Genomic DNA, 144,179 nt, shown 5'->3' with positions numbered 1-144,179 from the left:
GGTAATTTTTATCATCAGGAAGAAAATGGAAACTTGGGGGAAGTGGTAGGTGGTGCTATCTCTCAGCCCTCCCACCCCCTGCTTCAAGGCCGTATTCTCTATTGGGGCAGAATGCCTGCAAACTAGACTCTCCAGACTTGGTTTCCACCTGATTTTGGATTCTGTCAGATTCTGATTCCTGTCAGAATCTACCAAGGAGAGGCACTGGCAGGAGTTCAGAAGGTGAGAGGAAGGAAGAAGTGTTTTTTTTCTGCAATCTTGGTTGTGTTCTGCCCAAAGTGGCAGCAGCAATGAAGGAGCGCCCGCCAAACAGTCACCTTGGAAGATGGAGGCAGTGGCTGGTGTGGGCAAGCGCAGGCTCTGCGTTCCTGCCAACTCACCATCTTGGATCTGACAACAACACAATGTGCATTCAGAGTAACTTTTTTTCCCTCTTAGCTCTTTCACATCTGGAGGTGGTAGACACTTCTAGTAGTTACTGATCTTTGGGAAGTCCTACCTTCCCTCTTTCTCTCCTCTAGCTCCACTCACATCTTTACAAATAACTCTCTAATTGAAAATCTAGAGACATTTCTGTTTCCCTGGTTAGATGTAGTCTGATAAAACCTGAATCTTTTACTTTCATTAGCAAAGGCACAGTAAGTGAAACCGCCAATCTACCGCTGCCAATCTGGTATTTGGGGATCCCATTTCATGGGGATCAAAAAAATCAAAGTTCCTGAAAGGGGAGGTGGCTTAAATTTGACAATGCACGTCAGATCACTTGGAAGCCATGTCCATTTTTAGATCCTCCCAGTCTCGGGTTACCTTTTCTGACCATAGTCCCTGAGGGAATGATACCAAAAGAGGCCTATAAATGAGTAGAGTTAGCAGAGCAGGAGACTGTCAGTGAGGTCTCAGAGTCTCTGCAGCCTGACCCCAAAGGAACCCTAGAATATCAACAATGCCTCAGAATTTTCATGAAGATTCCACTCATCAGTCATTGCTCAGAGACAGAGCTCCCAGGCAATTTTGGCTGGCTCTGTAGAAGAATTTGCACGCGTGAGCCTTTGCAAACACAAATACATTGAAGCTGGGGGAAGTACACAGAAAAGGTTAGAGTCCCAGGGGATCTGAACAGAACCCTGCAGGCCCCTCAGATTAAGACTCTTAACGTAAGGGTGACAAGATCTTCAGAAAAGGGCAGCCTGTGCTTCACTTCTCACTACCCAATTTCATAAATTTTCACTTTGGGTCATCTCTAACCAAGAACCAGAGAGGGAAAGGGATTCTGAAAAATTTAGTTCCCAGCTTAACCCAGTTGATAACTAAACAAACCAGACATCTAGGGGGCTTCCCTGGTGGCGCAGGCGGTTGAGCACCGCACTGTGAAACTGCCCACAGCCTCTGCAGCACGGGTTCTATCCCAGCCGGCCAGGGGGTAACCCACATGGCGCAGCAGACCTCTCCTGTCTCACCCGCTGCTCCCCTCAAGCAGTGCATTTCTTCAGTCTACCTGTTCTGTTCCCCGCTTTGTCTGTGGTGAATCCTCTCACTCTCCCGCGCATTTGGCCTTTACCCTGTTCTTGTATAAAAATAAATAAATCTTTAAAAAAAAAAAAAAAAAGCCAGACATCTAGGCCAAGCTGATCCAATCGGAATCACAAAGTCCCAGGGGTGGGTGGCCTTCCTGAGCCGAGAGATGTCCAGGCAACTGTTGGTGGAAGCAGCACTAGGAAGAACTGCTGACACAGCTCCCCTGTATGTCCCCATCATGTGTTCAACCAAGAGGAAAGTCTGTTCTCCAGGTGGAGTATCAAGTTCCATGGGGCAGCCTGGCCTGGACCACGCTCCATACCTCTCCACGTGGCCAGTAGCACTGGCCTCTCATCTGAGCTATCCCACACCTAGCTTCCTTGACCCTTCCATGTCAACTCTCAAGTGCTTATTTGGGGAATTAAAAGTATTGCTCACTGGTGAATTTTATTATCTTTGCTGTTTATTTAGAGGCACTGTGATATTGCTATTAACAGCATCATCTCTGAATTCAAATTCTCTGGGTTCAAGTATTAGGTCCACAAACTACCAGCTATGTGTTCTTGACCAAGTTACTTCATCTCTCTGCCTCAGTTTCCTCATTTGTAAAATAAGAATAATATCGAAAAAGGGGCGGAGCAACATGGCGGCGAGGAGACGCTGCGAGTAAGATCTCCCATTAAAAAAATTTAATAGGGAGGAAAAGCGGCAGGTCCCAGTGAGAACTGGGACACGGAAGATAAACGGACGACTCCAGCAAACTGCCCGAAGAAGAAAGTTGCCCTAAAAGAGGACCAGAAGGGAGGGAAGCGCAGAACCCTGCTCCCCTCCCCAGCCCACAGAGGCGGCACTCTCCGACCGGCAGAGAGGAGGGAAACAACAAACCAAAACGGCCAACAAGAAAAATGGACGCAGCAAGTGGGACTGTGAGTGGAAAGGAACTATTGCAGCCACCACACCCCGTGAACGGGAGCTGAGGCGAACCCTGCAGGATTCGCCGCGGCGGTGAGCAAACGGCTCCGGGCGCCATTAGAGAAGAACAAAGACCCCGGAGACGCGCACACAGCCCGGGCTGCCGGTAAGCTTGCGCGGAAAGTGGCGCGCTCGGCGCGCTTGAAAAGCAAGTGCAGACCAGGATCACGGCTGCCCAGGTCCCCGCGCCTGCGACCTAGGCTTGGGAGACGACCTAGGCTTGCGGGGAGACGCGCGGAGGTCCTCACTGAGGTGAAGGTCCCTCCCTGAGTAAGCAGGAACCAGGCGCCCAGGCACGGGAGCAGTGCAAAAGGCGCCATTCCCGCGCCACTGAACTGGGCTACAGCCCGCGTCCTGGAACTGAGGGCTTTGGAACTGAGACCCGGGGCACGAAATTAGGGGCGTGGGTTCCCCACGACGGTGGGGCACAAGGCAGACACAGCACCCCAAAGCCGTTGAGGTGTACCCTACCATCCCCGCTCTGCTCCCTGTCCCACGGGGTGGAAAATCAGCTCCCCAAGGGCTCTAGGAGAGATCTCTGGCGCCACCTAGCGACTTGAAGCCAGCACAGGCTCCTGAAGGAGCTAGTGGCCAGCTGGGGAGTTAGCCCACACCGGGCCCCTTCCGAACAAGTAGTCTGAGCCCACAGGGACAGCAAGCACCCACAGCCGGGGCAGACCAGGCACGCAGAAGAGTGTGCCTGACACCGTACGCGCAGGGAGTGTGTCCCACATCACCATTTTAGAACAGAGACATTTCTTCAGTAAAGATTACCTGCAGAAGGCTTCCTCAGGAGCCAGAGGTGAGCGGGGGAAGTTCGCCCACACCAGACCCCCTCTGGCCTGCAGTCCAAGCCCAGAGGGGGAGCAGGAACCCACCGCCGGGGCAGACCAGGCGCACAGGGGAGTGTGTCCCCACATCGACATTTTAGGACAGGGGCCTTTCTCCAATAAAGACTGCTTGAAACTGACAGATGACTCCTGGAGGAACCAGAGGGGAGCAGAGAAGCTCACCCAAGATGCCGGCCAGTCCCAACTACACAGTGTCCCAACGCATATGGCAAATTAGAAAACAGACAGTAGGGAGGAGAAGAAACACACGCAACCTAGCAACTCTCCAGAGAAAAAGCACACCACAAAAAGAAAACCAGCCCTCAGATTGCAACGACAGTAACTTGGAAGAACTTCTGAGCCTTCCAGAAAGAGAATTTAAAATTGCCGTGATTAAAAAACTGACAGAAGTCATAAAGGAAAACAATGATAAGGGAAAAATAATCAACGATCAGAAGAATGAAATTGAGTCCCTAAAGAGGGAAGTAAAAGAAATGCAGGAGATAAAAGAATTAGTGGAAGAACTAAAGAATTCTGGGAAAAGCAATGAAAGCAGAATTGATGAAATGGAAGAACGAATAAGTGCTCTTGAAGACACAGAAATAAAAAGAACCAAAACAGAAAAGGAAAGAGAAGTACGAAGGAAAAAGAACGAAGAAAGACTTCGGGAACTATCTGACTCCATGAGGAAAGGAAATATAAGAGTTATAGGAATACCAGAAGGAGAGGAGAGAGAAGTAGGAACAGAGAAAATATTCAAAGAGATAATTGAAGAGAACTTCCCAAATGTGAAGAAGGAGCTGAAAATTGATATACAAGAAGCAAGAAGAACACCAAACTTCCACGACGAAAGAAAAAATACAGCAAGACACATAATAGTAAAGCTCCCAAGAATCCAGGACAAGGAAAAAATAATGAAGCTGGCAAGAGGGAAGAAACAGATAACATTCAAAGGAAAGCCAATCAGGCTGACATCAGACTTCTCCGAAGAAACACTACAGGCAAGGAGAGAGTGGAGGGACATAGTCAACAGACTCCAAGAAAACAGATGCCAACCAAGAATACTCTATCCCGCAAAGCTCTCCTTCCTCTTTGAAGAAAGAATATGGACCTTCCCAGACAAACAGAAACTCCGGAATTTCATTGCAACTAAACCCCCACTCCAAAAAATACTACAAGGAGTCCTAAAGCCAGAACCTCAGAGGGACAAATAACAATGAAAGAAGGCCAAAAAAAAAAAAAGTTATTAAAAGAATAAATAAATAAAATCAAAGGAAAGACAAACACAATGGCAAATACAGATGTTAACATATCAATATTAATTCTAAATGTAAATGGACTAAACTCTTCAATAAAAAGACACAGAGTTGCAGCCTGGATTAAGAAACAAAACCCAACCTTTTGCTGTCTCCAGGAAACACATTTAGCTACAAAAGATAAAAATAGGCTCAAAGTTAAAGGATGGAAAACAATCCTACAAGCAAATGGACCAAAAAAGAAAGCAGGAACAGCTATACTTATATCAGATAAAACAGATTTCAAACTCAAAAAGATAAAAAGAGACCCCAATGGTCACTACATTATGATCAAGGGGACAATACTTCAAGAAGAAATAACACTCAACATATACGCACCAAACGAAGGAGCACCAAAATATATCAGACAACTGTTGTCCTCTCTGAAAACAGACATCAGAGAAAACACATACGTAGTGGGAGACTTCAACACACCACTATCAACAATGGATAGATCAACAAGACAAAAAATAAGTAAAGAAACCAAAGCTCTAAATAAGGACCTAGAGCAATTGGGCTTAACAGACATCTATAGAACACTAAACCCCAAAAAAACGGAGTACACATTTTTTTTTTTCTCAAGCGCACACGGATCATTCTCCAGGATCGATCACATACTGGGGCACAAGACAAACATCAAAAGATACACCAAGATTGAAATCATATCAACCATCTTTTCTGACCATGAAGGCATCAAACTAGAAATAAACCATAAAAAGAAGGCAAGGAACTTTCCTACCTCATGGAGATTAAAAACCACACTACTGGAAGACCACTGGACTAATGAGGAGATCAAAGAGGAAATTAAAAAATTTTTTGAATTGAACGACAAGGAGGACACCAATATCCTAAATGTATGGGATGCAGCAAAAGCAGTAATAAGAGGAAAATATATAGCAATAGAAGCTCACATCAAGAAACAAGAAAGAACTCAAAGAAACAACCTAATCTCGAAGCTCAAAGATCTAGAAAAAGAACAACAAAAAAACCCCAAAACCAGTAGAAGAAAAGAAATAATAAAAACCAAAGCAGAAATAAATGAAATTGAAACTAAAAAAACAATCCAAAAGATCAATGAAACCAAGAGCTGGTTCTTTGAAAAAATCAATAAAATAGACAAACCCCTAGCCAGGCTCACAAAGGAAAAAAGGGAGAAAGCACAAATAAACAGGATCATCAATGAAAGAGGAGAAATCACAACGGACACAGCAGAAATCAAAAGAATAATCAGTAACTACTATGAACAGTTATATGGAAACAAGTTTAACAATCTAGAGGAGATGGACAAATTCCTACAACTCTACAATCACCCAAAGCTAGATAAAGAAGAAATAGAACACCTAAACAGACCAATTACAATTAGCGAAATTGAAATGGTAATCAAAAACCTCCCCAAAAACAAAAGCCCAGGACCTGATGGATTTACAAATGAATTCTACCAAACATTCAGAGACGAATTAGTGCCTATCCTTCACAAACTCTTCCAAAAAATTGAGAAGGAAGGGACAATACCAAACACGTTCTATGAAGCCAACATTACACTAATACCAAAACCGAACAAGGACAACACAAAAAAGGAAAACTACAGGCCAATCTCCCTAATGAACACTGATGCAAAAATCCTCAATAAAATTTTAGCCATCAGAATCCAACAATGTATCCATAAGATAATTCACCACGACCAAGTAGGATTCATTCCAGGGGCACAAGGATGGTTTAACATCCGAAAATCAATCAACGTTATCCAACACATCAACAAAAAGAAATATAAAAACCATATGATAATATCAATAGATGCTGAGAAAGCTTTCAACAAAGTGCAACACCCATTCATGATAAAAGCCCTTGAAATTCTTGGGATACAAGGAACATACCTCAACATCATAAAGGCCATCTATGACAAGCCAACAGCCAGTATCATTCTCAATGGTGAAAAGCTGAAAGCAATTCCATTAAGATCTGGAACAAGACAAGGATGTCCACTCTCACCACTGCTTTTCAATATAATACTGGAAGTCCTAGCCAGGGCAATAAGACAAGAGAAAGACATCCAAGGAATCCAAATAGGAAAAGAAGAAGTCAAACTATCACTATTTGCAGACGATATGATATTATACATAGAGAACCCCAAAAACTCCACAGAAAAGCTAATTCAACTCATCAATCAGTTCAGTAAAGTGGCAGGATACAAAATCAACACGCAAAAGTCAGTAGCCTTCCTATACACAAACAATAAATCTGAAGAAGAAGAAATCAAAAAAACCATCCCTTTTGTTATTGAAACAAAAAAAATTAAATATTTGGGAATAAATCTAACAAAAGAGGTAAAGGACCTATACAAAGAAAACTATAAAACACTGTTAAAAGAAATAGAAGAAGACACAAAGAAATGGAGAGACATCCCCTGCTCGTGGATTGGAAGAATAAACATTATTAAAATGGCCATCCTTCCAAAAGCAATATACAGATTCAATGCTATTCCAATCAAAATTTCAATGTCATTCTTCAAAGAAATAGAACAATTATTGATGAAATTCATATGGAATCACAAAAAACCCCGAATAGCCAAAGCTCTCCTGAAAAAAAAAGAAGGGAATGGAGGCATCAGACTCCCAGACTTCAAACTATACTACAAAGCCATAATCATCAAAACTGCATGGTATTGGAACAAGAACAGACATACAGACCAATGGAATCGAATAGAAAATCCAGAAATAAACCCACAGATTTATGGTCAACTAATCTTTGACAAAGGAGCAAAGACTATGCATTGGAGCAAAGAAAGTTTGTTCAATAAATGGTGCTGGGAAACCTGGGTCGCTACATGCAAAAGAATGAAGCTTGACCACTACCTCACACCATACACAAAAATCAACTCAAAATGGATTAAAGAACTAGACATAAGACCTGAAACTATAAAATATATAGAAGGAAATATAGGCGAAACACTACGTGATTTGCACATCAAAGACATCTTTACAAACACATCACCCAAAGCAGTGATAGTGAAGGCAAAGATAAACAGCTGGGACTACATCAAATTAAAGAGCTTCTGCACAGCAAAAGAGACAATACCAAAAACAAAGAGAAACCCCACCAACTGGGAGAACATTTTTGCACCCAACACTAATGATAAAGGACTGATCACAAAAATCTGCAAAGAGCTGATGAGACTCAACAACAACAAAGAAAATAATCCAGTCAAAAAATGGGCAGAAGAGCTAAAAAGAAACTTCTCTGAAGAGGAAATGCAAATGGCCAACAGGCATATGAAAAAATGTTCAACATCACTTGCCATCAGGGAAATGCAAATCAAAACTACCATGAGATACCATCTTACACCAGTGAGAATGGCACATATTAAAAAAACTAGCAACAACAAATGCTGGCGAGGGTGTGGAGAAAAAGGAACTCTTCTACACTGTTGGTGGGAGTGCAAACTGGTCCAACCACTGTGGAAAGCTGTGTGGAGATTTCTGGACCTACTAAACATAGAGCTTCCATATGATCCAGCAATTCCACTCCTAGGTATTTACCCAAAGGACACAGAAACATCAATTCCAAAGAACACCTGCACCCCTATGTTTATAGCAGCACTGTTTACAATAGCTAAGCTTTGGAAACAACCCAAATGCCCAAAAATAGATGACTGGATCAAGAAGATGTGGTCCATATATACCATGGAATATTACTCAGCATTCAAAAAAGATAAACACATGCAATTTGCAGCAACATGGATGGCGCTGGAAGGGATCATGCTCGGCGAAATAAGCCAAAAAGAAAAAGAAAAATACCGGATGGTCTCACTCATAGCAGGAATCTAGAAAACTTAAATAAGGGACCAGGAAAATGAATAACTATAAGAAAGTGAAAATCAAAATCAACAAAAAACTATGAACCAGAGACACTTTTAGGGGGGCGGGAGGGGAGGGATTGGGGTCAGAATGGGGGGGCTGCAATTGTATGGGGAATATAACAATAAAATTCATTATTAAAAAAAAAATTCCAAGTACAATACAATAGCATCAAAAAGAGTATATAACCATATTACCTGGGAAAAAATTTAACTGAGGAAATGTAAGACTTGTACACTGAAAAGTACAAAATTTTGTTGGAAAAAAATAAAGAAGACCTAAATGAATGGAAAAACATCCCATGTGCATGGATTGGAAATCTTATTAATGCCAAGAAGGTAACACTTGCCAAACTGATCTACGAGTTCAATATAAATCCCATCAAAGTCCTTTTTTACAAAAACGGACATGCTAATTTTATAATTCATATGGAATTGAATAGCCAAAACAAAGTTGGAGGACTCACACTTCCTGGTATCAAGCATAGTAACAAAGCTACAGTAACAAAACAATGTGGCATAGATCAATGGGGTAGAATTGAGAATCCAGAAGTAAACTCGTACATCTATGGTCAATTGATTTTCAACAAGTGTGCCAAGACCATTAGTGGGAAAAGAATCCTCTCTTTAACAAATGGTGCTGGGAAACTGGATATTCAAATGCAAAAGTAGGAATTTGCACTCTTACTTCATATTATATACAAAAATTAGCTCAAAATGGATCAAAGACCTAAATATAAGAGCTAAAACTACAAAACTCTTAGAAGAAAACAGAGTTCTAAGTCTTTGTGACCGTCATTTAGGTTAAGTTTTTTGTATATGACACCAAAAAGAATCAGCAACAAAAGAAAAATGGGCTACACTGGACTTCATCAAAATAAAAAATTTCTGTACATCAAAAAAAAAAAAAAAGAATAATATCACTCTCTATGTTATATAGTTGTTGAGATTAAAGGAATTAATATGTATCAATCACTTAGAATTTATGTAAATATCATTAAACTTCAATGGCTAGATCACCCCTATTTAATGATTATAACTTTTCTTATTTTCTTTTTTTAAGATTTATTTTATTTATTTATGCATAAGAGAGCTGGGGTACAGGCCAGAGGTGTGGGTGGTGAGAGTGGGAAGCAGAACAGCCAGACCGACTGAAATACACAGCTGAGGGGAGCAGTGGGTGAGACAGGAGAGGTCTGCTGCGGCATGTGGGCTGCTCCCTGGCCTGCCAGGAATCGAACTCGTGCTGCAGTGGCTACAGATAACTTCACAGTGCTGTGCTTAACCCCTTGCCCAACCAGGGAGGCCCTATACTTTGCTTATTTTCTTTCTGTTTTACTAAAGCTTGACACAATAGGATTTGACAATGCTTTGGAACAAACGAGCATGATCATGTGCAATAAAACAGTGAAAATGCACAGTGATATTTTCAAAACATTCTTGTTCCTACCCTCACTCTTTCTCAATGATCTGTCCCACATTTGTGAGGTTTTATGATAGATGAAATATACTTTTACAGGACAATCTTTAGAGAAATTTTCTAAAAAAGAATAATGAGTAAAAAAGGGTAAAGACCAAAACAAAGCACTTGAAGTCTTATTTTCATTAATAGTTGGCAAATTTCACTGACAACTATTTGCCTAAATCGTGGGAACACTCAATAAGGTTTGCAAGTAATAGGTTTCATTTCAAGATCTCAGCAAAAATATAAATATATGCTCCCAAAGATATATAAAGAGTCTAGAGTTCCTCATGCCCAGTCTCAAAAAAATAACTGCCCTACCCTAGTGATCTAGTATAAAGAATCATCCTGGCCAGAATTTTCCCACCAAAAACACTCATACATTGCTGATAGGCTTGAATAGTTGGTAAAACCTCTTTGGAGAATAATTTGGAAATTTCTTTCAACACTTTAAGTGCTTTTACTAGCCAGTGATGTGCTGTTAAGTGTTTGTTGTATAACAAAAATCTGAATGGTCTTAGTCCTAGATTCCCAAGGCAGGACATCTAAACCGGTGCATTATCTAAATGATAGGAGTGCCCATGTCATTCAGGGAAGGCTTTTGGGATCACACCTGAGTTTACGTTTATGAGGTGACCCAAGGGTAGATTCCTAGAAAGTGTCAAGATGGACGGGCCATGTCAGATAAACCAACCAAGAGACTAGGGGGTTGGGGCTTTAGGCCACCTGAAACGAGTCCAACAGGCTGACATCACAGGCGATTGAGTTCAAGCACATGGCCAATGATTCAATCAATCATGCTTATATGATGAAACCCCAGTAACAGCTCTAGACACTTGAAGCACACATGAGCCTCCATGTTGATACATAATTCATTGATATGCCAGAAAGATGACATATCTTAAAGGCACAGGAAGAAGACACAAAAACCCCACATCTAGGACCCTATCAGGCCTTACAAATAGGTTCTTGATTTGCATCCTTTATAGTAAAACTGTAATGAGTATAGTGCTTTCCTCAATTCCATCAGTAATTTAGTGAATTATCAAACATCACAAGAACCCCAAAATTTGTAGCCAGTTGGTCAGAAGTGTGGGTGGCCTGAGAACCCCTGTACTTGTGGCTGGCATCTGAAATGAGAGCAATTTGGGTGTGGGTGGGAAGGATGTGTCCTTAACCTGTGGGAATCTGCACTAATTCCAGATAGTGTCAGAATTGAATCACAGTTATTCCAGTGCTTAACAATCAGCTCTCCAGGAGAGAAGGGAAAGTCCTAGTTTGTGGTGTTTGCAGAGTCCATGATGCACATATTCTCACCATGGCCAATTTCAAGTTATGAGGGGAATGTTAGTGATCATGAAATTGGGAAGAAATGCTCTCAATCTGCTCCTCATGAGCATGTGTACTAGTACTTAAATCTTTTGACCAAACAATTTCATTTCTCAAAACTTAGCCAACAGATATGCTGGCAGATTTTTCCTTCCCAGATCTGTACAAGGATGTTCACTGCAGCATTGTTTGTATTCATAAAAGATTAAAAATAAGCTACAGGCCCACCAATAATCTTAAAAACAAATCATAGTGCATGAATAAAATAAAATGCTATGCAGGCTTTAAAAAGAATGAGGCAAATCTATACTGATGGGGAATCACTTGCAAGAAATATCATTAAGTGAAAATAGGAAAATGCAGAGCGGTCTGCAGTTTGCTACCATTAGTCTAACATGAAGTAGTTAATATATATTAACTTGGATACGTGTATAGACTTTCTTGGGAAGGAATAACAAAAACTAGTATAAGAGGTGACTACTGGGTAGGAGGATTAGGAGATATGAATGAGAGAAACTCTGCTTTTTACCTTTCTGGACTATTTGCATTTTTTATTATGTCAATTTGAAGACTTGAAACAATAGACAATAATAGAGAGAAATTAGGGTTATAGCAAAGAATGACTGAATGAATACGTAAATGAGTAAACCCCCTGAACAAAATGACCTTAGCTTTTTATCATTATTAGTGCATTTCTTACCAATCTCTGTGCACAGCTCTGTTCTAAAGTCTGCTTCAGGGAGAAGCTCACAGGATTCAAAGAGTAACTCTAAGGTACTTTTTCCATCAAGGAAGTCAAAGACTGAAATCCCAGGGGGATGGGTAGGTACTATGAATGCCAGAGTTTGGGTAGGGATTTTGCTGAACAGAGGGCTTTTGCCCCAAATGAAGGAAAGTCAGGACTCAGCTGCAGCAAACATTGGCCTGCAGAAATGTGAGCCAGTTTGCCACATCTTTTGATTATTTTCCAAAAGAATTCATTAATCCAAAATAGTGCATGAAATTTCTTTACCTGTTTGAAATAAACAACTAATACACATCTTTCAACAACAAAATGTAGACCAGAATAACCCATCATAACTTTATCATTTTAAGGAGGATGATTATGTTTCCACCAACAAAATATAAGAACTTGCTTCAGGCTGAGTTTGATGAGTGGCAAGTATTTGGATTTGGCATTCTAAGGAAAGGAATTTTACCCATTTAGCTCCCAAGACAATTAAGCGTAATTGTCTTGTCATTTATAAAGTCAGTACCTTAGTCCATTTAAGGATGCTATAACAAAACACCATAGATGGGCAGCTTATGAATAATAGACATTTATTTCCCATAGTTCTAGAGGTTGGGAAATCCAAGAATATGGATGCCAGCGTGGTAACATTCTTGGGAAGGGCCTCTGCCTGATTCATAGCACCCTTTCACTCTGTCCTCACAGGGTGGAAGGGGCAAATGATCTCTCAGGAGCTTCTTTTATAAGGGCATTAATTCCATTCCTGAGGGCTCTACCCTTATGACCTAGTCACCTCTCAAGGACCCACCTCCTGACATCTTTGAGGGTTAGGATATCAACATATAAATTTTGAAGTACAAAAGCATCAGACCATAGCATTTCATTAGGTCTGAAACCTATTTCCCTTGGCAGTATATGTTGGTTAACAGATTCTAAAAGCTATGAGATGTCTATCAAGACCATACAAAAATGAAGCATGGGAGTGTGCAGAAAGACTCAGAGTGGAAAAAAGAGCTATAAAGGCAGTAACCAGGAAACTACAGGAAGGGAGTTGGAAAGGGGACCCCAAGATGTGTAGGCAGTTTAGTGGTAAGCATAGCTGCCTTCTGGAAAGGGGACCCCAACCAGGGGTGGGGGAGGGGGGAGTGAAAGGAGAGGAATATAACACTAATCCAGCGCTGAATGGAGAAGAGGCCACGGATAGGTAATGCAATGACTATAAGATAGACTTTTCAGTGGGTTTTCTTGTTTATTGACCTGCCTTTCTGTATCCTACTGTAGTTTAACTAGCATTGTCTGAATCCATCAATGTTAGCATTATGGCTAATTTATCTTTACTGACTTAAATTCTCCTAAGAACCCTGTTGGCCAATTTCTGTTGCTCCAGTTCTTTAAAAAAATCTCAGCTATAAACATGATCATGTTTCTATGGAAGCTCAGACCTGCATGTATTAAGCAAGCCCAGATGGAAGTGAAATTAACGGTGGTATCTGTGTTACTGAAAGGGAGAGAAAATAGTGCATTAATAAAGATGATGATGGGGCCTCCCCGGTGGCGCAGCGGTTGAGCGCTGGGTTGCGAAGCTGCCCTCGGCCTCTGCGGCGCCGGTTCGATCCCCGGCTGCTCCCCGGCCACCGGAGGAGGGTCCCGCATGGCGTGCAGACCTCTCCTGCCGCCCGCTGCTCCCCTCAGCAGTGTACTTCGGTCCTTCTGCCTGCTCTGCTCCCCGCTCTGGCTCTGGTGAATTCTCTCACCCTCCCGCGCTTCTGACTGTACCCAGTGCATGTATAAACAAAACAAACAAACAAATAAAATAAATAAATAAATAAAACATGCTTCTATTTAAAAAAATAAATAAATAAAGATGATGATGATGAAAGCAGCACTTGTTATAGACCAAGGGGCTTCATGAGCAAGAGAACCAAAGTCTTGTTCTATTATTACAAACGCAGCATCTCAGGGGAATGTGCCTTCCTCCAAGTCAGGTGTGTATATAGTTTCTCAGAGTCCAGCAACTTATGGTTTATATACACCACCATATTTAATGGAACAATACTAAACAGACTATAGTAGACTCCTGTTGGGTAAAAGCAAATAGGAAGACTAATCCAGAACAACCAGTCCTTAATGTATTCTATATCCAATCAGAGAACATTGACAGGAGCGCCTGTCCCTGGCAATGAAGTGTTGGTGTCCTTGGTCGTTCAGTCTGACTACCCCGGTTTTGCAAACAAAAAAGGGCTTGGTGTGACAAGGTATATCCTGTTTCCTCTTATAAGATGACCTTGGACTAAACTCTGCTCCATTCTTTCAGGACTACACCGAAGCCTGCTAGAATGAGCCAACATATTCTAGCACTATGATATTTTTCTACCTAAAGCAAGACTGAAATTTGATGTTACTGTCTCCTATTTACAGAGCAGAAAGCAGAGACTCAAATTACATCACTAATCCAATTAGTATAATTAAGTAGAACAGTATATCAAATAGGCAAATTCTCTCCCCTCGGGGAGCTTATACTCTAAGAAAAAGAGACAGACAATAAACAAGTGGAAAAATGTCAGGTTGTGATAAATGCTATGAAGAGAAATAAAGCAGAAGAAAGGAAGTGCCAAGGACGGAAGCTGCTTTTTTACAGAGTATAAAAATACCATAGACTGGTGGCTTAAATAACAGATAGCTATTTTCTCAGAGTTCTGGAGCCTATAAGTCTAAGATCAAGGTTCCAGCAGGTTGTTTCTGGTGAGAGCTCTCTTCCTGCCTTGCATTCCACATGACCTTTCCCCTGTGCATGCAAACAGAACAGTTGAATTCTCTGCTGTCCCTTCTTATAAGGGCACTAATCCTGTCATCTGGCCTCAACTTTATAACCCCATTTAAGTTTAATTGGACCTTACTCCAAATAGAGGCACGTGGGGATTAGGACTTCAAATTATGAACATGGGAAGAACCCAGACATTTAGTCCCACTATATACAGGATAGTTAGAGAAGGCATCTTCGATAAGATGTAGTAATTAGTTTGCACACCTCCTTCAGGAAAGTGCTGGAGTGTTACCTTGCTGGCAAAATCTTCCCTGACCATCCAAATTAAAAATTGCAATCCCTTACTTCTTCCCTACCTTATTTTTGTGCATGGCTCTTTTCACTATCTGACATTGTAAACATTTTAATTACCACTTATTTGTTTTATTTACTTTTGCCTTCCACTAGAATATGAGCTCCTTGATAAGGATTTTGGTCTGTTTGTCTCATTATTATTAACCCAGGTCCTAGAACAGTGCTGGACACAAGGTCGGCATGTAATAAGCACTTATTAAATGAATGAGTAATTCTTTAGAGTGGCTAGAAGAGATTCCACAACATGACCAACATGGCAGTCAGCCTGCTCTGCTTAAGATAATGAGAACTTGAGATGTTCTAAAGAGTGAGAAAAAGAACAAGAAAGTCAGGATATAGAAAGAAGCAATCTACGTGACTGTGGGTTACCAGGAAGAAGCTAGAGAGAAATTTCTTCCCTTGAGGGTAGGTGAAAGATTGGGGGGAATCAGAAATATCTAAGGGAGCTTTTAAACTCATTTTCTGTGCATTGTGCAAGGTAAGTCCCAGTTCTACACATTCTCTACAAAATGCTTGTAGCGATTCCTCTTTGCTTGGTTACACTTCTGGGTGACGGACTCTGGTTGGGAAAATGGATAGGGATTGACTTCTACATTCATTCTGGCTGACAGTCAGCATGTTCAGATGCAGAGGTCAAAGGCCAAGAGCACTGCACATATCTGAGTTGCACATTCAGTCTTTAACCTTGCTGCACATTTCTTTGGCTGTCTTCTCTTGAATAACATGGTAATTTTAACAAGGACCAGGGTTTTTAATTAATCAGACACTGTTAGCTGTGGCTGTGGTCCAATTCATCTTAGGGCAGCTGCTTTCCTACACATTCTTCAATTCATGCTTATAATTATTATCAATAACTACCACATACATATAGTGTGTCAGACATCACAACCTAAAAAGACGTGCTCTCTCGGTTAAACGCTTAGTTTCTATTATAATCATGAAATCTTAGGATCTTATTCTCCTACTTTTTTAATAGGGTTAGTTTAAAAAAAAAAAAAAGGCAGGTAGGCTTTTAAATTTGTCTTTCTGTGAAATTTTGTCCAACCTGCTTTTGGGAGTGTGTCAGGCAAAGAAATTTCTTTGAGGAAACAACAAAGGCAGTCATCACCACTGGAAAAGGGTCTGAAAATTAAAAAATTGAGATAAGAATCATGTTATTTTGTATTGTTAATGTAAAAATCACACACAACATGCCTAAGCCTTATTTTAAAAAATATTTTCTAATTTTAAAAAAATGAGACTAATAATAACCTATCTCATAAAATAATTGTCAGGACTCAGTGAGATGAAATATATAAAATCCGTAGTGTATATTGCTGGACATATAGTACATATTCAATAAAGATTAATTGCAATTAACTATTGTGTCTTAACCCAGACAGTGGGCATACAAAATAGATTTTTCCATTGTTTTAACTTTTGATAAAACTTATATTTTCAGGCAAACCACCTTACTTCTTGAGCTCCTTGAATTGTTTTTTTCTCTGGGAGAGTTGTGACAATATAATAGATAAGATCTTAGAGGCATTGCCTAAATTATCCTTTGTGTAACTCCCCACAGTAAGAGGATAGTGTCGGATATAGTATTCTAAAACAACAAAGTGACCTTTAAAGAAAAGCAATTTATTCATAAAGTAAATCACCAGGAAAAAAGGGGAGAAAGGTCTTCTCAAATACTGCTAGTACGGGATCTCTGGGCTGGTGATTGTTTCACATCACTTGTGTTGGTTATATGCTGTGTATGAAGAGTTTCTCATTTCAGAGGTGATGGCTCCTGTGAAGAAGGAATACTGAAATTTACTACCGTCAGAGACACATAGTCTGTCCTACAGAAAACCCCACAGGCAAAATATTAAATGCAAAATGGAAATGGTGAATGAGGGCTTCCAAAACATTGTCAGATGGCAATTAAGCATCTTATCAAATTTCTATAGCATGGTTAATTCTATTGACCTTCCTAATCTCTATTATTACAAGTAGTAATTGTAGTAGTAGCAGTAATAATAATAATTCTTGATGCTTATTGGAGTCCTCTATGGATAGCAAACCATAGATTTGATATCCAAATCTATTTGCTCTCACTGAGTATGGTTTTTACTTTCTTTTTTTTTTTTTCAAGATTTATTTATTTAGGCATACAAGAACTGGGGTACAGGCCTGAGGTGCAGAGGGTGAGAGGATACACCAGAGACAGAGTGGGAGCAGAACAAGCAGACTAACTGAAATACACTACTGAGGGGAGCAGCAGGAGAGACAGGAGAGGTCTGCTGCACCATGTGGGTAACTCCCTGGCCCTCTGGGGATCGAAATATGCTGCAAAGGCTGTGGATAGCTTCATAGTGCTATGCTTAACCCCTTGCACTACCAGGTAGGCTCTGGTTTTTACTTTCTGTGCTGACACAGTTCTGTGGTTTCAGGGAAGTCCTGTTTTCAAATGTCCCATAATCCTGTTCCATAGTATTCATGAGTACATTCACTTATCAGACTAAGTTTGGGAATCTTGCAATTATGAGCGCAGCATCCAGAGCCCCTCACTTCAATTCATTGAGTCCAATTGGCAAGATGTCTCCTCTCTTTAAGGTCAGTCAGCCTCTGACAGAAGACAAGGATGTCCTAATGACAGCTCTGACAAGCTCCCACTTGGCTGTGAGGAGAGGGAACATTGTTTAGTACTCTGTGTTGTTGGACATTTTATTTGTAGTGTCACCATACTTTATTCATTTTTAATTCATCTAAATCCCATTGATGATAATACTTTAACATATATCTTTGATCATTTTTAAGCACAATTGGTGGCTTGAATGAATTTATATATAATTACAGAATGTTGTCCCTGAAAATGGTAAAAGGAATTTTTGACAAAGAAACTACTTCAATTCTAAAGTTGTTGACCTTGAGTTGGATAAGATGCAAGCTAGATACACAGCCATAGAAATAAGAGACAGAAATATTTTTTCTGTATAATAGGCCTGGGGGCATACCCAGTCATCAATTTCAAATCTCTCTCCACTGGTTTGTCCCAATAAACCATATGCAAGAGGACCATGGCTTTTGGAATTCTCTCTTGGAACCCTCAGTAATAAAAGTTCTTCATATAAAGCACCCAAAACCCAGCTGTATTATCCTCTCATGCATTAACAAAAACAAGCCAGCAATCAAAAGTATTTTTTATTTTTATTATTATTTTTTAAAGATCTATTTATTTATTTATATAAGCACTGGGTACAGTCAGAAGCACGAGAGGGTGAGAGAATTCACCAGAGCCAGAGTGGGGAACAGAACAGGCAGACTGATGAAGTACACTGCTGAGGGGAGCAGCGGGGGCAGCAGGAGAGGTCTGTGGGCCATGTGGGACCTTCGCCAGCAGCCAGGGATCGAACCCTCACTGCCGAGGCTGCAGGCAGCTTTGCAGCACAGTGCTCAACCACTGTGCCACTGGGAAGGCCCCAAAAGTAATTTTTAATTAGCATTCCCTCAAAGAACACCAAAAAAGGAATACAGAACTTGTTAGAAATTTTCTCTTCCCTTTCATTCATTTACAATTATTCCAAAATTCTGCAGCTGCCCCCATCCCTCAGCTCTCTGTCTAAAGTTAGACACACACACATGCACTCATACACGCACACAACCCACCAGAGACATGCCAGAGTTGGCATGCACCAACTTGAAAGAGCCGTTTGTTAAATTTTCAGGAATTTTGCCAGCTGGTTCTTAAACACAACCATTACTAAAAATTACACAAACTATCAAATTACACAAACTTACAACAAAATTAGGGGGGAAGCAAGAATGAACACTTAACAGTATCAGTCAATCTCAAACTGTGCTGAAGCCAGACCATGATTATGTAGCTACATGATTCCATTTATAGAAAACTAAATGAAAGTGATAAAAAAAAAAAAACCAAGTCAGTGGTCACGTAGGGTGGAGTGAAAGAGGTTAGAAGGGGCATGAGGGTATGTGGGGGTTCAATGAAGATGCTCCTTGTCTTGATTGTGATGATTTCACAAGTGCACACATTTGTCAAGAAATATCCGACTGTACGTCAAGTATGTACAATTTACTGTATGTCAGTTATACCCCAATAAAGCTGTTAAATAAAATCTACTACTTTCCAATCACTTTGCTACATTTTACTATTATCTATACTCTTCAAGTTTCTTTATATCTTTGTATTTGTATTGTTTAAAAACTATGTAAATGGGGTTATTTGGCAACTCTTCCCAATTCCATATTCAGCAACATCACATTAGTTGCTTGAAATTGGCCATGGTAGGAGTGTTTACACCATGGAAATCAGCAAATATTGTAAATCAGGTTGTGGTTTTATTGTTATTGTTGGTTGCCTAGATTTAAGAAAGCATGCTGGTAACACAGATTAATGTGTGTTCTATCTGTAGCCATTACCTTGTGAACAGCACAAAACATTTAAGAAATTTTTTTTTCAGTATTCAAAAGCTATTATCTGATTCAGCAAAGAAATCACTTGCTCCTGTCATTGATGAAGTATAAAGTTAAACTTATTCTTTATTGTTTTGCTTTCTTAGGTCTAACGTGTTAACATAAATGAAAACATTAACCAATGTTTATGTTCAAACTATATTAATTTGTCAATTGCAATGGATACAGGAGTTAGCAAAAATCAATGAGAGCAGTCTATGAGAATCAATGGTTTATATAGATTTATAGTAGAGTATTACAAACTTTATTATTAATTTTTATAAATTGTGTGCTACATAATAAAATCTATAATAAATGTATGAATGATGTGTGCACACAATTTTCTCTTTTTACTTTTTCAGAAAACCTGTGTTACACATTTACCAGTATCCATGTCATTTTCATGTCACTTTCATAGTTGTAAGATAACCATTGCCTTTCCCGGTGTCCTGGTGTCTTCTCCCCCTTTTTTTTTTTAACCTTAGTTTCTTATTCTGAGTTCTGAGTTCTTTTATGTAACTTTATTATGTAGTTTTATCTTGTAGATTGAGGGATTTTGTTGTTTTTGTAATTTTGTTTTGTTTGTTCATTGTTCTCAGTTCCAGAAAGTAATGAAGACTCTGGAACTGAGCAATTGAACAAGAATCCTTCCTCCTTAAGTGAGGAAAGACAGTTGCAATCGCTTCAGTATAATCTGTTTTGTTTCCCTTTATTTTTGCCACGTGCATATTTTTGGCCCAGTGCTTTAGAGCTGACAAGGTGCTTACACACAACAATCCTGGCTTTAACACAGCTGGCTGCACTCACGCCACATTCCCCTTGAAGCTACCTCGCTGAGGTTCTGCTCAAAAGCCAGCAAGCATTCGCTAAAGGCATTGCAAAGGGAAGTACAGGTGTTCACATTACACCACAAAGCTCAGTGGTGACAAGCAAAACCTTGAATCCAAGATTGCCTGACCATAAAATCATATCAATTCTGTAACTGCAGAGATAGGAACATTTCATGGGCTTTCCTGCAAGGTCCAGAAGGACACAAAAGTGAAAGTACTCGTCATTATGGTAAAAATGTAGATAAAAAATTTTTTATGTTTTGAATTCTGTTAATGTTACCTTGATATTGTTTATAAAAATTATAAACTATGTAAAAATTGGAAGGGCTGGTATTTATGTATTGCATATCAAAACAGAGAAATCACATTATTTGCTTTGTGCACTCTTCCTCAGATTCACCCCTCTTCCATGACCTTGCCACACCCACGCTTTTCATCCGCTGTTTTCTCTCCTCTGTAATTCTGTCTTCACCTCCCTCCTCACCCACAGCTGTTCACCACCAGCAAGTCAGGGCCTGCTTCCTGGTGCCACATGCTCTCCAGAAGCATATGTTCTTCCTGGCACTGATGGAGCCAAAAAGACCATTGCTTCCCAGTGCTGTGACTGTATCACCCATTGTCACTTCCAAAAATACTTCATTTCCCTAGAAAAGCAAGCAGTGCTGTCCCTTTGTGTCTTCATTCAAGCTATTTTATCCACCTGGAATGTTCTCCTTTGCTTTTAACCTTTGAAACTCTACCTCTCATTTAAACTGGAGTGCGAGACTTCCTCAAGTAAGCCTAGCTATACCTGAGGGAATGAATAATCCCCATTTCTTGGGCTTCTACAGTCCCTGCCTACCTCTCCTGTCATGTTCCTCTCAGCTGCTTTCCTCAGACCCTTCTACCCATCAATGAGCTTTTCAAAGGATAAACTCTTTTTTTTTTTTAAAGATGTATTTATTTATTTATTTATATAAGCACTGGGTACAGTCAGAAGCACGGGAGGGTGAGAGAATTCACCAGAGCCAGAGCGGGGAGCAGAGCAGGCAGACTGACGAAGTACACTGCTGAGGGGAGCAGCAGGCAGCAGGAGAGGTCTGCGCGCCATGTGGGACCCTCCTCCAGTGGCCGGGGAGCAGCCGGGGATTGAACCGGCGCTGAAGAGGCTGCGGGGCAGCTTTGCAACCCACCGCTCAACCGCTGCGCCACCGGGGAGGCCCTCAAAGGATAAACTCTTAATGAAACTATATATTCTTGTTCCTGGAACAATGCCTACCTCATATGCAGAATGATTGAGTGCCTTGTTCTATAGTTATTTACATTAATTCCACGAAGAGTTACTCTGCACTTCAAATGGAAAGTACTATGGATCATATAATTAAAACCAGTTCATGTTCTCAAGAAACTTTCAAATGTGAGCATGTGTGGGTGAGGAGGAAGAGGGATGGGTACAAGGCTGAGACTAGGATGAAGCAAGTAGTGAGGCAACAGTTTCAGGTGCTAAGGTTAAGGAGATGCCAGAAAACTTTGTGTATTGGTCAATGAGAGAGAGAGTCCAGGATCTGTAGTTAGTAAGCTAGAGACCTAGGACCCAGGAAAGCCAAAAGACTTGAAACCCAAAATGAACTGATATTTCAGTTCAGATCCAAACGCAGAAAAACATCACTGTCCCAGCTCCAAGATACTCAAGCAGGAGCCCTTCTCTCTTACTCAGAGGAGCCTCAGCCATTTTGTTCTATCTAGGTCTGAAGCTGATAGGACGAGACCCACCCACATACTGTAAGGCACTCTTTGCTGATTCAAATGTTAATCTCACCCAAAACTACTCTCACAGAAATATTTTGAAAAATGTTTCACCTAATATGTGGGCACCCCGGGTCCAGTCAAATTGACACATAAAAATAGCCAAAACACTCAGTAATTAAGATAAATAATGTTAACACTATATTGTTTTAAAAATCAGAATGAATGAAAAAACCCATGATGATCAAAATATTGTTACAGGCTCCATCCAAAAAAGTGGGTCCTTTGTCCTCTGAGGAAAGAATTCACCAGCAAGCATGAGCGTAGTTGAACCAGGCCAGATTTTATTAGAGAGACTCATCATGCATGAGGGAGCCAGTGCTGGGAAGGATAATTTAGCCAGGCTCCTTGAAAAGAGTTAGGGGAAGATTTAAAGTTCCTGAGGCAGGGAGGAGAGCAGCCTCCCAGCTTTTTGGGGGTTGGGTTCATGGGTGATAGTCTAGCTGAACATCCAGGCTGTCGGCCTTCTCTCAAGAAATTGGGAGATGATCATTAGTCAGTAGCTAACGCTTTTTGCCCCACATCCTTGCCTCAATGGCAGGATGGTGGGCCACAGAGTTTGAACACGGCTCGAGAGTCCAGGATTCAGTCTACCTGCTCAAACGGGCCTTGGGGCAGCCCATCCTGCCAGCTTGCCATTTCTCTTACCTATGATGTCTCATTATCAAATGTTTGGAAAAAGGCAGGATCCTTTTCCTATTGCCTCAGACTCCAGTATGGATTTGAACAGCCCTGTGTGAGGATGTGTGCATTTGGGGATAAGAGGAGGAGAGGATGAAAACAACAACAAATAAAATATGACACAGAGAAAAAGCCCCTAAACCAGCCTTCTGGACTTAACAGAATGGTGCTTCTCACTCACTTATGCACCCTGACCCCAACTGCTCTTCCTCTGTTTGTCTTACCTCAGTAAATAGTATTTGTCTTAGCTCAGTAAATGATGTTTGACTTGTCTTGGTGAATGATGAAATCGTGCAGACAGGGGTCCAGTCAGAAACAGAGTTATTGATATTTTGCCTGTTCTCTTCTCTCTCTCCTCAGGTCACTGCTGCGACTTCCTAGGTTTTCCCTCTACTTCATTCTCCACATTCCCTCCAGGGGGCTCTGAGAAACTGTGATCATCCTAACAGTTTTCTCCTGAGAGAGGCCAGTGTGACTTAGACCCTGTCTGTCCCCAGGTCCCCCGCTGCTGCCAGACTAAATTCCATCCCTTGCACCTTGCTTCTGCATTTTGCCCTTGCTGCCCACCTGCACCCACATCCTTTTCTTTCCATATGTGGAGTATTACTACCCAACCTACAGCTGAGAAGCAAAGTCTTAAGGCAAAGAGAATAAAACCAATGCATAATCTGTTACAATTATAGAAGCATAAACAACCTACAAGCCTCCCAGTAACACTCTGCTTAGAGAGCATTCCTTCCAGGAAAACTTGTTCTACTGTCCCAAGACACAATTGCAAGCCTCTTTTTTTCTACCTCTCATAGAAGCCCAGCTCTTTACTTCTCAGGGTGCTGTAGTTGTCTGTTAGTTGCCTATCTGTTCGCTAAATTGCAAGCCCCTGCACTCAGGGATCAATTTTGTATTCCAATTTCTGGCACTTTTCTTATATGTAGTAGATGCCCAAAAAGTGTTTGATGAATGAATGAATGAACGAATGACCTGTGGTATCTGGGTTGTTAGGAAGCCCCAATTAACTTGGGACTTGGGAAGGGAAGAGAAATACCACTTACCCAATTTGTTATGTACATTTGGACAGTTTGTATATTTTATCACTCCAAGAAGATGTGATTTATATATCATGCTTATGTGAATGGCACCCCAGGACTTCTTTGGGAGACCCTCCTCCACCTGTAGATTATCATTCCTTAAGAGCAGAGACCCTGCCTTATTCACTGGAGGTCTGCATACAGCCCACATAGTGAAGGCCCTATTGTGCTCTAGAAAATCATTTCTGCACAACTTTTTTTCCTACTATAATATACCTGGCCACCCAGTAATGTGAAATACATTCTGATCAGATGGGTTATGCTGAGACTTTTCAGCATATGGGCCAAGTTGTAACAGTGAAAACATCCAAGTCAATTTCACTGGATCCCTATGATGTTATTTCTCTGCCTTCACTCCACGTTCCCAGAAAATGATTGCTCATCTGGTGGGTTAAAATAATAGCCCTGTGCAGATTAGGGTTTCTGAAGTATCAAGGATAAAGTACATTCAGTGACCTTGTAAATAGTCGTTAAAACACTAATTAATCTTCCAAGAATCTTGATAAGAGATGATAAAACTATGAACACTCCTCTCCCTTCTTAGCCAATCTATGTGGGAAAAAAAAATGTGTAGTTCAGAATTTAAGAGATATGGGAGGGACATATGTATTTTGGAAAAGCTCCCCTGATAACATAGCGACTCTCTTGTGAAGTCATTTCCCTCTGTTCTGTAGCTGTATTTCAATTTATCTTTTTTTCATGTAGAGATTATTCCTTTTCTATCCCATGCCTTACCACTCAAAATTTGTAGAGGTATTGCTTCTTTCTCCCCTCACTCTTCTGTCTTATTGTTTTCCTCAATATCTTTTCTCTCTTTATTCTTTCTCTCACCGCTAATCATAACAAAGAATTCAGTTTTATTTAAAAATAGTTATTGCATCTCTGAAATTAAGTTTATGTTCCTCGTTCTTCATTGTAAATCAGTTTGAAGGAGGAGAAACAAGCATTTATGAAACACTTTTGTGCCAGACATTATACAAGGTGTTTGGCAGACATAAATTCATTTAATCATTTTAACAGTCTGTAGTGGGCTGGATTATTGTTCCCAAGTATTCACTCCCTCCCCCTCACTTTCATGGGAAGCAGAGACTTCCTGCTCCAGTGCACTTGGCTTTGTCTATGTGTCTTGCTTTGGCTTTACATTGGACAGAGTGTACTTGCTCTCCCTTTGACTTTGGGCTTGATCATGTGTTAAGCTTCAGCCAATAGGGGGTGTGTATATGTAATACAAGCAAAGATTTGAAATTTAGGGAAAAACATTCTCAGACTAGCCCACTGGTCCCAGGAGGAGGATGAGGCTCTCAGAAAACAAAATCAGTCCAACCTAGATCAGCCAACTCCCGGCTGACCACAACACTCCAGGCGCATGACCTAAATAAAAACCATATTATGTCACTGAGATTTTGTGACTCTGATTACACAGTAATAGCTACCTAATACAAGACACAAGCTTATGAGGTAAATAGTATTATCTCTTTTTAGCCAAAATAGAGAGAAGCCCCTAGTCATACATCTGATCTGCTGCAGAGCCAGGATTCACACCATCTGTTTGATTTATAAACCAGTGTTCTTTTACCTACAGCATGCCTGTTCTTTAAACTTCATACTCCTCTTTCCATAAAACAAAGTATATTTACTTTTTACTTTCATGTGACTGTTGCTTGATTTTCACTGAGATCCATATCCCTTTCTAGGAAATGTCTTCTTTTTCCTGCCCAGGAATTTGACTTTCTAGAATAGTATTTCTTCTTTATTCTGTGAGTTCTCAATGTGCTGCACTGATAACAGAAATAAAAACCTAATAACAGGTTATTGAAAAATGTAATTTTATATACATAATTTTTTTGACCTCACAGTTGATCAGATATAAACAGCAAGAGCTGAGTGCAAGTGTATGATGGATAATCATTTCATCTCCTTCGCTAGCTCAGAGGTTGACCGTGTGATAAAGAACGAGTATTCCAAGCTGTGGGCCCTGATAACCCCCTTCTCAACAATGGCGGGAATTAGTGGCGTTACTGCTGAGTCACTTGTCATTATTTTTCAGAACTGACAGTATTGATGAGAAATGCTGAAAAATGAGGAAACAGGGCAAATACAGTGCCCATTATTTTTAAAAGGTCAGAAGACTCCCCTGGCTCTTCCAGATTGATCAATATCTGCAGAAGTACTAGAAAAAATAGTTAATTGGAAGTGACGCTGTAGTTAACTCAATTGCAAGGCACTAGGGTCCCCACCTTGCCAGCTAGCTTCACCCTCTGCAGTAAATCTTTTACCATCACCAGTGAAGGTTGTAAAGTGGGAAAGGAACAGTGGGTTTTCTGTAAATACATCTTTGCAATACAGTTCATATTGTCACTATCTGGGCATTCTTAATGTTTAGGCCTGGATAATACATTGTCATAGGGGCTGCCCTATATATTATAGATGTCTATGAGCATCCCGTGGCCTAGACTCATTAGATATCAACATCTGCAGACATTGCCAAATGTCACATGGGAGTCTAAGAATTACCCCCTAACGAGAAATACTGGGGTAAGTTAATACTTTCTCTAATTACGTCTTTGGTATAATAAACTAGCCTCTGAGAATGTACTCAGCAGGCGTTGCTCACACTAATACACAGACCATCAGTCCTCTTTAAAGTCGCAAAGTCTTCACCCTGTTCATTCTGGGAGCCAGGAGCAGTTGTCCCACACGCCTTCTTGAAGAAGTCTTCAACGACTGTTAACACGGTGCCTGCCATTCTTTCCTCCTCTGCCTCAGCCTCCATGCTCCCACCATCTCCCATGTCTGCCAGCTGGTCAGCCATTTGAGGATATGCCCCCATGTCTGTGCCACCAGTGTCTATCAAGATGACTGTGCTGCCTGTAGGAGTATCCAAAGATGCCCTGTCGGTGGCAGACTGTACCACCTTCGCCAGAGCCCTCACTGTATCAGGATCATTCTGGGCTTCCTGTAGGAGGGACTCTGTGTGCCAGTCTGTGTCACCTGAACATCAAAAGAATATATTTGTGCCTTGTGTCCCTCACCCCTACCCCTCCGCCTCATCTTATAGAATCTGTCAGGAAAAGAATCCATTGGATTCAGTGGTTCTCAAACCACTAAGCCAGTGCTTTTCAAAAGTAATGTGTGTTAAAAAATTATGTGGGAAATCTTGTTAAAATGGAGGCTGGGATTCAGCAGATCTGTGGTGGGGCCTGAGATTCTGCATTTCTTATAAACTCCTGGGTGGAGCTGGCCTTTTACTACAATATAAGCAGCAAGCTTTCAGTAGAGGTCAGAATCTCTTGGGGTACAGAATCCTAGGTTCTTCCACCTGAAATTCTGGTCCAGAGGTCCTAAGTAGAACCCAGGTAATTATGTTTCTCAGGTAATTCAGAGTCTGCCTTATTGAGAAACACCATATTGCAATAGCCCTTATCTTTATAATACTGAGAAACACATTCCAAAGGGTTGGGCCCAGTCCACAAAGGTATGAAACTGGTTCCACAGGAATGTCCTCTTCCTGGTGAGAAACTCACTCCCTGTAGGCAAAACATGCCATGCAAATCCTTTCTGGTGATATCTACAAGTCATCAGATATATCAGACTTACATCCAGATAAGTCCAAACCCCCAGCAGCTAACCCAGTCTAGATAACAGCTGGGGTCTCAGCAGACTGGAGGTACTGAGAGCCTGCTGCCCTAAAGGGAGCTGGAGTTTTTGGAGAAGACCGTTTTACTCTGCATTCGGAGTTCCAGCGCATTAGAAGTTCTGCAAACACAACTTCCTCCCAGAATTGACTCCTGTTCTCTGAGGACATGCTGGCTTGTGCACATATTCTCTACCAACCAGGAAAAGTTGTTTTCAGCAGTAATTTACTAATCTGTATAAGCAAAAACACAATTGCGTGCTATTTTCTTGTTCCTTTGTTCCTATCTTTAATAAAAGCTTGGGCTGGGAGAGTGAAAGGCAGAGCTGCTTGTGATGGTTTTCCCCAACCTCCCCACTGCTGTAAATTCATTTAGACTCCGAGTCTTTGTTAATGGCAGAGAACTTCATCTGCTGTCCAGTCCGCAGCAGAAAGGAAGGTTGAAGATCCTTCTAGCTTAGGGGGTGGGGAGAGCCGTTTAAATAAAAGACACAATTACTAACCCATTTGAGAAGTATATGCATGATTCAACTATCTAGAAATGTAGAGTTGGGAAATCCTGGGACTTAGGGACTTTGGACTCCAGCTCGGCCTGTCCCTGGCACCTTTGGGGTGAGAATTCCCTCAGACACAGAAGACTAGTGAAGTCTACTGTCTGGAGCCTCTTCCAATGTCTTGGAGTTTCTCAGATCTGATAGGTCTTTTGAGTGTTTTTGGTAAGGAAGAAAATTTGGAAGAACCTTCCTAGGTTAAAATTCATTGAGGCCTCCCTCACTAGCGTTCACCCACAGAATTCCCTCTCAGTCCCCTTTACGTATAAGGGTCACACTTGCCATTCAAACAAGCATGAGACTTCAAGTGGAAAAAAGGAAAACCAGTACTTCCAGTAAGAAAGAAAGAAAGAGTTTCGGGCCTCCCTGGTGGCGCAGCAGTTGAGCACTGGGTTGCGCAGCTGCCTGCAGCATCTGCAGCGCCAGTTTGATTCCCGGCCACCGGGCGTGGGTCCCACATGGCCTGCAGACCTCTCCTGCCTCCCACTGCTCCCCTCAGCAGTGTACTTCATCACTCTTGCCTGTTCTACTCTCTGCTCTGGCTCTGGTGAATTCTCTCACTGTACCCAGTGCTTGTATAAATAAATAAATAAATCTTTAAAAAAAAAAAAGAGAGAGAGTTTCCACGGTTCAAGAGAGAAAGAAGAGCACTTTTATGATACACTTACTTAAAGGGAACCCCAGTGCTGACAATAGAAGTCAGCGTGAGAAGGAGTGATCGTAGGAACATACACAGAGATCCTACTGAGTAATGGGCACCCTGCAAGCATTGCTCTCTATTACTCTTACAAAGAAAGTGAGGTGTCACCACTCCCGCTTTGTGGATGAAAACCACAAGTTCAAAAAATTTTAATTTTAGAGAAGAGGAATCTGAGTTCCTGACCTAACAGCCCTAACCTTCTTCCACCAAAACTTCTCTTATTTAAGTCACTATTATTTGGAATGAAATGGATATGTCTTTCTCTGACAGCAGCTGAAACCTCTATTTTAACTAACATAACCAGACTCTATATCCCAAATTACTAGGATAAAGATAGTATTAAAATGCCATGGTTTAGGGAATTTTGTGCTCCATGAATGTTTCTCCTTGATGGTATTTTTGCACATCGAAAAGGGTAATGTTAACTGATTTGACCTCTAGTGCTTCTCGAAACTCACCTCCCGTTACTCTCTAACACCAAAATGGCATCTACCTAGAGCTTCAGTAAATACATTACACAAGCAACATCCTGACAGTTTTGGTGGGATAAGGCTAAATCTATCCAGGAAGAAAATATCATTTTCTATTTTCATAATAGACTTTTGAAGAAACCTATCATATTACTACCCTTCTATATAAAAGCCTACATTGCATAGGATGAATTGCTAAGCCAAAGTAAATCAATAAATATGCCAGTGTGGTTCATCTCAATTCCAGTTTTCTCTGCTTCCAACTTCAAAATAGCTATCTCTGTCACTGCACACTGCTCTTATAAGAAAAAATGGTCAACATTTTAGATTGTGATCCAAGCCCCTAATCTCTTAAGAATTAAGGATACAATGACCATGTGCTCAGATCCTCTGGGGTCAACCTGATTTCAGATGTTTTTCAATTGCATCCTGGGGTCCTCATCTGTGACTCACCCCAGTATCTGAGAATGCATTCTTACGTTTTTCAGTTAAAATAATAAAATTTAGATTCCTCCTATCTGAAAATGTACTCTTATGCTTTTTCTGAAATGGATTTAATTCAGATAACTTGAACCCTCCTCTAGTCATAACTCACTCACAGTTCTGCCTTTTTCTCTAATTCCCAAGGACTTTAATCAATTTTGGTTAGGTCACTGTTTCTATTATTTACTTAAGAATAATGATGGTTGCCTGTTTTTGCTTTTGTACATATATACATCTATCTCCTTGCTTAGACGGTGAGTCCATTGAACTCTGGGGCCCCAAGGCATTTGCGTTTATTCATACACCAAACACATCAGTCAGTGCACCAGACATAGTCAATAATCATGTTTCAGTAACAAAAATAAGTAAAAAAGGTTTTGCTCATAGATGGGTACAAAAGTTGGGCTTCTGGGCACTACAGAAAAAGTTGGATCTATTTAAGATGGAGCTCCCAGGCAACATGAGTGGCTTGGCAGGGATGGGCAGTGGGGAGGAAATTGTGCTAATGGGAAAGATGAAAAGAGGCCAATGACAAATGTTACCTTCTTCCAATTCTGTCTGGAGCACATCTTGTCCATAGCAATAAAAGAGAGCTAAATTTAACAGCTAGAAGTGAGGCCAAGGGTCAAGGGCAGACTTAGTAGAATTAGAGATTAAATAAATTCTAAAGTTGAAGAATGTAGAACAAATGCTCAAATCCTATACTCTAAGAACACCTTCTAGAAAAACAAGTCCATTAGTTTGAAGAACCAGGAATATGGTTCAACAGAGAGATTGCCTCCCCACTTTATAAAAAGCTAACTGCTAGACACTCTTGTTGGTCAATAATGTGAGATGTGATCATGGTATATGTATGGTTCTTTTCAGGGCAAAGTGTTTTCTTGGGGCTTACATCAGGGAACTGGGGTCTTTAAATAGGATATTTAACAAATTAAATCAGACAAAATTTCAAGGATACACAAATAGACTCATTTTTTATTTTTATCCCCTAGCAGAGGGGATGCAAGGAAAGGGGAAATTATCTTCAAGTGATATGAGAGCAAGCTTGGATCCAGGCCCTCAAACCATCGTCACTTCCTATAGCACCCACATCTATCAGTCTGAGTTTATCTTCCACCAAGCAGTCAAAACTCACCTCCAAAAGTTTGATTTTTCCAGAGTTCAAAAGAGGTCTACAGTTTGCATATTTCTTAGCTTATCTGAGAAAGCCGGATGCTTCTTTCCCCAAGTTCCGATTTTTGATCTGTGATTTTTTATTTTTGCCTCGGTTGACAAAAGATAGTACATCCTTTCTTGGCATTCTGCACCCCCAACTTAGTCACCAGAAGCAGATGGCTACGAACATGTGATCAAACTTATTTTTTTAATGATTTTTTTTATAAAGCCAATATATCAATACATGAAAGCAGACGGCCTAGTAGCCTAAAATAATAAGCACTTCAAAACCCTCCTATATTTGAAGTGAAAAGTTCTCTCTGGTGTACTCCCTCCACCTCCGAATGCTCAGCTGCTCCACCAGCCTGTAAAAGTTTCCCATCCTTTGTTCACACTTTTCATTAACTGAAGGCACAACTGTTTCTGATTCTGCTCCCCTATAAACAAGCAGCCCTTTGCAATGGCAGTTTGATGTGTGTGGATAATATAAGGGGGTTTTGCAACTCACATGTGGCCACCACTATGTTCTCCTTTCCTTTAAAGACACTAATATCAGCTACTCCTGGTTTTCCAAACTCTTGATGCTGTTTCCCACTCTGCTTAATTAAGTCCTTTGTTGATATAAATAAGGTTTTGGTTTAACTGAGCTCAGCAAAAGGGAAAATGTGTTTGCTAAAGTTCTTTAGGGGCAAGCCAGAGAAATAACATTTAGAAGAGCTCAAGCTCACAGAGAAGGGGCTTTATGTTAAGACTGTAGAATGTCAAAGGTTTGAAGACGTGGAAGCAGATACACAGCCTCAGAGAGGGAACGAGCTTGGGGACTAGAAAATTATGTGGATGCATTCAGCAAAGGTTCTTGTCAATTCTCTCCCTGAGGTCCAACTTTGCTTCTCAGCACCTGCAGGTTCAGCCAACAGATGGACTCTCCATCCCAAACACCTAGGAGGTGCGATAGTTTGGGTCTGAAATCCAGCTGTAGCGCTTGGTGGCCATAACCAGAGATGTGACACAGAGAACAACTGTAGAGGCTGGAGGACAAGGTATTAGGATGGGAAGGTGGGGAGTCACAAACTCGTTAACTGATCAAAAACCTCTAAAAGAGTCCACCAAAGACTATCATCTTGTAAAGGATAAACACCAAAATATCTAAACACTGTGATCCCATGCACAGTGTGTAGGAGTGAGGTCGGGGGTGGTGGTAAAACATGGGCTGCTTTTGAATCAATGTCTTCAGTCATTTGAAAGGGAAAGACCCATTCTGGCTTGTCAAAGGGAAAGTAGTTGGCCAACTTTTTAGTTCCTCTTGAACTTTAATTTCACAATATAAATGGATTTCTACTTAATTTGATACATGATTTTCCACAGTGTCAAATCCATGTATTAATAGATGTACCAAAATCCACTAACAGATATGACTTAATGGAAATGTGTTGTTCGTTTTATCCATTTCTTTCAAATTTCAAAGAATTGAAACATGATTGGTGTATCTCAGTTTGTAAATGTAATAAAGATATTATTTTTAAACATTTCCCCCCAATTGCTCATTATTTCCTGTATCCTTTCCTCTCCAAGCTGTTAGGAAATTTTAAGCTCATTGTCTTCAGGAAAGGAGGCACCATGATAGAAAGTTGAAACAATGAAGTTTTCTTGTCTTGGATTTCCAAAAATCCAGGTCTTGTGATGAGGGATGAGAGAACAGATAAAGAGACCATCTTCAGTGTAGAATTCGTGGTTGAGAACAAGGGAGGTTGTTGAATGCACCAGGAGTTCCCTCAGAGCTGTAGATTTCTTCTTGGCTGGCTAGGAGGCAAATTAAATATTTGGGAAATAGCAAATCCTCAAGATTGTGCCCTTTCTCTTGGTCAGAGGCCCCAGTAGGCAGCAAACTTAAGATACATTCATAGGGCAGTTTAAGGAGAATGGAGTAAATCAGGCTCTTTTTCACCTCCCACCACTACTAGCCTCTACAGCCACCACTTGAAGCTTTGTTTTTCTTCTAGGTTTCATTACCCACATGTGATAGTGTGTTATTGTAAGAAAGCACACAGAGGTATGAACACAGGGCACATGTACCTATAAATAGACACCCGGGTGGGGGAGATCACGGAGGGAGATCATGGGAGATCGTGGAGGTTGAGAGGCGCTGTTGCTGCCTATTGCCTCCCTGCCTGCTGGTCGGCCTGTGTATCTGGTTCCCTGCTTCTGCATTAAAAGCATGTGAGATATACCTAAGGCTCCAAGATTCCTTTTCCATTTGCCCAAATCAACCATGAACCTGCCTGGTCTGGGATGGTTGCCCCTAGAGCAGGAAATGGTCAGCTGATCTCTACGGCCCATGTGAATGGCTCTACCTGGAGTTGGAAGACAGCCTGCACGATCATGTACAAGTAGTATCAGTACATACCAGAAAGGAAAAACAGAACCAACCAGTACTGTTCTTGGCCTGTCCTCTCCTTCAGTTGGTCTGCTGTGGAGCCCAGGGAACAGAATGGATAATAAACTCAGCAGGTGATGGCTATAAAGCTCTGTACGAGGCTGCTGGTCCAGCAGAAGAGAGAACAAAGTAGAGCAATATGATAGGCTGAATTAAAAGATATGAAAATGCTCTGTGAAAACAGAGGATGTAGCAGGATTGGAAGGTCAAATGGGGCTAATTAGCGGGGTTAATTGAAATTTCTCAATGGAGCTGGATATGGGGGTATAATAGCTATCCTCAGGTCTAATTCTGGAAACCTCTGTTTATCCATTCTCATATCCTCCTCCTGCGGTAAGTGTAATAATGAGTGTGTGTTGGGTACTCAAATTCCCATAGCTCTTGGAAATTTCTAGACCATTGATCAAGAGACTTTCTCATTTGTAGAAAGGGATTAATGTTTTCCCGCTTGTTTCTCATACCAGGATTCTGGTATGAATCAAAGGAAAGAAAGCTTATGAACATCCTTTGTTGTCTGGCAAGTGATTTATACACATAGAATAATTATTATCACCCTCAGCCAGTGGATTCATTTTCACATTCACACCATCCACACATGTCTAGGTGCTACTTCCCCCAGCAGCTTTGTCACAGAATGTGTGAAAAAGTACAGAATCCATGCAAAGTTTTTATAAACCTCACTTTGAATGGTGCAGCAACTAATAGTCATGCAATAAACTTTTATTAACTAATTAATTGATAGGCTTCTCTAATTACATCAATCTCCCCTGGAGCTGAAATGGACTTGTTTGACATATTTCTGGTCTTAGACCATTTCCCCTACTGAATATATGATCTCACAGTAACAAGGAGATATTGATTCTTTTCCCAAAGAAGATATAAAACCTCCCTGAGTGACTCAACCTAAGGTGAATTGCCTGAAATTTCCTTATTTGATATGCAGAGGGCTGGAGCTCCTTGTAAACCATTGATTTGCTGATTGGATTATCTCCATTGCTTTGTCTCCTATTCTCCATGTCCCTCAATGTGGATAGAATAATCAGATTCGGACCGATTATTTTCTTAAGCTGGGCATGCTCTTCCTGGTGACAGTTTCTGCTGCTGTATCTTGCCCCACAGAGTGTCAGAGCAAACCTGTCAGCTGGGAAGCCTGCGTGGGATCTCTAGCTGGTTTGCTTGACTTTCTTTGTTTCTTGCTAAGTATCCTCAGAAAAGGGGGGCGGGGGGGGGCACACATTGGAAGCCTGCTGTGTGTAATTAAGAGATAATTGTAGTTGTCTCGCATTTTTGTGCTGCTATACCATTAGCTTATTTGCAAGTGATGCCTGAATGTGGTTAGGATGACGATTTCGAAAATGAATAAAGACTGCGTTTTGAAAGATGAAATGTGTGATAATTTGAAAGAGCACTTTACCTTGCTTTGCTAAAATAGGCTATATTTTAGTTTGATGTTTTTAAATTAAGCTTGGAGTTTTAAAATTAAGCTGACTTGCTTTGGTTTCCAGGGGTGATCATGACATATTTTGTTCCACTGTATACAGTCTTGTTTCTTTTTATACCATAATTCTCCTTCCTCAGAGATGTGTGATGCCATCCTTGGACAACTGAATATGATGGAATGCATTCTATGACAGTGAATAATGATTCCCAATGAATTTTGGAGCAAGCCTATTCAATTTCATTAGCATTAGCTAGATGAAGAAATTATCTGTATTATCTTGGGTGTGACTTTTCCCTATTCTACTATATGATGAATGTTAGTGAGTTACTTATGGGAAAAATAATTCCAAAACAATATGCTGAAAATATTATTCATCATAGTAGATAAGTGATAAATCAAAGAATAAAGGGCAAAATTGGGGTAGCGCTTAGAGTAAAATAAGGCACATATTTCCTGTTTCATTGTTTTCTCCACTGATTTCTATGCCATTTATGTCTGGATTGGGCTCTTTCCAACAAGACTTATAAAAGTCCTTAGCCAACTCTAAAGGATAAGACTGTGCTGTGTAAGCAAATACGCACCCCTGATGTGCATTTGGTGAAACTGTGTTATTGTCTAATGGGTCCAGGCAGAGATGTTGCTACAGCTTCACTTCGGCTCTTGACACAAGTAAAGGAATGTGAAAAATTGACACCATACCTGAGAAGAAATTCAGTTTGCATTGAACAGAGTTGTATAAACTTATTATCCCCTAACAGTGCTCATCTGAGTAAGACTTTATATCTTTTTAGCTTTTAGAGATGACTAAAAGGGAGCTAACAGCTCTTACATTTAAAAAAAAAAAGAGGACTTTATTTGCTCTTTTGCAATAATTATACCCCTTTCACTATGGTAATGGCTACCATAAATAGCATCATCTTTGAATTGTCATTATCAATTATTTATTGAGTCCTCCTTCATTGCTTACATAGATTGTAGAGATTTATAGAGTTGATTAGAAACAGCCACTATTCACAATAGTTTCTAATATAAAGGCAGAGCCAATTCAGAAAACCATAAAAGACACTATTCTCTTTAACCTCAGAATGGCCAGATTACCATTCTGTATTTTTTAGAGTTCTTTTAGAGTCTCCTATCCTAAATGAGTTCTCCCAAAAGTCAGCCTTTGAAATAAGAATTTGGGTGCAATTAGGTTGTTTGGGAGGTGATCTTAGGAAGCCCAGTGAGAAAAGAGGAAATGAAAAAGGAAAGAGAGGAAAACCAATAAAGAGTGTGTGCATTAGCATGTCACTGCTGTGGGCAACAGAGGCTCAGTCTGCTGCGGACCGGCTGAGCCTGGATGAAACACATCTCAGAGTCGTCCCTTCTCCCAAAGGGCTGAAGGAACGTGGATGCTTCTCCATCTTCCCGACATGGTTGAGCACTGCAAGTGGGGCAATTAAATCCCAGGCACTGTGGGCATCTTCCTCACCCAGGCCCAGCACAATCCCACTGGCAGAGAGAAGCAGGAAGGAAGAAGCAGTTTTTCAAGTAGAGGAATTCTCCACTTAAGGGGCAGGAAAGCTCCATGGCAGGAAGGAGAGCCATGAGGAGGTGAGTGGGGCACTTTTCCACTGGGTAAAAGTTAGAACACCTAGGATACAAAATATTCTTTTCACAATTTTAAGGCACCGTATACTTTGCTTATACTCAAAATGATATACAGCAGTGTCTAATTTAGTCTTGAATAGCCAATCCTGATTTTCAATAGCCTAGAAATTAGCACCCATATCTGGATCTTTTTTTTTTTTATCGCAAGTGTGATACATGGGTAGTTTTTCTTATTGTCATTTTTTTTTTCTTACAGGACAATGAGCACCTAAGAAAAGAAAGTTTCCATCTCATATAAGACAATTATCTCAAAAGACTCAAAGTGAAATCTGTGCTAACCAAATAGTAGATAATTTTGTGTCACCCAGCAATTGCATATTGTATTTCTGTGATTATATTCATGCCAAACAGTTTCAGTCAAATTCAATTTTAAAAGGCTGAATCCAATAAAATCTATATTTAGGACCATCTCCGTGACAGGGAATAATCAGTTTCAAGGTTTCCCCCAATTTCTTGAAAGTTTTTCCGGATGACCTAGAGATATAGCACATTGTAAATGGCCAGAGGCAAGACAGAACTAGGGCAAAAGCAGCAAAAGGCAACACCCTCACACCCTTCTGGAAACCAGTCAGAGAAAAAGTGCCTAAAGTAAGTCAGACAGGCAAACAAATATGGTGATCTTTTATTGGCACTTAAAAAGAAAGTCTGTCAGCACCAGGGCATGTGAAAGAGGCAGACGGGGAAATGAGCAAATTAGACCATGCTGTTTTATCACATAGGGTTCCAGCAAAAAACACAAAATGCTGTAATTGAGTAATTTGAGGACAGTTTTAAGAAATAGGTTATTTATAAAAGTGTGGGCAGGATTAGGGCAACCACAAAGGACAGTGTAATGTTCAGGGCTAGTAACAGCAGAAAGGAGAGTGAGCACCTAAAAGGCCAAGGAGTAAAAGAAGTTATCAGAAATCACAGAGGGAGAATTGTGAGGAAAGAGAGTCATCTGGCAGGAGCTGGGTCAGTGTGTTTACACTGGTGACCCCAGCAGAGAGGATGATGGGAAATAAAGATCCCAAGCTCACCTGCCAGTACTTCCCATTGGATACACTCTGTCAGAAGCCAGAGGACAGGGGCCACCTGGAAATAATCCATCCAGGTCAGCCAAAGGAGCAGAGGGCATGGTGGAGAGTAATCTAGAGGGCAAAAGAAGAAATCCAGTACCACAACAGTATGAGAGAACCTTGCTTGATTCATATGCAAGATGGACAGGAGGGACCTCCACCCTCTGTTCTTTCTTTCCTGCTCTTCCTCAGTTGTTCTGATGCTGACTTGAGTTAAAGCGAGTGGAAGTGAGCCATCCCATTAGCCAGTAAGGTGTTCCCTAATGTTGGGTGTGAGAGAAAGGATACTCAGTCACTCCAATGATAGAAAATCTAAAATGTGAGGATGTCATTTATTATCCTAAAGAGTCTGTGTAGCTCCCTAAATTCCATTAATTTGTGACAGACTCCAAGAGGAGAGGCCCCATAGCCATAACGTAGTAGCATCTCCCCTGCATACCTGGACATTTGTAGAATTTGACCTTGTGCTTCAGAAGCTTTAGGAGTCTCCATGGTACTTCCAAGTATAATTGCATTAGGCTGGTAGCAACTGCTTATAATTCCCTGGAGGAAATGAATGATGTTCTTTAACAAGGCTCTGCCTCAAGTGAAATCAATTGAAAATAAAATACATATAAATGAAAGACAGGAAGAGTTCTCCCATTTCTGGAACTTTGTACTCATGGATACCTCAGCATCCTGCTATGGGGAGGGGTCCTCCTTTTCTGTGATGGTTTGTACTACCTTTTCTCACAGTGGCTTAAGAAAATCCTGTGTGTATTTGCCGCGGAGGCAGCAGGTAAAGCTAAGCCTCAGAGAGCTGGTGGAACTTGGACTGTGACGGCAATTTCCCTTGCTTGAGAGGAACTCTCTGTTAGATAAGAAATTGAGCACTCCTTTCTCCTCTGCCATATGGTGCTGCGGTATCATTTAAATTCAAAAAGCCAAATTTCATAGCCTGAGAATTGCAGTTGGTAGACAGTCCTAATCACTTTAGTGATATAAGTAGGTACAGAGAAGCATAATAATTTCAGTAACAACCATGCTTTCAGAATCTGATAGGAAAACCTCCAAACCTAATGTTTTCTATCTTCTATATCAAAGGAAAGGCTCAGAAAAAGAAAAATGCCAAGGGAACAGGCTAAGCAAATTGATACTATTAGCAAAGTTACTTAAAAAAAAAAAAAACAACTACACTGTTGACCAACTGTTTGGAACCCTTCAAAATGAGACCTATTACAGCAGGATTCTCAAATCAACAGAAAGAAATCCATTAAGCTTTAATTCGCATAGATACTATTAATGTTTAATAAAAGTCATAATTGAAAAAAAGGAGGTAGGTCTGCAGCCAAGTTATTTGGCAGAAGAGTTTTTACTGAACAGCAAAAGAATTCTAAGAGGCATTTGTTAGAAGTAAATAAATATATCTAGAATAGGTAGGGCTAAATATTCCAATGTATGAGTCTTAATAGAAATTTATAAGCTGACATATTTTTAAAATTTTAATCAAATGCAAGAAGGCAAGTTCTAAGAAACACAAGCAGTTTCCTCTCCTTTAGGCTGAAAGGAAATGGAGCGTGCAGAGGCATAATTTGGCCCTTAGGAGAGCTAAGGGAAAACTCGGTTGTCATTCTGAACAACTGTGAGGGTAACTGAGAGCTTGAGAGGACAGAGGTACAAAGATGACCTCATAGGTTTATTGGGAGAACTGTCCTTTCTGCACCTACCAAGATTTCTTTGGTTAAAAAGAAGAGGAGGAGGAGGAGGAGGGAAAAGAGTAAAGTTATTAGCTTAAGTAGGAGTGGTTTGGCTTCTGGTGCAGCTTAATCCAGAGGATCAAAGATATCGTTGGGGTAAGATTTATTCTTTTCATCTTTCAACTCCACCCCTTCAGGACAGGCTCTATTTTTGAGCTCTCCTTGTAGAGATGTAGCAGAGGAAACTTTTCGTCCTCTTATCACTGTTTTCTCTTGCACCCTTTTAGCAAAATGTCTAACTTGTGACTGGGCATAAAGCTCCTGAGGTAAAGACTACATTTCCCTGCCTCTGTTCCAATTAAGCAGAGCTACATGATTTAAGTTCTGACCAATGAGCTGTGAGGAAAAATGTCATGAGAAATTTCCAGAAAATGGAAATTTCCAGAAAGAAAGCAACCAGCTGGACCCATCAGGTGGAGTCACATATTCAAGGTTGATAGAGGAAGAGAGACAGAAAGCACACCTTGATGACCAGGGAGACCCCATATACCTGGATTGCTAACCTCCAGACTTCATGTAGACGAGACAAAATACATTTCTATGTTGTTTACATGATTGTAAAATTGGGTTTTCTCTCCCATAGCAGAATGTTAGTAATTAATGCACATAGCAGCATGTTGATTCTAATTCCAGGCTTATTTCCTATGCGATAAAATGCTATTGCACGCTATACCTGCTCCTTCTCAGCTGCCCTAGAAACAGTTTCGTTTTAGCTTCAGTGTCTCTGATTGGATCATGGGCCCATCCCTGAACCAACCACTGTGGCCTGGGGATCTGACATGTTTAACGTGGAGCCCAGTGGCACCCAGAGTCCTGTGCTCTCCATCTGAACTGCAGAGTGAGCATCCAGGCGGTTTACCAGAAGGGAAGCGACAAATGCCCACTTTGCTTCCCAAGCCAATTTTTCCCCCTAATTTTCTGAGTTCTATTAAAGATGCCATCATCTTAGATTCACTTTATATATAATTTGTTACTTCTTGACATGGTCTCTTCTCTGACATCTCTCAGGAAATGAAAACAAAGATGCAGGTATAAGACACACTTAGTATTTGATAGTACGTTTAGAAGGAGAGTAACTGACATGTGTGTGCCCACAAGTTCCTGAGAAAAGTGTTTTAATAACTGTTAAAAACACAATGCTTAAGAGTACACAGATCAACAAAATAACTGATCAGTATTCTTTAAAAATGTCAAGGTTATCAAGGACAAGAAGACTGTATAATAGTCACAGATTAGAGGAAACTAAGGTGTCATAACAACTGTGGCGAAGAATTTACAGTGGCTGGTCATAGTCCCAGCTCCTGCGGTTCGTGCCCTCGGGCGATCCCCTCCCTTTGACTGGTTTCTAACCAACAGAATATAGCAAAGGTAATGGGATGTCATTTTTGTGATGACGTTACATTATATAAGACTCAGTATTGTTAGTGGACTGACCCAAGAGATCACTCTTCCTAGCTGCCTTTGAAGACGTGGTCATTTAGGGAGGCCCACATGACAAGTTGCTGAGGGCAGCCTCTATGGGCAAAGAGTAACCTCCAGCCACCTGCAGCAAGAAGCCAGTGCCCTCAGTCCTAAAGTCTCAGGGGGATGAATCCTGCCAACACCTCAGTAAACCTGGAGGTGGACTTTTCCCTGTCTAGCCTCCAAATGAGCTTACAACCCAGCTGACACCTTCATTACATCTCGGAGCCTCTGAACAGAGGCTCCACGAAGCCGTGCCCAGACTTCTAACTCACAGAAACTCTGAGATAATTAATATGTGTTGTTTTAAGCCACTAAGGATGTGGCAATTTGTTATGCAGCAATAGATAACAGTCCTAACCAGCTTGAGCTACCATAAAAAATACAATCAATTTGGGCAGCTAATCAGCAACAGAAATTTATTTCTCACAGTTCTGGGGACACAGTCAGATTCTGGTGAAAGCATCCTCCTGGTTGTAGTTGACTAGTTGTATCCTCACATGGTAGAAAGTGAGGAAGCTTGCCCCCTGGCCTGTTCTTACAACCCCATAAATGAGGGCTATTGCCCCATGACCTAATTACCTCCCAATGACGCCATCTTCAAATACCATCAGATTGGGGGTTAGATTTCAACAGAGGAATTTGGGGTAAGCACATTCCGTTCATAATAATACCTAATACAATTAAATACATGTGGCATCCTAAAAAAAAAGGACATGAATGGGAAATGGGAAAACAGGTGAAAATCAAATAAAGTCCCCGCTTTGGTTGATAGTCACATGGCAATGTTAATTTTTTAACTTTAATTTTGCACTGTGGTTATATGAGATGCTGGCATCAAGGGAAGCTTAATAGTGTATGGGGGAACTCTCCACTACATATCAAGAATCCAAATAAAAGTTAAAAATAAATACAAATAAATTTCAAAGTACACAAATCAGCTCTTTGTGTTTTAATAATAGTGTGAAAATAACAAGGCATTCGTGAAGGTTGAAAAGAAAACTCAGAACAATTTGACACTCCATTTAGCTGTCTGGTACCCAGCTTTCCTGCTTTCCCAAGCTTGTCTGCTCCTGTCAACACTTGAGCAACATCTCTTCCCTTGACACACAAATTTCTTATTTTCAATCCTCTTATATCTCACCGTTATAGTCAGCTGTGGTCTCATTCTTGGTTACTGCAATTATTTGAAAATAGTATTTATATAAAAGATCTTTCCCCCTACTCCCCTTACTCCCTAGGAATCTGCTTTGCTTCCATTTATCTAGCAGCCTCTCCTATAACTAGATTTTATTCTTCTCCTTCCATAGTTCTTTTCCCTCCTTTGACCATTTAATCCTCACAAGGTTTGTAATTTAAGGAGGGTAAAACAGGAACCACCGGTGTAAGAGAAACCAGGGAACCTGCTGGCTTTCCGGTTTTTGTGTTTTTCTTTTCTTTCACACGCTGGACAATCATACATAAAACCACCTTTACCCCTTCAACACTTTCATTGTGTGATGCTTAGACTCCATCCAAGACTCCATCTGAGACTCCAGACCCAGAATGAATCTCTTCCTTCTACTTATATCTTTACAGCAGTATCTCAGTCTAGAGAAAGATGTGCCCAAGACGTTGTTCCTTCTCCACCCAAAGCTGCTTTCATAACTTCAAAGAAGTTTACAACCTCTTTTTAAAATGTAGATCAGGTATATAACTTGGCAAAGGAAATGGATATGGAGAGCCAGGAACAGTTATTAAAACACAGAGTTCATTTTTATAGCTATTGTTTGGAAAATAAATAGCTCAAGCTGAATCCCAAGCAAAACCAGAATAACAAATGACGCTATTGACTTAGTGAAAGTGTCCCATATCTGGTTGAGAGGGGCATAAATATTAATTGAATAAACGCCTTACTTTATCCTGGTGTGTGAGCTAAAAATCTCTCAAACTTACTGCCAGCTCTCAGGGCTATTTCTTGCTACTTACCTTGAGTTTTATGAATTCTTGTGTAGATCTCAGTGTCAACAATATTTGGTCAGTGTCTACTATATAATCTTTCATGCTCTGCCTTCAAGATGCTTAACTATTCCTCTGACATTATAAAATCTTCTTTTGAAGTAGAGATAGACCAAGTCCTCCCCTAGTACTAAAGCAGAGGCACAAAACCATAATTATGTGCAGAGTATAAAATAAATCTTTTTTATTTAAAGGGCACAAAGATGAATAGGGGAAAATAAAGGAGAACTAAATTAAGGCCCTTATTATATTCACAGAAGTTAATATCAACTGTTCATTATTTTTGTTAAATAATGTACATAGAAAGAGATTTGAATTTCTTATTTTAAAAGTACTTACTTTTTCAAAGGTAATTTTAAAGTGCACTCATTGTCCTTAGGGATTTTCTTATCTATGTGACATAGTAAGCTTGTGGACCCTGGACTTAAAGAGTGCACTTGATGTAGAGAAACAAAATCTTGAATTCAAGCAGAAAAAATTTAATTTTGAAGTTAATGCTTCTGGTTTGTTGGCATACCTGAGTGAGGTTTTATTCTCACCAATGTTTGGTTGGGCTCTTAATGTTGAAATGAAAGGGAGTCGTGTGTGTCCAGTGGGTTCTGGGAGAAGCTTCCTAGATGGGAAAAGTTTGCCCTGACAGATGGGGTAAAGTGAGGAGTTAATGGTGCTAATGAATTTTGTACAGAGAAATTGCATTCCTCAGATACATGCTAGGAAAGAAGGAATAAGGGTTTAAGAAGTATTCCACTTCTCCGGAAGGCTTTCAGATCCCAGTAGCCAAGAAGAGGTTAAGTGTATTTCACACGTGTGTGTGTGTGTGTGTGTGTGTGTATTGAGAGTAGGTGAAATAAAATTAATATTTTTAGTCTAGGTTTTACTTCTTGGTTTGTGACTATGCAAGATGATGGCCAAATATATCACATTATGTACAGACTACCTGAGGAGGGGCTATTAAGACTGATATTCATGTGTGGCTTGTTAAACAAGTTTACATTCTGTGCCTTGCACACAAGTGTGTGCATAACCACTAACTTCTGCCAATCAAAACCACACAGTTATACTTCTTTCAACTGAGCACGATCTTGAGTTGTTTTTCAAATAGTGGTTTGAGGTTTGCAATGTTGTTCCCGCTCATGCAGTTGCCTTTGTAACTCAGTGCTTGTTTCCAAATTTTCTGACTGGCATTTTGCAGCTGAGAAATAGCTGATTCAGTGAAAAGCTAAGTGGTTTGGTAATGATAAGATTTGTTGAACACACCTTATTAAGCAATGCCCTCGTGTTTTATTTCAATGAACTCATTTAATCTTGAAAACCTTATTTTGTAAACACTGTTACTAACAGATGGACAAAACTGAGGCACAGAGAGGTTGAGTAACTCACCCAAGGGCACGAAGCATATAAAGAGAGTCAAGGTACAAACTCAAGATGTCTGGTGCTAACTGCTGTACTGCCACTGCTATTACTGATAAGGGAAATCTTTAACAACTGGTACTTTACAAACAGTGAAATAAAAAATAGCTAAACAATAAAAGTCTAGCTAGACCCTCAAATATTTTGGGTGTACTGGACAGAATACCCATTTTGTAATCAGAAAAATCTGAAATTGTCTGTAGCAGTGATTGATACTTGCTGCTTTCATGACATCCAAGTGCACCCCACATTTTCTAATAACACATATAGTTAAGGCCATGTGACTAGTGAAGGACATTGGCTATGAGTAGACATGATCAGGTCACTTCTGCATGAAATTCTTCAGTCCAGTATGTGACTCTTTGGTCTCTATTCATTTTTCATGGTGTTGGAGAAATCTGCTGGGTCCAGATGCCAAAGCTCTCTGATGATAAAGCCTCAATCAACCTAGATCTGTAAATAAGCATGTGGAACAGAAACCCTCATAAGCTCATCGGATGTGAACCACGACTACGAAATGAAACTTTGTGGTGGTAAGCCACCGAGAGTTAAGAGTAATTTGTTTCTGATATTATCTAAGACAGTCTGTACATTTTACCAGTTTTTTTTAAAGATTTGTTTTATTTATGTATGCATACAAGAGTTGGGGTGTAGACCAGAGGCATAGGGGTGAAAGGATTCACCAAGACAGAGTGGGGAGCAAATTGGCAGATCTACTGAAATACACTGCTGAGGGGAGCAGCAGGCGAGACAGGTGAGGTCCGCTGTGCCATGTGGGTAGCTCCCTGGCTGGGGATTGAACTCATGCTCAGTGGCTGCCGATAGCTTCATAGTGCTGAGACATAACCCTTTGTGCCACCAGGGAGGCCCCAAGTTTTTTTTAATATATCATGAAAAAGTTGTTTGACCTCTCTGAGTCTCATTTCTTTATTTTAAGGATATGAACATTAATACTTTCTTGGAAGAGTCAACATGAGAATTAAATGAGAGCTCTCAGTATGCCTGCAAATAGGAGATGCTCAATAGTTGGTGGCTATTGTAATTATGCAGTGTTATACTGCTTAAAAGTAACCAAAGTTCAAGTGACATAACGTATAAAGGACATTTTTTTTTTAATAGAGGCATTATTTATTTATTTGTTTGTTTGTTCATACATGCCCTGGGTACAGTCAGAAGCGCGGGAGGGTGAGAGAATTCACCAGAGCCAGAGCGGGGAGCAGAGCAGGCAGAAGGACCAAAGTACACTGCTGAGGGGAGCAGCGGGCGGCAGGAGAGGTCTGCTCGCCATGTGGGACCCACCTCTGGTGGCCGGGGAGCAGCCGGGGATCGAACCAGCACCGCAGAGGCCGCAGGCAGCTTCGCAACCCAGGGCTCAACCGCTGCACCACGGGGGAGGCCCTATAAAGGACATTTTTTTTAGCACAGCATATTATTGGATTCCTGTAAGTTATTTATAACTATAAAACACCTAAAAAATATTTTCAATTTAATACATAGCAGGGTAATGAAGTGCACTCATCTTATCACTATCTTTTGTTTTGGAACCCAGTATCCACATTCCTGTGTTTTGCTATCTGTAACCCAGTTTCTCATAGGAAACCTCTTCTTTCATTCTCAACATGCTTGTGCCACATGGGATTCCATTCAAATTATTACAGTTCTCTGATCACAGCGATTCATGTAAGGATGGGGACATTGTCTGCTCTGAGTCAATGATCTGCAATGAGAATCCTGGGGTGGCGGGGAGGGCATGGGAAGAGGTTATCATTCCTTTCTTTTTTGAACATAAGATATTGAAATATTTAGAGATAAGGTTGATACCTTGATCTGCAAGGGGAGAGTCTGTCTGGGAATGGAGCTAATATGAAAGTGAATATGGTAGAGAAATAAGGGCCTAGTAACATTGTCTGATCCATGGTCAAGGTGTGCCTGAAACCAAAATAAACCTTGTTGGGACTTTTACTTTGGTGAGTTAATGAATCATCCTTTTTCTTATTCCAGTTTAAAGTGACATTTTTGCCAGAAGTGACATCTGGGTAAACTAAGAGGAAAGTGCCCAATTCTAACTAGATGGTGTTAACTTTTAGACCACATGAATCTATGTGGAATACCTTCCCCTTCCTAGAGCCCTCCAAAGCGCTTTCTCTGTGGTTCTTCCTGGAGTCTGTGTGTTAGTTTCTTTATTTTATTGCCTGTAAATTCCACACTCTTAGATTCAGAAACTCTCCATTACCCAACAGTTGTACTTATTATTAGGTATAAATGAATTTAGGCTTGCATGCTCTAAACATTAAAATGTCCCACATAATTAAGATTTTTCCAAAAGACAGGTTTACAACCAGAATATATTTCTTTTTTTTTTTTTCCATTTAAGCAGTCTTGCCTATAAGTAAAGCAGATGCTCTTTAAAGGAGACATACAATTTGCTCAAGATATATTGAACTTTTAATTACTACTAAGTTTCCCTATTTTAAAAAAAGAGAATGTGTACAGCATATTGAAATTTATTCTTATTTTTGATTCATAACTTCGTTGCACAGAGTAATATCAAGTACACTTTGCAAACTACACTCTAATCACCAGGAACCAGGAGTGATATTCATAGGTTAGATTATTTTTTCAATTCTTCATTTTCCTAGAATAAGATTACCCGCCAGGCTCTTTGCCATGAGACTTAGTGATAAAAACAACTCTACCTCATTGGTGTTGGACTTGGCCACAAGACTTATTCTGGTAATAAAATATCAGCAGATGTTATACAAACAGTGGGTTTAAGTGCATTTGTATAATTTGGTTTGATTCTTTTTATTTTAAGATTTATTTATTTATGCATATAAGAGCTGGGGTACAGGCCACAGATGTGGGGAGTGAGAGGATTCACCAGAGATAGAGCGGGGAACAGAACAGGCAGGCTGACTGACATACACTGCTGAGGGGAGCAGCGGGTGAGACAGGAGAGGTCTGCCTTGCCATGTGGGTTACTCCCTGGCTGGCCCAGGATCAAACTCATGCTGCAGAGGCTGTGGATTGCTTAATCCCTTGTGCCACCAGGGAGGCCCTGATTTGGTTTGATTCTTAAGCTTCTGCCATCTGCCCCAACCTGAGAAAAACAAATCTGAGTAGCAACTGGGTCCAAATGAACTGCAGAGACACATGGAGGAGACCTCAACCTTCCCCATACCTGAAGCTAACACAACTGACACTAACTGAACCCAGCAGAATCACAGATTTCTCATTGACCGGTGAATGAAGTAAATACATAAGTCACGATAGTTTGGAATAGTTTCTTATGCAGCATTATTTATTATCAGTAACTGACAAATACAACCCAAAAATATTATTAAAAAGCAATGCTCAAAATAACACTTCCCTTTCAAGTGTTAAGAAATTAAGTATTCTCCCTAATAATCTATATCATCTTGGGAATCTAAAACATATTTATAATAAGAAATTGTATTACCTTTCCAATATAGCACTTAGTATAGGTGGATTGAAAAGCATTCTAGATATACTAGAAAGCACTAGAACTGGATTCTAATCTTGGCTTGGACCCTAACAAGTTGTGTCTTTCACAAGTCACTCAGTCTTTCTGGACCTTTTGGTTAATTATAAAAAAAGGGTTAACCTGGAATCTCTATAGCCCCATAGAACCACATAGTTATGGTTGTGGTCTTCAAGCTCATTTCAAGTATGTACATAAAACTTAAATATAACTCTTACAAGAATTCAAAGCATAAGAATTCCGGACACTTCAGTATTCCTGAGTTTCTTAAATAAATGAGATATATATGTTAGTGAGAGCCTTTTATTTAATCTGGTTGAACCTTATATGTTTAAGATTTTGCAGTTTCTAAACTTGTGACTATGCTAGAGCAGAGAAAGTTACTCAAAGAGAAATGTGTTTATCCCCAGGGTGTGCTCAGTACACGTCTTAGCCAACTCAGGCTGCCCTAGTAGAATACCACAAATGGGTTGCTAAAGCAACCCAATTTTTTTTTCTCACGATTCCGGAGGCTGGTAGTTTAAGATCAAGACACCGGAAGGGTTGGTTCCTGGTGAACTCTCTCCTTGGGCTATGCAAGTCTACCTTCTTGCTGTGCTCTCACATTGCTTTTTCTGTGGGCACCAAGAAGAGGAAGAGAGAAAATGAGTGGGAGAGAGGGAGGTGAAGAAAAAGGAGGAGAAAGAGGAAGAGGGACAAGGAGAGGGAGTGAGATCCAATATCTCTTCCTCTTCTTAAAAGGGTACCATGGATTAAGGCCCTATCCTCATTTAACCTTCATTATTGCTTTAAGGGCCCTTTCTCTAAATACAGTTTCATTTGGGAGGTTATGGCTTCAACATACATATTTGGGGGTGATCTATTCGGTTCATAGTACACATCTAGTGAAAGAAAAATGTAATAGAAAGAACACAGGTCCTGGTTTCAACAAGGAGATGTTTAGGATCAGACTCTTCTACTTACTAGAGTACCTCCAAGTTGTTTTCCATAGAAGAATGTCTTATGGGCAAGAAGAAACAGAGGCCAGATGTTAACTAAATATGCTCTATCATTCTATGAGTCAGGTATTCCTTGGATTTAAAGATGAAGAACTGTTATTACTTTTGTCTAATGTTTCAAACTCCCCTTCATGGAGAAATGTGACTATTTCTCTATACAGCCAATTCCTGACATGCAAGGTCTTTACCATATGTTGGAGAGACAGAACTTCAGCTCCATCCAATGCCTGCATTTTCACCTGGGTAAAAAGCAACATTCCAGGCCTCCCCGGTGGCGCAGTTAGTTGAGTGCAGTGCTGTGAAGCTGTCTTCAGCCTCTGCAGTGCGCGTTCGATTCCCAGCCGGCCAGGGAGCAGCCCACATGGCATGGCAGACCTCGCCTGTCTCGTCCGCTGCTCCCCTCAGCAGTGTTTTCGGTCTGTCTGCCTGTTCTGCTTCCCGCTCTGTCTCTGGTGAATCCTCTCACCCTCCCGCGCCTCTGGCCTGTACCCCAGCTCTTGTATAAATAAAATAAATCTCTAAAAAAAAGCAACATTCTAAGTATAGGCTCAGATTGTCCTACAGATGGCATTCCTGGCCCAACCACAAAGAACAAGTATGAATCGCTGAGCCTTCTCAGTGTTCACCAAACATACACCGTCACTGCATCTGGGATAAAATTGCTGAAACACCACTTCAATCTCTTGATGACGTTCTTCTACTAACTCTTTAACCTTTACCATCGCAGATATGCTTGACTGCTGCCTTTGTACTCAAGTCCTTTTGTCTAGCAAATTATAACTTTGTAGTTACCCAACTGGGAGATTGCGGTTAGTCTAAACGAAATGATATACACAGAGATGCTATCTAGTCATAGACACTTTGAAATTTCTTTCAAGTTGATAGTAAACAAGTGAACTTTGACACTGCAGACATAAAAGAATATTTCCTTTTATGGAGAAAAATTTTGAAATACCTTTCATTTAGTTGTATAGCTTCAGCTGAATGTCTTAGCTTTTTAAAGTTTCTGTTTCCTTGGTGGCGAAATGGCATAGATAATATCTACTTTGTAAAGCAGTGGCTCTCAAATTGTGACATAAACCATGTTTGGGATGCATACTGAAAAATGCAGATGCCACAGCTATGTCCCAGACATATATGGAATATGGGGTCTGTATTCTGCATGTATAGCAAGAACCCCAGGTGGCTCAAATGTAGATGTTGTTGAGGTCTTGCTTGAGAAATATTATTTTAAGAAATAAACAAGAAGAGAAAATACCAAGCCCTTGCTCCTTTTCTGGTAAATGAATAGTAATTACTATTTAGAACTCCTACTCATCCAAAAAATCGTGTCTGAGATCAGAGTTGGTGGCTTACTTTCAAGACATATTTTATCCAAAAATTTTTTTAAAGGAACAATGCAAATAAATTCAAACAAAATAGTCTGGTCAGTACAGGAATAGACTGTGCAAGACATAGGCCAGTGACTCTGCTTTCTTTTAAGAGTCTCCACATAACTATCAGAAACACAGCCACATTTAGGAAACTTATTATACATAGGTGACCATGCACTGTGGCATGTGACCGTATTACCCAAGACAGAAATCTGCCTGTTCTACATGTATCCAGCAGCCAATGGAGTGATAACCCAGTATATCAGCCCAACAAGAGCACTCTCTACAGGAAGATAACTTATAGGCCCAATCAGATTGTCTCTCTTAGGGAGCTCCAATCTGAGTCATTCTTGAATTTGAAAGATAAGTGAAACCATATTCTTCCCGCAGCCAAGGTCTTCAGATCTTCTTGTGTTTGTTTGTTCTTATTGAGGTAACAACACTGAATATAAGTTAGGAGAATATATCCATACCTCCTCAGATGTATGCCATCACATCACAACCACCACAAAGTCCTCATCATCCTTTACCCTAGACCTTTGGGTCCCCTCCCTCCTCTCATCATTTGCATGTACTCCTCCTTAGAGCTTTCCCATCCACTGATCAAAGAGCCAGAAGTGCCTAGAGACTTAGGCATCCCTTTGGTCCATAACCCCAGAGGTAGGCGTGGGAGTAATAATGCCTCAGGTCTTTGCCTCCAGTTTGGTCATCTGAGCTGTAATTTATATTTCCAATGAGCCCAGACAACCCCCCACCCACATTAGGATGCAGGACACTCCACAGACTTTGTGTGGGACTGCATCCTTGTAAGGATGTTCTTTGGTTGCTTTGACCTTCTCCCTCCCTTATCTGAAGGAACATCTAAAACCATTTCTCTTTAATAAATTATCTTAACAGATCACACGAAAGCTCATCTTGGGGCCTGCTTCTGGGGAAACTGATAGAAAGCAGGTAAGCTTAGATTTCATGAGAAGCAGGGAGATGTTCAAGAGAAGGCAGTACACAGAAGTTCCTAAGTAATAACAGCCATAAGGAAGCATAAAGTTGAGATGAACAAGGTTAGGGAGAGGACTAGAGGGTAAAGACAGGATGGACAGTCACAATGGGAACGAAGATAGAGCAGTAGAGTCAGTATATGGGCAGGGGACAGTATAGGGAGCACAGAGAATATGACAAGTCATGCTAATGGCTTAGCAGAGTTTTTGCCAAGCCACTAGAATTTCTGAGGGTCCCAAAATAACTTTTGGTTTCTACATGGTCTGGCTGTGCATTGCAGAGATGTCTTCCTCTCTCTTACTCCTCTGCACATCCTTTCAATGAATTTCATTACCTAGTAACCCTATAGATCTTGGTTCTTTGAAAACTGAAAGATCCTGAGAAACCCATACTACCAGAAGTAAAATTAACTTCATAAGCACATTTCCAATGCTCTAGATATTTACACTATTTTTATAATTAATATATCCCTTCAGCTCCTTTTAATTTTGTTTTTATTATCAAAATTATAATGTAGTTTTTGATTTTATGACTTCCAGCTAATGCAACCTCTATTCTTCATTGTGTCAGTGAATTTAATAACCAACAAAATCTCTTCTAATTCCTTAGTAAATGAGTTTGTTTTGTGTAATTACTAAGTGTAATACATTCTCCAGCATGATATTTATTGTACCTAAGTTTAAAATTAAACATTTTGGATATCAAAAATTTACAATAAAAAGAAGAGGGAAGTTTTTCAAATGTATGCACAACTTTTGAAGCACAATATATATGAAATTCTCTTGTTAAGCTGAAGAGAGTCCCTATTTCCAGTTTCCTGCTTATGACACCTATAGGGTGAAACAATAACATCTCCATATCTTATTAAGTCATTTGAACTTCACTCTGACTTATTTTATGGTTCACCATAGATGGACAAAAATGAATAAATTCTCTTTCAAATATAATGCATTTACTTGTTCTTTGATTGCTGGGATGAATAACAATGAATGTGTAGAGCTAGGTAATAGTACCGCATTGGAATCACTGTGATTGTAATTGAAATACATTAAAAGAAAATATTGTTTACTAAAGTAACCTATTTACTCCTCTGCTCCTATAAGGTTCTCAGGAAGAGGTAGACAGTTTAGCTACACAGCAAAAGGCATGGAAATTCTTGATATTAAAGCAAAATGAAACAACCATCTTTCTGTCAGGGAACATGTTTGCTAACAATTACTTATCCTTATAAAAATTTCTACCTGAATCTTTATGCACCATAAGAAATCTCTTCATTATTTCAGCAACACTTTCATAAAGATTATTATCTAGAATAGATAATCTAGGGGATATGTTAAATTGAACAATAGAGGAGTTCTTTTTTTTTTTTTTTTAAGAATAGATGTACCTGGGGCCTCCCCGGTGGCGCAGCGGTTGAGCACTGGGTTGCAAAGCTGCCTGCAGCCTCTGCAGCTGGTTTGATCCCCGGCTGCTCCCCGGCCACCGGAGGAGGGTCCCACATGGCGCGCAGACCTCTCCTGCCGCCCGCTGCTCCCCTCAGCAGTGTACTTCGTCATTCTGCCTGCTCTGCTCTCCCCTCTGACTCTGGTGAATTCTCTCACCCTCCCGTGCTTCTGACTGTACCCAGTGCATGTATAAACCAAACAAACAAACAAATAATTAATAAATAAATAAATAAATAAATAAGACATGCCTCTAGAAAATTTAAAAAAAAAAAGAATAGATGTACCTGGATTCAATATAGTTGACCTTGTTCTATGAGCAACTAGCAAATTAAATTTTATATGTCAGTGACTTCTACAATATTGGAGCATACCACTCCAATAACTATACTTAAAAATACAATCAGCTATGGCAATTCTGCCTCACTAAGAATATGAAAAGATTGCTTCAAATATAAAATCAAGTATCCTCAGTCTTACTCATAAGGAAAATGCAGATTAAAGCTACTAGTTTACATTTCAGTTATTGGCAAGAAGTCAACAACTTCTTTACATACTCTGTTGGTGAGCCTGGAAAATGGGTCTCTCATGTATTGTGGAGCATGCAGTTGATACAAGGCCATTTGGAGGATAATTTATTGATTGAAATTACAAATGTACATGCCTATACCAAAGTTTACTTCTGGTAATTTCTCCAACCAATGAAGAAAATGACTTTTTATAAGTCTATTCAATATATCCTTATTTGTTGGAGGAAAAAAATGTAAACAGCCCATGTGACACTGATGGGTTATTGATTTAATTAGTATGGTAAATTCATCCTATGGAATATCATGAAGCCATAAAAGGTAATGATGAGATTCTTTTTTTTATTTATTTTTTTTTATTTTTTTTTAAAGATTTATTTATTTATTCATTTATTTATGCAAGCACTGGGTACAGTCAGAAGCGTGGGAAGGTGAGAGAATTCACCAGAGCCAGAGCGGGGAGCAGAGCAGGCAGAAGGACCGAGGTACACTGCTGAGGGGAGCAGCGGGCGGCAGGAGAGGTCTGCGCGCCATGTGGGACCCTCCTCCGGTGGCCGGGGAGCAGCCGGGGATCGAACCGGTGCCGCAGAGGCTGCGGGCAGCTTCGCAACCCAGCTCTCAACCGCTGCGCCACTGGGGAAGCCCATTGATGAGATTCTTTATGAGATGATGTGGAAAGATCTTGAAGACAAATGTTTAGAAAAAAGTAAAGATGGCAAGGAGTTTGTACAGCATGGAAAAAGGATGGAAAAATAAGAAAATGTGCTCACATATGCTTGCATTTCCATAAAGAAGGCTGGAAGGATTCAAAAGGAAAAAAATAAAAATGATTATTTATAGGGACATGGAGAGGGAAAAATTTGGCTACAGGAGAGAGGGAAGGGGGGTGGGTCTTCATGTAAATGTATGATCTCTAGATAGAATTAAACCATAATAATTGTCATTATTAAAATATAATAATAGGGCCTCCCCGGTGGCGCAGCGGTTGAGCGCTGGGTTGCGAAGCTGCCCACAGCCTCTGCAGCGCCAGTTCGATGCCCGGCTGCCGGGCAAGGGTCCCACATGGCATGCAGACCTCTCCTGCCGCCCGCTGCTCCCCTCAGCAGTGTACTTCGGTCCTTCTGCCTGTTCTGCTCCCTGCTCTGGCTCTGGTGAATTCTCTCACCCTCCCGTGCTTCTGACTGTGACCAGTGCTTGTATAAATAAATAAATAAATCTTTAAAAAAAAAACCATAATAATAAAATCAGTTTCTCAAGTTTGCATCATTTCAGGGATAAGAACTACATAGTACCCCCTTATCCACTGGAGGATATGTTAAGACCCTCCCCCTGCAGATGTTTGAAACTGCATATAATACCAAATCCTAAATATACTATGCTTTTGCCTATACATTCATAGCTATTGTAAAGTTTACATTTGTAAATTCAGCACAATAAAAGATTAACTAGAATACATAAAAATAAAATAGGATATTATAACAATATACTACAATAAAAGTGATGTGAATGTGGCTTTCCCTACACCCAGCCTCTCTCTCTGTGTCTCAAATTTTCTTATGGTGGGTAATATTTTGTAATTGTTATTGACACAGGTTAACTGAAATCACAGAAAGCAAAATCACAGATAGGACAGGACTGCTGTGCTGTCTCTAGTTCAGGAGTCGGTAAAGGCCAAATCTGGCCTGGGCCTGTTTTATTACATAGTTTTATTGAATCACAGCCACCTTGTGGGTTTGTGTATGACTGTTTTCATATGATGACAGCAAAGTTGACTACTTAAGACTATGAGGGGGCCTCTCTGGTGATGCAGGCGATTGAGCGCAGTGCTGTGGAGCTGTCTGCAGCCTCTGCAGTGCCCGTTAGATCCCTGCCAGCCGCGGAGATAACCACATGGTGTGACGGACCTCTCCTGACTTGCACGCTGCTCCCCTCAGCAATGTATTTCGTGGGTCTGCCTGTTCTGTTCCCCGCTCTGTCTCTGGTGAGTCCTCTCGCCCTCCTGCACATCTGGCCCATGCCCTGGTTCTTGTGTAGATGAGTAAATCTTAAAAAAAAAAATAAAAAAGAGCATGAGGACCACACAAAGTAAAATAAAATATTTACTTAATGGCCCTCCACAGAAGAACTTTGCTAAGCATTGCTCTAGATTGATGTCAGGTCTGCATCAATTCACAATGGAATACAGACAGGTGACTGAAAACCCCTTTAAAATATTTATTTTATATATTTTCAAAGTTTTAGATTCTTTGGTATATTCCTATATCATATACACACTGTAGGATAAATAATTATGCTAACACTATTTCTTCTTGGCCAAAATTGTCTACCCTAACTAGAGTCCTGCTTCCTTTCTGTAAGTTCTTCCGATTTTCTATCGGAACAGTTTATATGGGGTTGATCCAACTCCTGCTCCACAGTAGCTTAAACCAGCGAGTGTTTCTCACCCTCTTGCCCAAGGCGTTTAGTTAGGAATTGGCACAAGATGTAAGTCAGGCTAATCAGACAAACTAAAACCCAATTTTAGGATTTGTGTGAGCTACCAGGAAGATCAGATATGTGGAAAGAAGTGGAGATGAATCCCTGGAGCAATATAAAGTCAATGAGACCAGGGGTGTGTGCTGGTGGGTTCTTGCAATGACCTAAGAGAAAATCAGCTAAGGTAATTCCTGGGGAAACTTTTATTTTCCTTAAAAAGGAAGACATACTTAAGATCTCAAGAAACCTTAAGATCTTAAGAGAAAGCTAAGATAATTTCTGGGAAAACTTTTGTTTTCCTTAAAAAAGAAAGACAGGGCCTCCCCGGTGGCGCAGCGGTTGAGCGCTGGGTTGCGAAGCCGGTTCGATTCCCGGTTCGATTCCCGGCTGCTCCCCGGCCGCCGGAGGAGGGTCCCACATGGCGCGCAGACCTCTCCTGCCACCCGCTGCTCCCCTCAGCAGTGTACTTCAGTCCTTCTGCCTGCTCTGCTCCCCGCTCTGGCTCTGGTGAATTCTCTCACCCTCCCGCGCTTCTGACTGTACCCAGTGCATGTATAAACAAAACAAACAAACAAATAAATAAATAAAATAAAAAAAAAAAAAAGAAAGACAGACATGATGGCACTTTTCCTCTACTCACCTCCCTCGAGTGCTGATGTGATATCTAGCACTGCGGCAGCCATCTTACAGTAGTGAGACAGGATTCAAGGAAATGAAAATCAACACAATGAAAGAATCAAATGTATTATTGTATTCAATTGGTAAATCACAGTTACTGTAGATACCTTAGCAGTAAAAGGGTTAATAATAGGTTTGATTACTGCCAGGAATGTTGACAGACCAGCAAGAACAAACACCAGAAGGTTGCTACCTAAAGGTCAGAGTGAAGGAAACACATTTCAAAACATCAATCTGAAGTATTGAAGCAGATAGCTCTCAAAAACTCTCTGGGAAACTGTTCCAATTCTCAATAATCTCCAAGAAAATCCTCCACACACTACCTTACTCTGTGACAATGATGCAAGTGGTTTTCACAGCAAATAAAATTATAGATGCTGTGACTCTTACATTTACTCTTCTTCCCCTCTACCTGAAACACCTGTCCTTTCCTGTCTTCCAATTCCTGACCTATCTCCTCTTATTGACAAACTCTTACAGGGAACCATAAGGAGACGAGGATCTGGAAGATGTAATTCTCAACTTGTTCTATGCAATGCATGGAAGAGCATGAAAATGACCTGAAACAGACAACATAGCACAGAGAGAGCAGAAAGACAGAACACCTGAAGGCATTCTTGGGCAACTGAATCAATCCCAGTAACCACTTGTCTTTGGACTTTATGGTAGGAGAGAAAATAAACCCCTATTTGTTTATATCATTGTGCTTGGACCCCTCAGCTACATGTGCCAAATGCAAGCCTGATTTACCTTCCTTCTTTGGAAACCATGAGATAGTGAACACAGGAATGTGAACTTTCAGGATTACTAAAATAGAAAATTAATTTGCTTTATATGACCTGAAGTCTTAAGATCAGGCGGTGTCATTGTTTGAGTGGTAGCAAATAAAGATAAAATGTGATAATGCTTTCAATTTTCATTCCCAAGTATTTCCTGCATGGCTGTGTTTTTCCTTTTCCACTGCTAATGCACTCTTTCCAGCTTCAAAATCTCACCTGTCAAAATTCTATCTATTCTTTAAGACTAAACCAATCACTTCATGAAAGTGTCCTCAATTATTGCCCAGACACAGCGCTTCTTTCTTCTCTGTGCTCAAGATAGAGGAAATCTTCTGCCTGCCTCATACTGGATTTGAGCTAGATTAGATTTTTGTAATCGTTTTATTCCTCTACAACAAGGGTCAAAAAGCTATGGCCTGCAGGTGTGGCTAGGTTTGTGGGAGCACAGCTGCTCCATTGCCCAGTGTCTGTGAGTCTGTGCATTGCGTCTGTGGCTGCTTTCATGCTGTGACAGCAGAGTTGAGTAGTTGTCAGAGACAGGCTGTAGGCCCACAACTTAGAAAATATTTATGGTGTGGCCCTTTACAGAAAAAGTTCAGTTCTACTGGACTATAAATTATAGGTATTATTTATATTCATATCCCCTGCAGTACTTCCGTATTTCCTAACTCTAATGCTGTGAGTTGCTGTCTTACCTCTTTCACATTCAAAGTAGTCCGTTAAATGTATTTAAAAATTTCCCCATGAAAACGTGGAAAAGTCCAACTTAAGAACAAGGACCAACGTCATCTAGTCACTTTATTAACATTATAAGTACCAAACAAAATATCAAATATGATACTATAGTGCACCCCAAAGTCAATCATTCATTCAGTAACTATTTAGTGCTGGAACTAGAGCACAGAAGAACAGGAAGATCCCTGCCCCTTACATTCTTCTTCAGAGGTTGCACTGAATGACCTCAAAGATTTACAGAATTGTGTGGAATATAAGTTAACACGTATATGGTGAAAGACAGAAACTAAACTTTGGGTGGTGGACATAATGTAATATACACAGATATTCATTTATAATACCATATTCCTGAAACCTACATAATGTTACAATTCAGTGTTACTTTAGTAAATAATAATAATAATAATGTTGTTTTATTGATGATAAAGGGGCAGACAGAGGCTTCAGTGACTGCCTACAGTCATATGACTTACTAGCAAGACCTGACCCAGAACCCAACTCTCAAGTACCCACCCAGAGCTCTTCCAGTACCCACCCAGAGTTCCTTCCAGTTCTAGAACTGAAGTTTAATCTCATGCAGGGTTTTCCAAAATATGTCTCAGGACGATGTGTTTCACTGTTAACGGGTATAATAAGGGAAAAGGTCCTCGGGTCAAATGGGCTTCAGCAATGCTGGGTGGAATGAGGTTCCTGCAGGACTTTCTAGAGCACTTAGTATGGTAGTGGTCCCCATACATTCCCAAGGGGGAAGTAAAGCTTGCAGATTTGTTCGATTGGGAATTGTTTTTTCTCCCAAAGTATCTTATAGGACAAGCTTGCCTTAGAACATCCTTTTGGGAATAAAATCTTTCTTTTCATCCTTGCAGGTTATTCCAGTACATTCTTAGGAAATTATGAGAAAGATTGCTGCTAACTTTATTCTCCATCCCCACGGTATTAGTTATCCAAAGCTGGGCAACAAATTAGCCACCAACTTAGAGGTTTAAAACAATAAACTTTCATTATCTCAGTTTCTGTGGATTAGAAACCTGGGTGCAATTGAGCTGAGTCCTCTGGCCCAGGGTGTTTTATTAAACTGCTACCAAAGTTTCAAGTGGGGCTGCAGTCCCCTCAAAACTCAACTGTGGCCACATATGCTCGTCACTTCCCTCTGTGACTATTAGCAAGCCTTGGGTCTTTGCTGTTGGTGGTCAGAGACAACAGTTCCAGGTCACAAGAGCTTCTTCACAGGCTGCTCACACTATGAGTGTTTGCCTTCCTCAGAGTGAGAGCTGGCAGAGGAAAAGAGAAAAGGGGACAGGACAGAGCAGTTTTTTTGCAACTTCATTCTAGATGTGACATCTCATCATTTAGGTTGTATTCTAGTTGTTAGAAGCAAGTTGCTAGATCCAGCCCACACAGAAGGGAGGGGATTCACAGGGTATTAATGCCACGAGAGGAGAATCATTAGGAGCCATTTTAGAAGCTGCCTACCACACCCGCTCTCTGAGGTTTTCTTCCCACCTTAGCTGCCCGCTGTTTTATCCAGCAGACATTTCAGTGAAACAGCATTCTTAAGTAGCAGTTGATTTGAGGCAGGCACTTCAGAGTTTAAAGAAACAGAAAAGCATTCAGATGGGCTGGGGTCATGGATTATTATTTTAAGGACATCTTAAATCAAGGGCAAATTACCAGGCAGGTTAGCTTCATACCCCATCTGTTATTGTTCTAAACATAGAAATAGTCCCAGTGATATTGTTAAATTCCAACATGCATTGAACGCTCCCTGCCAGGGGCTGCTCTAACTTCTTTTCTTGTGTTGATTCATTAACTCTTTATTATAACCCTGAGAGGAAGGTGTAATCCTTATTCATACCCTAGAGAATAGGATGCCAAAGTGCAGGTTGATGGTGAAGGAACTTGCCAAAGGCCACATGACTCAGATAAAGTAGAGTCAGGGTTTCATTCCCAGCATTAGTCTCCAGAGCCTGTGCTCTGAGCCACCACACAGACTGCTTTGGGGCAGTACAGATTTCACAAGCTCATAACTCAGTTTTCTCTCTCTGGTTTTCTCTCTCCTGCTAAGGCAATGGACCATGGGGCAAATGCTCGTCAGGAGACAACATTAAGCGTCCAAAGTCCTCGGTCACCAAATATTTACAAATGCCAATTACATGCCAGACCCCAGCCGCCCCCTATCGTGGTGTGTCCAGTGAAAGTATGTGTCATGAGGCATCTGTTCCTCTAGGAACAGTGCCATTCTGTGCCATTTCTGTGATACATTGTGACGTCGATCTTTTCTTGCCCACAGTAGAAAATGCCGGGGACGAAATATCAGTCATTTTGCCTTTGTGGTCTTGCCTTGGTCCTCTGGGTGCTTTCAAAGTCGGATTTCTAGGAAGGCGGTATACAGTGTGGGCTTCCACACCGCTACCCACCCCACCCCACCCCACTGCCATCTGGTTCCTGCTCCTTGCCACTTCACTAAACTTGGGCTTGCTAAGGAACTAGAGAACTCACGGTCCCCAGTGCAAGGTACACTTTTCAGTAGCGTTATGTCTCACTTCTTTGCACTCTGTGTCACTGTCAGCCTCATTTTATCTCCCTTTCTTAGATGCTGGGATGTCACTTTCTGCTGGTTTTTCCTTCCCTTCGATTGTTCCTTCTGGGGCTCTCTTGCGGACACATTTTCTAGCTTCTTTATTTGGGAGTTTCTGAGGATTCTGTCTCAACCTGTCTCATTCTCTCTAAATATGGTTCCACCAAAATTTCATCCATAGTCACCGAGTCCCAAACATTTATCTCCAGAAAAACCCTTTCTCTTGAGTAATAGATGTCTTTAGCTACCTCATCTTGGCTGTCCTGAAGAGATTTAAAGTGTAACATGTCCAAAGCTGATCTGATCATCTTACCTCCAAAATTGCCTCTCAACCTGTGCTCCCCATTTCTGTGATACTACCTCCCAATCCAAATGGCCAAGGCAGAAACTCCAGACTCATCCTAACCCCAATTTCCTGTATCTCATCCCCATCCATTTCTGGATTCCACTTTCTTCATAAGACTGTCCCTTCTCTCTAGGCCCCACTTCCCTGATTTTGGCACCTGATTCTCTTGTCTAAACTTCTTCAAATGCTTCCTTACTGCTCTCCCTGCATTTCCTCTCACCCTTTCTAATATCTTCTTCACGCTGTTATCAGCACTTTTCCCTCCGCATCAACCAAGTCTGATTATTTTATTGTTCAAAGTGCTTCAATGGCTCCTAGCTGCTTAAAGGTTAGTATCTAAACTTCTTAACCAGGCAGACAAATCCTCAATAATCTGATTCTTATCTTCCTTTTAGTCTCAAATGTACCCAGTGCGTTAATACTAAAGTTTGTACATTATTTTCAAGAACTTCCTTGTTCCTGCTTGGAATCCCCCATCTCTCTTCTGGCATGTGTGGTGAACTCCTAACCATCCCTCAAGTTTCAGCTCAAGTCCTACCTCCTCAGAAGGCCCCATGCAGGCCTGGGCCTAGGCTCTGCTTTGCTTCTGATGTCCCACCACTCTGCCTATCAGTATTGCACTATGTTTGACTATCTGATTCCACAGTGATTTGAACTCTGAGGCTATGATAAGCATTCAGCAGGATCAAGAAGTTCAAGTGCAGAGTCAAAGCAATACACTCAATCTTCACACACAAACTGGGCTGTAAATTAACAATTCACAATGTTATAATTTATTTTTATGGGTTCTTTTGTGGTTCCTCAAAAATGTCCTCCTCACAATAGTCGCCTGTGAAACCTTGGATGTTGGCACAGGCAGATTGAGGTCTTTTTCACTGTTCCCCTCTCCAATGAGCTTTCTACACTGTACCTTTGGTAATCTTTTCAAAACACGTATCTGCTCATCCACAACTCCATTGCACAAACACCATATTCTGCTTAAAATCTTTCATGGTTCCAGTTACTCTCAGGTTAAAACAAACCAAAAACGCCTCTTAACATGACCTATACTATCTGGCCTTCCTTCAACTCCTAAGCAGCGTGGTTCCATTGCCTGTGTGCAGTCCCACCGACCCTCTTCTGGTTTCCTTGTACCTGTCTCCCTGTTCTACCACAGGGCCTTGGCATGGTCCCATTTGTCTGCTCCGTTCATACTCACCCCCATCCATACCCCTAGCACTGCTTCCTCAGGGTTACGATCTTAACCCATGTACCTCTCTTCCACAGTGTTTGTCAAATTTTAGTTTGGTATAAGCAATGTGATCATTTAGTCAATGCCCATCTCCCTAGGGCTGGTGAGCTCTGTGAGGACAGAAGCCATGCCTCTCATGTTCCCTTTATGCCCTTTCAGTGTTTGGCATAAAGGAGTTGTTGAATAAATTTGCTTGTTGAATGAATCAGTGAGTGAGTGGGGGAAGAACAAGAACAACAGTGTTTTTTCTTACTGCTTTTACCCTCACTGCTACCTAGATTTTGCATAGGCTGCTTAACAATTTTTCAAATAAGCAATCTCACTTGATATTAATAATTGCCTTTAAGAGTAGAAAGAGCCACCTAGGCAGGTGAATTGTCCAGTGCTACATGGCAGGTAAGAAATGATGCAGGGCTAGAACTGACTCTTGCCACTTTCCAGACCAGAACTCTGGCCATTAAGCAACCCTAAAGGAAGTAAAGAAAGACAATGTGGAACACAACAGGGAGCACTTCCATAAAGGACATAAAAATAGAAATTTGCAAACAAGTTAAAATAAAAATACAAAATAAATTTTACATTGCACTGATAGAACTTTGGTTTATGAAAACATGTGCATAAATGCTCAAAATCTGCCATTTTAGCATGCACATTTGGACTCTGAGGAAGAGTTTGTTACCTTACTCACATGAGAGGGCTCAGTTAATATTCTATCATAATTCTCATTAAAATTTAGATGTTCAATAAATGTCGGTTATTAAATTGGTGGTGGGAAAGTCTATTTCCGGAAACCTTTTCATCCTTCCCTTAATGACAACATTTATTTATTTATTTTTCTAAGGAAAAGAGAGAAAAGCTAATCACTTGGTACATTAGAAGAGTAGCTGGATCCATTACTTTCAAAGAGCAACCTCGGATCGGGTATACTTGTTCACTTATCTAACATCTTTTGAAAGACCTACTTAAACACAATTTCTCAATGTGTTAAATTTTTTAACGACTGAAAATAATCGAGAGCCTTTATAATTTTATAATAATACATCCTTTTAAAAATCAGGTGTTATTTACCTAATAAAATGGACAAAATTGGGAGCCTTTATAGTTTTATAATACGTCCTTTTAAAATCAAGTGTTATTTACCTAACAAAATGAACAATGGTTAATTTTTATAAAGAATTAATCACGTATTTACTGAGTGTTGTTTTATTGAGAGCTCTATGTCCTTCGTGGGGGGCTTACAGCAGAGCCATTCTGGTCTCCCCTCCTAAACCACTAACGTTTAAACTCATTTTGCCTCAAGTTTCATCCACTGGCTGCTGCTGGCCCTTTCCTTCGGAGGGAGGGACGTGGGGAAAGGAAAAAAAAGGCATGCAAATAAAAACCTGGACGTGCAAAAATTCCCTGTACTGGGGTTTCCAGGTCCTTCTCATCTACTGGCAGTTGGGTGGCGACAGAGAAGCCATACAAAGTTAACTGCACCGGTTTGCTACAATGCATGCAGCCATTAGTGAATTCCTGCACTTGTCCCTATTTTCAGAGCTTCTATTTTTGCAATGAGGAAAAATTCAAAAAGTGAACAAAAAAAAAAAAAAAAGAGACAAAGTCACACTTTGCCTGCTGCTCCCTCTAGGTCTTTCGGGAACTACTGGCTGGTTTGTCTACTCCCAACGACTTTTCGGAGCCGCAGAGCTCTTTTTTTCGTTCGCCATCTCGTTACTGCACGCCGGGCCCTGCCCGCCAGGCGGACGGTGGCGCCGCCACCCAGGCTCCCTCGCCGCGCCGGGTGTGGGGCGCCCCGGGCGGCCGAGCGCGGCCGGCGAAACCCACGCGCGGACCGCGAGCGCAGCGCGCCTGCGCGCCCAGTCACGTGGCGTGCGCTCCGCGCAAAGCGGGTTAAAAGTCACGACCGCGGAGAGTCCGCGCGCGCCTCGTCGGCGCGGCGCTCTCCGCCTTCCCTAAGCCGCTTCTGACGGAGGCTGCTCGGCTGTTTTACACCAACTCCCGAGCGACCCCTGGGCCCGACTCAGCTCCACGTCTCGAGCGGAGCCGCCTCACACCCTTCCCGGCCACAACAACACAGGCGCGCGAAACCGCGTCTTTCAACTGACAATGAAGCCGTAGCCGCGCCGCACGGCCGCTTTGGGCGCGAGGCCGGGAGGGGGAGGGGTAGAACGGTTGCCCAAGCCCCGCCCCCTCCGCGCCCTATTGGAGGGCGCTGGGGCCCTGGGCCCGCCCCTAAACGGACCTGTCGCATTGTGACAGGTGGAAGGACCAGTTCCTGTCGGGTCGGGGGCGGGGCCAGAGGTAGCCCGAGCTCCGCCCGGACTCCAGGGGGCTCCTCCTCCCGCTCCTCTCGGCCGGGCGGGCGGGCGGCGGGCGTGAGGGGGGAATGTCATTGCCGCTCCGAGCCGCGGTGCCGCCTCCGTCTGCTCCGGCTTTGGCGCCCTCGTGCCGTGGGCTCTCGCCGCTACCGCAGCTGCACCGGGGATCCGGATGGCTAGTGGGGCGCCGGGGCCATCCGAGTTGAGAGCGCAGCGGTCGCGGCCGCTGCTGAGGCGGAGACTCCCCGCCGCCGCCACCCCCTGTCCCCCGGCCTCGCGGCGCTGAGGGCGGGAGCGCGCGGGGCTCTTCCCTCCTCCTTTCTCTTCTTCCTCCCTCCTCCTCCTCCTCCTCCTCCGGGTCCCCGCCCAGCACCCCTCACTCCGGGCGGCGGCCGCGGCGCGGAGCGAGACCCGCCGCCGGGGCACAACATGGCGGAGCCCTCGGCCCCGGAGAGCAAGCACAAGTCGTCCCTCAACTCGTCCCCGTGCGGCAGCCTCATGGCCCTGGGGAACAGCCGGCACGGCCACCACGGGCCCGGGGCCCAGTGCGCGCACAAGGCGGCGGGCGGCGCGGCGCCTCCGAAGCCGGCGCCCGCGGGGCTGTCCGGGGGGCTGTCGCAGCCGGCCGGCTGGCAGTCGCTGCTCTCCTTCACCATCCTCTTCCTGGCCTGGCTGGCCGGCTTCAGCTCGCGCCTCTTCGCCGTCATTCGCTTCGAAAGCATCATTCACGAGTTCGACCCGTGGTGAGTGCCGCGCCGCCCCTCCCCCCGCGCCCCCTCCCCCCCCGGCACCCCCTCCCCCCCCCCCGCCCGCGCCCCGCGGCCCGGGCCCGGCTCTGGGGTCTCGGCCCCCGGCCCCGGCCCGACGCGGGCGCGGGTCTCGCCGCTCCGGGCGCGCCCCCTGCCCGTGGGCGAAGTTTGCCCGGAGCCGCCCGAGGCGGGGCGTCGGGCTCCCTGAGTGGGACCGTGACCCCCGCCCGCCCCCCCCCCCGCCCCGGCCGGGCTGGGGACGACTCCCTCCCGGGCAGCGGAGTGAACCCCACTCGGCCGGCGCCGGCGGCGGGGCGCGCACCCTCCACGCCCGGAGCCCGCGCGGCCGGGGCGCACTCGTGGCGGGCTCCCCGCCTCCCCGCCGCGCCTCTCGCGCCCTCCCGGGGTGCGGGGTGGGACGGGAGCCGGCGGGGTGGCCCGGCCGCGGGGGTCGGGAGGTCCCGCCGCGCGGGGTCCTGCGGGCCGGGCGCCGCCTCGGGCCGCCTGTCTGCTCTCTGCGCCGGGAAGGGAAGGGAGTCAGGGAGGTGCTGCAGGAGGGGAAATAGCAGCCCTGAAGTGACCCGAAGGCTCGTGGTGGCTGAACGTTCCGTGTTCTCAAGAGGCTTCCCCCCCCCCCACCGAGGCCCTGGAGGGCACTCGACACCTCCCTGTGCCCACAGTTATTTGGGGTTGCTTTTTAGAGCAACTCTGTTAGCCCAACTGTCACCCTCGGTATATTTTGTACCCTGCGCGAAAGCATGGCACTGCTGCTTTTATTGGTCTCTGCAGGAAGGTTTGTGGCTGAGAGAACAAACAGTAGCCCTGGATTACAGTACCGAGTTGCACATGGTATCAGAGACTGACCTGGATGTTGTAGGAAATTACCCCATGAAGAGAGCGGGCTGGCTTCAGCGCTCCTCTGGCCTGTGATCTAGATAGGACGATTGCCTTAATTTTTTTCAATTTGCTCAACCTGAGTTGTTTTTTTGCCTTCCTCCCACCTGAGCGTCTGGCTTTTAAATTAACTTAATTCATCTGGTTGACCCATCAACCTTGAGTTCATGTTACTGCCTTATAATTAGACCCAACTAAACTTTAGGGTATTGTATTGTATTTGAAGTACAGAGAGACGGTCTTCTTAAGAATTGCTTAATGTGTGGATAATAAGTATTTGAAATTGGTTACCCATATATAAAATATCAGATTGAAATTCTGTTATGGATAGAAAAATTGATAGTGCAGCATCCACCGAACACCAGAGGGGCCCATTCGTGAATTCCATGTAAGTTAACACTTAATTACTGTGACATTCTTTTGTGAGATGTTTTAGTCCCACTACTTTAGAGGTTTAGATTTTCTTCTAGCACTTAAAAAATAATTTGTTATTTAGAATTACAAAAAAAATTACTGTGAAGGCTTGTTAACTAGATACAGTATTTTTACTCTAAGCTTGAAAACACTTAAGCAAATTAGATAAAAAGGAAATTGGAACCAGAAAATGAATACTGCTCATACTTTACTGAACAATATGAAAAAGAGAAAGTTTTGTCTTTTCAGATTACAACAGCATGCGTGTGTATGGCTGATCAGACATTATGGTAACGAAAATTGTGAAGAATATTTCCAGAGTATCATTTTTACAAATAAAGGTCAAATACAGTTTAGTGATAATGTGGATGCTAAAATTAAGAATTGTGAAAAAGCCACAATTCACCGATGAGATGATTTTGTTATATTTCCTTGTTTTGAAGTTAGATTAGAAATCTGTATCAAGTCAGCCAAAGAGCACTACTAAAATTTAGTAATTATGAAAAGTTTAATCAGGCTGCTTCACCAATAAGTTCCTTTGTGCTCTGTGTGTGTGTGTATGTGTGTAGGAAAGAAGCATAGCAAACAAGTTGCTTTCTCTAAATATGTTTGGAGAGCATAACCCTTTTTTATCCACATGAAAATTGTCTCATCTATTTTTCTATTCAAAAAATACATTTTTGAAATATCCTTTAGCTAAATGTGTACCAGTTAAATTTAATTAGTCATAAGTGAATGGAGATTTGCCAATATAAAGCTGATGGTTAATACAGGTGATTTTCATGAGAGAATTGGGTTTCAAACCAAAAGAATCTCTTTGCTCACTTTTATTTTTCTTTTGAAGTTCTCAAGTATTGAGGCATCTCGTTCTTATATTTGATTCCTGCAGAAAAATTTTAAAAGGGGGGGAAGGGCTAGGGGTAGATTTTTGGACTTTCACTTTGGATTTTTAAATCCTTCAAAGCTACTAACACTTTGGTCTACAATCTAACACTCTAGTGTTGTACTAGTTTGGGAGTCTCTCAGATTGCAGTTTTATCCTGTAGCAAGGAATGAACCTTTAAATTTTCTGCCAGGCTCTATGTTCACAAAATTTTTTTCTGGCCTTCTGGATTCCTTTTTTATGTCTCTGCTACTGGCTTCATTTCTGAAGTCTTTTTAGTGAAGAGTTTACTTTCTCTGTTTGTAATCTATTTCTCTAAATTTTACAGTAGTTAAGATGTATAAGACTAGTCACCAAAAGTGACTGACATAATTGTTGCAAAGTTGTACTTGTTTTTTAAAATTTATCACTCATTTTACTAGTTATAAGGGATGACATATAATGTTGATGATTATGTTTATTGAATTTTAAAGTACATAATATTACACTTTTAGAATTTAGCAGTGTTTTTGGTAATGATTTCACCACTTCAGTAATTTCCTCCCCTTATCTGTTAACTTGATCAGACATGAGAAGACAGTTTGAGAATATGTTCCTACTTGCCAAACATTTGATTGACCAAGTAATTTAGTAGTACCTAATTTTATCTGGGGCAGAATGTGGTATCTACCTATTTTGTTATAACTACTAATACATGTGCATTATACTAACTAAATACCTTTTCCATAACCATTATCTTGTTAAATGATGGCAACCTTTCCCACAGAGGCTGAGTAAAAAAGCTCCCTATATAAGAGCTGCCCTCTTTCCTGCCTGTACAGGTTATAGTGGGTTCTCCCTGGAGCCCTGGAGAGAATTCTCTGAGCCTTGAGTTGGGCTGCAGCTAACTATAAAAGGGAGAGGGCAGCAGATGCCTTTTTTCTGGGCAGAAATCTTCAGTTTGGAGTTGATGCAGTTTTTCACAGAATCTGTGGTATAAGGTTAATTCGTAGAACATGATTTCAGAAGTGATAAATCTTTGAAACATAAGCTTTTTGTAAGTTGGGGACAACTTTCTGTGCTTTGAGGTCTCCATGTTTTTCTTCACTTCACAGGAGACAAAAAGAGGTTATTGGCCTCAGTTCTCAAGAAGACAAAATGGGTAACAAAACTTGTTTTAAAATGCATGTGTCCCCAAATCTTAAGTAACTGTGGAATCATTAGCAGCAGCAGTCCAGCTGCACTTCTGAACAGGCATACTGTCAACTGATTTCATTGTACTGTAAACTCTTTCTAGTCTTGAGCTCTTACCATTTTAAGTGACAAAACGCTAAGAGAAGTGTAGGGAGTACCTGGAGTTATCTGATTGGATAATGGGAATTGGATCGGCTCCCATTTTGGGTAAGTGTAGCAATGGCTCTTCTCTGTAGTAATCAAGGGTTTCTTGAGGCATGTAGTAAGTCCTGGGGTAGTTAGGATCTGCAAGCAAAGATTTTGGAACTTTTCCCTGTTACAGGGATTCTGTATCTTTTTTTTTTTTTTTTTTTTTTGTAAAAGATTTATTTATATATACAAGAACTGGGGTACAGGCCAGAGGTGTGTGGGGGGTGGCTGAGAGGATTCACCAGAGACAGTGAGGAACAGAACAGGCAGACTGAAATGAAGAACACTGTTGAGGGGAGCAGCGGGCAAGTCAGAAGAGGTCTGCTGTGCCATGTGGGTACCTCCCTGACCGGTGAGGATCAAACTTGTGCCGCAGGGCGTGCTTCATGGGTTGCGTCTTAACCCCTTGCGCCACTAGGGAGGCCAGGATTCTGTATCTTGAGAAATAACTTGGATAAGACTGCAGATTTCTTACTGACATGAATAGTTTGTGTAAAGACAACATTGGTTGTAGAAATTAGAGACTCACAATAAGAATTTACATTATATAGGTGCTGACCCAGTTGTATGAATATGGGAAGTTTACTAGGTTTTCTGTACTTTATCTCTAATTTTCATGTTTACATGTCTTGAGTATTGGGATATGAGAAAATGTTAAGAGGTTCTCTTCATTGTTATATAGCATTCTTAGATAAAGGAAGGATTAGTATTGTTGAGTGAGCAGCTAATTTGTTTGCTTTCGTTGAAAATTTAATATGTTAGGGAGAGATAATATTGCAGTTTTAAACTGAGTTATAAAGCATCCACAATTCAGCAGGTGTACGTATTGCTAATTTGTTACTTTATGAAAAATTTTGGACATAGAAAAGTTGAAAGAATTTTATGATGAAGACTCAACACCTAGATTCTACAACTAGTATTTTTTACTTTCTTTGCTTTGTCATATATTTCCATCTATTCATTGCTGCTTTTAAATCCTGCTTCTAGCCACTGTACTATAAAGAATGTTGTTTTTATCTCCCAATTCTACAGTAAGGTGGTCTCTTATTTCTGAATAGCATTTCTGAATAGTATTTGTGAACACAGTAAATACAAATACTGTTTCTATATCATTCTTAACTAGACTACAGATTAGGATCAGATTCTGTCATTATAGGTTTTGGTTTGTACCTTTACATGAGTACATCATTAGTTAGTGCATTGACAGCCCCCACCACCACCTGTGTTTAATTACTTGGTGTTACTGAATCTTATGTCTCAAGGAAAAACTCAGGTTTTAGAAAGTATTGGTGTTGGTTTTATTGGACTTACGCGAAACTCCTAAACTCTTTTGCATTATTAGAAGCCTTTTATCCGTCAGCCTGTTGCTCATTCTGAGTCTTTCACTCTTTCTTTGCCCTGTTTTATCTAGATGAAATGCTTAATGTATGATTGCAAAAGTGGCTCTGTCATTCCCTATAATAAAGTAGGAAAAAATAAAACATTTTCAAATAACACAGTACCCACAAATATACCCTGTGGATATTAGTAATACTATGGAAAGGAGGAAAAATGTGAATGGTTAACCTAGTACTTCATTTTACTCCATAAAACTCCTTTATTTGCTTCACGTGATTCTGGTGAATTTTTCTGTTTTACTCTTTTTTTTTTTTTTTTTAAAGATAGATTTATTTATGCATATAAGGGCTGGGATATAGGCCAGAGGTGTGTGGGGTAAGAGGATTCACCAGAGACAGTGGGAAACAGAACAGGCAGAATGACCGAAGTACATTGCTGAGGGGAGCAGCGGGTGAGGGCAAGAGGTCTGCTGCACCATATGGGTTGCTCCCTGGTGGGCCGGGGGATGAGCTGCAGTGGCTGCAGATAGCTTCATAGGTTGCGTCTTAACCCCTTGCGCCACCAGGGAGGTGCCTGTTTTACTCTTTTTTGAGATGGTTTCTGTGTCCTCCCTTCACCTACATCTGATCATGGGTAATTTCCAGGGATTTAGAAGTTGACAATACCAAGATGTTTTTTAAAAAGATGTTTTAGGTGAGGGGCAAGGTTGGAAGAAGTAGGAGCAACTGCCTCCAGAGACTCCTGTTTTAGGAAATGAAGGTAAACCACATTTGTAGACCTAGGAGGAAACGTAACGACTATTTATAATCTTGTTTCTTTAGAAAAATCCTTTCATGGTTTCAAACGAGATATATCTAAACATATTTTGGAATATAACTACTATGTACATAAGTTGGTAAATGCCTCTATGTTGGTTGAGTTTGTACTATTTGTAGATAAATTTCTAAAGAATTGTGACTGATACACTGATTAAATTGACCATATTGTCTGTAACCTTTTTTTTTTCCCTGTGAGAACTTAATGTTAAAAGATAACTGATATATGTCCTAAATAGTAATAGTCTCTTTGCTTTTATTGTGTCTTAAAACTCCATGCTAGATCTTAGAAATGAGGAGCTAAGGTAACATCTTTTACTTCTGTAAATATTTCAATCAGTAGTCCTCACAAGGATTGAATAATATGAGTAATGCAGGTTTGCCTGATTCCAAAATCTATGTCCTTTTTACTGCATCCTCTGCCTTGAAGGCAGGCTTAAGTGAAAATGTCCTCTATTTATATTTTTTTAATCAGTTGCCCTGATTTAAATCTTAACACATTGGCCTGTCAGAATGCCTGGGCACAAACCCTGCTGTAGCTAACTAAGCTCACTGGTTGGGTGATGGCTAATTACTTTGTTTGTTTTGATGCAGGGATGAGAGAAAGGTTGATGAGCGCTTAACATGTTTAAACCTGAATGGCTAGGGAATTTTCAGTGATGGGGCTTTTAAAGGAATAGCAGAATGAAAGAAAAGGGATAATTGAATCCAAGTGAATGTTATTTTTATTATATTCATTTTGTCTGTAAAAGTTCATAGTAGTGAGGTTGGAAGTATTAACTCATTCCAGTTAAGGGAATTATGAGATGAAAGGTTAAACTTTGAAAGTAGATTCAAAATTCTATAGGTTACAAGATTTTTAGACTATATAGTGATTTGTCTTGTTCCTGAGCACAGAAGCAGAGCACCTAAGGGTTGAGGTACAGTTGTAGCTGATACAGTTTTAGCTCAACTAGATTTTCTATTTTCTTTGCATCTATGTTGTGTTAGATGGAGGTTTTTTGTTTAAGTTGCTTGAAAATTGGTAGTTGATGGGAAGTTAGTCCTCCCCATTAGGAATTGACAACATTGGAAACAGCTTTTCTGTGAAGTTTGATGACTTTAGATTAGTAATTTAAAAAATTGGGTGTACTAGTTAATAGTTTCCATAGTTTGTATTTAACCTTCACTTTCTGACGTTTTTCTTCATTTTTATCCAGAAGGAAATATTGCTTAAATGATGTCATAAAGACATAAATATTATGAAGTATTAATGATTAGTTAATAACCAAGTTGAGTTTCTTTTGGGGTTTTCTTTTAATTTCTTTTTGATGTCTTACTGCAGGTTTATTAGCTTTTCTCAGGTAAAGACTTACTCACATACTGTTCTTTAGTGATCAAGATTCTTTGTGTGACACTGTGATTTATAAGAAATTTATATATCTTGGTCATTCAGTTGAGAATATGTATTGAGAATGTATTTCTCATACATACTCAGTCTTCATCTACAGACTCACAGCTTCCCCAACCCTGTAATTTCCTAAGTATTAAGAGTGGGAAAAGTGTCTTGTTATGTTAATGAAAATAACTTGGAAGAGATCTGAGGATGGGCTGGTTGCCAGGGAAAACCAATGTGATTAGAGATTGGAACTTTAAGTTCCCCAGTTCCCTGGCCAGGCCTTGGGGAGCAGAGAGGAGGCTGGAGACTGAGTCCAGTTGCCAATGGCCAGTGGTATCAGTTGTGCCTATGTAAAGTAGCCTCCACAAAACTCAAGAGGAGAGGTTTTGAAAAACTTCTGAGTTGGTCAGCACATGGAGATTCAGGGAGATTGCACACATGAGGAGGCCATGGAAGCTTTGTGCCTTTTCCACCCTTTCTTGCTTTCATTTGGCTGCAATGAAAGCAAAAGTGGCTCTGAGTAATACATCCGTGATATAGTGAGCAAATGTTTCCTGAGTTCTAAGAGTTGTGCTAGTTAACTGAACCTGAGGAGAAGGTTGCAGAAACCTCTTTTATAAGTGATTGGTCATAAGTACAGGTAATAACCTGGGGATGTAACTGGCGCCTGAATCCTGAGGAGGTCATGGGAATGTTCTATCTGTAGCCTTGTTGGTCAGAAGCAAAGTTTAACAGCCTGGACTTGTTGCTGGTGTCAAGTGAAGTCAGCCTTGGGAATCTGAGCTCTTAACCCATGGGATCTGATGCTTATCTCTAGGGAGATAGTATCAGAATTGAGTTGAATTCTCCCACACCCTGCTGACAGAATTGCTATTGGTGTGGGCAAGTCTCCATACACATCCCTACAGTGGAATCAGGACCTGGAACCCTACTCACTCTCAAACCTATAAAAAGACTAAAAATGAATTTATTTTTTAAACTAAATTAATGGACCTCCCTTTCTCCATGGATAGATGGTGAGATAATACTGCAGCGTGGGTGCTATTTAGTGATGTGGAAGTTAAGGGTAAAATACTGTGCTGTTTTCCATACTATTTTAAAAATATAGACTTCATGATTAATTTTAAAGTCCCAGTTTGTGCACAACTTCATGTGTGTTACTAGTCAAATTGGCGGAATCGAGTTGGTGAAAAGAATCATGATGTGAGCTCATTTATGGTTACTGTCTTCACTTCATGTTTGTTCTTAAAATGCTGATAACTCCTGTAAGGCAGAATATACCCATTTAAGAAGGCCATTATTATTATTTAGGTAGCCAAATTCACAGAGGGAGCTCTGGGTCACTCTTGCATGGGGTTAAAAAGAGAAACATGATACAAATTTTTGTTTCATTTTTTTTTGTGATCCTCTCAATTTTTGCCTTATGTATTTTTTTCTACTTTATATGTGCCTTATATGCCCTTGTTCCTTTGCCTCCCCCCTGCTTCTTAACCTCAGAGCCTGAAGGTTGCTTACTGATGTCCTTTATAAAGTTTTTGTAAATATTTTACTTACCTAATTGCTGTTTAAATGTCCAGTATTTGTTTTTATCATTCTGACGTGTTTTACTACTCAATAATTCTCTCATTCCTTCTATTTTGCTGAAAATTCTGCATTTTAGTCTTATGACTGAATAGCATTATAGTGTGGCTATGCCGCACCTTGATCTACTTATCTACTAATTGGTCATTCATGGGCTGCTTCCCTGTCCTAGCTATTGTAAATAATGCTGCTGTGGACTTCAAAGAACATTTTTTTGTGTTGATGATTTTACATTCTTTGGATAGATGTACAAGAGTGGAATTGCTGGGTTGTATGGTATTTTCATTTTTAGTTTTTTAAGTTAAATTCAGATTGCTTTCCATAACAGTTGCACCACATTCCTACCACAGTATAATAGGGTTCCTCTTTCTCCAGCACTTGTTGGGGGGGTCTTTTTAATACATGCTATTTTCACAGATGTAACATGGTATCTTATTGTGGTTTTCTCTTGCAGCTTTCTTATTGGAAGTGATTATCCCCCCCCCCCACCCCCCATATCTCCTGACCTCCTGGGTATCTGTATCCTCTTTGGTGAATTGTCTTCTCATATTAACTCCTATCAGCTATATATTATGTGAATGTTTTCTTTCATTCAGAAGGGTGTCTTTTTAATTTTGTATTTTCTTTTGCTTCGTAAAAGTTTTTAGAGGTAATTCTAGCCTTTTTTTTTAAACTCCTCTTGCCTTAGGGGTCAAACCAAAAACATCCTTGTCCGTTGTAGAACAATATCTCCATTGTTTTCTTCCATATATGTTGTTGTAGGTCTTATATTTAAATCCATAATGCATTTGGAATTTATTTTTGTACATTGAGTTAGAGAGTGATTAATGCATCATCATTCTTTGTGTGTGACTTTCCAGTTTTCCCAGCACCATTTATTAAAGAGACTATCCTTTCCCCATTGTATGGTCATAGCTGCTTTATCATAGATTAGATACTGACATGTACATGGATTTATTTCTGGGTTTTTGATTCTGTTCCATTGATCCATGTATCACCTTTTATGACAATACCATGTTGTTTTTAGTAGTTTTTCTTTATAGTAAAACTTGAAGTCAGGTAACATACTACCTCTTTCACTCCCTTTTTCTCTGGGTTATTTTTGCAATTTGTTGCAAAGTTTTTTTTTTTATATTTTTATTTTTTTACATCATTGTTCAATTTTAAAAAATATTTGCTCCTCCCACCCCCTCAGGTGTAGTCCCCATAGTTTCCTTCACCAATGTACCCCTGCACTATCACCTCAGTCCCCTGTGCTCCTCTCTCCCTCCTCCTCCCCTGCAGGATGTCTCTGATTTATAATTGTCCGTTTTTTGCTTTGTTGTGTTTTGTACTGTTATTATTTTTTTTTTACACTGATGTCTTATTGGGTTCCCTTATATTCCTGCTATAAGTGAAACCATCCGATATTTTTCTTTTTCCTTCTGGTTTATTTCACTGAGCATAATTCCTTCTAGTTCCATCCACGTTGCTGCGAATGGCATGAGTTTATCTTTTTTGATTGCTGAATAATATTCCATTGTATATATACCATATCTTCTTGATCTAGTCATCTATTTTTGGGCATTTGGATTGTTTCCAGGTTTTACCTATTGTAAATAGAGCTGCAATAGGTGTACAGGTATTCTTTTGAATCATTGTTTTTGTGTCCTTTGGGTAGATCCCTAAGAGTGGAATTGCTGGGTCGTATGATAGCTCCATTTTTAGTGGACTGAGGAATCTCCAGACAGCTTTCCACAGTGGTTGGACCAGTTTGCACTCCCACCGGTAGTGTAAGAGTTCCTTTTCACCACATCCTCGCCAACATTTGTTGTTGCTTGTTTTTTTGATACGTGCCATTCTTACTGGTGTAAGGTGGTATCTCAATGTGGTTTTAATTTGCATTTTCCTGATTATAAGGGATGTTGAACATTTTTTCATATGCCTGTTGGCCATTTGCATTTCCTCTTTAGAGAAATTAAGTTCTTCTGCCCACTTCTTGACTGGATTGTTTATTTTGTTTTTTGTTGAGTTGTGTGAGTTCTTTGTGATCAGTCCCTTATCAGTTGACTGGAGTGCAAAGATTTTTTCGCAGTCAGTGGGGTGTCTCTCTGTTTTGGTTAATGTCTCTTTTGCTGTGCAGAAGCTTTTCAGTTTGATGTAATCCCAGGTGTTTATCTTTTCCTTGACTTTCAGTCAAGTCAAGAAAGTTAAGTTTGTTTTTTGTTCATTTTTTAAGAATGTTGCTATTTTCATGGAGATTGTATTAAATTTGCATCCCGGGTGGTTGCCCAGTGGGTTGAGTGCAGCACTCTGAAGCTGTCCACAGCCTCTGTAGCTCCAGTTAGATTCCTAGCCAGCCAGGGAGATTCTCACATGGCAAGGCAGACCGCTCTTGTTTCTCCCGCTGCTCCCCTCAGCAGTGTACTTCAGTTCTGCTTCCTGTTCTCTGGTGAATTCTCTCACCCTCCCGCATCTCTTGCCTGTACCCCAGTGCTTGTATAAATAAATAAATCTTTAAAAATAAATAAATTTGCGTTTCATTTTAGGCAGGGTAGGCATTTTGAATATATGAATTCTCCCTACCCATTAGCTTGGGATATCCTTCCAGTTCCTCATGTTATTATCTGAGTGCTTTAGTATCTTACAGTTCTCCCTGTGTAGGTCCTTTACCACCTTAGGTTATTTCCAGGGTAATTTTTGAAGCAGTTATAAATGGGGTTATTTTCTTGATTTCTTTTGCTGCTTCACTGTTTGTATATAAAAAGGTAGGGGGGTTTGTATGTTGATTTTGTAACCTGCAAATTTGCTGTATTCACCTGTTGTCTCTAGTAAGTTTTTGATTCATTCATTAGGATTTTCTGTATATCGTGTCATAGCATTTGTGAATAGCAAAGTTTCACTTTTCTGATTTGGATTCCCTTTATTTCCTGTTTATGTCTCATAGCTCTGGCCAAAATCTCTTAATACTAAATTAAACAGAAGTGGTGACAGTGATGATGTTTTACTTCTGATCTTAAAGGGGACAGTTTTCAGCTTTTCATCATTAAGTATTATATTGGATATTGATTTTTGATATATGTCCTTTATTATATTGAGGTAGGTTCCTTCTGTTCCCATATTATTTTGAGTTTTAACATAAATGGTTACAGAATCTTATTCAGTGCTCTCTCTGCATGTATTGATACTATCATGTTTTTTATCTTTTGTTGGTATGACATACTACATCAATTGATTTATGTGTATTAAACCATCCTTGTCTCTGGGATAAATGCCAATTGGTTATAATTATAATCCTTTTGATACACTGTTGAATTATATTTGCCTTTTTGTTGAAAATTTTTGCAGTGATATTGGTTTATAGTTTTCTTGTGCTACCTATATCTGGTTTTAGTATTAGGGTAATTTAGTATGGTAAATTACTTAGGGAGCATACCCTCTTGTTTTAAAAACCAGGTGACCAAGATAGGCATTAGCTTTTGTTTAGAGGTTTGATAAAATTCTAAAGCTTTCTGGTCTGGGGTTTTGTTTGGGGAAGATTTTTTTATTACTCTTTGAATTTCCATTTGTTGTTTAACTCTGTGTTTCCTTTGTTTGGTCTCTGTAAACTAAATTGACCTAGGAACTTGCCCATTACTTCAAGTTTATTGCATTTATTGGTTTTATAATTGTTCATAGTAACTTCTTATGATCCTTTGTGTTTCTGTGCTGTGATAATTTCCCCTTTGTGATTATGTGATTGTTTTCTCTCATCCTTGTTAGCCTAGCTAGAGTCTTGTCTATTTTATTTATATTCTTGAAGAAACAACTTAGCTTCTTAGATTTCTGTGTGGTATATAGTTTCTTTGCTCTCTTCTTCATTTATTTCCACTCTTGTTACTATTTACTTTTTTCTACTAACGTTGGATCTTGATCTCTTTTAAGTGTTTTAGGTGATAAACTAGGTTGTGTATTTGGGATTTTTCTTGCCTCTTGTGGGCCTGTATTGAAGTTATGTTCTTCCTTGAGACTGCTTACTGCTACATCCCAGAGGTTCTGGTGCTTAATATCCTCATTTTTGTTCATCTTGAGGAATTTTTTGATTTGTCTAAATTTTCTCTATTAAGCAGCATATTGTGTAGTCTCCATCTACATTTTTTTTTCCTTTTTTTTTAAATAGTTGATTTCTAACTATGACATTATGGTCAAAGGGAGTACTAGGTAAATTTTGACTTTTGTGGTTTTTATTAACAATTAACTTGGGTCCTAACATGATCTATTCTTGAAAATCTCCCATGTGCACTTGAAAAAAAAATGTGTATGCAAGCATTTGGAATGGAGTGTTTTGTCGGCATTTGTTTAACCTATTTTGTCTAGCTCCTCACTAAGGCTCTTATTTCCTTTTTTATTCTCTGTGTTGTTGATCTGCCCATAATTTCAAGTGGAGTAGTAAAGTCCCCTAGTATTGTGTGGTTGTCAGTATCTCTTTTTAGTTCTATAATTGTCTTAGGTAAATCAGGGATTTGTAATTGAGTGCATATATTTTTGAGTGTTATTTTTTCTTGTTGTATTAGACCCTCAATAATATGTCTGTCTCTTACTATCTTTTAAAATTAAGTCTATCAGATATAACTATAGATATTCCTTATTTATTAGGTTGCCGATTGCTTTCAGGACTGTCTTTCAACCTCTAAGTCTTTGAATTCTTAGTAAGAGGAGTTTCTTATAAATAGCAGAAGGTTGAAATTTGTTTTGAAATCCAGTCTACCTTTTGAGTGTCTAATTCAGACCATTTACATTTTAAGGTGATTATTGAGACATAACTACTCATTGCCATTTTGCTCTTGAGTTTGTTTTGTTTTGATTTTTTTTTTTTTTAGGCCTTGTTTGTTTGAGGTCTTCTATATTTTGTTTCAGTTTCATTTCCATCGTCTTATGCATTATTTCTCTTGATTTTTGCTTAAAGATTCTGCAGAGGTTAGTATATTGATAGGCTGGTCTCATAGCCTATTGTTACTCTTCCATGTTCTATGATTTAGGTCATTGTTCTATTACTTTATAATAAGCCCTTTAAGACCTCTGTCATGTGCATATTGGTGTTGTAAATTCTTTTTATTTTTTGTTTTTCATTGAAGTACCTTGCTCCTTCTGTCTTGAATGTTGATTTTGTAGGGTGAAAACACCTTTCTTGAAGAACTTGAAATGACTCCTGCCAGTCCCCTTCAAGCTTTTAATGTTTCTACTTAAAAATTCACTGGGAGTGTGATTGGTGTCCCCTTGTAGGTGGTCCTTTTTTCTCTTTATGTTTTTAGTATTTTTGTTACTGTCATTGCCTTTCAACAGCTTTATTAAATGTATCTTGGTGTGTTTCGCTAGAATTTTTAACTTTGGAAGTCTTTGGACCCTTTGATAAGGTTTTATTATTATACCATCTTTGTGTAATCTGTGGGGAAAATGGAATACAGAATTAGTGGGAGGCTGCATTCTCATAGTTTTTTTCATACATTGAAAATACCTTAAACATTTTTATAAACAAAAGAAAAAATGTGTTCTACATAGGTTTATAGAGTTGGTGAGGTGTTCAGTTTGTCTTTAAAATTTTGTTTCTTAATAGGTAAAGTATAACATTCTGGAAAAAAAGTATATAAACAAAATGTGCAGTATAATGACTGATTTAAAATAAGCACTCATGTGATTCTTTTATCATCCAAATCAAGAAACAGAACTTTGCCACCACACCAGAATCCTGGTGTGTGCCCTCTCAGTCCCCGGTCCCCTTATTAGAAATTGCATCCCTGCTTTTCTTCATAGATGGGATAATTGTGCATTCCTATATAACACAATTAGTTTTGCTTATTTTAAAATTTTAGATAAATGCACTTTTGGATATGGGAGGGGTTATTTGCTCAGTACTGTTTCTAAGATTTATATTCATTGATCAAAGAGTTTTTGAGATTATTTAGATAACAAGGTTAGGAACAATTTAACCAGACTTCTTACCCACCTGAGGAGGTTTCCTATTCTTTGACAGTGGGAAGTACTTGTAAGAAAGGGATAGCATTCTTGTTTTCACTTGATAAAAAAAATTATGATTGAATTGATGATCTGGAGTTAGCCTTGAATCCCTATAACTTTGACAACTTTTTTTTTTAAGTTGGTACTAACTGGCCAGAGAGGCTGAATGTCTGAGACTGTAAGAAAGGAGTAAGGGGAGGATATGTGACTGTCAAGAATACCAAATATTAATTAGTTACAAAAGTGTAAAGTTACTAAAAATGGTGAAGTTTACGGGTCTTTTTATAAAGAGTTGAAATCTGTTGGGATATGAGAGATTGGCTTTAGGTGTTGTTAGCAAATGATTAAGGATATTGGAAGCATGATCCCAGCTTATAAGCTTTTCTTTTACTTAGAAAGCACTTCTTAAGTGAAACAATAAACATGCTCTCTGACACAACATCGTTGGTTAGTTAGAATGATTTTGATAAAGTTTGATGATATTTTCTGCTTCATATTACTATGGAAGCCATGGATAGATCATTTTTTTTTTTATCATCAAGTAAAAGACTGTAGGCATAGTTGTTAGTTCATTGTTAGTTGAAGAAGAATTTAAATCTAACATTGCCTTTAAATTTTTCTCTGCTTACATTGGTAAGATACTGTCTGGTGAGATAAGGAGATATGGTGCTTGTTTCCCTCTCTAGTGAGTAATAAAAATACTAACAATAACTTACTGTTATTAGACAAAAACAGAAGATTCATTAGAGGATTAATGTCTTTTGTAATCTTCCTGGGATATTGTACAGATCCTTTATCCTTAAATAATAACTACTTTTTATGTTTCAGTGATAAGTCCAGGAAGACACTGTTGTATAATGCCTTGATAAACCTTGGGTTTAACTGTGATGTCAGTGAAATAGTATGTTTAGTTGTGATATTTTGATTTAAAATTGATCTTAGTCCATATATCTGGCTGAGCTCCTCAAACCCTGCAGTTTCCTAAGGGGAGAAAGTGATAAATCAAAGTGTCTTCTGTTATGTTAATGAGGTGACTTTTGAAAAACCCCTCAGTTTCCTAAGACAGGGTTGATTGCTTATGAATAGAGGATTGAAACTTTCCATCCACCCTCCCCTCTGAACTTTGGAGGTGTAGAATGGCTAGCAGCTGATAATTTAATCTACCAAACCTACATAATGGAGGCTTCATAAAAATCCAGTTTAATGGAGTTTGGAGCACTTCCATATTGGTGAACAGTGGCGCTTCTGAAGAATGGTATGCACAGAAAGGGCGCAGCAACTCTGACCACTTCCTGCTCGTGCCACATGTTTCATTCTCATCATAGTGTTCCTGAGTTCTGTCCCTTTGTAGTAATAAGCCAGTGTCATTTTAATTTCATAGAAGACTCCATGAAGAAAGGAGATGGTGAAACTTAGTAGTAGTTTATGTTAGCATCAGTGATTGCCATTAGCAGTTGGAAGATGACTAGCTGTCTGGTTACCTTTGGAAGGAGATTAAGTGAGGGAGATTTTAGTTCCGTGAGTATCTCTAACGTACAGATAACACTTAAAGAGAGTATGTCTCAAAATTTTAACTCTCTAGGGAACATTAAATAGGAAAAGACAGTCTAGTTAATATCCAAAATCACATAAGTACTGTTTTATTGCTGATTTTTGAAGGCAATAAATTTCAAGACTTCTCAGCAATAGAAGTAAAATTTATAAGCTGGCATTGTGAAAAAAATATTTTGGTGCGGAGGAGGAAGAAGCGAAATGATCGTTGTATACTTAGGCATTAGTTAAAAAATACTAAATTAATGTAGATGAGCTTGGGTTGGGGTAGATTAAAGATCCGTTTGGGTTCTTGACTCATGCTTTAACTTTATTATTATAAGTAGTTAATACAGAAATTAAGCAACAAATTAGAAACAGCTCTGACCTATCTCATTTAAACTTTACCATAATAGATTAAAGGATACTAAATAAAATTGTTAGGGGTGAAATAAGTTCTTTATCTCCATTAAAGTGTTTTCTGCAATGGAAATATCTTTATCTATGTCTAATTACTGAGGTCATTGACTGTTGTAGATTTTAAGAGTTAAATAAGCCAATATGTAACGTCTTTATCTTTTGTTATGGATTGAACTTTGAACAACAGGACAGTCTAGCTCTTTAATTACATTGTAATTCCATGTAATAATAGCATAAAACTGATATACCATAATGATTTCACAGGGTGTTTTTCCTTAAAATTGACTTGCTAATAAAAAAAAATTTTTTTAAAGATTTATTTATGCATACAAGAGTTGGGGTACAGGCCAGAGATTCAGTGGTAGGAGAGAGAGAGGGTCCACGAGAGAGAAAATGGGGGACAGAACAGGCAGACTGACTGAAACACACTGCTGAGGAGAGCAGCGGGAGAGACAGGAGAGGTCTGCTGCACCATGTGGATTGCTTCATAGTGCGGTGTTTAACCCCTTGCGCCATCAGGGAGGCCCTTAAAAAAAATCTTTATCCATCAGCGTACTCAAAAAGAATCTGTTAATAGCGAGATTTATTGACTATGTTGACAGTGCATCCTTGCACATATTCTTAAAATTTTATTTTAAACATTAAAATTTTAAATCTTAATTTTAAAAATTTAATGAAGTTGTTTCATGGAAGTTTGATTTCAATCCTAAAATTTTTTTACTGTAACTAAAGATCTTTTCATATGTCTTAAGTAGCTTTATGACAGTTTAAGGAGCAGGATAATGAAACGACCTGAGTAAATGAAATATTTCTAATCTTAAAACTGTGTTAAGGCCAGTCATTTTTCAAAGTTGAAAAATGTGCTTGAGGATCAACTAAAATCTTTTAAAATAAAGACATTTTTTAAATATGTTAAGTCACTCCATTACAGAAAGGGAGATATTTTTCCTCCTGTTTAAAAATAATTGAGTATCTGAAATAAAAAAAACACTTGAAATGAAAGGGTTTCTTTTGAAATAAAAATCATTATAGTGTGTTTAAGTATGATATATAATTTGTTACAAGTCATGACATAATATACTCATAAATTTTTATAAATCAAACCATTGAAGGTGCATCTTACATATTAAAAACATAATATCCATGGGTAATTACGTACCTTAATGATAAACACTTAGGAAACTCCTACCCAACTCTAGAACTAGAAATGACCAGCTCTAAAACTGGAAGTTTACCAATTGCATATCTTCCATAGTCCTCCTTTCCTGTCCTTGTTTGCCTCTTACTACTAGGAAACTCCTCAGTTTTGTTTGTTATCTTTGCCATATTAAAAAAAAAAAAAAACACATACCACAAAACTTAGGTGTGTTTCTTTAAACGGTATATTAAGTTTTGCTTTGTTTGGAGCTTTAAAAAAAACAGTAATATCCTCTTTGACTTGCAGTGACACATTTGTTCATTGATGGGCATTTGGATTTCTGATTTTTTGTGATTAATACTACCAGGAACAATAAACATTATATTTTCTGGTGCTGATTTGTGCATGTTTGCTAAGGTTGTATGTGGGAATTTTTCATGATATTTTTAAAAATATAATTTACTACCCCAAAACTTAGTGGAAAAACAGCGTTTTATTATTTAACTGTTCTGTGGGTTGATTGGGAGGTTCTGCTTCATGGTATGAGCTGAAGTGCTGGGGTGGCTAGTCATCTGGAGGCTCAACAGGATGCAGACAATGAAGGCTAGGGGCTTTTGGCTTCTTCATGTGGCTGCTTGGACTGCCTCAGAGCATGGCCACTGGGTTCCCAAAAAGAGAATTCCAAGAGAGGAGTGTCAGACCAATCAAGGGCTAGACTTGGAATGATCAGAGTCACTACCACTATCTTTTGTAAAAAAAAAATAGACATAGGTCTACCTTGTAGTCAAAAGGAGAAGTTGCTTGGATAGTTAGGGACAGAATTGTTTAGGGTCATATTTGGAGACTGGTTATTTTTATCTCTTGTGTGAAATAACCTGTTCATGTTTTGGTTATATCCTTTTCTTACTGACTCAGTAGTATATATGCTGTAATATTTTGGGGGGCAATACTAAGTCTGGGTTGTATTTATTGCAAATCTTATTGCAGTTTGTGATTCATTGATCCATAAGCAATCCTACGTGTTAGTTTTTATGGCCTCAAGGGTGATTTTTTTTTTGTGTGTGTAAAGACTACCATGTGTAAATGTGTACAGTTATGAAATGGTGTGATGCCATCAATCCACTTGGCACACCCCTCCCCCTTCAAAAGATTGAAGTTTGGAAAAACTTACAAGTATTTTAAATCATTTATGGTTAATTATAAATATTTTAAATAAAGTGCAACTTTGTGGATGAGGAGACTAAGGTGTGAGGTGATACAAATAACTTCTACCAGAGTGCTAGAGCTAGAATAAGTACATTGAGCTTCAAGCTTTTTTCCTCTCAATTATGCAGTTCAATCAGTCAGGATCTGCCAGTACATTTCAAACATGTGTTTTTGATAGCTGAACTAGTATTGCTATCAGTTAGTTCTCCCACCTTGAGCATATACTGGAATTATCAGGAAACAGGTGAAGGAAATTGGCTGATACTTGAAATTTTCTTGACTGACTCTGTCTCCAAACTTTGTCTTGAAAATTGTCATAAATGTGATTGCCCAAATATAAAATTATAATGAAAGTGAGAGATTCGCAATTATAATTCAGATATTTTCTTAAAGATTTGTATAAAAAATATTTAACTGTGACTATCACAGGCAGCTGAGTTGCCTTAAAACTGAAAATGCCACAGAGCAATTCTGAATTATACAGTGCAAGACTTTGAGTAGAGTAAAACAGCTTCCTCTCATTCCTGAACAAATACAAAAATACACAGAAATAAACTTGCAGGACTTTCCCCCAACCCTCAAGTTAGGAAGATTTGTTTTGTGTAAAAGGTATAGTTTTGAATCATTGTAATTAGACTCCTCAGAACAGCACTCCATTGTAAAAGCAGTGTTTCAGGCAGCATGACTTACTCATGTCACTTTAAAAATGAAAGTGATAATGCTACTTCTCATTGGAGGGATCCTTTGACATGTAGTGGAATGCAGATTGTTTTCCATCCCTTTGACACTGACTCAGGAGTATTTTCTACCACTCGATACCATGACTGAATCTCTCATTTTTTATTCTTTCCTGTACCAGATTCTGATACTTTCAGTGTCATACATCAGAATTATTACCTTTCCTCAAGAAATAAACTAAAGTATATCATATTTGCTTTAATGTTGATTCAGTGTTACTGTGATAAAGTGCAGTTGTCAAGAAGTTTGGCAAAAAGAGTAATGCTTTATTCCACCAGGTTCAACATAGTATGACACCGTTTTTTTTTTAAAAAGGAGGGGGGGGGAAATTAAGTCCATTTGAAAATCAATACATTTTTGACATTTGTAATTCTCAGGAAAAGCACGTTTTAAAAAAATACACCGAAACATGCTAATCTGAGGATTTAATGCATGTTATTTTTTTCTAGAAATTTAATGATTACTTAAGATTTGTGAAGGATACTAAGACCTTTTATATAGCCCAGTATTTCCTGACATCCCCCCTTTCAGAAGGGAGGAGAAAACTGATTCAGTATTCTTGCTTGATTTCTTGAATATATTTGCTTGTATTTTGTTGGAAAATGGGGTGAGGAAGAGGAGATTAAAACGAGGTAAATGGAATCACTTTGAGTTTCTCTGAAATACAGAATGAACTTTAGAAGAGAACATAGAAATTATTAGAATGCTTGCCAAAGTGTATTCTGCAGAACTCATCCCAGGAACTGTAATTCAAAAGAAAATAACCCATGATAATTAAAAGTTTGGAAAACACTATTTACCCCATCCACTTATGTTGATTTATAGTAGATATTGGATTCTTAAAGACATACATTCTTCAATAAGCTATTTAATCTGCTGTTTACCATGTTTAATTTAGGAATAGCTTTAGGATTTTTTTTTTTTTTTTAAAGTTAGTGTTCCCTGCAATGAATGCAGTTTGGGAAAGACTGATCTAGTTGCTTTATTTGATAGATGAGGAGCCTGAGGCCTAATGAAGTGACATTCTCAAAGTCATAGAGTTGCAAGTAGGACTGATAGCCTTGCAGGATTGAAATCTTTTTCATCTTCATTCTTTGGATTGCTGCATTGTGAACATCAAATATATCCACATCATAATAGGAACATATATAATTTCTCAAAACTAAACATGAGTATCTACTCTTACCATTCTCCACCCCTCCATTTGGTAACTATGTTGACTATCATGCCATTCCCCTCTTAAATACTTCATAATTTGTCAGATTTTAACATTGCACTATAGCTAATGAATATGCCTTCCTTTAGTCTTAAAGTTTAAGGTGTCCAGAGAACACCTGTTTGTAAATTTGCTTGTTTTAAGTGATTGCTTTATTTCAGTTCATCCCTGGATGTTGCTTGGGGACTCCACCTCTGCCTCCACCTCCGGGGAGTATTCCCTGTGCAGTGTTGTTCATTTCACTTTTGAGCTTATCCTTTGGTTCTTTCATCACAGAAGATTATGAATCATGGAATATTGTTACTCTACATAATGTTTGATAGTTGAAAAACTTGGGTAGTATATGCTATGTTCTGCTAAATTAGATAGCTAATAACTATAAGTAAGTGTTTATATCTTGTTTGTTGGAGAGCTTGTTTCTGTGATACATGAGTAATGCTTGGCTTAAATATGGATTACACACATATTGGGTTTAACTGAGCAGAAAGGTATCATTAGTTTTAGTTTATCAAATATGCTATTTTATATGCGATCTTAGAATTTTCATGTTTTTGAATGACATTAAAATACTTGTATTTTGATAGGATTTTTGGTGCCATCTCGTATTTTTTTTTCCCCCCAAGTAGTGCACTTGACCATTAAGGTAGATGTTAAAAGTAGGACTAAAAAATGATTGGTTTCAGTAAATGGGTGCCTGCAGGAAGTTTTGATTTATGTTTCCTTATGCCTTGTAATATCTTTTGGATTTGCACATGCATCTTGCTTTGAGTGGGGAAGTATAAAGAAGCTCTAAGGAATCTGCCGGATAGTTTCAGCCTTTTCTCATGAGTATTGGGAAGTAGAGAAACAGATAGTTTGTCCATCTGAAACATATAGCATGCTCTCTACTTACAGAAGATTTTGAATCTAAATGATCCATGATCCATCCATTAGTTGTAAAAGTAGGGAAGTTATTAGAGTAGCTTCGAGACCAGTTGCTACTGCTTATACATAAATGAGTTGTGGTGGTTTGTTGATGTGATTAATCTGTGTATTTGTGGGTTTTTCCAAACTTCAGTAAAAGGTAAAATAGTTAAGAAAGAATAACTTACATATTGTGTATCATTAATAATTCTTTCAAATTTCATTGTTTTGCAGTTGTTACTTAAATACTGATGTGTGAATATAATCATCCTAGACTCATGTATGAGTTTCCATAGTTCAGTTGACTCTGTATTTAATTTGATTTTCTAGACAGTGTTTATATGATATGTATTATGTGGTAAGATTGGATTTATATTTTAGTAGTTTTAGTAAACTGGCTTTTTTTTCTCTCATTCTAAGTACAGTCTGGCATGGTTTTGTTTTATGATTCTGCCACTAGATGGCAGGAATAATGAAAGGTAGATTGAAATTCTGACTAGTGATCTTAAGCTGTTTTATTCTTTTCCTTTACATTGGTTGTTCCCTAGTCCCATTAATGGTGAATTGTGCATATATGAGGTCTTCTATAAAGGGGGGCTTTTGTAGATATGTTATTGTAACCTGAGAATACCTAGGGACAGGATAAATGAGAAGAGAAGGAATAAACTTCTAATCCTTGAGGTCAGGTTGTTCTGACATGTTGCTTTTCACTATTAATGTTATTTTCTCTTTATGGAATTCTGTTTCCTTTTTTTCCCCTCATGCTTACATTTGGCATCAATGACTGTTGAATAACTGTTGACATCAATAACTGCCACCAATAAGGTGGCACTAATTGACTTCATTTACTATGAGTGACTACTGTGTTAACCTGGCCAATTTTTTTTTTTCAATAGAGACATGTTTATTTATTTGTTTGTTTGTTTGTTGGTTTTGTTTATACATGCACTGGGTACAGTCAGAAGCGCGGGAGGGTGAGAGAATTCACCAGGAGACAGAGCGGGGAGCAGAGCAGGCAGAAGGACCGAAGTACACTGCTGAGGGGAGCAGCGGGCGGCAGGAGAGGTCTGCGCGCCATGTGGGACCCTCCTTCGGTGGCCGGGGAGCAGCCGGGGATCGAACCGGCATCGCAGAGGCCGTGGGCAGCTTCGCAACCCAGCGCTCAACCGCTGCGCCACCGGGGAGGCCCTAACCTGGCCAATTTTGTGAAATCTTGCACTATACTTTGCAAGCAGATTCCCAGAGTTATAATTTACTATGTGAATCTTTTCACAAAATGATTTATTTTTGAAAGAGCCTGTTGATAGCCTTTGAAAAACAGAGTGATGCATAGAGTCTCTAGAGTGGTGGCATGTAGTTGCCGTAATTATGTTACATTATATAAGACTTTGTCTTACTAATATGGATTCTTACCAGTGGACTCACACAACAGACTGTCCTTACTGGTGTTAAGAAATAAAACGCCATTTTGGAGAAGTCCACATGATGTGTAAATGCAGGCAGCCTTTTGAGGTTCCTGCCAACACTTGCAAGAACCTTGGCTCTCAGTCTGATAGTGTTAACTAAGTGAATTTTACCAGTAATCTAAGTGAATGTGGAAGTGAATTCTCTAATTGAAGATCCAAACCAAACGCCAACACTGGTTGATGCTTTACAAGTTTTAAGCTGTGCCTTAACTCTTGACCCATGAAACCACAAGAAAATAAATGTATTTTTTTTTTAAGTTATTGAATTCATTCTTCCTATCTCTGCATTTTACCTTTTGCTGGGTGCTATGGATGTCAATGGCGTAAGTCCAAATAAGCATAATTCTAGTCTATAATTGGGAAGATAAACTTGAAACGATTTTAAGATTGCTGTGAAGGTACATGATACCATGGGAGCATATAATAGAGACTTAATTAAGCATAAATATCTCTTCAGGAGTTAGTCAGCTTTTTAAAATGTATGGTTCTTAGGTTGCTTTCTTATTTTTTAAAGCATATTTTTCCTTGACAAAACTTGATCTAGCTTTTTCTACTTTATGAACACCATCCATGTGCATTTTTCAGCCCTTGTACGTGTACTTCTTTCTGGAACATGTCTGTTCTTTCTTTCTTTGTTTAATAATTCATGCAGGTTTTTGTTAGATGTCAGTTGTAGAAGTCTGTCTTGAGAGCTTTGTGAGAACAGTCTATCCTATTTACTGTTGTCTTCGGCACCTAGCATAGTACAGGTAGACCCTTTAAAAAAAAAACTTTGATCTGCTTGATATAGAGAAAGTAGAACTCATACATTAGTAGAAGTGTAAGTGGTACTACTAATATACTAATATGGAGAATTGTTTAATGTTTTAAAATATATATATATATTAGCTCTGTAATCTAGGAATGGAATTGCTAAATACGTAATCAAAGAAATGAAAACACATCTCAAAAACTTGTACAAGTATTCATATTTAAGAACAAGGATAGGTACAGACATATAAATTATTACCTCAACTAGTAATAACCCACATACACTTCAATATGAGAATGAATTGCAGTATTCCATTAAATACTACCTAGCAATAAAAAAGGAGTAAACTGCTTCTCCAAGAATAAATCTCAAAACCATAATGTTAAGCAAAAGAACCGAGACATTTAGAGAAGGTATATTGTGTAAACATTTATATGAAATCTAAGGACAAGCAAAATGATTCCATGGTGAAGGAACTCAAGTGTTTGGGAGGGGTGAAGTGACTAGAAAGGTACATATGAGGACCTTCTGTAGTGATTGTTTTGCGTGATAGTTAAAATTGATGGTATGTATATAATTGTTACTCTCAAACATGTACAATTGAGATATTTAAATGCATGTAAATTATACTTCAGGAAAAGGGAAAAAGAAGTAGAATCATGTACTCTTTAATATTCCACATTTCCCTTCCCTCCTACAAGATTGTTAAAATTTGCCTGCTTCGTGAGGTCAAGGACCAGAGTTAGCCTGTATTAGTTAGAATTTTGTGTTCGAATAAATAATGACAGGCCTTAACAACTCTGAGTGAAAAGTGGACTACACTTGATTCATATGTTGATATTCTAGATTGTACTTCCATGAAAAATGTTTGCATTATTAGAGGATCTTATAGTCATTGTTTTTCTTTATGTGGCTTCTAGCTTTTTTTTTCTAGGATTCACAAAAGACATCTGCTTTAACTATTGTTAGAGTAAATTTCACTACAGTTGCAGCTTTGCCAACCACAGTTTGAAGCTAGCACAGTGCTGTATTTACATACCAAAATTTAAAAATTAGGTCTTTTTTTGTAAACATGAAGTTTATTTTATTCCTCTTAAAATGAAAGCTAAATATTAATCCATTTCCTGTTGAATCTCTTCCTGTCATCTCTCCTTGATTTTTTTGAGATAGAACAAAGAGACCTAATTGTTTTACTTTTTTCGTACAAAAAGTCCTTTAGTGCCATAGTAATTTGAAAAAAGAACCAGATTGTCATGTTGTGCAGTCATTTTGTCTAACTAGTTTGTTGTTGTTTTTTCCCCACGATGAAAATAACATTACATTTTTGATGCTTTAATGGCTAGGTCAGCCATTATTGAAAAATAAGTATTGTCTCAATTTTCCAAAATTGCCTCAGTAGATCACGGGTACAGGTTACAGGTTTTCTGTACTTTTGAAAAAGCTAGCTCAGCAGATTTTTGGGTGTTGGAAAGAAATGCCTTTCTGTTGTGACGTACATGTTGTGGTCTTCTGGAAATAGATTTAAAATTCTGCCAAGTTTTTATGCATATTCTTCTGGTAAGAGATTCTTCTGTATTCCATCAGATCCTCAGAGACCCTTGCCCAGAAGACCCTCACCGAGCCTCTTTTTTCTATGTGTTTGCTTCATTGCCAGCTGATGTTTTTGCCACCTTATTAAAACAACCAATTCTAAGGTCAACAAGAGTACACATGTTGAGTACTTATCTGTATGTAACTCAGTAAGAGTATTTTATATCTTTTGGTTCTCTTCACTTCCTCATTGTTTTGACTTTCTTTCCAAGCCTTTTGGTTATAGAACTAAGTCATAATCACTAGGTTCCACTGAGTGGCCTCTGCTTCTGTGTTACAAATCATCCCAGATACAGGGTTAAGAGAATGCTAAAGAAGTAGTACTTGCTTCAGTGTACTTGCTTTTTGTTCTAAAATCTCTCATAAGAAATGCTTGTTCTTGGGCCTCCCTGGTGGTGCAGCAGTTGAGCGCTGGGCTGCGAAGCTGCCTGCAGCCTCTGCACGTGTTTGATCCCTAGCACCCGGTGAGGGTCCCTCATGGCCCGCAGACCTCTCCTGCCGCCCGCTGCTCCCCTCAGCAGTGTACTTCGTCAATCTGCCTGTTCTGCTCTCCCCTCTGACTCTGGTGAATTCTCTCATCCTTCCGCGCTTCTGACCGTACCCAGTGCTTCTATAAATAAATAAATTAATCAAAAAACCCAGAAATGCTTGTTCTCAATTAAAATACTAAATCAGATTGGGGGGCATACTTCTTGTGAAGATGTTTAGGAATATCAAAGTCTGAAACTGACTATATATATATATCTATATATATAGCTTATTACCTGTAAACTTATTCTACCCTGACTCTCCTCTACTATTTCTAATCTTGTTTTTCTTACCTTGAGGTGATACCTATCTATAAAAGTCTTTTAAAAGATCAAATGCTTGTACAAAAAAAAAATTAGTAATTAAAATGAACTTTATATTTTAAGAAAACTCTTTAGAGTCACTGCATTTTTATATCTGTATACTTCTTTAGTTTGTAAGAACTGTCATGCTGATATACTTTAAATCAAAAACAATTTGGTTGAGGAAGTGACTTTTTTATCCTTTCTGTTGAGAATTTTGCTATACCTCCAGTTTGCCTTTGAACACCAAGAAATGAAATCAGTTTAAATTCACACATCTTGTGGCCTACATGTGTGTTTTGCCTAATCTTGAATTTTCATACTTCATCTTCCTGTTTCCTTTGTCTTAGGTACTTTTGTGGAACAAAAAGGTGATTAAGACATAGAATTTTTAAAAGCTTTGATTTTTCTTTTTATTGGCTTGGAGTGCATGTCTGGGCTATGGTAGAGCAAATGCTTTTAGTACTAATAGTATCTTGAACATTTAAGTCTTTAACAAATATTTATTGTGTGATTACTGTGCTACCCACAATACCAAATTTTCCTGAATGGCAAGCCAACATGTAAATAAACAAAAAGGTGAATATAATTTTAGCGTTATAGGGGAAAAAATAACATGCTAATTAGTATTTGGAATGTGATAATGAGGCTACCACTATAGATAATGGAAGTGAAAGAGCCTTTTTTGAGGTGATATTTGAGCTAAAACCAGAATGACAGGGAGTTAGATCATGTAGTATGGACATCTGAATAGAAAGCATTCCTCCCAATGGGAACAAAAATAAGGCTCCATATGGCCAATATATAGTGAGGAAGGTGGTATGTGTTAGAATGGGGCTAGAATAAGTGCGGAGATTGGTAATTGTGGGAGTTAAACCCTTATTTAGGCTAATTTAAATTAGAACATTAGCTTCAGCAGATATTTTTCATCTCTTTGTACAATACTGAATCACAGTGAGTGATATGGAGGATTGATTTTAAAAAAAACTTGGCCTCCCTGGTGGTGCAGGTGGTTGAGCGCCGCACTGTGAAGCTGTCCGCAGCCTCTGCAGCGCGGGTTCGATCCCTGCTGGCCCGCAAGAATCCCACATGGCGCAGCAGACCTCTCCTGTCTCAACCGCTGCTTCCCTCAGCAGTGTATTTCATGAGTCTGCCTGTTCTATTCCCCGCTTTGTCTCTGGTGAATCCTCTCACCCTCCCATGCATCTGGCCTGTACCCTGGTTCTTGTGTAAATAAATAAATCTTTAAAAAAAAAAAAAAAAAAGACCTTGAGACCAGAACATGAGACACTCAAATGGCATTGATTAAAGTATATGGAATGTTCACTGAGTGACAACTTAATTGAACCAATTACAATTTTTATTACCTTATATTTCCATAGAAAAGAATAACTTACCTTAGAGAGGGTGAGTTAAAACATTTTGTACAACTTAGAATCTCACACTAGCACTAAATCACTTTACTCAGGGGGCATTTGTGGGAAAATATTTTTAAATTGGATCATACATAAGATGTCCGGAGGTGCTTTAGCATTTATTGAACTTATTATATGCCAGGCACTGTGCTTGGCTCTACGGGTAATTGATTCATTGATATTTGCCTAGAAAACAAATCATGTGAGTTGGACTGCTGACTTTGCTTTTGTTAGTTGAGTAACTGAACTTCTGTATATTTTTTTCATCTATAAATTGGGAACAGTAATACCTGTCTCAGTACATTATCATGAAGATTCAATGAACTAATACCAGAGGAGCCAAGAGCATACAGTGGAGAAAGGAAAATCTCTTCCACAAATAGTGTTGGAAAATTGGGCAGGCACATGCTAAAGAATGGATAGAGCTCTGTTTCACAGCATACACACATTAATTAAAAATGGACCAAAGACTTGAATTAAGACCTGAAATCATCATAAAGTACATAAAAGAAAGCATAGGCAAAACCCTCCACAACATTGCCTTCAGTGATGTCTTTGGGAACTTGACTAAAATGGCAAAGGGGATTTGAAAGCAAAAATAAACAAATGGAACTATATCAAACTAAAAAACTTTTGCACAACAAAAGAAACTATCATTAAGATGAAAAGCACCCGGCTGAAGGGGAGATATTATTTGCTCATTATATATTCAACAAGGGACCAATATCCACAATCTATACAGAACTTGTTCAACATAATAAAAAGAAAAATGACCCAATCAGAAAATGGGCAGAAGATCTAAATAGACACTTCTCTAGAGAAGACATACAGATGACCAACAGGCACATGAAAATGTGCTCATCATCACTTAGCCATCAGGAAAATGCAAATAAAAAACCACAGTGAGGGCCTCCCCCGTGGCGCAGTGGTTGAGCGCTGGGTTACAAAGCTGCCTGCAGCCTCTGCAGCGCCGGCTCGATCCCCGGCTGCTCCCCAGCCACCGGAGGAGGGTCCCACATGGCACGCAGACCTCTCCTGCCACCCGCTGCTCCCCTCAGCAGTGTACTTCGGTCCTTCTGCCTGCTCTGCTCCCCGCTCTGTCTCTGGTGAATTCTCTCACCCTCCCATGTTTCTGACTGTACCCAGTGCTTGTATAAATAAATAAATCTTTAAAAAAAAAAACCACGATGAGATAGCTGCTTCCCACCTGTGAGAATGACCCATATAGGGGGAAAAAGCAAGTGTTGGTGAGGGTGTGTTGAAAAAGAACCCTTATACACTGTAGCTAGTACTGTTGACTGGTTTCTCTAGTATTTTCAGAAATACTAAAAAGATCTGTTGTGAACCAACAACTGCACTTCTAGGTATTGCTGCCTGAATAGTACAAAAACTAATTAGAAGGATATATGCACTCCTGTGTTCATTGCAACACTATTAACAAAGCCATGCTATGGAAATAACCTGTGTCCAATGACAGATGAGTGGATTAAAATGGTGTGTGTGTGTGTGTGTGTGTGTGTGTGTGGGCATGTGTGCATGCTTGCACACATGCAATAGACTACTACTCAGCCTTAAAAGAAATTGGTGAAATCTTGCCTTTTGGGATGACATGGATGGGACCTGAGGGAACATGCTAAACAAAATAAGTCAGAAGGAGATAGATAAGCACCTAATGATTTCACTCACGGAGTGGGGATAAAAGAAGCACAGCAAAGGAACAGAAAAAACTGAAACAAACCCTTGTGTTTGACTCTATAGCTGAGGCTTCAGGGAGGAAGTGGTCAGGGCAGTGGGCTCTGGGGGATTTGGGGTGCTAGACATAGTGCAGAAACATTTGAAAAGGTATGACTCTGCACCCTAAAACATGCACAGAATGTAGTAAACCAGTGTTACCTCAATTTTAAAAAATGAACTAAATGTACTTATGTATAATTCATAAAAGGCACTCATTAAATGTTCATTATTTGTTGTTTCTGTTATTCAGTTATGGTGGAACCTGTTAGGTAAATTAATGTTATTTAGTATATTAGGTTAAGAGAGGTAAAGTGCAAGATTCAGAAGAGGTATATAGGAGGGAGTACCAACTCTTACATGAACAAGACTAGTTAAGGCTTAGAAAGGAGTTAGGTCTTAAAAGGTAGGTGTAGGAGGCTACAGGAAGATTTGTTCTTCAGGCAACAAGAATAGTTATTCCAACGCTTTGGAAGTGTGAACAGTATGTATTAGGGAAGAACCAGGAATTTAGGAATATAAGGTGAGAAAGTAGAGAAGGGGTCATTTCAGTGTAGGTAAAGAGAATGGAGTCTGAAAACATTAGGTTAGCCTGTAGATTTTGCAGAATTACTAGAAAGTTTTCTGTTGTATGGAGAATGGAGGTAGGAAGGGAAAACCGGAAGCTCGGAAGTCAGTAAAGAGACAAGTGAGATAGCCTGGATAATATTTAAGAGGCTTTTAATAGAGGAATTTGTTAGCTTTAAAGGAGTAAGGGATTCCTAAGATGATTCGCAGATACCTGTAATAATAAATACCAGTAGTGGGCCTCCCTGGTGGCGCAGCGGTTGAGCGCTGGGTTGCAAAGCTGCCCGCAGCCTCTGCAGTGCCGGTTCAATCCCCGGCTGCTCCCCGGCCACCAGAGGAGGGTCCCACATGGCGCGCAGACCTCTCCTGCTGCCCACTCTGGCTCTGGTGAATTCTCTCACCTTCTCGCACCCAGTGCTTGTATAAATAAATAAATAAATCTTTAAAAAATAATAATAAATACCAGTAGTATTTATTGTAACATTTTGAGAGAGCAGCAGTGATAATTACAGGGCAGAGTAAATAATGAATTGTGTACTTGGGAATCATTTGCAGTAGTCAGAGTTCAAGAAATAACAAAGGAAAAAGTAGTAAAAGTGAAAAGGGAACAATGAAGACCAAGCCTTGACATCAGTATTTGGAGCACAGTAACAAAATCTATGTATTGGTACTTAAAGATTTCTCTTCTAAAGGACTTGGGCATGTGTAAATTTGTAAAAGAATCAATTTTCAGATTCTCAACTATACCTTTTTTTAAAATTTTATATATATTTCACGTCATTCTCCTCAGTTATAGTCCCCTTATAATTCCCACCAACAGTTCACCTGTGCCCCATCACCGTAGTCACCTGTGCTCTTCTCTCCTGTTTTGATCCCTTTCCCTCCCCTGCAGTGTCTCTTGATGTATAGTTGCTTGGTTTTTAATTTATTACAATTTTTTTCTAATTTACTATACTTATTTTTTCTGATCCCTTATTTGATACCCCTACATTTCCTCCTATAAGTGAAACCATCTGATATATTTCTTTTTCTTTCTGGCTTATTTCACTGAGCATAATCCCTTCCAGCTCCATCCATGTTGTTGTGAATGGCATGAGTTTATCTTTTTTGATTGCTGAGTAATTTTCCATTGTGTGTATGTACCACATCTTCTTGATCCAGTCTTCTTTCTTTGGGCATTTGGGTTGTTTCCATCTTACCTATTGTAAATAGTGCTACAGTAAACATAGGGGTGCAGGTGTCCTTTTGAATTAATGTTTTTGTGTCCTTTGGGTAGATTTCTCAGGGTGGAATTGCTGGGTCATACGGAAGCTCCATTTTTAGTCGTTTGAGGAATCTCCACATCGCTTTCCATAGTGGTTGGATCAGTTTGTTTCTATTCCTTTTCAACTGTTTTATAATTTTCTTTGTATAAGTCCTTCACCTCTTTTGTTAGGTTTATTCCCAGGTATTTGATTTTTTTTTTTTTTGTTTCAATTATAAAAGGGATGGTTTTCTTTTTCTTCATTCAGATTGATTGATTGCATATAGAAAGGCTACTGATTTTGTGTGTTGATTTTGTATCCTGCTTCTTTACTAAACTGGTTATTTTCATTAGTTTTTCTGTGGAGTTTTTAGGGTTCTCTATGTGTATTATATTGTCTGCAAATAATGATGGTTTCACTTATTTCCCTATGTGGATTACTTGTATGTCTTTCTCTTGTCTTATTGCTCTGGCTAGGACTTCCAGTATTATATGAAAAGCAGTGGTGAGAGTGGACATCCTTGTCTTGTTCCAGATCATAAGGCTTTCAGCTTTTCACCAATGACACTGATAATGGCTGTGGGTTTGTCATAAAAAAAATCTCTGAGGTAAAGACACAGGAAACTACATAATGAAATCTAGAACTAATTGTTAAACTTGAAATCCCATAAGTAATTTGTTCAAATCAAAATACAAATCAAAATCTGAGATTATGGTGATACTAATGAAAGTTCTCCATTATTTCACCATCTTTTAAGAAACATACTCTGGAGACAACAGAATTAATCTACTAACATGTCTATTTGTCTTGGCATTCTTTTCTTGAGAACTGAGACTTTGCTTTCTACCATGTAAGTTTTTGATCCATATATAGCATGTATGTTATAAAGGTGGACAGGCCTTTTTAGATCCCCCCTCAAAAAAGTCTGTTTCTATCCCTTTCCCCTTCAGTTTTATACATTGACCCCACAAATGGTAGCAGACACTATTTTCATGTTATAAAACAGTCTCCCAAAGTAGTTCTTTAACATTATGTGTTAAACTTGTCCATGATGGGAGGAGAGGTTGGGTAAAACAAACTTTTCAAGTAGTTTTTGAGACATCTTTTTTTTTTTTTTAAAACATAGTCACAGGGATGCTTCTGAATTTCAATTTAAAGGATTTTGTGATAAATTGTTAGAATAGGTAAGCATTTGCAAAGTTTTTTGTTACAAAATTAATATAAAAATATCACTAGATTACTGTCAACATGTCAAACAGAATTAAAAAATAATAAATGGTACCATTAAAGATGGGAATAAATCTAACCAAAGATGTGTAAGACCTCATATCATAAGGTGAAATTGTGTGTTTTCTGGAGAGACACTAAAGAATAATCTAAATGAAGGAGATAAATGATATTTATGGCTTGGGTGAGTTGGTATTATAAAGTGTTAATTCTCCCCAAATTTGTGTGTAGTGAATAAATTTTTAATCAAAACCCCACGATTTTTTTTGGGGGGGGGAATTTGCTGGCTTATTTTTAAATTTGTATGAAAATGCAAAGGGACAAAGTAAACAATGCATTTTAAAATGTTCTGCCATATATTAAGATTTAATTTAAAGCTGATACAAGGATAGACATAAATAACACTAGAATAGAATGTAATTTAGAAACAGATTGCACATTAATGAACCCTTAATATATGATATAGATGGAACTGTAGAGCAATGGGGAAAAAATGATTGGCCCAATAAATGATGGGGGTAACAATTAAAAGGAGGAAATAAAGACAAAATTGAATTCCTCTTTCTCACCATACAAAATAATTTCAGGTATATTAAAGACCTAAGTTTAAACTGTTAATTGTCTTTAAGAAAATAAAAATTGGGTTTTTTTAATATTTTATTTATGTGTACAAGAGCTGGGGTGTAGGCCGGAAGTGGGGGGATAATAGGATTCACCAAAGACAGAGTGGGAAGCATAACAGACAGACTGACTGAAATACACTGCTGAGAGGAGCAGTGGTCAAGACAGAAGTCTGCTGCACCATGTGGGTCATCTCCCTGGCCGGGGATGGAACTCATGCTGCAGTCGCTGGTGATAGCTTGGTAGTGCTGAGACTTTAACCCCTGTGCCATCAGAGAGGCCCTAAAACAATATTCTTATGATCAGGGGGTAGTGAAAGATTTGTTTAATCAGAAAAAAAAAAAATCAATCTTGTAGCAAAAAGTTGGTAAAACAGATTTATGTGAAGAATTTCTATCTAAAAAAATACTGCTATGAGTGGAAAGACATGCCACACAGAATGAGAACATACAACTGGCAAGAATAGTATCCAGAATATATAAAGAACTTATTCAGAGCAACTAGAAAAAAATTTGCCAAGGACTTCACAAACTTGACCCAAGAGGAAATTTTAGTGGCCTGTAAAATGAACCATGATTATCCTAAACTGTGAGGAAATGTCAACACACAGTTGGCAGAAATTAAGTTTGATATTCCTAAATGTTTATTAGGTTCGCAAGCAGTGTAAACTTTTGTCCAGGGTGTCCCCTTTTTGTTCCTGTAAGCATATAGTTAACTTAGATGTCATGGAGGACTGATTCATTGTGGTGTGTAGTATCGGGTGAGTAGGGGGTCTGTATTCTGGTTCCAAAAAGAAAATAGTGACATTAAAAAGTACCAAATGAAATAGGAGTTACTGCCTCTATGGTCCTATTATTTAGGTTCCAAGAGATAAGAGAAGAGATGTTACTAGGGGTTTCAGAAGACCTTCATAGTGGTTGATTGCAAACTGGGTGAGAAAATTGGATAGAAAAGCAAATGTCAATTCAAGCACAACGTAGTTAATAAAAATCTAAGCAAATAGGTATGTAAGAATCAGAGTTGTGGGAGCTTTGTATACAGGAATGGCCTAATCTCGGATAAAATTGGACTGTCATTCTACTTTATACTTTCATTTATGATTAGTGTTTAGATATAAGTCTTATGTAGCATCATAATAGGCTTGCTTATTTGTTTTAAACTAATTCTGTCTTCAGACATGGATATCAGGAAGTAGAGTTAAATTGGTCTTGGTCTTTAACTTTGGGGATACCATTTAAAATTGGAATTAGGTAGGTATCTTTTCTCTATTTTAAAACTTATGGACTCAGTTATTTAATAAATATTTAATGGCCATTATGTGCCACCTGCTGTGTATTGGGAATACAGTGTTGTTTTTATGGGTGTATTTTTCTAGTGAGGCAGTTATTGAGTAAACTAATGTGAAATTGCATCTGTGGCAAATGCTAGAAAGAAAAGTACACATCCCTTAGAAATCGGTTTGAAGGATGAATTGTTTTTTTCATTAATGCCAGTCATTCCATTTGGTTCTTGATTGTGACTTTTGTTTCTCTATTGAACTTTGGATACGAGGATTTCCTATGCATCTTCTCTTTGTCCACCATTGTTCTGCTTTCTGATTCAGTTGCTTACCTCCCATGCCCAATTCCTTACTTGTCAGTGATAGGGACAGTAAGGACCAGGCTGCTCTTTATTGTAATAACCCTGACGATTGCTGCAGGGATTCTTTTCTGACTCTCATAGCTGCTTTATATTAAACTTGGAAAATATCCTTGAAATTGCCTGTTTGTTCCTCTCCACTCTCAACAGTTTATATTTTACTTCTGTTAGCTTGTTGGGCTGTTGTTTAATTTAGTTTCTTCTCATTTGACTTCATTGATTTAATTTCTCTTTCCTTGAGGTCATTTTCTTGTTTTACAGCTTCATTATGGATTATTCTCTTATGGTTTTAATGCCATTATAATTTATTCTTCATTCCTGTAATATTTAGGGTTATAGGATTGGAGGTGATTAAGCACTACACTTCTTCCATTTTGATGCTATCTTCTACCAATGATTCTTCTTTTTTTTTTTTTTCAAAAAAAAAAGATTCATTCACTTATTTATTTATTTATTTATTTATTTATTTATTTATTTATTTATTTATTTATTTATTTATACAAGCACTGGGTACAGTCAGAAGTGCAGGAGGGTGAGAGAATTCACCAGAGTCAGAGCGGGGAACAGAACAGGCAGAGCGATGAAATACACTGCTGAGGGGAGCAGCGGGCGCAGCAGGAGAGGTCTGCATGCCATGTGGGACCCTCACCAGTGGCTGGAGATTGAACTGGCGCTGCAGAGGCTGCAGGCAGCTTCACAGCCCAGCACTCAACCACTGCGCCACCAGGGTGGAGGCCCCTGATTCTTCATTTTTGATAGTCATTGACATGTTTGATCATTTAGTGAATTCTGTATACCCTCCCTCTTTTTAATCCGATGCTTAACATTTTGCCATCTGGACCTCGAACAGTTGGCATTTGATAATTTGAGCATTGCTATTGATGGTTTTGTAGGCTTGGTTTTTTGTTGGGAGGGACTTTGTTTTCAGTTGTCAGAGGTATATTTCTACTCTTTGGAAAGTAACTTGTTATTCAAGTTTGAGGAAATTGCTATAGAAAATCTGTAGAGTTAAATATGAAGACAGTTATATTTAAAATAAAGTTATATTTTTCTAGATGCAAAGTTTTATAACATTTCCTTTTTTCCTCTTCTAGGTTTAACTATAGATCAACACATCATCTTGCATCTCATGGGTTCTATGAATTTTTAAATTGGTTTGATGAAAGAGCATGGTATCCACTAGGAAGAATAGTAGGTGGTACTGTAAGTATATCAGCAGTTATTTATGTTAATAATAACATTTTATAGTTAATTATTAATTGGTAAGGTGATGGGGATTCCTGAACATTTTGTATAGTTAACAGATACATTTTTCTGTAACCGACTATCCAGTATTTAATTTACTAAGTCTCTTTTCTTTATACTTTCCCTTAACCCCCAACCTGTTTTGGGGTTATCTCATATTAGTCCCTACTTCTGACAAGTGATAAAGGCTGGGTGGGGATCTCTCATCACACTGTATTGTAAGTTCAGGTTATTTATGTATTTTGTTTTGTTTTACAGCAACTTGATTGAAAAAAATTTTGGAAAGAAATCAAAATTTAGACAAAGCAGACAGAAAAATTCTAATTTTCCAGGTCCCAAATATGACTTAAATACTCTTAATTGAGTATGACTATAGTTGATAGAAAATTATATCAGAATGACATAAGGGAAAATATTTTTAGGATTATGGGAGAAACATGTTATTAGTATTTTTTTCAATCAGTTTTCTCAGAGGTTTATCATTTTATTATATTCTTAACCCAAAGAAACATTTACTTGGTTGATAATCTGTATTGTTTATCTTCTAAGTATTAATTTCAATTTATTTTCATCCTCCCACTTTTTCTTGAGTTTACTTAGTTGTTTTTTTCTGACTTACTGATACAGTTTGCTCAATAATTTTCACCCCTTTTATTATTAAGGTACTGCAAGGCTATAAATTTCTCAGGTATCACTTTTAGTATCCCATAAGTTTTATTAGGTAGTACTTTCATTATCATTTAATAAAAAGATATTTTAATTTCTATTATAAATTCCCCTGACTTACGGATTATTTAAATTATATTCTTAAACATAAGAGAATTCCTACTTATTTTTTCTCCTTTTTCCCCCAAATATATTGAGGCTACAGAACAAATTTTGTTATTTTAGTTTTATGAAATTTATTGAGATTTGATATATATAGCCTAGTACATAGGCAAATTTTATAAATGTTCCATCTTGTGTTTGGATGGAAAATGTTTTCCCTCATTTTGATGATCTCCAATGCAAATTAGAAATGTATTGAATGGTAGAAATGTGAAATATGGCTATTATCTGCATTTCTTGTGGTACTAATCTTTATTGTATTAATATTTGACTATAGATTGTTTCCTGATGTGTTTATAAGTTTTTTTATCTTGAATTTATCCTCAGTGGAGGCTTGTATCCTAGGATTTGGTTCAATCCTCATAATAATCTTTTCTCAACTTTGCCAGAGTTTCCCTGGTCTTCAGACAATTTTTAGAGTTTATTTTTCAGCTTAAGGTTTTTTTAATACCTAAAGTTGTTTAAAATGTGGGACCCATACTCACACATGTGAATTTTTTTGTTTTTGGACTTTGTTTTTTTCTTTTTAAAGATTTGTTTATGCATATAAGAAATGGGGTACAGGCCAGAGGTGCTATCGGTGGTGGTGGTGGTGGTGGTGGTGGTGGTGAGAGGATTCACCAGAGACAGAGTGGGGAACAGAACAGGTAGATTGACCGAAATTCACTGCCGAGGGAAGCAGTAGGTAAGGCAGGAGAGGTCTGCTGTGCCATGTGGGTTAGCTCCTTGGCAGATAGCTTCATAGTGCTGTGATTCAACCCCTTACGCCACCAGGGAGGCCCTGGACTTGGTTTCTATCCAAAGCTTTGGAAGTCGAGCAGATACTCCCCATAGTTTCCCTTGATGAATGGGTAGAATTTGTCTAATCTAGGTATAAATAGGCCCTGGCTTTATCTTAAAGTTAGGCCTTATTTCTGATCCCTATGTTGGTTAATAACTCTCTATCCAGTCCCTGAGAGGTTTATCAGTGTTGGGGTAACTTTTCTCTCTCCCTCTTGTGAGCTCTTATAATGTCGGTACCTAACTTTGAATTTTCTCTTTATTTTTGACAGCTGAAGAGTTTGTATATGCTTTTCTTGTTATTCATGGGTGATTTGTTTTTGTTTGAGTTAAGGTTTTTTGATCCTTTCATCTAATACTTTGTATTTCAGCTATATTTTATGTATCAGCTCAGTTTGCTCTATTATCACAGATATATTGAGTTTATCATTGACAGTATTTTCAAATTTTATTTTCATGTTCTTTGAATTAGCTTGACAAAATCATACATTGGCACCTTTGCATCATATGTGGAATGCAACAAAATTTTAATATTTGAATGGTGATGATTGCCACATTATTTCCCTTTCTTAGCCCATTCCCTTTCCATCCATTCCATAAGCATTGAGCATCCACTTTATGCCTGTTATTCTGGATGGTGGGTAAATTTTTCCTGCCCTTCCGAAGCTTATAGTCTTGTGAAGATGCTTAGTTGATAGACAGTAAATAAGTAAAATAAATAATATGTGGGAAAAAATAGAATGTGAAATGATGATAAAGGCTTTGGGGGAAAAACAAGGGAATAGGTTAAATACTATGGGGAGTTTGCAATTTTAAATTGTATAACTAGAAAAGTAAGCTTAAAAATTCTTTGTAGTTTTAGTAATGAAGAAAAGAATCTTAGCATTTTACCTACTTATTCTAATGTAATACACATCTTAAGCACTGATGGATAGCTCAAAATAATGTCCTATTTTGAATTTCCTTTTTTTTTTTTTTTTTTTTTTTAAGGGACAGGCTGAGGAGTACGATTTGTTAACAGGCCTCTCTAGCTTTTTGATTTCCCTTTCATCCTTAAATACTTAAGTGTAGTGTAAATGCATTCAACCCTCCAAAGAGTCCCAGAATACTCTGAATTCACCAGTGGCTAGTCCTCCTTTTGCTAGCTAGGGTTGTTTACTTTCCCATCATCTTGGCTTTGAGAGGAACATTGTTTAAAAATATCATTTAAGTAACATTGTATATAACTTTTCTTCATCATCTCTTACCCAGTCCCTGATACACACAAGTATGGGCAAAATTGGAGCATGTTAATACTTAGCCTTATGGGAAGTTAGACTTGGATCCTGTTTTGAATTGAAAACAGTAAGGTTTAGTGGGGTCAATGAGAATATTATCTATAGTTTTCCATTGTTAAACATTTTCCTTTTTAATCACTCCTTCTGTTTGATATTTTATATAAAAAAGGATATCCATTTATGTATGAGCTTTTGTCTTTGTAGCTAATCCAAAAAATATTTAATTTTGTAGTGAGTGCATGTACTAATTTTGTAGTGTATGTCTTGAGAATAAGCTTATATTTACTATAAGCAATATATAACAAGAAAAGAACTTTTTATGTAGTGTTCATTAATCTTGTTTTACAATTAATTAAATTTTCCATTTTTTAAATTCTAGGTTTACCCAGGGTTGATGATAACAGCTGGCCTTATCCATTGGATTTTAAATACTTTGAACATAACAGTTCACATAAGAGATGTATGTGTGTTCCTTGCACCAACTTTCAGCGGCCTTACATCTATATCTACTTTCCTGCTTACCAGAGAACTTTGGAACCAAGGAGCAGGACTTTTAGCTGCTTGTTTTATTGCTATTGTACCAGGTTACATTTCTCGGTCAGTAGCTGGATCCTTTGATAATGAGGGCATTGCTATTTTTGCACTTCAGTTCACATACTACTTGTGGGTAAGTAACACTTAACTATTTTGCTACTATTACTTTTGGTTGAAATGCTGTAAGTTGTATGCATGTGGTTTTTTTTGTTTGTTTTTGTTTTTTTTTTTTTAGAAGGAATTCAGTTTATTCAGATAATTCTTCTTTAAGTTTCCAAACAATATTTACAAATAAACAGGTTTGTTTATAATGTTTGATGAAATTTTAATTTGTTTAATTTTTATTTTAGAATCAAAACTACTTGAGGGGGTGAAAAAGAAAATATTCCATTTTTTTCATGTTCCGTTTCAAAGTGAAAAATTTTCAATATAACAGTATTGCATGTGTTTTATATCTGTATCATTGCAAACAGAGTTCTGTTACTGTTCAGAGTAAATGTCATAATGAGTAACATTTAAAAATGTCAGATAACTTTTCTCTCATAAGATTTTTAAAATCCTGTTATGCTTCCTTTACACATGATGAAAAATATCCTTCCTTTAGAAGTCATAGCCTCAATTAGAGGCTATCAAAAAAAATTGATTTCGGGGGAGAGTGGTCAACTTAAGAAAGTTGAAATGTGATTCAGTGACTTGAAATTTGGGAATCTGTTTTTGAAATTTGCATTCTTTTGCTGTTGCTGAGTTATTGCTTCATTCTTGAACGTGTATACCTTTTCTTTTTTCCTTACTTTATTGGCTAGTACTTCCAATACAATGTTGAAAAGGAGTGGTGGGGACTTCCTGGTGGCCTGAGGGTTAAGTATCAGCACTATCACCACTGTGGCCTCAGTTCAATCCCCAGCTAGGGAGTCAGTCCACATAGGGCACAGCAGACTTCTCCTGTCTTGTGCACTGCTGCCCTCAGTGTATTTCAGTGAATCTGCCTGTTCTGCTCCCCATTCTGTCTCTGGTGAATCCTCTCACTGCTCCTGCACCTCTGGTCTACACCCCAGTTCTACACATACACACCATAAAAAAAGAAAAAGGAGTGGTTAAAGGGGACATCTTACCTCGTTGCTGATCTAATGGAAGTTTTCCATTTCCCACCATTAAGTATGATGTTAGCTATAAATTTTTTGTACATACTCTTTATCAAGTTGCAGACATTCTACTCTATTGTTAGTTTGCTGAGAGAGTTGATCATAAATGGGTGTTGGATTTTGTTAAATGCTTTTTTTTTTTTTTTTTTTTGCATCTACTGATACAGGTAGATAATTTTTTTTTTTTAGCCATTTGATGTAATGAATTACATTAATTGATTCTTAAATGTTGAACCCAGGATAAATCTCTCTTGGTCTTGGTGCTTAATTCTTATAATATGTTGTTGGATTAGATTCGGTTAAGATTATTTTGATTTTTCATATATGGTAGTGGGAAATTTTGATCTTTAGTTTTCTTATAATGTCTTTTCCTGGTTTTGGTATTAGCATATTGTTGGCCTCATAGAATAATTTAGGAAATATTCCCTCTGATTTTATTTTCTGAAAGAGATTGTAGAAAATTTGGTATAATTTCTCCCTTATTTGATAGGATTTACTAGTGAGCCCACCTTGGCCATATGCTTTTTTGTTGTGAAAGTTTATTAATTATTGATTCAATGTCTTTAAGACCTATTCAAATTGTCTGTTTCTTCTTGTGTGAGATTTAGCAAATTTTGGCTCTCAAGGTATTGGTCCACTTCATCTACGTTACCAAATTTGTGGACAAAGAGTTGCTCATAGTATTCCTTTATTTGGGGGTGATGTTCTTTCAATTACTTTCAAGCTCTAGCATTTACTGAGTTTGGGGGCAAGAATATATCAACATAATTTTTTGAAATTACATAATATGTATAGAAAATGCCTTCAAGGAAATGTACCAAAGCATTAACAATGGTTATTTCAGTATGACTAAATTATAGAAATGGTGGTATTACTGCTATTCAGCAAATATTTAGAGCTAAACATTGAAATCTCCAATCATAAACTGTTTCTTTTAGTTTTGTCAGTTTCTGCTTTTCATTTTATTAGATTTATTATTTAACTAGACTTTAGAGATCTTTATTTTAGTAAAAGATTTTTTTCTCTCTAAAAATATTCCTTGTCCTAAAATTGATTTTGTCTGCTATAAAGTTGCTATTCTCTCTCACATGATTCCTGTTTGCATGGTATATCTTTTTCCATATTTTAATGTCAGACTGTTTTGTATTTATAAAGTTAAAGGTTTTATAAATAGCATATAGTAGGTGTTGTGTTGCTTTTTAACCTTCCTGACCTTTTCTGCATTTTGATGGAGTATTTAGTCCATTTATATTTAATGCAGATTTTTTAAATATGAAATACCTATCTGCCACTTTATCTTCTTTTGTCTCATACCTTTTTTGTTCCTCTTCTTCCTTCACTGTCTTTGTATTAAAATATATTTTCAAGTATTATTTTAAGTGATTTTCACTTGTTTATAATGGTTGATAAAAAGAATACATTATGTATCCTTATTCTTATCACAGTCTATTTCAGGTTAATCCTGACATAATCTGGTAAAATCTAGCCATTTCAGTACAGTTCCATTGTTTTTTCTCCATTCCTTTGAGCTGTTATTTACAATTATATTTTTCCTATGTATGTTATGAACCTATGTATACAGGTTGTAACTTTATACATGTATTATATAGCATTTATATTTTTTCTAAAATATTAGAAGAAAAAAATGCTCCAGATTTGCCATTTTCCATGTTCTTCATTCTTTCCCAGTGATATTATTTCTTTATGAAGTCCCAAACTGCCTCTCAAGCATCATTTCCTAAATTCTCTCCAGTTCCTTGTGAATAGTTCAAGTGATGTTTTCTGCATTTGCACATGTTGCTATTTCTTAATTGTTGACTCCTCTTTCCACATTCATACTTATCCTCTGGGCCACTATTTACAACCTTAAGCATTCTCTACATAGATTGTTTACTCATTTCTGTTTTCATAGCACTTAGTTCATACTACTTGCCTCTTATAGCACTTAGTGTATACTATATTTCATTTATTCTAGGAATTATACTTTCCACCTTTTTGCATCTCTGAAATTGGAGCATTTGTTAAGAGTCATAGTCCATAAAGTCTGTGAAATACTGTGTACAGTTTATTCATGTTTTTCCATTTACCTACTCCTGTAGATCATGAGCTTTTTGTGGGCTCACAGTTTTAGATTTCACATTCCTACTACCAGAATAGATCCACTGTGAGTGGTTGACTAGACACTCTGCACCTTTCTTGACTCACGGCTGTTAAAAGCTCTGCTCAAATAATGCCTCCTTACTAAAACTTCTTATAATTTTAACCCAGCCAGAAATGCTTTCTTGCCTTTAGCATTCAGAATCTTCCAGGTATTTTGGCAATCTATATTCACCATTTGATCACTAATGTACTGTACTTTGACTGTAGTTCTTGCTTTTGTGTCTTCTCAGTTGTGGCAGAACTTAGTTATAATTAGTATGTCCAAATAACATTTTTTTGTGTACTAGTAAATATTAAGGAACATGTTTGAATCACAGTGTATATCTTTTTCTCATTTTCTCTAAGCCCATACAGCTGGCTTTAGAATCTGAGGAATTTCAGGATTGTAAATATATCTGATAGTTTGGGGTAATATTTTGTAGCAGTCTGTAGGTCCAGTAATCAATAATAATTTAAATGAGGAAAGTTTTGTCTAAAGATGTATTAACTGATAGAAGAGATCAAAGTAAACACTATATTGGTATCCCAGGCCTGAGGGAGACTATTCACAGAAGGGAAAACTTGGAAAGAATTCAGCCCACCAGCAACATAGAAGTTCTGTGGTTTGGGTATGCTAGAGCTGTTTGGAGTTGCTGGACAAGCCGGTGACCACCATCTAGAGTATAGGCCTGTAGGGGCTGGGGGAGTTGGTGGCTTGTAGCATGGTGGTGTATTGTGGGAGTATTGTTACTGGGGTGGGGAATAGATAAGTTTCAGGGTAAGTGTGGAATTTCTGGTTAACATTTCCAGAGAACTGCAGCAGGATTATTACTAGAGCAAGGCTGGAAAGTCACATAAGGACTGTGTACTGTACTCATGACTGGAGTCAGCATTACCAGATGTTCTCACTTCTCACACCCATACTACCAAACGTATTTAACACCTGAAATAACTAGAAAGTCTCTACTCCTGCAGTGTTTTTCTAGCATACCCTAATGAGAAACTTTAACATCATAAAGTAAAAGTACTGAAAGGAATTCTGTTGTTTATCACAGGTGTGCATGCAGGGTTTAAAAGCAATAAAATAATTGACACAGTAATATAAGGGACTGAATAGCCATTTGCAAGTTTTCCCTGCCAATATTTTTCTTCTCTACCTTCAGTTTACTGGGCACCTTGTCCTATGTACTGTCTTTAGGTTAAACTGTTTTCTTGTTTGCGCTATTGTTCTACCTTTTGTGACACTTTTTTTTTTTGAGAGTCTTTGTTTCTGGCCTGTCGCATTAGGATTTTCTGAACATCCATTTCTTACTCATTCCATGATACCTGCTACCCTTTCTAAAAATTATGTTTTGGTTTCTCTGACGTTTGGCCTTTTTAGAATTTTGGCAGCACCACTTGGTTCCCCCTTACTTCTGGGGATTGGATATTACAAGAATAATCTCTTATCTGCCCTGAAAATTTTTCTCACTTAAAAATTTTCAATATTTTAATATGCAGTTGACCCTTGAACAACACAGGCTTGAACTGCATAAAATTAACTGTAGTGCATTCTCAACTGCTGTTATAATTTCATGGCCATTTCTGTTGCTATTTTGGTGAGCTCAAGTGTGGGGAATATCGCTTAAAATACTGTATAATTCTAATCATCACTGGGAGCAGTTTGTTGCGTGAGTAGAGTGTCTGTTGTAGGGTCTCTGGGCTTTCCCATATGTTTGCTATTGTGTTTAGTCCAATAACCATAAACTTTGATTAACACCATGGGACCTTTATGATATGTCACTAGGGGTGATGCTGGAAGTACTCCCAAGAAATTGAAAAGTCACAACATTACAAGAAAACGTAGAATTGCTTTTGATAGTACCATAGACAATAGTAATGTAGGTATTAACAGACAGTTTATCTTGTATACAGGCAACATAAAGTTTGGTATCAGTAAATATGGCATAGTTCTGTAAATGTAATTTCTCTACTTTCCATTATCTTAATAATTTCTCTAGCTTACTTTACTATAAGAAAACAGTATATGATACATATAACATACAAAATATGTGTTAATGAACTGTGTTATTGGTAAAGCTTCCATTCAACAGCTTAGTTAAATTTTGGGTGAGTCAGGTTACAGGGGATTTTCAAGGGTTAAACTGTACTCTCTTGCCTGTTGACATTTTATCATAAGACTTGCCTTGTTTTACTCTGTTAAAAGTAAACTTCAGTGCTTTTCAAAATCAAGGTGAATTTTTTGATAAGGGGTGTCTGTATTTTGTTATACTATGTTGAATTCAAAGCAACCTTTCACTCATCAAATGGTGGACAGCCAGATCCATCTTTGTATATGTTGCAAACTAAGAATGTATAGTTTTCCCTTCTTTTCTCCCTTTCATTTTTTTGATACAGAATTGCTTAAATTGTGACTTAGGTTGTCATTTCTTTAGGATATTCACTTGCTTAACATTAAAGATAACTCTATTAATAGCATAAATATTTAGAGCTTGTGTTTCTGAAATTTAAAATTCAGTTTTCTGAAGGTGCTAATATATTGGGCTTTTTCAAGTTAACATAGCAACTTCTAATCTGAAAATTATTTGATTAGTCAGCATTTTTAACCTTTATTGCAAGCTGTCTTTTCAGTTCACAGTAACTGAGATTTATACTGATAAATTATTAGGTCTTCTAGAAACTATTGTAGGGTTACAAAGTTCTCAAAGATAATTGATTATGATGCCTAAAAATTTATAGATGATTAAAAATTTAAAAATGGATGCTCAGAATTAGAATTAAAATAAGATAAGGATGATCACATATTCAAATAAAGTACAGAATAAGGTATTATGTGTAAGGAAACCAACATGAAAATGTGATATACTGAACAAATTCTTAGTTAAGATAGAAATTAGTCATTTTTAAATGGAAAATATAATTTGCCTTTTAATGATTTTTTTTTAACTGAAAATCTATAAGTAAAAAAGAATGAGTACTGTTCTTAAAATGTCTTACTGTTACCCAGTATTATAAAGAAACATGTTAAGTGGATCAGAATAACTTTGGTAGTTTTTTAAAAATATTGTATATAATATTAATATGTTACTTTGAGTAATGTAACTTTATAAAGCCTCTTTTTAGCAGGGGCATTTCTAGACATTTTTATTATATCAGTTGCTTGTTTTTTTGTTTTAGGTAAAATCTGTAAAAACTGGGTCAGTGTTTTGGACGATGTGTTGCTGTTTATCATATTTCTATATGGTAAGATTTTGTATTTGAAGCTACATGAAGACTGAAAGTCTTTGACATACCAGCTCCTCTTCTTCATCATTTTTTCCATACAGGGCTGGGTTTCTACTCTTTCTTTTAAAAAGCTTAGGATCTTAATTTTAATGTATAGAATTCTCTTTCACTATTGTCATCCTCTTCCATACTCCCATCCCTAGGACCTATATGAACTTTTTTTGCTTTGGTGGGGAGGACTAATAGGCAACCCCTCAAATGTGGTATTGGCAGCTAGTAAATTAAGTCTTTTCAAATGTAGAGCTTTGCTTAAGTAATGGACATAACCTCTAGGTTAAACTGTAAACTACTTAATTTTGCTTAAAGATTGCAGTTCAATATTACTTCTTCATTCTCCTGCCCTTTTTTGCCATGCTTATGACTGAAGCAGTAAACTACCTTGTTATATGCATTATAAAATGAATTTCCCTTACAGATACTTCTGAAATATTTTAGACAGTATGTTAGCAGATAAGCTTATAGGTAACTCTTAGTATAAATGATTCTCTTAGGCTTTATTAGAGCATATCCAAGAATTTTGATCTTGACCTTATATTTCCCATTATTGAATGTACTTTTAAAAAATAAATTTCATTAGTTGAGGGTAACCATTTATCCTCAGATTTTTTATTTTGACCAGAACACACTCAGTTATTCTAATTAAACAGTTACTCTACCTTTGTGATAATAGACTAAACATTAAAATGGGATTTTGATTTATAACTCAATAGCAGGAAATTTATACTCAAGGTATACCCTTTATTTGGAGACTCTTAAAGCGTATCCATATCATTTAGTATTCCCTTTAGTTGAAATGTTCGCTTATGCTAACAACATTTATTGCTCTTATTCTCAGTGAAGCTTCTTGCAAAAATCTATCATCAAAATAGGCAGGGGGTAGCGAGTTTTTGTTGTATGGGGAATAAGAGCCATTTCTTTCTTTAATAATTCATGATCTTTATCCTACAAATCCTTATCTCTATGGTAGTCTTTTTACTGCCAATGTACAAATTACAATGTTCTCAACATTTTTATTAAGTTTAATTAATTTTTAGCAGTTCTCCAGTGAATGTAAAAAATATTGGATTTATAGAATTGTGTTAATCTCAAAATTAAGAAATAGGTTGGTTGTGGTTATATATAAATCCATCTGTAAGTATTTCAAAATTGCTAAAAATCCTAGTGCTTTAGATTTGCTCATTATATGTTTAGGTTGTCATAACAAATACAAGTTTCCTGTTTTAGAAAACAAACTTAAATTGTTTAACTTAGCATTTATTTACCCATAGGTCTCTGCTTGGGGTGGTTATGTGTTTATTATCAACCTTATTCCACTGCATGTATTTGTATTGTTACTGATGCAGAGATACAGCAAAAGAGTCTACATAGGTAAGTGGCCTGACTTTTGAAATCTATTAGCTGCTAAGAGGTGTTTCATATACATTCTTTTCAATGAACAAACATTTGTTTGGCCAGTAGTACCCATGAGAAGGTAAAAATAAATTCGTTTCTTTTATATTAAGAAGGGTCAAGCATTTTTACCTGTTACGTATTTTTGCTTGATGAGGTTTTTGTTTTGTAGTAATTACGTTAAGGTTTAATATTTGTGAGCCTTATTCAAAATTTGGGAGGGGAGTTTCCATCATGAGAAAGATAATATTCAAATTCAGCATACTCACCGTGAGAGATTTAACATTCTCATAGTAAACAAGCTGGGAAACTTTGAAAGCCCTTTCTGAATATATTGTTAGTCTGTTTGGACTGTTGTAACAGAATACTATAGACTGTATAGGTTACACAGAAATTTGTTTCTCAAATTTTGGAGGCCAGAAGTCCCAACATCAGGGTCCCGGTATGATCAGATTTTTATGAAGGCTCTCTCCCTGTTTCATAGCTGGCACCTTCTCTCTTTGTTGTCACATGTGAAAGGAAATGAGTAAACTCTTCATGGGGCTTCTCTCCCTGTTCATAGCTGGCACCTTCTCTCTTTGTTGTCACATGTGAAAGGAAATGAGTAAACTCTTCATGGGGCTTCTTTTAAAAGGATACTAGTTCCCTTAGCTTCCATGGCTTAATTAGCTGCCAAAGGCCCCCTCTTAATATCATCACCTTGGGCATTAGATTTTCAAAATTGAATTTTGGTGGGTGACACAAACAGATCATAATATAACTGAGTTTGTTTGTACAAAAGTGTTTATTTTTGCTACAGTTTTAAAATACTTCTTTTGAAGAAGATGCTTAGTGATAGATGATATCTGGAATCTTAGAGCTCATTTTCCATGGTAGAGACAGAACTTTTATGGGTTCAAGTTATCAGAAAAGTTGTAATCTGAAACCACTGTCTTAGTAAATACACCAGCCTGTGGAAAACAGTAACACAAAGATAAAGCTTATTTATTTGATTAAAAAGCAGCAGTTTCCAGTTCCTCTAAAACTTAATCATAGAATTACCATGTGACCCAGAAATTCCACTCCTTAGGTATAAGAGAATCAAAAATACATATCCACAAAAAAACTTGTACATTAATGTTCATAGCAGCACTCATTATTCATATCAGCCCAAAAAATGAAGACAACCCAAAATGTCTATGAACAGATGAATGAATAAAGCATAGTATATCCATGCAGTGGACTGTCTCTTGGCCATAAAAAAAAAAAAAAAAAAAAAGAACAAAGTACTGATAACATGCTACCTTGGAAGCCTTGCAAACATTATGCTAAAATATGCCAGACACCAAAGACAATAAAGGATTTTTCTTTTATGTAATGTCCCAAATATGCAAACCCTTAGAGATAGAAAGTAGATTGAGTGATTGCAAGGCTTGTGGAGAGGATTGGGGAGTAGAGGTGTGACAGGTTAATGGGTTATGGGGGGCTGAAGTTTCCTTTAGGGATGAGAAAATACATTAGATAGTGATGATAGGTACACAATTTTGTGGACATAATAAGGACTGAGACTCAGTGATACATTTTTAAAGGGTGAATTTTTTATAGAGTATGAATTATATCAATTAGAAGCAAAAAAAGGAACAAAAATCACAATATAATTTAAGTCATTTCAGCGTTCTTTATAACAAGCACCACTGAAATGATTATAAACTTCTTATGTGCCACAAATTGTCCTTAGTTCATTTCATGTATTTAACTCATATTCATAAGCACACTTGGAGAGTAGATAATGTTACTATCCTTATTTTGCAGATGAGAAAACATAATTTGCTCAAAATCATGTGACTTTTAATGGAACTGAAGCATGAACTTAGATGTTTTGACTTAGCAACCCTCAAAATCACCAAAACCATGTACCTATCATATAAATAAATACCTGATTGTTGGAATACACCAACCAATGATTAGATTAAACTATAATTCTTAGCTTTTAGTTTTGGAAAGACATAAGATTGAATGGTTATTGGAGAGGAGCTAATAGTTAAAAAATTTGTGAGTCCTGAAAATTTATGGTCAATGGAATAGAAATCAGGAGAAGACTGAGGGATAGGCTTTCTGTGAAATATCCTTCAATCTGGAAAAATAGGAAGAGCCAATGAAGTCAAAAGTAGCCAGATAAAATTGTTTTTTAAAGAGATTATAAAGAGAAAAGTATTTTCTACACAAGAGTTTAAAACTTGAACATAGTCAACTCCCCTTCATTGTTTAAGATCTAGTTGTATGTAAGAATTGAAAAATGACCTTGTGTTTTGGTAACTAGAATTTCTCTGGTTGCTTTAGGAAATCGTGCAGTTTAATACTGCTTTATGCTTTGGTTTACTCTTGAGCATATTTCTTCTCAGAGGGAAGGGAAATAAAGTAGTTTAGATGTTACGTGTGTGTATAAAATTCAATTTGGAAAATGTCTCTGGTGATAATTCATAGTATTCAAATTCTCTTGCCATACCATTCTTGTTTCATTTATCTTATGTATCTGTCTAGAAGTATTGTAGGTGATTTTTATGCTCTTTCATCGAGTTTACTTTAAAGTAACCAGAAAGTGGTGGTATATATGAAAGCATTAGAATACTTAAGGATTTTTTTTTTTTCAGCTTCACAAGTGGGTATTTTAGAGATTTATTTTGGCAGGAATATTTTACCTCAAGGTGCACTTTATAAGGGAGATGATGTTGCTTCTGACACCTACACTGTTAATTCATTATTAACTCACAACGGAATACTCTATCTTACACTAAGAACCAGGATGTTTAGCATAAGGGTCTTAACCTATAACCTAGTCATCATTATTTAGATCAAAAAGACCTCTCAGTAAATAGAATCGCTATGTTCTACAAACTAAACAGAGGTAAATGATTTGGTGCTCTTACATGGAATAGACCTGAGTAAGATTTCCTTGTAAGGGTCGTTCTCATTGAGAACTGTGTCTGTTTCATAGTCCAAATGATTTGCTTCTGTGTAGTAGAAGTTAACAGATTCTTAGTTAAATAAATTTAGAAGCCTGCTTCATTATGGTAATTTGCATGAAAAAAAAGGCTATATTAGGAGGCCCCGTTAAAGGTCCTAATACTGGGTTTATTCATGAATTGGGCAATATCCTTTCAAAATATTGCAAGGGACTACATAAAATAGGAAGGTATTTATAAATAGGAAGAGGGTGGGACAGGTTCTTAGCAATAGAAAATTTATTTCAGGGAAAGCCATCTTCCCCCAGGGAAAGGTTCTTATTCAGATTATCTCACTGAACAAATCCTTGCCCTCTAAGCAACACCTGATTGATTTGGTTAGTATTACATTTGGGGTGGGGTGGGGGTTGAAACTGCTATTGGCATTAAATCTGGCTGGGGCATGAAGGACTCGTTTTGAACCCTCTTTTTCTGTGTTTAAAAGACTTGAATCATTAACCTATTCAGTGATAACAATTTCTGTGTTATATTTTATGAATGAATGAAGTTTGCTGATACTTGTCTATTACTGTTTATTGTGACACATTTAGTCTATTAGGGGCCTGGAAGTTTACCAGAAAGCATTGTCTAATACTTCTTTCATATGTAAAAATTGCCTATATTTTTCATGAGATTGGTGTATATGTTTAGAGATTGTATGACATATATTTTTTTCATTATACTTTGATGTTAGCTCATTAACCACTGCCAGTAATTAAATGAATAGCTGATGGAATTGGGACTCAAACCCCCACCACCACCACTACCATGTGTTTCTTAGATTTGTTTTTTTCTGCTGCACTATGCAGAATTTCATTTTTGGTATCAGTGTGGAATGTATTTACTATTTTTGAGTTGTATTTAAGTGTATTTTGAACAAGTCCTTGCTTGTTTTTGCCCGTATTTGCCCGTATTTACTAATACGGGGTTTATAAAATATCTGCCAATGACTTTTTTTTTACATAACTTATCATGAGTAGTATCCTGGGAAAATTATTTTTCTCATGTTTACCAGTTAAGTTATATATTATTTTAGTATATATTATATTTTTCATATATGGCTTAATCATGCATTGGACAGGGGAAATACTTTTTAAAGCTTTAATGCATATAAATTTCTTACCATCATTCACCCTGCTCATATACTAGGGTTCATAGTATCCAAGAGTGTAGTATTTTATTAATCAGACTTTAAAATTCTTATAAGCCTTTAATCATATTTGTTAAATATAAAGCAATATCGGTTTGATTTTAAAGTATTTCCCTTCCCTCCCCTTTTTGTGTGTTAATACTATTTTGGTTAAGAGAGAAGGGAGGGATGATTTGATGGCATGAAAGGAATACTGTCAGTCTAAGTTTTGTATTATTTTGTCAGGGAGAAGGTATTTAAAAGTTATCTGGTATTGCAAGAGCTTCTCAAAAACTTAAAATTTTAGTTTAACTAGGATCAGACATTTAAAGTGACTTATAAAGGGCCTCCCCGGTGGCGCAGCGGTAGAGCGCTGGGTTGCGAAGCTGCCCGCGGCCTCTGCGGCGCCGGTTCGATCCCCGGCTGCTCCCCGGCCACCGGAGGAGGGTCCCACATGGCTCGCAGACCTCTCCTGCTGCCCGCTGCTCCCCTCAGCAGTGTACTTCGGTCCTTCTGCCTGCTATGCTCCCCGCTCTGGCTCTGGTGAGTTCTCTCACCCTCCCGCGCTTCTGACTGTGCCCAGTGCATGTATAAACAAAAAACAAAACTAACAAACAAACAAATAAAACATGCCTCTATAAAAAAAAAAAAAACTTAAAAAAAAAATAAAGTGACTTATAAAGTTTTTTTATTAAAATTATATTGGCTTATAATATAACCTATATAGGTTTCAGGTGCACAAATCAACATCTAATGTTCACTTCACCAAAACTGGCTTTTGCTTTATAGAAAACTCATTTCTGCACTGGAGTCAAGGGCAATGGTTTGCTTGTACTCTAAAATAATTTGATCCTACCTACCCACTACATACCCTGTAATAGTGAAAATATTTGGCACACTGTTTTCAAAGATTGCTGTTCTTCCCAAATCAAAGAGACGTTCTTTGATTAAAAACAAACAAAAATTGACCTTTTATGTATCTTTCTAATGATAATTTTTTTCTGAAATTCTGTAACACATGGGAAGTATGATCCTCAGTAATGAATGCCAGTAACTGTGCTTCCACAGGATGGCAGTGTGGTAACATTTTCATGATGTAATAAATGATTTACAACATTATTGGTGGTATGCATTTTCTGAGAGCGCACTACTTTGATGGCAGGCTTTACTCTACTGGTTTAAATAGTAGGAAAAAAAAGATTAGCATGGATGGATTAAAAGTTGTAATAGATATAGTTTGGTTAGGGCCCCTAGAAAGTTTGTACGGAAAATTGGTGGGAAATGATTGCTAAGGGTTTTTATTGCTGATGTCTTCTAAGACCATTAGACACTGGTACCAATGTTGTTGACTTCTTGTCATGTCAAGAGGAGATCTTTCCCATCTTTAAAGCATTTATAGAGCTAGAGTTTTATTTCACTGATGTCACGTGCATGTGCTTTATTGTATTTGGTTATTTGTGTGCATTTCTGATTTTCCCAATTCAGTTAGATATCTGACTCTTAGGATAGAGTTAATCTTAACAGGATTTTGTATTTTTAGAATATCATGTCCATAATTGATAGAAAATTACTATCTGAATAGTAAAAGAGGTAATTTTTATATATACTAGATGCTATATAGTATAAAGCCTGGAGAAAAGCATGTTTTAATTTTGCAGTAGAAATTGTTCTTTAAGTCACTTCTCTCTTTCTACTCAAGTGTATCTTATTCTTATCATCTGTATTTTATAAGAAGGATTTAAGTTGTTGGGATTTGGTCATAATCTCAAAAGATAGAATCCTGAACAACAAAATACCTCGAATCTAAAATTCCCAAATCATAAAGCCAAAAGATCAAAATCCTGAAACCATAATTCTGGAAAAAATAATTTTTGTAATTTTTTTAAAAGACATTTATCTACATTGTAAATTGGGATTTATTTGAAAAACAGAAACACAAAGAACACTTCATAAGGCACTTTTACACAATAAACTCACAAGAGACATTTTCACAAATGCAGTTGTACAAAAAGATCACTTCTTTCATCACTGAGAAGTTTCATTGTTTTTACATATCACACAATTCTTACTGAGTCAACATTGCAGAAATGCAGGAGACAAATTGGCAAAAAAAAAATTTTGTAAAATGCATAAAAAGAATTAGAACTTTCAGGCCTCCCCTGGTGGCGCAGGTGGTTGAGCACAGCGCTGTGAAGCTGTCTGCAGCCTCTGCAGCACTGGTTCGATCCTGGCCAGCCAGCGGGGGTCCCACATGGCGCTGCGGACCTCTCCTGTCATGCCTGCTGCTCCCCTCAGCATGTATTTCGTCAGTCTGCCTATTCTGTTCCCCGCTCTGTCTCTGGTGAGTCCTCTCACCCTCCCGTGCATCTGGCCTGTGCCCCGGTTCTTGTATAAAATAAAATAAATCTTCATAAATTTGATACACACTACACAAGCATTCCTTACTAAGTTTTCCCATCTTCGGTGCCTTGCCTCTATGTTTTGGGTACTTGGAAGTCCATTCGCCATGCTTTCAAATAGACAACAAACTTGGTGGAAACAAAACTGGTGATTGAACACCACCACCATTGCATGAGTATCTTCTTATCCAACCACACACATAATTATTTTCAAAACAATAAATTCACTCACCTACTTCGGCCAAATTCAGCTTTAATTCATTGAAAACTCCTGGAATAATTTCATCACCTGGAAGGAAGTGCTAATTTAAGACATAAGTTAACTTTTAAATTGAAGTTTTCATCTTTCAGAAAGGTTTCTTTTAAGAACAAATATTCTTGGGGCCTCCCCGGTGGTGCAGCGGTTGAGCGCTGGGTTGCGAAGCTGCCCGCGGCCTCGGAGGCGCCGGTTCGCTCCCCAGCTGCTCCCCGGCCACCGGAGGAGGGTCCCACATGGCGCGCAGACCTCTCCTGCCGCCCGCTGCTCCCCTCAGCAGTGTGCTTCGGTCCTTCTGCCTGCTCTGCTCCCCGCTCTGGCTCTGGTGAATTCTCTCACCCTCCCGTGCTTCTGACTGTACCCAGTGCATGTATAAACAATACAAACAAACAAATAAATAAAACATGCCTCTATTTAAAAAAAAAAAAAAAAAAGAACAAATATTCTTTTCAACTAAGTTGGGTGAAAAGAAGTGTGTTCTGTGCGCTATGCTATGCAGTATGTAACAGATCTATGCTCTAATCTGCAGTAAAATGTACCCCCAGTTTTAAAATTTTAAGTGTGCTTCTTTGCCAACAATTAATATTGACTATTCCTCATAAAATGACTTGAGTAAACTTCAGAAATGGAATACTTTTAACATTAACTTGTTTCAGATGGTTCTATCTTCATTTTGAATTAGGCTTTAATTAGTGATTTCAAATACTTTCTCAGTAATCAGCTTGTCTTACAGTGATCTGTGAACACTCCTCAATGCAAAGCAAGTCTAGTACACAAATCGCATCTCCTCCCCATTTTGCCAATACATTTGGTTGATATAAGCCAAGAGTACTATAATATATTCAATGCCAGGAACAAATAGATTTCCTTTATTATAGCCTAAAATCAGTAACTGCTCTTTTTGGTTTGGTTTCTGGATATTTATTCCTTTAATCACAGAAAACTTAGTGGGCAGACATAAGCATTTTGTTTTTACTCTCTGGTCTTGTACTAAAGGGGTGTGAAATACATAAGAGACAGTATTACATTTATATTGATGGTAAGTATCTGTTAGGTCATGCTTAGTTTGGATTAATGCCAATAAGAATGATTTACTTATTTCATGTAGATATTAGTAGCTTCTTGGGTCATGTCAATGGTTAAAGTACTTAAAATGGTATTTTTTAAAAATTAATGATCTGTAATGTTTAATTGTCAAATGTGTATCAAATAGAAGTATCTTCAAGATTCTATTTTATGTATGCATTTGTGTTTTAAGTACTCAATTGTAGTAGTAATCCTTGTTTCCTGTTTTGTCTTTATAGCATATAGTACTTTCTACATTGTGGGTTTAATATTATCCATGCAGATACCCTTTGTAGGATTCCAGCCAATCAGAACAAGTGAACATATGGCAGCTGCAGGTATGAAGAAATTTTTTTTTCTTACTCTAAAGAATATATGAATGTGTGACTAGTCAGTCTTCAAGGAAGTAAAGTGTTTTTTCATTTTTTTATTTTTCATGTTCTAAAGCATCATCACTATAAAATATTAATATCATAATGTTCCTGCAACTTTCTGATAGTGTTTCCCCAAATGTCCCTTTTTTGCACAATCTGATACTTGTAAATGCTAACTTACATTTGCTTTGTATAAACAAGTATTAAGCAGTAAAATAACACCTCTTTACTGAGCTACTGAGTTTCCATTTCAGCTGACTATATGGAGCATTTCATTTTTACAATTACAATTCACTAAAAGATTTCACCTGTATCTACTAGAATTAGTAGCTTTCATATTGATTATAAAGTCATATAATTCCCCTCCATACAAGAAGAGTATATATAAGCAGAATGCTTTGCCATTATTAATCTGGGTCAGAATTAAGATAATGGGAGATCTGTGACTAAAACGTTACCAGGGATTGTCAGTATAAGTTCCATGACCCATAAGTAATCTATGGGTAGTTCCTTTATGTGTGACAGTTTATAAATATCATATATATAACTGTCTGAGATGATATATTTATCATTTTGATGATTAAATGATATGTTTTACTATTCCTTTAATTTTAGCACTCATCCTTCTATGTATTAATTTGGAGTCTTATATAAGAGTAATTAAGATTATATCCTGTCAATTATTGACAGTGTCTGAATTTTCTTGATCTAAGTCAGCAAATCTTGCAATTATTTTTAATGATGTTTCCTTTTATTTCTCTCCCTTAAAAACTGTCACTGAAATATGAGACAAAGGGAGGAATTTAATGTGTTAAATATACCCTAGTTGAAATGGGATTTATCGTGCCTGGCCCATGTAGTATGGGCAAGTCTGATTTTTTTTTTTTTTTTTTAATGTGTAGCATAACTTTTTGGATGATTAATTGGTTAGCTCATGGAAATGTAGGTTAGGTGATATGACTAGTCTGTGATATGAATGGTACAAGATGTTCTAAAAATCTCTTAAGTTAACATTTTTAGTGGCCTTGGAAAAGTGCTTTATTTACTTATAAGACCCTTTTCTTTAATTAGGTGTCTTTGCATTGCTACAAGCTTATGCATTCTTGCAATATCTAAGAGATCGATTAACAAAACAAGAGTTCCAGACCCTTTTCTTTTTGGGTGTATCACTAGCTGCAGGTGCTGTGTTCCTTAGTGTCATCTATTTGACATACACAGGTAGGTGTCATCAACTTTGGGATATGGATCTTGTCTCTGGATTATTATTCAGAAGCGTTATTCTTTCACTAATTCTGTATATAATTCCATGTGTCTTAGCTGAAAATACTGTGGTTCTGTTCTTAGTGAGCAATATAAAATTACAGATTAATTTCTATAATCTGAATAGCATTGCAATTGTGTGGCTTTTTTTAAACACTGTCTTAAATTTGCTTCTTCAGGCTCTGATAAGTCTATTTTTAAACATCCTTCTCTTGATGGGTGAATAGATCCAAACCTTATAAAAGCTTCCAGTGTTAACCTCCTGCTTGCTTGCCCTCTCTTATGTGTATATACTCTATCTCTCTCCTACTTTTAAATAGTTAACCTTTCTGTCTGCTTTTGGATTCTAAGTTACTTCCCAATCTTGACTTCCCTAGTACCTAGAAAACAAGTCAGATTCCTTTTTTTTTTTTTTTTTTAAAGATTTATTTATTTATTTATTTGTACAAGTACTGGGTACACTCAGAAGCGCGGGAGGGTGAGAGAATTCACCAGAGCCATAGTGGGGAGCAGAGCAGGCAGAAGGACCGAAGTACACTGCTGAGGGGAGCAGCGGGTGGCAGGAGAGGTCTGCGCGCCATGTGGGACCCTCCTCTGGTGGCCGGGGAGCAGCCGGGGATCGAACTGGCACTGCAGAGTCTGCGGGCAGCTTTGCAACCCAGCACTCAACCGCTGTGCCACCGGGGAGGCCCACAAGTCAGATTCTTCAAAGGGTTTTATCTCAAGCTGTGTCCCAACTTACCTCAAAATAATGAAGGATTGATTTACAAGAGCTAAAGGCATGAATGTTAAAAATCATATTTGTAATTTATCTGAATTTGGCATAGATTAGACTACTTAGCAAAATATAAAATTTGTGTGTTTTAAAATTTTCCCTTTAAAATTATTTTGTGGTCTCTTTTTTTTTTTTTTTTAAAGATTTGTTTATTTATACATACAAGAGCTGGGGTATAGGCCAGAGGTGTTTGGGGTGAGAGGATTCACCAGAGACAGAGTGGGGAACAGAACAGGCAGATTGACCAAAGTACACTGCTGAGGGAGCAGCAGGTGAGTCAGGAGAGGTCTGCTGCGCCATGTGGGTTGCTCCCTGGCAGGTCGGGGGATTGAACTCATCCTACAGAGGCTGCAGATAGCTTCATAGGTTGTGTCTTAACCCCTTGCACCACCATGCAGGCCCTTAGTGGTTTCTTAATGTCTTACCTTTATTTTTCTAATCAGCTAAAAGTTTTGAGAATTGGAAAATTTTCTAGAATTTTATCTGACAACTAGTGTTATTCCTCTGGAAATGTAATCCCCGTGGATATTTTTATCTCATCCGCCAATCTCTATAAAATACGTTGGCACCTAAAAAAGAAACTGAAGTTATTTGAATACTAGTTTAAATTAATCTGTAATAATGAGCATAAAACCAATAAAGCAAACAAAAATAATAGATTAAAAAATGTTTAAGGCAGATTAATTTACTTTACATTTTTCCTTACAAGGTTACATTGCACCATGGAGTGGCAGATTTTACTCATTGTGGGACACTGGGTAAGTGCAGATAAGTTATTTACCCTCATTACATCAAAATACCCCCCTTCCCTCTGTTCTTATATTATCAGTATCTCCATAAGTACTTGGGCAACATTTCTGAAGTTCTTAGCATATACTAGTTTATAGTAATTGTTGAATCCCTTGTATTTTATCTTTGTTATTATTCCTTTTTGGAATAAGCCTTTCATAAAGTATATGTCATGTGTTTCTGTTCTGTGTGGGCAACTCCTTATTCCAATTTCATTTGTCAAAATGTTTCAGGTAACATTTGTGCAGTTTTAATGATTAATTTTTAACTGGTGTATTCAAGGTGCTTATCTTTGGCAGTTTTTTAATAAGGATAGGTGCTATGTAATAAATCATGTTATAGATTGAAAATAATGTTTAAAATATCATACCACTTTTACTAAATTCCTTGATGTTTTTATATCTATCAAATATACTAGAGAATATTAGCTGTGTTTTTTAAACTGCCATAATAACATGATTTAATTAAAAATAGTTTTAAATTATACAACTAGTTCAATATACCCTTGTCTCTTAAGATCGTTTACTAAGTATAAAAATATATCTGATGATGGTAATTTACCTCTCTCCCTGTTCTTCCTATTCCTGCTTTGTTGTGTAGCAATATTGAAAAACCTGTCACAATTTATTGAATGGGCCCACCCTCTGATGTGATACCTTAAGGGCTCATGTTCTGGTCTAATTAATGGACATAAGCAAATTAAGTATGACTGATTGAAGTGAATTATTTAGACATAAGGCATCAACCTACGTATCACTGCAGAGTTGGAGGGAAAGCCTTAGTTATAAGGTTATTCTGATTTGGTTTAATTAATTCCTAAGTTGAATTTTTTTGGCAGTCACGCTTATTTTTGCTTTCTAAACTTTACTAAACTACTTTGGAATCTCAGGGCATTTTGGGAATATTTTGTCCAGACCTTTCCATTTCCCTCACCTGCATCCATAGCATGTTCTTGTTAAGAAAGGTGTTGTGGCAGTGTGATATCTTTTGGATAACATATTTCTGCCAGTATTAAGTCAAAGAGATAGTGAAACTTGTTGATGCGAATGTAGGAGATACTAAGTTAAGCTGCAGAACAGATTCTTACTTGAACAAAGGTTTTTGTATTGCAAGTCAGAGCCAACACTTTTATGACTGGCTTTATATAATTCTCCTAATTTTAGGAAAGGCGTATTGGTTTTAATTGTATCAATATGGGCCAGATTTACTTCCAATATAGCAGGTTACACTGGAGAAATATACTTTTAAGCTAGGAGGTGTGGGGAAAACTTTACAACCAAAAATTTCTTCATCCAAAAGAGAACTCCTGTTTTATCATTTAATTTTAAATAATATTAACTCTCTTGATACCAGGTATGCAAAAATACACATTCCAATTATTGCATCAGTGTCTGAGCATCAACCCACAACTTGGGTGTCTTTCTTCTTTGATCTACATATTCTTGTGTGTACCTTCCCAGCAGGCCTATGGTTCTGCATTAAAAATATCAACGATGAAAGAGTGTTTGGTAAGCAATTTTTAGTAAATCAAAGTATTTTTGTTACTGATCATTGCTTTTTGTTTGTTCTTATGTGCTTGACTATGCCTATGCAAAATAAATTTCCTCTCTTTGCTGCATAAGTGCTTATTTAACCAAGAAAAATTTCTGTGTGTTTATATTATGTACACTCTAACTTTTAATTTAGGGCCAGTATATAAATTTTTCTTTCAGTTTATTTTGGTTTTTATATGAGGTTGATATTATATGGCTGAGAATTAGAGATTATAATTTTTGATAGTATATAGTCTTCATTTTGTAAGTTAGATCTGATTAAATAGGAATAAGTTTGCAGGGCCATCCATCAACCTTATTTCAGTGTAAAATACATTTTGTAGTGGAATAAGAATCACTTTTAGGGCCTCCCCGGTGGCGCAGCGGTTGAGCGCTGGGTTGCGAAGCTGCCCGCGGCCTCTGCGGCGCCGGTTCGATCCCCGGCTGCTCCCCGGCCACGGAGGAGGGTCCCACATGGCGTGCAGACCTCTCCTGCCGCCCGCTGCTCCCCTCAGCAGTGTACTTCAGTCCTTCTGCCTGCTCTGCTCCCCGCTCTGGCTCTGGTGAATTCTCTCACCCTCCCGCGCTTCTGACTGTACCCAGTGCATGTATAAACAAAACAAACAAACAAACCAGCAAACAAATAAATAAAGCATGCCTCTATTAAAAAAAAAAAAAAAAAAAAAAAAAGAATCACTTTTAGGTAAACACCATCTTCACTGATGTATTTGTGTGTCTTCACAGCTAACAAGACTTGAAATAAATTAGACCATGTATGTAGGATCTCACATTCCAAAATATAAAGAAACAAATGTGTAAAGACTTTCTATGTGATTCTATCATCACTTGCTGTTTTGCAAGTGACTGAAACTGAAAAAGCTTTATAACATATACAGAGTCACATAAGCAAATGTAGTGAAGTACAGGACTTCAGCTTGTACAAGTCTGGAGTTCAGACTGGGCCTACTCTCAAGTTACTATTCCAGAATGACATTTTAAGACAATAAACAGCACCTGCATGAATTCTAACCAAAGGATGATAGTCATTCCACTGTAGTGTATATAAATCAGTGGACGCTGAATAAGGCTATGTTAATAACACATTCATAAATAATCAGCTTAAGCAATTGCCCACCCCATGACTCAGTACTCTTAATCCTGGGTAGATAGCCAAGATAAATGAGTGCATATGCCCCACAGAGGTCATATTTAAGAGTGCACATAGCAGTTATATCCATGATAACCCATAGGTTTATCATGGCCCTAGGCTATCAACAGTAGAAAAGAAAATTAAATTCTGGTATATTTGTACCGTGGAAAATAACACACTAATTAATAAAAGAATAACATGGGTAAGTAAAAGAAGCCAGTACAATAAAGAGTCTTTCTATATGATTTCATTTCTGTGAATTTAAAGAAAAGGAAAAACTAATGCTTTAGAACTCCAAATAGCTATTACCTTTTAAGGAGAAAGGGGATCAGTTAGTGACTTGGAAGAGGCATTGAGGGATCCTTCCAAGGAGGTCTAAAAATGTTCTGTATTTTTATGTGAGTAGTAATTACTTAGGTGTGTGCATACATAAAAAATTGATTGAGCTATATACACTTAAGAATATAGTATACTAAATGTATTTTTAGTCAGGAAAAGAGCTTTTAATTCGCTCAAGTGAGACAACAGCTCCAGTAACTCATTGACTTGGTAAAATCATATAGCCTTTGGCCAGAAATGAAATGTGAGAGAGCCTTTCCCTGTGGTTAGCACATTATCTGGAAGGCTTGGGCTATTGGAAATTACTTTCAATTTTATTTTGAAGTCTGTTGGTAATTCCTTTCCAAGTTCCTTATTTGCTTATAAATTATTTTCCTCATCTCATTCTAGCAAGCTTTATGTCAGATATTGGCGCTGTCTTTTCACAGACTTTGATTCTATATGCTTACTTTACCTAACAGTGTGATTTAACTCATAGGCTTTTGTCTCTCAGCTATAGATTTTCTAGTATGTAATACTATCAACAAATATACATTGCCTCATTGCTATAATAAATAAATTTGAATCATAAAACATTTAACTGTTAATGTATAGTATTTAGTCAACACTACTTATAATTTCAAAATAGGACTAATAAATCAGTTGGTTACTACTATCAATTTAAATATAGCTATTTTTGTGAGACGCTTGTGTATTTTTAAATTTTGGCTTATAACGTGTTATTCAAAATTTAGTTCAGCTCGTTGAGATTTTCTTTTCTGAAGAAAGTGCTATAAGAGAACTTGTTTTCGCAGTTGCTCTGTATGCCATCAGCGCTGTCTACTTTGCTGGAGTGATGGTGCGACTGATGTTGACTTTGACTCCAGTCGTCTGTATGCTGTCTGCAATTGCCTTCTCAAATGTTTTTGAGCACTATTTGGGGGATGACATGAAAAGGGAAAACCCACCTGTGGAGGACAGCAGTGATGAAGATGACAAAAGAAACCCAGGAAATTTGTATGATAAGGTGGGTGATATAAAATAAGACCTCTAAAAATGTTTTATTTTTTTTAGATAATAAATTTTATTGTTATATTCCCCATACAATTGCAGCCCCCCCATTCTGACCCCAATCCCTCCCCTCCCGCCCCCGCCCCCCTACAAGTGTCTCTGGTTCATAGTTTTTTGTTGATTTTGATTTTCACTTTCTTATAGTTATTCATTTTCCTAAGACCTCTAAAAATGTTAATGTGATTTATTTTTCCACCATGATAAAAACTATGCATTTTAAGAATTGTGATTAAATAAGGATTTAGAAGAAATGTGTCATTATTAATTGATTTCTATTAATTTTCCTCAAAATCTAAATGATTGGTCTTTTAGCTCAGAATAAGAAAATAGGATTTAATCAGAGAAAGAATTCTTTTTGGTCAGGTTTTATCTAAAACCGCTCCATTTTTTAAGAGGAAAAATCTGGTGCTCTCCATAATTATATAAATTCTAACAGTGTGCACAAGTACTTATCCTTGAAGTTTGCATTTTGAAAGTTTGATAGTTGATTGCATCGTAAAATACAATATCTAAAAAAAAAAAAACAAAAAACCTCCAATTTGTTGGTAACAAGTGATTGACCAATATACTGTGATTTACTTTGAACCACTCAGATGATGTTTGGTGCTAGAGTGGAAAAGACTTGGAAGAATTAGAGCAGGTGTCTTAAATAACATAGTAAATTTTGCCGATTTGATTTTGCTAGGTTTTTAAGTTATCAATAAGCAATGAAATTTTCCTGTAAGTGCTAACTTTGAAATTCTTTCCTGCCAGTATAATTTCATAACAATATAATTCATAACATTTGTATTAATAAACCACATAATTGCTTTTGTGTCTATAGTGGTTTTGTTTTGTGATTTAACCTTGTAGTGGACTTTGTGACTGCCAAGGCTTTGTGACTGGGCTTTTGTTGTTGTTTCAAAAATAAAATCTTAAGAAGTCTTTAGGTGTTTAGAAGGAAGACTGGTTCTGATAATGCATTTTTTTCCTATACTAAAGTCCTGTATAATCTGAATTATACGTGTACATTGCCATTTTCAGTATGAGGAGTTCAGATTATATTAAAGAATTGCCAGGATGAGGCCATTTGGTTAACTCCTTTGTATATAAATTTAAAACATAAGGACAGTTTTGTTTCAAAGCAGCTTCTTGCTGAAGATATTTTGCTTTTGATTGGCTCCTGGTTTGGGTATATTTACAGGCAGCTTTCTTACATTTAACTTAATCTACATTGATGATTTTTGGAAATACTGTACTTCCCACAAAGGAATGAATACCCAGTGGCTATACATTTTTCTTCTCAAAGAAATTAATAGATTAACTACTTTTTCTCTGGTTGTCTTGATGAAGCAAGTCAAACAATATATTTGCTTAACCAGTTTTTTATATCTTTAGGCAGGTAAAGTGAGGAAGCATGTAACTGAACAGGAAAAAACTGAAGAGGGATTAGGCCCTAATATAAAAAGCATTGTCACCATGTTGATGCTGATGCTGTTGATGATGTTTGCAGTTCACTGTACCTGGGTCACAAGCAATGCCTATTCTAGTCCAAGTGTGGTCCTGGCCTCTTACAATCATGATGGGTAAGAAAATAACTTGACTACAAAAGGATTCTATACCTATCCTTTTTTCCTGTCTGAAAAGATAGAATTCAAAGAGAATGATGTTTATAAGACTCTGCATTTGAATCTAACATTTTTCTTGTGGACTTCCCCAACCCCACGCCATGTCCTCCCCCTTTGGTGAAGGTGGGTAATAATCATAAGGCATGCTCTTTCCCAGAATATCTGCATCCGTAATCATGTGCATTATGAATTTTTTTTTCTCAAAATGTTTGAGTTTTTCTCTGTGTTGTCCTTGCGCATCATAACCAGGAATCTTGTTAGAAATACAAATTCTTGATCCCACCCAAGTCTACTGAATCAGAAACCTAGGAGTGGGACTCAGCAATCTATAATTTAGTGCTCTCCAGGTGATTATGATGCAATGAATATTCAAGGATAGCTGATTTATATATTGCCTCTTCATCTTCCCCCAGCTTCTGCTTTATTTGGGTGCATGTAAGATTTGCAGAATATCAGATCCCATACCAGAACTGCTTAAACAGAAGCTGTTTTTTTATAAGATATCCATGTGATTTGTTTGCATATTAAAGTTTAAGAAGTACTAGTGGAACTCTTCACTGATTTTTTTTTGGGGGGGTCACCCTTTGTTGGGGCTTTTAACTCCCATCCTTAAGATGTTAAAATTATTCAGTGGCTTAGCACCTCAAAATTTTGTTACCCCTTTCATGTTAGCAAGATCTTATTGAAAAGAAAACTGTGTTTATTTTTAGCACCAGGAATATTTTAGATGATTTCAGAGAAGCTTACTTTTGGCTAAGGCAAAATACAGATGAACATGCTCGAGTGATGTCTTGGTGGGATTATGGCTATCAGATAGCTGGAATGGCTAATAGAACTACTTTGGTGGATAATAATACCTGGAATAACAGCCACATAGCACTGGTAAGAATTTGATAAACAGATGATCAAAAATTGCTAATTTTTATTTACTGCTTAGCAGCCACACTTTTGGTTCAATAAGGATGTTAATGAAAGTATTCTTTACTTGCTGAATTCTCAATTACCTCTTCACACATTTACTCAGTAAAATGAGTTCAAAGTATGCTTATTTATTTTGTTTGTAAGAATAGTATTTAGCTATCATTCAGAATTGTAGACTGAGCTCATGTCTTTAGCTCACTGGGGAATTAGCCAAGATCTGAAAATTTTAAATTACTACATTTGACTTGTGAGAAAATTTGGAAATTTGTAAAGTAAATATACTGTATTTTATGGACATGCAAATTCTAATACCTAATTTACATAAATTAAGGTAGTCACTTCTCTGTTCTTTAAAGATTTTGAATAAATGCTAACTAAATGAGTTCTATTCCTATTCATGTTGTAGCTATTGATCATATATCTGGTAACCTGTATTTGTGCTAGCTAAATCACTGGTCACTCCTGACACAAGGTTGTAAGAAATTGTTTCTTTTAAACTTGCCTGCTTTTAATGTTAATTTCGTAAGACTTAATCATTAGCAAAATAATAGAAATGTATTCTAGTATTGGCATTTTTGCTATGATTTGGTAAAGTGAGATGCTGATAATTTCTTGAATTCATATCTAGTGATTACTACATAAAAGAATATCATGTAAGCCCATGTAAATCAAGCTCTAGGATTACATTCTGTCTTGAGACATACACATTTTTATATTTAGCATATATAGGATTGAGTACTCACATTATCATTGCTTTATTCTGTAGGTGGGAAAAGCTATGTCTTCAAATGAAACAGCAGCCTATAAAATCATGAGAACTCTGGATGTAGATTATGTGTTGGTTATTTTTGGAGGAGTGATTGGCTATTCTGGTGACGACATCAACAAGTTTCTCTGGATGGTTAGGATAGCTGAAGGGGAACACCCAAAAGACATTCGGGTAAGAAACGATCTTTCCAGCCCACAATAATTTTCTTGCTAATTGCATCATAGTTGTTTTCATCATGCTGCTCACAAATTAGTCCCTTATCCTGACTTTAATATTTATTATAGACACTGTAGGCATTTTCCAGATTTAAAACTTTTAAAATTCATACATGCTATTTTCATTCTCCCCTGTGAAGCAATCCCTTGTCATGACTCTTGATTTTACTCTTTCACAGCCTTTTATTTATCCTTATAGCCTGAAATAGAGCACTAACCTTGAAATTGTCTGTTCCTGATCTAGCATCACATGAGTGATGTCACTTTATAGCTTAAAAGCCTTCAGTGGATTAAGGAAAAAGGCCCTGAAACCAGACAAACATGAGTTAGAATTGAAACTGCCATTCCCGGCTTGGTGCTGTGAACAAAGTAATCTCTGGTCAGTCGGCGTTAGATGCTTCAAACACTAGGTCTTGTTCGAGTTTCATATGTTATAATGGGGCTTAAGGCAACCTCAGGTTACGACTAATGAGGATGTCTGCAATAATTCACTTGCAGAGCTCTTACAAGAATTTGTAGTACTGATAGATGACAGTAACCAAATAATCTCTGTAATGAAGCACTGGTATAAAATCCAAACTCCATAACTTGGAATGAAAACCTTTTAATACTTAGCCTTCATTTACTCTGGCCTCTTGTTCCTCTACTAGATTTCATCTACTCTACTTGTGTAATCTACTCTGCCTTGTGAAGCTTGCCTTGTACTTTCTTTCCTTGACTTACCTGACACATACATGTATAATCTTGGAATACCTTCCCTACCACAGATTTGTCACCTCTCCAGAAATCCTACCCTGAAATATCTATGTCTGTTCTCATCATGAAATCACATATTAGTAGGTAGATCCTATTGTATTTCTTCTACCCAATTGTAACTTACGAGGATGGGCAACTAAAATTGTGGTTTGCCTGATGAAGACCCAAAAATGAGGGTAAGGTTCACTGCTGATCCAGAATAAAAGAATCTTTTGGGAATCTGAGTATGTGTGTCATATGAGAGGGATGATAAAGCCCCTGATATCCTCTTTAAATGTAAATGCTGTATTTTCTTTTACCTGTGATAAACATCATTTCCTTATATTAAGTTAATCTTAATTTGATTTTCCTAGAATGTGATTTTCATTTTTGGATTTGCTTTAGCAGTATTAAAACTGGGATGTGTTAAGTCCAGATATGTTTTTAACATTAATATTTAGAGAAATCCTAAATCTCTAAATTTTTATGTTTAAAGGTGGTATTTTTAAGCTTTGTGAATAGTATATTCACATGGTTCAAAAATAAAATATACAATGAATCTGTCCCCAGAAGTCTCTGTTATTATTTATGATCCTTTTTTAAAACTAGTAAATACATACCCCAGTTGTTTTTTTTTTTTTAATATATCTTGGCGATCTTTCCATGTACAATAAAGAGCCACCTTCATTCTTTCACATCTGCAGTGTGTTCTGTTGTTGCATCTGCTATTGATGGACAGTTAGGTGACTTTTACTTTTTCATCTCATGACTTCGTATCTGTTGTTTACCCATAAACAAGTATTTCTGTAGGATAAATTCCTAAATATGGCAAGTTTGCCTTCTGAGAGGTTAATTTATAAATTTGAAGAGATTCCCCCATAAAACTGCAACAGAAGTTTTCTAAACATTTCTCTCCCCGACTAAAGAACTCATTTTAGAGTTCATATGGGAAAATAAAGACCATTTAGGAAAACTCTAAAACGAGGTAATGGGTGTGAGGATGGGGCAGAATGAGAAAGCCAGCCTACCTGATATCAACCATGGCATCTGCGCCATTCCTTTTCAGTTAGTGAGGTTTTATAACATGATTTAAAAGCTGCTGGACATTATTGCCCTCCCTCACCCCAAGGATTACTATTCTTTTTTGTATGTGTTTTCTCAGATACTCTTGATGTGCATTTTTTTAATTGAAGTAACATTGGTTTATAATACTATATAGGTTCATGTAGGCATATACAGGTGTACAGCCTATAAAATCAGTATAAAATCAGTACACACACACACACATTATCCTCATTACCACAAATCTATTTTTATAAATTTTTTCTAGACTCAGATTTGAAAAAACCCATGACAGTTTTATTTTATTTTATTTTATTTTTTGGTGGTTCCCTCCCCGGTGGCCAGGGATCCATGACAGTTTTATTATTTAGGGTTCATATTAAATTTATAAATTAATCTCTTACCATAGTTTTGTTTTATGAGGATAACTCAAAAGCTGGTTCTTTAGGGCAAAAGGGGAACCTGTAGCTTTGAATGTGTTAAATTGATGGTGACACAAACTTCTGGTTTCCTTATAGGAAAGTGATTATTTCACCCCACAAGGAGAATTCCGTGTAGACAAAGCAGGATCCCCCACTTTGTTGAATTGCCTTATGTATAAAATGTCATACTACAGATTCGGAGAAATGCAGGTTAGTTACATTTGTTTTTCTATTTTTATTCAAAAGTATTTAAATTTTTGCCTCTAGAAAACAAGATAAGATGTTTTTGTTGTGTGCTAAAGGAAAATGTACTTATCAAGAGATTATTTTTTGGAGGGGATGGGGGACTGGACATTAAATTTAAATTTCTGCAACTTCTGTGGAAAAATTTTTGGATCAAAGATTTCTTTTCAAAATAGTAATTAATACCAGGCTCAAACCCAGCCTTTGTTTGCCATCCCTGCCTTTGGCCTCATGATTTTTTTGCAAAACATTATTCTCCAGGGTCAAGACCTACCAGCTAGGAAACAGTGTGGTCCTAGGTAGGTTACTTTGCTTCTTGGTGGGGGAAGACTTGAAATCAGAGAGTTGAAATTTATACAGTCACTTCTGATAGTCAGATATTCTCTGTTGCCACAGAGAGCTAGTACTATCTGGGTCAGAGTTTCCTAGAAAATGAGAAAGATGTGGTACAAAGCTGATAGATCCACAAAATGAATGTGCCAAGAGGCATGGTGGCAAAATGAACAGATAATGGACTTACTGTAATAACACCTGGTTCTTGCCAGGTCAGGTAACCCTTATACAAATCACATCTGCTGGAGACCAGCTTCAGCTAGAAGTCGTGTCAGGGATCTCAGAAAGGAGAGGACGGCGTCGGTGAAATTTTTTCGGAGGGCTGAGGGGAAGTGGAGTGAGGTAGATGAGGTAGTGAGGAGACACTGACACTCTCTCTGGTGCAAGTATCTCCTACTGAGGGTCTCAGCAGGTCTTTATTTATACCTTAAGGCGAGTGGTGAGATTACATCAGCATAAGCATCAAAGCAGAACAGAGACAATCATTACATATTTTCTCATGAACATACAAAGACCCTCTTGATCTCATACTACAAAAGGATTAATCTGATTAAGAAAAACAACAGGGACAATTACTCTCCTTGGTACAACTCATTTTCTAGCATAATCAATTGTCTAAGACAGTACAATGTTCAGTAACAATCAGTCATCCTGTCAAGCCATCCTAATTTTGGAGTGGACATGAAAGTCCATTGTTATGCTATATTACTAAAATCAACCCATACTCTAGCACTTAATTAATCTAACCTATTTATCAGTTACTTCAAAGTGATCTAAAGTAGCTCATCAATACTCTTTAGTTCTACAGAAATCTAACTTTTAACTAGAAATACCTAACCTCCACCTAATCTGCGAACTGTTAACTTTTCTCATACACCAGATGTACTGTTGCCGCAAACAGGTACCCCCCAGGTTAGGCTATGGTTTCCAAGTACAGCTGGCTCAGGGCAGCTTGTTCTCCATAGTTCTCAGGGCCAAAACATTTCTTTCTTAACTATCCCTTTAGCATTTTGTACTTTCTTTGATACTGATTCAAGCGTAAGAACAATAAATCAATTAACGTTTAGGTCCAAATTGGGTTTACACATGCCAATTAATAACTAACTTCAGCATTAACCAAGAACAAAGAGGAGAGCATTATCAGGCGTTGCCATGGAGACTCCCTAGTTCAGATCTTCTTAGGAAATGTAAGAACTCCCCTCTTCTGGGAAGTACAACTTCCCTCTTCTGGGGAGCACAGGAACTCCCCTCTTCTCGGGAGTCTCCCCCAATGCCCATCCTTGTCAAGAGACAGCATGGGTAGCGCAGTCTGCCGCACACATCTTCCCTGGACTTGTTTTTGTTTTCTGTACATAATGTGGGTTGGACTGATGACTTGGTATCTCTGGTTCTTTATCACTCTTAGATTGTGTAACTGTAATACTAAGTTATAACTTCATACTAAGAGTGCAGTGAAAATTTGCTGATTACAATTGCTTTCTGGTTAAGCTTATATTAGAAGGCAGAGGGAAAATTGTTGAATTTTATATAAATCCCAGAAATCATGATAATGTTTCCTCATTATTCATTTGGAATTACTCTGCAGGTAGCATAAAAAACACAGTAATATTACTGCTGGACTTAAGTTTTTGTTTGTGCTTAGATTTCTTTGGAAGGTCACACTGCCTGTTCACTAAACTCATGCTAAGAAGGAAACACTTAAGCCATAATAATTAACCACTGCAGAAAATGCATCAAAGATTAGTTTTCTATTCACCATTGAACAGAAAGAACAGAAGGGACTTCTGTAGTGTAAAGATGGCGGTGATGGCATCAAAGGACTTTTTTTGTGTCAAAGCTTTATCAATAGTTGTAAGCCATCCTTCCTGATATGCGTTTATTTTGATGCCTTGCATACTCAAAAGTTGTGTGTGTGTACACACACACACACACACATATATATATATATATATATATATATATATGAAACATAAAGTTAACTTCATAGATATGTAGGAACAAGTTATTCCTCCATTGGTATGGATTTGTTTTTATTTTCTTTTTAAGTTTCAATTAAGTTTTACTTATTTGTGTGTCAACATGAACAGTCTGAGAATTCCTTAAAATGTCTTTTCTCCCTTTTTACCCTTTTTGACTTTTTAAATTTCCTTTGAAGACCCTACTTTTAGAAGTAGTATCATTGCTGACTTTAGCATTTTTCTTGGCAAATAACACTGGGGAGCTAAATCTATACTCTCTGAATAAGATAAAATCTGCATGCAGCTTACATTCTGGTGAAAGATACAGGTAGTTTTAAAAATGAATAGAAACTTTATCAGAGAACACTATGGAGTAAAAGGAGAAGGAATAGAGACTCCTCAATCACTAATCTCAAGAAAATATTCCCTGGAAGAGAGGGTACATGGGCTAAGCCCAAATGATGGAAAGGAACCAGCTATTTGAAAGAGCAGATTGAAAAACTCTGAAGCTGAGCAGAACAGATAGTGCAAGGCCCTAAGACAGTGAATTCCCTTCTGTATTCTTTCTCCATACCTATAAAAAGGGCTTTGATGCATTTTATTATACTGTTTTGATTTTTATAACTACAGACTGCTTACCCACTCTTAAAAGGGTCTGTGAAATTCTATTTCTTATGTATTTAATTTTTCTCTTCCTGATTCCTTCCTGTCTGGTTAGCAATGTATTTTTTTATATGTTATGTATTATATGTTATATATGCTATAGGTATAAAATTTTACAGGTAGGGCCTCCCTGGTGGTGCACGCGGTTGATCGCCGCACTGTGAAGCTGTCTTCAGCCTCTGCAGTGCGGGTTCGATCCCGGCCAGCCAGCAAGACTCCCACATGGCACAGCAGACCTCTCCTGTCTCGCCTGGCTGCTCCCCTCAGCAGTGTTTTTGATGGTCTGCCTGTTCTGTTCCCCACTCTGTCTCTGGTGAATCCTCTCACCGTCCCGCACATCTGGCCTATACCCTGGTTCTTGTATAAATATATCTTCAAAAAATAATAATTTTACATGTATATCATGTATTATATGACATATATTACATTGCTCTGATTCTGTTTTCCCAGCCCAAAGGAGAGACTTCCACTCTGATGATAATATCTGCTACCTTTAATCCATTATACAGTATGGTTAACATTCAATACTAATGTCACTTTTGCAGTTGGATTTTCGTACACCACCAGGTTTTGATCGAACACGTAATGCTGAGATTGGAAACAAGGACATTAAATTCAAGCATTTGGAAGAGGCCTTTACATCAGAACACTGGCTTGTAAGGATATATAAAGTGAAAGCACCTGATAACAGGGAGACACTAGACCACAAACCTCGAGTCACCAACATTTTCCCAAAACAGAAGTATTTATCAAAGAAGGTAGGTGCTAAGTGAATTCATGTTTATAAAAGGATAAGTCAAGGTTGTTAGTTTATGTGAAAAAGAATTACTTAAAATTGCTAATAAATTTCCATTTGCCAGATCTATAGATTGGCTTTTATGTGTATCTGTATATTATATATAGCAACATAAGTATGTGTGTGTATGTATGTATATATAAAGTAAGTATCAAGCTAGCCTTCTAGGTGAATTCCTTTCAAACATAACACTTCAGATCCCAAACAACAATTTACTCTTGATCACATAGTGGTTAATCATAAGCTGAGATTTTCCAGAGGCATCCTGACTTGACTTTGTGCCATTGCCATATGTAAGAATTTCTCTTAAATTATGTCTATGGCCATCATTTTCTGAACCTGTGTGAAAGTAAATGTGCCAAACACTCAAGTTGATGGTGGTGTGATTGGTTCCTCATCTTTTAGTGAAAGCAAATTTACATTTTCATGTTCCCTTTTTAGTACTAAGAAAGATGTCATTACATTATTCATTGTACTAAGAAAGCTGTTATTATATTATTCATTGAATAAAAAATGAGTTAGTTGAATCCTGAATAAAAAATCATTTATCTTAATTATTTTTAAATGTAATAATAAAAATGAGCCTTTCTCACATGCTACTTGAAGCATAATTTCTAGTAGCAAACATGGATTTTGAGGTTCTGGTTTCTCTCTTTTGTACTAGCACTAGAGGAAATGTATTTTGTTGACTTTCATCTCCCTACTCTGTTATTTACTTTTGGGGGCTTAGTGGTGTGTGAGTCAGCAGCCATTGGGAGTTTTCCTGCCTCTGCAAAGCTGGCATGGCTGAGGTACTAGGAGTTATAGTTCAGGGCTGCAGAAAAGATTTTTTGCATGGTTCACATGTTTTTAGAGAAGAAACACTCTGAGGGATTAGTTACATATTTACATTGACCTGGGCATTTTATAAAATCTTATAGAAAAGATGTCTTGTTTGAAGTCTCTAGATAACAATGGTAAAGAAAACTCCTTGACCTGGTTTGAATTTTTAAAACTTGTACCCCTGAAATATTTTACTTTTTGCCTTAAGTTAATGAGGTAGCATTTACTGTGATCAAGCTTACAGTAACTAAATTTTGTTACCCTGAAACGATTGCATTTTACCTTGTGTTCTTGTCCCTATTAGGGAAAAAAAAAAAACAAAACTATAAATTGTTTTAAAACTAAACAGCATAAATAAAAGTGTATCATAAGGCATTTAGCTGTTTCTGAAACTTTCCATCCAAGAGTTGTATTTAAATGTAAAAATTGAATTGAATGGTCAACCTCTGAGTCTTCAGTCTCTGCTAATCCACTGCTTTGATGGTGCAGTAAATTATTTGATGTCAAAAACTATTGGCTTTTTTCAATATCTATGGGAATGTCAAATTGACAGAAATGATTTATGGTTTATTTTATAGGATTCCAATGTAACATTGCAAACAAAGTAATTTCTGCCACCACATCTATAATAGTTTCTTATACCAGAAAACATCTGCTGAAAATTTTTTAGTGGGATCCTAAAGTGTTAAGACAATTATTTTTAAATGATCGTAAAACAGGTGTTTTCCTTTTATTGTTGTCATGTTAAAGTGCATACTTTCCCACTTAAATTGGAGAATGTGCCAAGTAATTTTATTTACCTTTCATTTGTAGATAGGTACAATCATTCTCATTTCACAGAGAAGCAAACTAGGAATCCAGAAACTACTAACATAATTTCTATTTCTAAAACATAGCTAGCTAATCATTGGAGGCTAAGCCAGAGGTTACATTAACATTTTCTGATCAATTTGGTGTTATATTCTGTAATGCCTGGAAATGTAATTATTACACTAAGAGTTTAGAGGTTGAGAAGGGGACATGAGATTTCCTTCACCTGAGGGACCTTTCATCTAAAACTAGTTCAATTCATCTTGACTCTCTCAGCGTCGAACAGTTCATGATGCTCATTAACTATTCAGAGTCCAGCCTAGAAGAGCCAAGAACTTAAGATGACCTTCACACACTAGTGTAGAGAGAGAGAGTGTGTGTGTGTATTTGAGAGAGAGAATCTACAAGAAAGAACCCTGCAACTAATACTGTGTGTTCTATTTTCCTTTTAGACTACAAAAAGGAAGCGTGGCTACATTAAAAATAAACTAGTTTTTAAGAAAGGCAAGAAAATATCTAAGAAGACTGTTTAAATACACTGTTCTGGTTTCTAACTTGAAGCAGTTGTCCTTGTGAGAACCGGTCTTTGCCTTTAGCTCATGTCATGTTTCACAGCGACTTGAGGGTACAGAACCATCACTGGTCCAGGTTAACGTTACAATTTTCTGGCAATGCCTGATTTAAAAAATAAATTGGTTTATTGAGAACAGCTGTTTGCGATTTGTAATGTGAAGCAAGACGGAGCACTGCTGTCTAGCAGATTTTTTTTATTGGTACATACTCCTTCAAATCTGAGAATTTGGACGAATTGCACCAAAGAACCCTCTAATTTGGTCCCTGGCACATGCATACTTGTCAATGTTTTCATTCTTTTCCAAGACCTGTATTTTATTTGAATTACCCAAATAGCAATATGTAAAATACAATTGACAAAATGTGATGCGATCTTCTTGCAAACAGTAAACTAGCACAGATCTGAGAAAGAGGTATTAGAAAAGTAATTTTACTTCCTTGAACTATATTTATTTTCATGTTTCTCCAGTGCAAAGGCTGTTTCATCAAATGTACATTTTCTATTGCTTACTGTTATGTTTTAAGAAGAAGCTGCTGTTTCAAAGATGGACCTCTGAGTAACTAACTGATTTAAATAGCTGTTTATGTTGACACATTATTGCTGCTGTTAGCAGTTGTTTTCATCAGGTACTTAAAGCAGATTTCATACATAGTTCATTCAAGGGCTAAATTTATATCCTTTGGAAATCATGGCAACTGCATAGGATGTTGCTTACCAAAATGGGGTTTGGTATCTTAGTACTGAGGTTAGCACTATGTTTACATGCAAAAGATTGAGGGAAAAAACCCTTTTGAAGTTTATTTCTGAGTTCAAAATGACAAAGGATTCGTAAACTTTGCCTAGATGTCTCTCATTTTAAAGTTTCATCTATCACAATGATTTTGTCCTCTGCTCCATATTTTTTAAGAAACCCTTAAGCATTTGATGAAACACTCTTTAATGCTATATGCATTTTCTTACTTTTATTAAAAATGTGACAATTGTCAAAAAAATGCACTAAAATATAAATGGAAATGAACGTGTTCACTTTCCAGCTTATAGGCAACTTTATATAGACTTGAAAATTTTCTCCAGTTGTTTAGTAAAAGTGAGAGAGAAAAGGTTTTTCCTGCCACAGGATATCTTTTTTTTTTTATATATATATATAAACAAGCATAACTTACACCACTGCTTTTGGTGGAAAAGTGCAGAATAGTATGTACCTTTTATGAAGAAAAATGTAATTTCCAATATTCAGTGAGAATGTTACTGCTGATTTTCTTTTCCAAAGTGTAGAATATTCTTTGATTTATACAATTCATTTTCGACCCAGATGATGGTTCTTTTACAGACCAATAAAATAGCTGAACATTTTCACAAATAAAGTGTAACTAAATCTGGATTTCTGATACCTTGTCATTTGGGGGATTTTGTTCTACTTTGTTGCTTTAAAATTCAATGCAGAGAAGTTGTTGACTGTAGGGGAAATAAAGTTAATTCAAATTTTGTGTTAAGTGTTGTTATTTTCACAAACCTATTTTTGAAAGGAGTTACAGAGTGTACTGAACACATCCTTCCCCATTCACTTCTACCAAGATTTTAGATGGTATGTGTAGAGAAGAAGTTAACCTTTTTTTTTTTTCTTTTTTTCACATTTTTAAAAGATAGGTTTATTAGGAAAAGGAGGAAGGAGAGGCACCTGCCTAGTTACAGGCAGGCAAGAGAGCTGCCAGATTAATTAAACTTAAGCTACTGTTTATTTTGCTGCCTTCTTACCTTAGAATGAAAAATCACATTTTACTTTATGGGGGAGTAAAAGGGATGACACCTCGAAGTAGAGGAATTTTAGGTCCACTTGAATAAGGTACTTTGACAAAAGCTCTGCACCATAAAGTAATTATCAGTCAAGTGTTCATTGTAAAATTTTTTCATTAAAAATAGATATGTCCATCACCTTTCTTAGGTTAGGGAACCTGATAGCAGAAAAGTGAAATGAAAGTAGTTTCAGTATATTGGAATATATGATAATTGGCTCAGAATTTTCTTTAGATCTCTAAATTTGTTTCATTTGTGATCACTAATACTACACCATGGACATGGGAGATGTGAAAGAGGAGGTAATAAAGATCATGAAGTTTCAGATCATAAAACAGCTTTTGGTTTTGTTCCACATCTTAAAATTTAACAACTGAGTATTTTGAGGTATAAATAAGGCAGCAAGTCAGCTTCAAGTTTAAATTCTTACATGAGTTTGCATTTATGATTTTGCTTTGAGTCCCATGATCCAAGCGGCCGAAGGACTAGATAGTATAAAAGCATCCTATAGAGCATTGTTTTGTTTTTTTTAATGATTAAGAAGCCATAGATAACAAAATTGGGAGCTGCTACTTTTGAAGCAACTTTTTAAAAAAATTTTGTAAAATACACAAAATTTACCATCTTAACCATTTTAAATGTATATTCAGTATTAACAATACTCACATTCTGTGTAGTGCAACCAATTTCTAGAATTCTCATCTTGCTAGTGATGTTCCTGCTTGATGTGGGTTTTACCAGACATCTGCTTTGCTACCCATCAATCTCAACTAAGGTAAGTGGAGTAATGGATAAATGTCGAACTCAACAGCAATCTTTATAAGACCGAGCAATCAGTAATGTCATGATGTCCACTTTTCTTTTAAAGTAAACGTTTTACTATGGGATGTAACGCAAGGAAGAACATAAAATGTACAAGCACCTTTGTAGCTACAACCCAGATCCAGAGAACAGAACTCCAGAAGCTTCCACATGTTCCTTCTGGTCACTGGCCTGCCTCTCCCCTCTAGAAGGTAATCACATTCTTATTTGTGGAAATTACTTTGATTTCTGGTTTTAGTACCCAAATATTCTCTCGAGATACATTGTGGACTACATAAATTGAATCAGTGTGCCTTTACATTTTTTGTTCAGTTTTTGTGAAATTCATCCAGAAAATTGCATGTGGTTATAAGTATATTTTCATTAATAATGTAGTATTGTCTTTCTCCCATCTCACATCTTCACACACAAACACATGCATTCTGTTGTTGATAAGACATTTGCATTGTTTCCTGTTTGAGGGTGTTGCAGATACTGTAGAAAAAGTAGTCTTTTATATTCTCTTAAGAGCGTATATGTATACATTTTTGTGGGTTTTTACCTAGTAAAGTAGAATTTGTTGGGTAGGTTTTTACTACTCCCACATCCTAATCAGCCGTTATCAGTCTTTGAATTTGCCTTTCAGTTGGGTGAATGATTTCTCATTGTGTTGAGTTTGCTTCTTCCAGGTTAGAAATAAGGTTGGCCATTTGGAAATCTACTTTGATAAAGTGCTGATTCTAGTCCATTTTACTTTGTTTATTGTATTAGTAGTTATCCATATATCCTGTGTATGCAGCTGCAAGCTGCATAAGAATTATTGTAGTCTTATTTTTCAGTCATTTCTTTGTATGTTGGTCTTCATGCCATGTTGTGAAAGTCTTTTCCTGATCTATGTGAAGATAGTCTTTTGTATTCTTGAACATTTATTGTTTTGTATTTAGCCTTGATTCCACCTAGATTGTGGTATGAATTGGTTTTGTTTGGGATTTTGGGGGTGGTGGGATTTTTTTTTTGTGGGTTTTATTTTTTTTTTTTTTGCTTTTTTGCATAAGTATACTTAATGTATGCACCATTTATTGAATGACCATGCTTTTCCTATAGCTCTGCAGGTGTAAATTAAGTATGTGAGTCTTTTTTATAGTAAATTAAGTATAGTAAATTAAGTATTTTATAGTAAATTAAGTAATTTTATAGTAAATTAAGCTCACAAAAATGTGAGCCTATTTCTGGTATATTCCATAGTGTTATCTTGGTGTGTTAACATCTCCATCACCACCATTAAACTTCTCTTGGTTGTTTATGGTTCTTTGCTTTTTCATATGAATTTTAGAGCCAGGATTTAGGTAACACCAAAGAAAAAGAAACCTTGTTAGGCTTTTTATTGGGCATTGAAATTACAATAAGGGAGAAATTAACATCTTTAAAATACTAAGTTCTATTTATAAAAATTATCATATCCTTCCATTTATATAGGTCTAAGTACACTTTAATTTCCATTTTATTGTTTTAAATAGGTCTTGTACATTTTCATAAGTTTTATTACAAGCCATATGTTATTTTTAATACTGTCAAAATATTTACGTTGTCAGTATATGCAAAATTTGCTTTTGTATATTGAAATTGTCCTCAATCTGTTAAACTCATTGCAGCATTTTATTCATACTATTATAGACATGCCATTGTAATTGAGTAATGAGTTACTTTTCCCTTTCAAATGGTTATGTTTCATTTTCTAGTTTTTGCTAGGTGAGTTCGGGACATCTAGTATAGTAGTGCTATGTAGAAAAGGTAACATCCTTGTCTTGTTCCCTATTTTAAGTCCGAATACCGTAGCTTGTTCTCTAAGTATATTTTATCAGATGGAGGACATTTTCCTGATTTTTGAGTTTCTGAGTTTTTTCAAGTATTTTTAAGATAATTTTGATAATTTATTTTTTTTTTATAGAGGCATGTTTATTTGTTTGTTTGTTTGTTTTGTTTATACATGCACTGGGTACAGTCAGAAGCACGGGAGGGTGAGAGAATTCACCAGAGCCAGAGTGGAGAGCAGAGCAGGCAGAAGGACTGATACAGTACACTGCTGAGGGGAGCAGCGGGCGGCAGGAGAGGTCTGCACGCCATGTGGGACCCTCCTCCAGTGGCCGGGGAACAGCCAGGGATAGAACCGGCGTCACGGAGGCCACGGGCAGCTTCGCAACCCAGCGCTCAACCGCTGCACCACCGGGGAG

General features: G+C 38.1%; 1 protein-coding gene across 1 annotated transcript; it reads left to right on the top strand.

The window, feature by feature from the left end:
* Positions 1 to 64,408: 64,408 nt before the first annotated feature.
* Positions 64,409 to 139,312, top strand: STT3B (STT3 oligosaccharyltransferase complex catalytic subunit B; the record flags this gene model as incomplete). The annotated part of the gene is made up of 16 exons (XM_084247212.1): positions 64,409 to 64,830; positions 100,800 to 100,908; positions 104,215 to 104,502; positions 110,828 to 110,893; positions 112,204 to 112,303; positions 120,394 to 120,492; positions 121,600 to 121,746; positions 123,273 to 123,321; positions 124,706 to 124,860; positions 127,168 to 127,379; positions 128,801 to 128,988; positions 129,741 to 129,912; positions 130,718 to 130,891; positions 133,251 to 133,364; positions 136,897 to 137,109; positions 139,232 to 139,312. The coding sequence occupies exons 1-16, from the start codon at positions 64,517 to 64,519 to the stop codon at positions 139,310 to 139,312; spliced, it is 2,481 nt and encodes an 826-aa protein (XP_084103338.1). The 5' UTR covers positions 64,409 to 64,516.
* Positions 139,313 to 144,179: the final 4,867 nt, after the last annotated feature.

Source organism: Talpa europaea, assembly GCF_964194135.1.
Source record: "Talpa europaea genome assembly, chromosome: 11".
NCBI lineage: Eukaryota > Metazoa > Chordata > Mammalia > Eulipotyphla > Talpidae > Talpa > Talpa europaea.
This window is presented reverse-complemented; position numbering and strand designations above follow the sequence as displayed.